The sequence below is a fragment of the Hippoglossus hippoglossus genome, chromosome 7 (assembly GCF_009819705.1).
Source record: "Hippoglossus hippoglossus isolate fHipHip1 chromosome 7, fHipHip1.pri, whole genome shotgun sequence".
In the NCBI taxonomy this organism is placed as follows: domain Eukaryota; kingdom Metazoa; phylum Chordata; class Actinopteri; order Pleuronectiformes; family Pleuronectidae; genus Hippoglossus; species Hippoglossus hippoglossus.
The window spans coordinates 25,745,847-25,886,595 of NC_047157.1; the positions used below are offsets into that span (position 1 = coordinate 25,745,847).

General features: G+C 44.4%; 12 protein-coding genes and 1 long non-coding RNA gene across 18 annotated transcripts in view; 3 read left to right on the forward strand and 10 right to left on the reverse strand.

The window, feature by feature from the left end:
- Positions 1-9,633: 9,633 nt before the first annotated feature.
- On the reverse strand, positions 9,634-13,432 carry LOC117764365 (P2Y purinoceptor 1-like). The gene is made up of 2 exons (XM_034590072.1): positions 12,230-13,432; positions 9,634-9,790 (listed from the first exon to the last, which is right to left on the reverse strand). Exons 1-2 carry the CDS (start codon positions 13,141-13,143, stop codon positions 9,757-9,759), a joined length of 948 nt encoding a protein of 315 aa, XP_034445963.1. The 5' UTR covers positions 13,144-13,432; the 3' UTR covers positions 9,634-9,756.
- Positions 13,433-15,602: 2,170 nt separating this feature from the next.
- LOC117764362 (P2Y purinoceptor 1-like) lies at positions 15,603-19,545 on the reverse strand. The gene is made up of 2 exons (XM_034590070.1): positions 17,656-19,545; positions 15,603-15,700 (listed from the first exon to the last, which is right to left on the reverse strand). Exon 1 carries the CDS (start codon positions 19,439-19,441, stop codon positions 18,494-18,496), a length of 948 nt encoding a protein of 315 aa, XP_034445961.1. The 5' UTR covers positions 19,442-19,545; the 3' UTR covers positions 15,603-15,700; positions 17,656-18,493.
- Positions 19,546-21,933: 2,388 nt separating this feature from the next.
- LOC117764361 (P2Y purinoceptor 1-like) lies at positions 21,934-23,341 on the reverse strand. The gene has a single exon (XM_034590069.1). It carries the CDS (start codon positions 23,339-23,341, stop codon positions 22,394-22,396), a length of 948 nt encoding a protein of 315 aa, XP_034445960.1. The 3' UTR covers positions 21,934-22,393.
- Positions 23,342-25,904: 2,563 nt separating this feature from the next.
- On the reverse strand, positions 25,905-32,066 carry ccn5 (cellular communication network factor 5). The gene is made up of 5 exons (XM_034590067.1): positions 31,903-32,066; positions 30,872-31,088; positions 30,195-30,443; positions 27,614-27,858; positions 25,905-26,461 (listed from the first exon to the last, which is right to left on the reverse strand). The coding sequence occupies exons 1-5, from the start codon at positions 31,963-31,965 to the stop codon at positions 26,174-26,176; spliced, it is 1,062 nt and encodes a 353-aa protein (XP_034445958.1). The 5' UTR covers positions 31,966-32,066; the 3' UTR covers positions 25,905-26,173.
- Positions 32,067-42,197: 10,131 nt separating this feature from the next.
- Positions 42,198-54,344, forward strand: ada (adenosine deaminase). The gene is made up of 11 exons (XM_034590066.1): positions 42,198-42,405; positions 46,136-46,197; positions 46,758-46,880; positions 48,213-48,356; positions 48,439-48,554; positions 49,644-49,768; positions 51,932-52,003; positions 52,360-52,461; positions 52,626-52,693; positions 52,782-52,911; positions 53,568-54,344. The coding sequence occupies exons 1-11, from the start codon at positions 42,259-42,261 to the stop codon at positions 53,670-53,672; spliced, it is 1,194 nt and encodes a 397-aa protein (XP_034445957.1). The 5' UTR covers positions 42,198-42,258; the 3' UTR covers positions 53,673-54,344.
- A 1,147-nt stretch (positions 54,345-55,491) lies between these two features.
- pkig (protein kinase (cAMP-dependent, catalytic) inhibitor gamma) lies at positions 55,492-73,969 on the reverse strand. 2 transcript variants are annotated; one of them, XM_034590082.1, is made up of 3 exons: positions 73,609-73,969; positions 57,686-57,867; positions 55,492-56,135 (listed from the first exon to the last, which is right to left on the reverse strand). In XM_034590082.1, exons 2-3 carry the CDS (start codon positions 57,837-57,839, stop codon positions 56,053-56,055), a joined length of 237 nt encoding a protein of 78 aa, XP_034445973.1. In that variant the 5' UTR covers positions 57,840-57,867; positions 73,609-73,969; the 3' UTR covers positions 55,492-56,052. The 2 variants fall into 2 exon arrangements, with proteins under 2 accessions (XP_034445973.1, XP_034445974.1); XM_034590083.1 differs by lacking the exon at positions 73,609-73,969 and adding an exon at positions 63,093-63,498.
- A 1,652-nt stretch (positions 73,970-75,621) lies between these two features.
- On the reverse strand, positions 75,622-94,120 carry LOC117764375. Of its 2 annotated transcripts, none has more exons than XR_004614375.1 (3): positions 94,109-94,120; positions 92,733-92,736; positions 75,622-76,305 (listed from the first exon to the last, which is right to left on the reverse strand). It is a non-coding gene; the product is annotated as an uncharacterized LOC117764375 (long non-coding RNA). The 2 variants fall into 2 exon arrangements; XR_004614376.1 differs by lacking the exon at positions 92,733-92,736 and adding an exon at positions 90,970-90,973 and having other exon boundaries at positions 94,109-94,119.
- ttpal (tocopherol (alpha) transfer protein-like) lies at positions 75,629-81,600 on the reverse strand. The gene is made up of 6 exons (XM_034590068.1): positions 81,390-81,600; positions 80,164-80,390; positions 79,028-79,271; positions 78,746-78,939; positions 78,340-78,450; positions 75,629-77,469 (listed from the first exon to the last, which is right to left on the reverse strand). Exons 2-6 carry the CDS (start codon positions 80,371-80,373, stop codon positions 77,191-77,193), a joined length of 1,038 nt encoding a protein of 345 aa, XP_034445959.1. The 5' UTR covers positions 80,374-80,390; positions 81,390-81,600; the 3' UTR covers positions 75,629-77,190.
- hnf4a (hepatocyte nuclear factor 4, alpha) lies at positions 83,602-88,985 on the reverse strand. 2 transcript variants are annotated; one of them, XR_004614374.1, is made up of 11 exons: positions 88,779-88,985; positions 87,726-87,900; positions 87,330-87,424; positions 86,878-86,984; positions 86,629-86,784; positions 86,098-86,185; positions 85,821-85,973; positions 85,466-85,702; positions 84,938-85,060; positions 84,378-84,575; positions 83,602-84,280 (listed from the first exon to the last, which is right to left on the reverse strand). XR_004614374.1 is itself a non-coding variant. In XM_034590062.1 (10 exons), the coding sequence occupies exons 1-10, from the start codon at positions 88,864-88,866 to the stop codon at positions 84,433-84,435; spliced, it is 1,365 nt and encodes a 454-aa protein (XP_034445953.1). In that variant the 5' UTR covers positions 88,867-88,984; the 3' UTR covers positions 83,602-84,432. The 2 variants fall into 2 exon arrangements, 1 of the variants encoding a protein (XP_034445953.1); XM_034590062.1 differs by having other exon boundaries at positions 83,602-84,575; positions 88,779-88,984.
- An 8,793-nt stretch (positions 94,121-102,913) lies between the features above and the next one.
- On the reverse strand, positions 102,914-107,216 carry r3hdml (R3H domain containing-like). The gene is made up of 6 exons (XM_034590078.1): positions 107,070-107,216; positions 106,187-106,522; positions 105,906-106,024; positions 105,712-105,814; positions 105,155-105,270; positions 102,914-104,451 (listed from the first exon to the last, which is right to left on the reverse strand). Exons 1-6 carry the CDS (start codon positions 107,073-107,075, stop codon positions 104,319-104,321), a joined length of 813 nt encoding a protein of 270 aa, XP_034445969.1. The 5' UTR covers positions 107,076-107,216; the 3' UTR covers positions 102,914-104,318.
- A 6,648-nt stretch (positions 107,217-113,864) lies between these two features.
- Positions 113,865-116,463, forward strand: fitm2 (fat storage inducing transmembrane protein 2). Its single transcript, XM_034590075.1, has 2 exons — positions 113,865-114,063; positions 115,205-116,463. The coding sequence occupies exons 1-2, from the start codon at positions 113,891-113,893 to the stop codon at positions 115,812-115,814; spliced, it is 783 nt and encodes a 260-aa protein (XP_034445966.1). The 5' UTR covers positions 113,865-113,890; the 3' UTR covers positions 115,815-116,463.
- A 4,162-nt stretch (positions 116,464-120,625) lies between these two features.
- On the reverse strand, positions 120,626-131,217 carry gdap1l1 (ganglioside induced differentiation associated protein 1-like 1). 2 transcript variants are annotated; one of them, XM_034590077.1, is made up of 6 exons: positions 130,921-131,217; positions 125,583-125,775; positions 122,873-123,046; positions 122,019-122,113; positions 121,237-121,351; positions 120,626-121,131 (listed from the first exon to the last, which is right to left on the reverse strand). In XM_034590077.1, exons 1-6 carry the CDS (start codon positions 131,101-131,103, stop codon positions 120,788-120,790), a joined length of 1,104 nt encoding a protein of 367 aa, XP_034445968.1. In that variant the 5' UTR covers positions 131,104-131,217; the 3' UTR covers positions 120,626-120,787. The 2 variants fall into 2 exon arrangements, with proteins under 2 accessions (XP_034445968.1, XP_034445967.1); XM_034590076.1 differs by lacking the exons at positions 125,583-125,775; positions 130,921-131,217 and adding an exon at positions 123,334-123,498.
- Positions 131,218-134,358: 3,141 nt separating this feature from the next.
- Positions 134,359-140,749, forward strand: part of jph2 (junctophilin 2) — a 14,046-nt gene continuing 7,655 nt past the window's right edge. Inside the window, exons 1-2 of one of the 2 annotated variants that reach the window (XM_034590782.1) lie at positions 134,359-135,162; positions 137,972-138,782. In XM_034590782.1, the coding sequence (XP_034446673.1) occupies positions 134,784-135,162; positions 137,972-138,782 (1,190 nt within the window). In that variant the 5' untranslated portion in view covers positions 134,359-134,783. The remainder of the gene's footprint in view (positions 135,163-137,971; positions 138,783-140,749) is intronic. The other variant, XM_034590781.1, reaches the window with a different exon arrangement.

Consider the following 140,749-nt stretch of genomic DNA (forward strand, 5'->3'; position numbering starts at 1 on the left):
CAAAACTTGAGGTGACACAGATATGTCAAGTTTAATAACCTACTATATATTTTGATATTTTATATATATTCTGTATCACAATGGATTGTAGGTATTTAACATTGTGTCTCTGTTCTTAATCAGAAGACAGAGCCGTGACATGTCACTGAGAAATAAATCCTGTTACAGGAGCTGTAGTTGTGTGGATTTTCTCTCGCTCATTAAAACATAATGGCGATAATGTGCAGATTCTTTCTGTTGCATGTATGAGCTGCAGATGTTTCTTCATCTGGTTCTGTCCTTCTTCTGCAGTGATGGAGTCAGATCGAGCTCTGGCGTTCATCTTACTGTTTTCAGCGACTCTGGCCTCCTGCTGTGATGGCGGCAAAGTGCTGGTCTACCCCGTGGATGGGAGCCACTGGCTGAACATGAAAATCCTGGTGGAGGCGCTGCATTCTCAGGGCCATCAAATCACCGTGCTGCGCTCCACCACCAGCTGGTACGTCTCTGAAATCTCCCCCCATTACAGCTCCATCACCGTCCAGCAGGAGCAGGCCCAAAACCTCGAGAGCCAGTCCTTCATGACCTCTTTCCTGAAGAGGTCAGGTGAACACGGGGTGGTCGTCATGACTCTGGGGACCCTGCTGAGCGAACTCGGCCCCGAGATATCGGAGATCATCGCCTCAGCGTTCGCCAACCTCCCGCAGAAAGTGGTGTGGAGACACACCGGGAAGAGACCGGTCACACTGGGGAACAACACCATGCTGGTGAAGTGGCTGCCCGCACAGCGGCACCAATGGTATTTACGAGGCCATCTACCAAAGCGTCCCCATCCTGGGCATCCCCCTCATCTTTGACCAGTACGACAACATGGTGCGTCTGAGGGCACGGGGAGTAGCTGAGATTGTTGAAGTGACAACTATGGATGTGGAGTCTCTGACAAGTACTCTGAGGAACATTGTCGACCCGGAGAAGCCGTACAAACAGAACATGGTCAAACTGTCCATTTGACCATGAACCATTGAATTTGGTTGTAGAATGTTGTTTCTGTAGAAGTTGCTTTTTCACCCGTTTGCTTGCTATATTATTCAATTTGAATATAATTATATTGATCAATTGCAAATGTTTTGAGTTTTGTGACATGTAATACACACACACACACCCACACACACAAACAAATACATACACACAAATGTTTTACTCCAATATGGGGACACCATTTTGTCCTGAATAAACCATCTTCAGCTTCCACATCACGTTTTAATTATTTTAAAGTCTCTACTTTTCAATTAATCCTTGAATTTAGGACAAAAAATGATTTGGATTTCATATTCACATATAAAATTCACTTTTCTACTTATACTCTGTGCTTCTTTGCTGTTTCTCTCTGATAATGTGAAGCTGCAGCATTCTTCAACTACTTCACATACTTCAACCAATCAAACATCAAATCCTTCTGCTTGTTCACGACATTTAAGTTTCCATTCAACTTTGAAAAAAAGGTTTTGGTATTTTTTGAAATCTTGTACAGTTTTTATAAAAATCTGTTTTGTTTTAGTCTTTTTAGATTTTATAATGTGAGTCTAAGTGTGACTGAGCAGTGACATCCCATCCATCTCCTTTCTATTTAGGATAAAGAGGAAAAGAAACCTTGCACTGAAACAAAGCACTTTTTGCCGGACCTTTTGAAACAGTGGCAAACAAGTGTCAATACAGGAATGTACATAATATACTAAGATATAAATTAAATAAATATGTTTTTTATTGATTGAAAAAATATAGAATCATTTGTAAGAGCACACAGAGAAAATCCACAGAAGCACAGTCAGAGCGTCTGGTCACAATTAAGATTTGCAGTCATTACATTTCATTATATTACATGTCATTATATTACATGTCATTATATTACATGTCATATAACTGACACTTTTATCCAATGCGACTTACAATAAGTGCATCAACCATTAGGGTACAAACCCAGAGCAGCAAGCATCATGTAAGACCAGGTCAAGGTCCTCCAAGAGGCGGTGAAAGCGGCGGCTTGGCTGGAGATGCTTGAAGATGTAACTCGTCTCATCCCCCCCAAAGGCTTCTTCGGACTATTGATCAAATTCGGTTTCTTTTCTCCCACTTCCATGGTTTGAGGAAATGTGTAAATCTTTTCCACCCTTTTCTGTTCTTTTTTGTCTCTGGTTTTTCCTCAACTTTGACCTCTGATTCAACATCTGAGACCTCTGATTCACCATCTGAGACCTCTGGTTCATCATCTGAGACCTCTGATTCACTGTCTGAGACCTCTGATTCAACATCTGAGACCTCTGATTCAACATCTGAGACCTCTGATTCAACATCTGAGACCTCTGATTCACCATCTGAGACCTCTGGTTCAACATCTGAGACCTCTGATTCACCATCTGAGACCTCTGGTTCATCATCTGAGACCTCCAGTTCAACATCTGAGTCCTCTGGTTCATCATCTGAGACCTTAAGCCTGTGGGCTGAGACCTTTGAATTATTGGGTGGGATGGGTGGTTTATGAACTAAGACCTTTGGCTCGACATTTGAGACCTTTGGCATTTGGTCTGAAACCTCTGATGCATCATCTGAGACCTCCGGTTCATCAACTTTGACCTCTGGTTCATCATCTGAGACATCAGTTTCAAGGTCTGATAAATTAAATTCTTCGTCCAATCGATCATGGGTCTCTGGCACCTCATTGTCTGAGACCTCAGATTCAAGGTCCCATGATTTAGAGTCCCATGCATCAGTGCTCTCTGATTCATTGTCTGAGCCGTTTATCTCATGATTTGAGACCTTTGGCTTATGGTCTGAGAATTTGAATTCATGGTCTTTGTCCTGCAAGATCTTCTGTTCATACTCCGACATCTTCTGTTCATCCTTGGAGATCTTCTGTTTATACCCAAAGATCTTCTGTTTATACCCAGAGATCTTCTGTTCCTCCTTGGAGATATTCTGTTCCTCCTTGTAGATCTTTTGTTTGTACTCAGATATCTTCTGAGTATCCTTGGAGATCTTCTGTTCATACTCTGAGAACCTTTGTTTATCCTTAGAGATCTTTTGTTCGTAGTCAGAAATCTTTTGTTCATACTCAGATATCTTCTGAGTATCCTTGGAGATCTTCTGTCCATACTCTGAGAACTTTTGTTTATCCTTAGAGATCTTTTTTTCGTAGTCAGAAATCTTCTGTTCATACTCAGATATCTTCTGAGTATCCTTGGAGATCTTCTGTTCATACTCTGAGAACCTTTGTTTATCCTTAGAGATCTTTTTTTCGTAGTCAGAAATCTTCTGTTCATACTCAGATATCTTCTGAGTATCCTTGGAGATCTTCTGTTTGTACTCAGAGATATTCTGTTCATACTTAGAGAGCTTGAGTTTATCGTTGGAGATCTTCTTTTCAAACACTGAGAACCTTTGTTTATCCTTAGAGATCTTTTGTTCATAATCAGAGATCTTTTGTTCATTATCAGATATCTTTTGTGATATGTTTTCATTGAATGCAATATCTTTCTTTAATCCTTCAAAGCTCATTTGAAGCTGATTTGAGACATTACTAAAGGCCTGACACATAGTATTAATTCCAACCAGATGTGCTGATGTTTGGGGCTGCTGGATGTTTTCCTTTTGCATCTTCACAATAACTCTCTCCATGATCTCCGCCGTTTCTTTTTCAGACAAATCTATGAGCTTCAACTTTTTAACTCTGCAAGTATTTATAAATTGTTCTATATTAGAAATCAAGTTCTGGTGCTGCATCTCCATGACTTTGATTATATCCGCAGAAGCCGCAGACTTGTTCAGCTCCATTTGAAGCTGCTCTTTGAGGTCCTGGATTTGTTTGTGGAGGAGCTTTTCCTGGTCAAAGTCAACTGGGTGGCTCTCGGCAGGTGGAAAAGGACAGGAGGCTGATTGCTTCAGCTGGTTGTTGCCATGCTCTAACTCTGTGATCTTAGTGTTGAGACACAGAATAGTTTGGTTCTTTTCTTCAATAATGGACTTCTTTTGAGATACTAGCTCCATTAAAAGCTCTGCCTTCCTTTGAACGAATGGTCCCTCTGCGATCTCTTGAATGGAGGGCTCATTTTGGGAAATGGTGATAAGCTTCTGAAGTAATGTTTTCAGGATCTCCTTCTCTGCATTTTCTGCTTTGTATTTTTCCTCCATACAGTCAAGGGCCTGCTGAAGCTGCTTAATATTAGCGCTTGTCGCTGCAAAAAGGGAACTCTCCCCCTTAAAGGTCGACACCTCATGTCTGCCTGGATAATGTTGTTCATATCGGAGCCGGTGGTCCTGGGTGTTTCTTGGTAACCTGTTCATTGTTGCCATCTTGCTTAAGAATATAAGCTCCTCTTCGTCTTTGTTCGGCGGTTGGCAAGTAAATAAAGTGTAGTACCGCCACATCAGGTATACATGATGATGTCATTATGGTCAAAGGAGTGTTGACTCCTATGAAATCATTCCAAAGATCAAAGGAGTAAACACTACTTCGAACTTTTGAATCATTTCCTGTCCTTTGTATTTGTATTACACAAAGGTAATTCATAAGAATCTATGATTTCTACTTTTCTAAATATTCCGCAATTTTAGCATTTTGCAGAATAAACTTAGTTATTTAAATTTCAGTTAAAAGATTCAGAGTAATCTGAGACTTTTATTCTGGGTTCCTTTGTGAGCCTGCCAGAGAGGTGGCATCATGCACTGGATTTTCATATGGTCTCTTTTTCAATATTGATGGATGATTTACTGATCAGTATATAATGATAAATACGCAGTTTATCAAGGTGCTAAAAGTAACAAGAAATGACGTATGTGGTAATAAAAGTGTCTATCGAAGCTAATTCTCGTTTGTCTCTCTCTCTCTCTCTCTCTCTCTCTCAAACAGAGGGATTGTGGCACAAGTCATTTGTCAAACTGAGATAGAAGGAAAAAAAAAAAACTACAAAGTGAAACGTTTTTCATCCAATAACTAAACAGTCTGTTGCTCACACATAAAAAACCTTCACATTTCAAATGCTTTGTATTAAACTGAAGAATGTGATCATCCCACCATCATCAGTATTAATATAAAGAACGATTAGTATCGTCCAATCTACGAATTACCTGGATTACAATTGTGGTGACTTAATCTCACCACACCAACAAAGTCACCCCATCGCTGCAGTATAGGTCATAAACCCTGTTTCCTCCTCCATGTTAACAAATGGTACATGGACCAAACTAAATAGATTGAATCAATCGAGCCAATAAGGAGAGGCCAGTACTGGTGTCATGTGATTACACTTTTTTCTTGAAATCAGTCACTAACACAGGACAAAGAAATGAATCCAATTTGTTCTAAATTTCTCGATTTGACAAATAACATATCGGAGCACAAAGGAAACCGCAAAGTTATGAAGCAGCTTACCGTCGTTGTTGGCGTTGCCCAGCGTCCAGGGCTCATCAGAGTCAAAGTGTGTGTCTCCTGTGTGTGCAGTGTGTGCAGTAACCCCCCTCTCCGTCAAACGGAGAGGGGGGTTACTGCATGGCTTTCTCCTGCCGCAAGTCTGAGGTGCGGACGTCGTGAGGCAGCAGGTAACCGTAGTTCTTCAGCCAGGTCTGAGAGAGAAGAGGAGAAGGAGAGATTAGTTCATCGATTTTAAAACAGTCACTTAACCTGCAGGATGAACCACTGAACTGAGTTCTGACTGAATCGTGCTGATGTCAGTGAACCCGGAAGATGAACGACAGAAACCTTCCCCACGAAGAAACACCTCATGAAATATTAAAGAGCGTGTTACTGAGATGTCATTTTCCAGTCAGGACTAATGGCTCTCTCTCCACAAAAAGCCTCTTCAGTGGAGTGATTGTCACATCTCGACAAGCCGTGATTCGACTTCATCTGAGAGCGTCACTCATTTGAGTTTTTCTCAGTTTTGTCTTCAAACATGTCAACGGACTCAGCGTCTCCAAAGACAAAGACAGAGAAACCAGGAGCTCGGTGACTGGCAGCTGTTAAACTCATTAACATCTGACATTAATTATAAATATAAAATCCTTCACAACAAACCAGAGCTGGAGCCAGTTTGAGTTAATGCTTCATTTCTAATGGTTGTTTGGTTTGTGATTTTATTTCATATTTGTGGTTTTATGAGAATACTTCATTAATCTTTGTCTTTACTCACGAGTTCAATGCAAATGTTACCGGCGCCAGACCTAGGGGAAATCAGGACCGGCAGCAAGGTTTACACAGGCTAGGGAGCGCTGTGTAACCAATAGATACATAGATATAGTCTCTGTGGATTTAAGAAGGGAGGAGACTAAGTTTAGCGTCTTGCTCAGACTGAACTTGTTTATTATCAAATATCACAACTTATAGATCTTCACACATCATTCATCTCAATTCTCCATTCAGTCTCACTCTCTTGTTAAAGTGCTTTCTGTTATCATTATACCCAAAATAATACAAAAATGAAATGACAAATACATAAATACTAATTAACAAGACTGAAACACATTCACTTAACATAAATTCCTACACTAGCTCATACACACACTACTCTGATTACACACATAGACACACACACAATGAATCTCTCTCATACACACACATAACATAAACCCATTCCCGTTTTTAGCCCTTCCTCCAATCATACCTATCACCATTTTACACTCTGCACACACACACTTCCCTCATCAGCGGCATCTAACAAAATGGCGTGACCCGGCCGTGACCGGTAAAGTGAAGCTAGTTAGCATATAACATTTCACTTGTGAACATGCGCCAAGAGCTGGCTACAAATACTTTTAGCACATTTTAGAACAAATGCTACATTACAGAAGAGGAATATCTGTTACACGGACTTATTACACCAGTGGTTGAAACTTAAGTTCAAAGAAAAAGTACGTGCACCCGCCATGACGAAGCACGTCAGGACGACGAGTCACCAAACTATATATTTTTGTACTTTAACCACACTTCTCACTTTCATCATCACTCATCTAACAACCAACATAATATCCACACTTGACTCTGAAACTAAATTGAGTTATAAAACTGAGTTTTGGTAGTACCTGTGGATTTAAGAAGGGAGGAGACTAAGTTTAGCGTCGTGCTCAGACTGAACTCATTTGTTACGAGCTGCGCATGCGCTGAGCCTGTGCTTACGGTCTCCCTTCAGGATCCACCGCTGTACCAACAGCACCACCTACTGACGTGGAGTAGAATTGTCATGTGAAACTGTTGGAATAGTTCAGTTGCCTTTCAAAAAATAGGGGGGGGGGGGGGGTATCTGTTAAAATAAAAACTGAGTCCTTCTCTTCCCCTGGAGAGAAAATAGTGCTCATCCGTTCCTCTTCATCAAAAAAATTTTGTGAAGTAAAAATAATGTCACGCTTCATTTAGTTTTTTTTGATGAATATCTACATGTATGTGATGACCATGGCTCAAAACGCCACCTAGTGTTTCAAACAGGATCCATGTTTACGTAGATTCAAGTGTTTATGACGTCTCTACATCAGTATATTTACAGTTATATGAAAGAGTCTCTGATCAACCCCCCGACACCAGCAACCGCTCGTCAGTGTGAACCCATTGGACGCTACTAGCTGTCAATCACACTGTGGTACCCCCCCCCCAACACATCCAGTGCTTTATGGTCTATTTGACTCTAAATGATCATAATTCACTAAATGAACATCAGCTGTTTGAAGAAGACTTGAAACTAGAGACTGAGACATAAACTCCTTAATGTTTACTGACGTTATAAAGTGAGAAGTAAAGTCACTTTCTCGAGACTTCTATAGAAACTACCAGAGGAGTCGCCCCCTGCTGGTCACTACATAGAAGACAGGTTGCAGATATTTTTGTATTGGCGAAGGTAGAACCAGGAGCTTCGTTATTTTATCCTCGATTTGATCCGTTTACTGACACGGTCGGAGTCCGGAGGGGATTTAAGTCCCGACACTGAACTGCTCAACTCATCACACTATGTGTTCACTGTCATTTCTGTCGACACACACACGATGACTCAGACTTTCATGAAAATCATTATCTCCTACTTTCAAAAATGACGACAATAAATCTACATAATACTTTACATCCTACAAAGCATTCTGGGAGCTGTAGTTTCCAAACCTGGAGCATGACCATCACTCAAAGAGAAGATTAAGGCTGATATACCACACACACAGACACACACAGTTTCTTGTGGTGGTGTCATGTGAAACCCTTTTGAAGAACACCCAGGTGGAACTGACTGGCTCAAAAGCTATGATCTCATGTCTGTGGTGCCCTATAACACACACACACACACACACACAATTTCAAAATGTAATTTTCTTCGTTGGATCAAATAAGTTGATGGAGAGAATCAAAGAAAAACAGGAGGAGAGAAAAACAAAGACAAAAGGAGTCAGATTGACTGTCTCAACAAAAAAAATATCTGACTACTTTACTTTACTTTACCAGGAAGGTCCCACTGAGATACAATATAACCAGGGATCCCTCTGGTGAAGATGGAAATGACTTAACTGCCCTAAAACTAAATGTGGTTCCCACTGTGGAGTAAAATGTTCTGAATCTGTTACACAACACTGAACAAGTGGAGGAAACGAGGGCAGGTATGAAGACAACGTGTGAAGAGCAGCCGGACGTCCTCTCAGAGCTCAGCTGCAGGCACGTGACCTAATTCAATTTACATCTGGGTGTGAAATCATTTCCTCCTTCTGTGCCACCACAGATAAAATCCTCACAAATGTAAGAACGACATCTTGCAAAATAAGCATGATTGTTTTTTAAACCCAGCGGAATATCTATTATAATCCAGCAGCAAATGAAAATGTGACTGAATCGCTGTGACAAGTGTTTCAGGGAAATCACTATTCACGCCAGTGTCCGAGTGAGAGTAACGAGTAACGTTCATTACTCTTATATGAAGTATGAAAAAACTGATGACGTAGCGAGCGTTGGGGAGGACACTTCATATCCAGGGGTGGGGCCAAGGGAGAGGAATCAACAGAGCCAGGTCAAGTGAAAGCAACGGTCATCATGATGTCATGTGATGTCATAATACTCCTACATGACTCTGGCATGTACGACGTAGTATAACGAGGTTTAAGTAATAAAACTAATTCAAATAATGAACATGAGCAGAAGATGTTCATGTCCTCAAATGGTACAATCCTCTCGTCAAATGCACAATGACAAGTTTTTATTTACAGCTGAGTGTGTGACGCAAAAACAAATCATTCAATTTGGAAATGCAAATGTCTGATTGACGTGGGTTATAAAATAAATTTGAGTGTAAATACTGACACTTGAATCTGCAGTTGTCCTTTTATAGTCTAAACAAATCAAATGAATTTACTTCACTGGCGTAGTTTGTTGGTCGTTCGTTGACCTTTGTGCAGTTTGTCCCTGACAGTCTCAGCCTGGTACAGACTCGAGCGGCTGCAGCGACCTGACCTGAAGTACAGTGCACGGCTCTGATGTTCAAGCAGAAATGGGTTTTTTTTATGTGAAACTTATCTACAATCTGCATCCTGTAAAGACGCCCATTCAGTCAACTTCCTGTTTTTTAAAACTAGAACAGATCTGCAACCACAACACGTGCTGTTAACTCTCCGTAAACCTCCACGAGAATAAAACAGAAACAGTCGGAACTGAGATTTTATTTTTAGCGTGTTAACAGCAATTTGAAACACAGATTAAAAAGGGCATATGTTACAGTGGGTAGCTCGATCCAGTGAAATACAGATGATGCAATTGTTGATTTTCATTCACACCGTAGAAACCGTGGTGATGAACGGGCGCGTGACGGCTTGACGAGCAGCTGTCACAGCTGAGCAGGAGTCTTTACGTGCATTGAGGTAAACCAGAGGGTTGAGGGCGCTGTTCAGACACACCAGCCCACGACCTATCTGATGAGCGATGTAAACTCCGTTGAACCAATTGTGACATTTCCTGTGTTTGCTCAGAGCTCTTGACCAGAGATTCAGGTTCTTGAACAGGTGATAGGGGATGTAACAAACAGAGAAGAGAAGGATCAAAATGAACAACAGCCTCAGGCTCCTTTGCTTCAGAGCCTTGTCGATGCTGTTTTTGGAGCAAAGTGTGATAATCATATGTCCGTAGCAGCCCAGCATGATGAGGAGTGGGATACAAAACCCAGTCAGGGTCCTCCCCAGGCTGTAGTTCAGGTAATCCTCCACAAATGTGTCGTGTGTGGTCTCGTAGCATTTCCCAGTTTGGTTTCCAAACGTCTTCATGTAGAACATGTCTGGAAGACTCTGGACAGCCACCAGCAGCCACACGAGGACTGAGATGGTCACAGAATGAGTGGGAGTGATTCTTCCCAACACTTTCATCGGGTGAACAATAGCCAGGTACCTGTACACGCTGATGCACGTAAGGAATCCGATGCTGCCGTATAGGTTCAGGTTGAAGCAGAATCTCGTTATCTTGCAGAATGTAGCTCCAAAGATCCACTTTGTCCCCATGAAGTAGTAAACCACCAAAAATGGCAGCGTGAGCAGATACAAAACATCTGCAAGTCCCAGGTTGAGAACAAACACGTTGACACTACCCAGTTTCTTCCAGTTCTGCCGCAAAGACTTCAACCCCCATCCGTTAGCAACCAGGCCGACGATGAAGACCAAGATTAAAACAGGAGGCAGGAATCTGCGGGAGAAATCAAGCTTGACACGAGGACAAAAGGTTTCGTTCATGATCTTCTGAGCTGCAGTTCTTCCTCCTCGTGAATGTGATCGTCTCTTTTGGTTTCACATCTCAGGTCTCGGCACACTTCATTCAAGTTCCTGCACGTACTGTAATCCAGGAAACTACGTCAAGGAGGTGGTGGTGTCAGAAGCAGGGTCTGACCCACACACAGGAAGTGGTGCGGTGATGGTTAGAACTGTTTTCCAGGCTGGTAGCAACCACAGGCGGTAAAAGAAATTATTTGAACTTTGTGCCTGTGTTGTTTTTAATGTCCCTGTGCAGCACATTAACTCTGTGGAAGGGGCTTCAGGAATAAAGCTGCCTTGCCCAATGTTGAGGTCAGATGTTAAAGCCAATGTGGGAACAACACAGGAGAAGCTGAGGGGGGGGGGGGGGGTTATCTAATTTAAACTATTACTGGGCATCAGTTAGACTTCATGTCCAGCAGATGTCAGATCTAACAAGGTCTTTTATAAAAATATTAATACTAGTTATTAATTTGGTTTCATTCTCATATGGACAAAGCTCATTACAGGAGGAAGAAGGAAGCGACATGTTTGGAAAAAGGCATTTCAAACTTTAATGTGTGACGTCAGTAAGGAAATGAAAAACATCGATTTAGAATAGTGACAATCATCAGTAAAATATTGACATTATTAACTATACATAAAAAGTACAGAATTATTTACAGCAAAACAGTAAAATAAAGAAAGTACAATATCATCTGACAGCACACACACACACACACACACACACACACACACACACACACACACACACACACACACACAAGTTCAAAGTTGCATTGGTCGAGTCAGAAACAAGATCTGTCAACACAGAGGTTGGAGTCATTCTGCAGGATTTCTATCTAACAAATACTCATTTTTAATTCATTTTAAATTGTTATTTGAAACGACGTCGCCTTATAGCAAAGTAAATACGTCTTTAAAAACATCTTCATGACCAAAGTAGCATCGAGATCAACTGTTCTCGAGTCATAGTTTAGGTTTTTCTAGGTTGAAAAAAACACGATACAATTATTGAGTAAATAACTTACTGCTTCAGTCCTGATGTTTCCAGTTGTGAAACATCAGAAGAATCAGAGTCAATTTTCTACTTTAAGAAAAAGTCAAATGTACTTTTATCTCATTTTACTTTTACAAAATTTACTTTGAACTTTGAGTTCATGATCAGGCACCTTTAATTAAAAGGTTGCAGTTCCCTCTGAGGAGCTTTATATCAGTGCACGTCTTTCAAAACTATCTTAAAAACCTTTAACTTTTACTTTGTGGGTTATAGACTTTTTGCAGCTGTTTTATAAAATGACGCAGCGTTGGATCTGGGGAGTGATGGAGTCGAGCTCAGCCACAGTCCAGTACATCAGCTGCTAAAGCTCATATTTAAGCTGCTTTAGCTCTCGACTCTTCCGGCGTCGACTGCAAAGCCACGTCACAACCGCCTCCGACCCAGCTCCAGATGATGCAATTGTTGATTTTCCTTCACACCGTCGAAACCTTGGTGATGAACGGGCAAATGATGGCTTGACGAGCAGCTGTCAAAGCTGAGCAGGAGTCTTTACGTGCATTGAGGTAAACCAGAGGGTTGAGGGCGCTGTTCAGACACACCAGCCCACGACCTATCTGATGAGCAATGTAAATAACGTTGAACCAATTGTGACATTTCCTGTGTTTGCGCAGAACTCTTGACCAGAGATTCAGGTTCTTGAGCAGGTGATAGGGGATGTAACAAACAGAGAAGAGAAGGATCAAAATGAACAACAGCCTCAGGCTCCTTTGCTTCAGAGCCTTGTCGATGCTGTTTTTGGAGCAAAGTGTGATAATCATATGTCCGTAGCAGCCCAGCATGATGAGGAGTGGGATACAAAACCCAGTCAGGGTCCTCCCCAGGCTGTAGTTCAGGTAATCCTCCACAAATGCGTCGTGTGTGGTCTCGTAGCATTTCCCAGTTTGGTTTCCAAACGTCTTCATGTAGAACATGTCTGGAAGACTCTGGACAGCCACCAGCAGCCACACGAGGACGGAGATGGTCACAGAATGAGTGGGAGTGATTCTTCCCAACACTTTCATCGGGTGAACAATAGCCAGGTACCTGTACACGCTGATGCACGTAAGGAATCCGATGCTTCCGTATAAGTTCAGGTTGAAGCAGAATCTCGTTATCTTGCAGAATGAAGCTCCAAAGATCCACACTCTCCCCATGAAGTAGTAAACCACCAAAAATGGCAGCGTGAGCAGATACAAAACATCTGCAAGTCCCAGGTTGAGAACAAACACGTTGACGCTACCCAGTTTCTTCCAGTTCTCCCGCAAAGACTTCAACCCCCATCCGTTAGCAACCAGGCCGACGATGAAGACCAAGATTAAAACAGGAGGCAGGAATCTGCCGGTGAAATCAAAGCTGACACTAGTACAAGAGGTTTCGTTCATGATCTTCTGAGCTGCAGTTCTTCCTCCTCGTGAATGTGATCGTCTCTTGTGGTTTCACATCTCAGGTCTCTGCCAACTTCATTCAAGTTCCTGCACGTACTGTAATCCAGGAAACTACGTCAAGGAGGTGGCGGAGGTGCCAGAAGCAGGGACTGACCCACACAAAGGAAGCTGGTGCAGTGATGGTTAGACCTGTTTTACAGGCTGGTAACAGACAGCAGGCGGTAAAAAAAATTCTTTTAACTTTGTGCCTGTGTTGTTTTTAATGTCCCTGTGCAGCACATTAACTCTGTAGAAGTGGTTTCATAAATAAAGCTGCCTTGCCCAATGTGAGGTCAGTGTCAGGGTTTTGTATTTTTCAGTGTTTTTTCCGCCTCTTTATTAAGATTATTAAGTTTTATTATTACCTCGTGTTTCTTGACTTCCTTGTGTTTATGTTTGTCTGAATGCCTGTCGTTATGTCCTGTTGTGATCTCCTGTGCTTTTTGTGTCCCGTGTCTCCTGAGCTCCCGTCCTCTGCATCTCCTGTGTAAGCCTCCAGTGTTTTCCCCCGTGTGCTTTTGTTTTTTCTGTTAAAGACTTGTTTCCATTAAAAGACACTTTTTGTTAAACTCTGCATCCTGGGTCCGTCTGCCTCACTCTTCCTGACAGTACGAACCGACCACAAACATGGACCCAGCAGAGATTCGTTTTTTTTCTTCATCAAGTTTTTTCATTGGAGTCCTTAGTGGACAGATTGTACTTCTCGGGTACCCAGTACCAAGCAGAGACCCTGGAGAAAATCTCTGTTCTTGAGGCATGGTTGAAGGACCGACCTTGGGTCAGCCATTTTGTCCCGCACCTTGTGGTGGTACAGGACAGGCTAAAGGACTTCCTCAACCCTCCAGCCCCATCCACTGACCCGTACCTGGGAAGCTGTCGGGCTTATGGAGGACCCCGCAGCCTCCAAAAGGTTTCTGCTGTGGGTGGTGGACGTCGGAGCCACAGCGGGAGCCCCTCTCCTCTGCAGCCGGCTCACAGGCACCAGCCCCCAGTCCTGGCTGGGCCGCAGTCTTCTCCTGTCCAGCGCCGGAGGGTCCCAGCAGACGCCACTCCTGTTCTGGCGTCAGGGGTCCTGGCACGGACCACTCCAATTCCTGTGCCGCGCCAGAGGGTCCCGGCGGACGCCGCTCCAGTTCCGGCGTCGGGGGTCCCGGCAGCGTACACTCCAGTTCCGGAGTCGGGGGTCCCGGCAGACGCCACTCCTGTTACGAGTCGGGGGTCCCGGCAGACGCCACTCCTGTTCCGGTGTCGGGGGTCCCGGCAGCAACTACTCCAGTTCCAGTTACGGAATCGGGGGTCCCGGCAGACGACACTCCAGTTCCGGCGTCGGGGGTCCCAGCAGACGTCACACCTGTTCCGGCGTCGGGGGTCCCGGCAGACGTCACATCTGTTCCAGCGTCGGGGGTCCCGGCCGCGGTTACTCTGGTTCCTGCCCCACGTCCAGGGGTGAGGTCAACGCCTGATCATGTTTCTGGACAGCTGATATCTTCTCCTGAGCCCCCGTGCTTCGCCCCTGACCGGCCTCCGGGCCGTCCACTTGAGCCCTCGTACTCTGTCCCTGACCGGCCACGGTGCCGTCCTCCCGAGCCCTCGTACTCTGTCCCTGACCGGCCACGGTGCCGTCCTCCCGAGCCCTCGTACTCTGTCCCTGACCGGCCTCCGGGCCGTCCACTTGAGCCCTCGTACTCTGTCCCTGACCGGCCACGGTGCCGTCCTCACGAGCCTCTGTAATCTGTCCCTGACCGCCCTCCGCGCCCCCGCCCGAGCCCTGTGCTCCATCTCGGATTCCCTCCTCCGGATCCCCCGCCTCCGGATCCCCCGCCTCCCTACCGTCTCTGTTTTCGCTTTTGGGCCGTCTAGAATCCGGCCCTTGAGGGGGGGTTTCTGTCAGGGTTTTGTTTTTTTCAGTGTTTTTTCCGCCTCTTTATTAAGTGTTTTCTGTTTTATTATTACCTCGTGTTTCTTGACTTCCTTGTGTTTAAGTTTGTCTGAATGCCTGTCGTTATGTCCTGTCGTGATCTCCTGTGCTTTTTGTGTCCCGTGTCTCCTGAGCTCCCGTCCTCTGCATCTCCTGTGTAAGCCTCCAGTGTTTTCCCCCGTGTGCTTTTGTTTTTTCTGTTAAAGACTTGTTTCCATTAAAAGACACTTTTTGTTAAACTCTGCATCCTGGGTCCGTCTGCCGCACACTTCCTGACAGTCAGATGTTAGAGCCAATATGGGAAGAACACAAGAGAAGCTGAGGGGGGGGGGGGGATTTATCTAATATAAACTATTACTGGGCATCAGTTAGACTTCATGTCCAGCAGATGTCAGGTCTAACAAGGTCTTTTATAAAAATAGTAATACTAGTTATAAATTTGGTTTCATTCTCATATGGAAAAAGCTCATTACAGGAGGAAGGAGGAAGCGACATGTTTGGAAAAAGGCATTTCAAACTTTAATGTGTGACTTCAGTAAGGAAATGAAAAACATCAATTTAGAATAGTGACAATCATCAGGAAGACAAATGTAGGACCTTTGTAAAATATTAACATTATTAACTATACATAAAAAGTACAGAAATATTTACAGCAAAACAGTAAAATAAAGAAATTGCAACTTGTTTCCATTAAAAGACACTTTTTGTTAAACTCTGCATCCTGGGTCCGTCTGCCTCACTCTTCCTGACAGTACGAACCGACCACAAACATGGACCCAGCAGAGATTCGTTTTTTTTTTTCATCAAGTTTTTTCATTGGAGTCCTGAGTGGACAGATTGTGCTTCTCGGGTACCCAGTACCAAGCAGAGACCCTGGAGAAAATCTCTGTTCTTGAGGCATGGTTGAAGGACCGACCTTGGGTCAGCCATTTTGTCCCGCACCTTGTGGTGGTGCAGGACAGGCTAAAGGACTTCCTCAACCCTCCAGCCCCATCCACTGACCCGTACCTGGGAAGCTGTCGGGCTTATGGAGGACCCCGCAGCCTCCAAAAGGTTTCTGCTGTGGGTGGCGGACGTCGGAGCCACAGCGGGAGCCCCTCTCCTCTGCAGCCGGCTCACAGGCACCAGCCCCCAGTCCTGGCTGGGCCGCAGTCTTCTCCTGTTCAGCGCCGGAGGGTCCCAGCAGACGCCACTCCTGTTCTGGCGTCGGGGGTCCTGGCACGGACCACTCCAATTCCTGTGCCGCACCGGAGGGTCCCAGCTGACGTCACTCCAGTTCCGGAGTCGGGGGTCCCGGCAGACGCCACTCCTGTTACGGAGTCGGGGGTCCCGGCAGACGCCACTCCTGTTTTGGCGTCGGGGGTCCCGGCAGCAACTACTCCAGTTCCGGTGTCGGGGGTCCCCGGCAGACGCCACTCCTGTTACAGAATCGGGGGTCCTGGCAGACGACACTCCAGTTCCGGCATCGGGGGTTCCGGCAGACGTCACACCTGTTCCGGCGTTGGGGTTCCCGGCAGACGTCACATCTGTTCCGGCGTCGGGGGTCCCGGCCACGGTTACTCTGGTTCCTGCCCCACGTCCAGGGGTGAGGTCAACGCCTGATCATGTTTCTGGACAGCTGATATCTTCTCCTGAGCCCCCGTGCTTCGCCCCTGACCGGCCTCCGGGCCGTCCACTTGAGCCCTCGTACTCTGTCCCTGACCGGCCTCCGGGCCGTCCACTTGAGCCCTCGTACTCTGTCCCTGACCGGCCACGGTGCCGTCCTCCCGAGCCCTCGTACTCTGTCCCTGACCGGCCACGGTGCCGTCCTCACGAGCCTCTGTAATCTGTCCCTGACCGCCCTCCGCGCCCCCGCCCGAGCCCTGTGCTCCGTCTCGGATTCCCTCCTCCAGATCCCCCGCCTCTGGATCCCCCGCCTCCCTACCGTCTCTGTTTTCGCTTTTGGGCCGTCTAGAATCCGGCCCTTGAGGGGGGGGTTCTGTCAGTGTTTTGTATTTTTCAGTGTTTTTTCCGCCTCTTTATTAAGTGTTTTCTGTTTTATTATTACCTCGTGTTTCTTGACTTCCTTGTGTTTAAGTTTGTCTGAATGCCTGTCGTTATGCCCTGTCGTGATCTCCTGTGCTTTTTGTGTCCCGTGTCTCCTGAGCTCCCGTCCTCTGCATCTCCTGTGTAAGCCTCCAGTGTTTTCCCCCGTGTGCTTTTGTTTTTTCTGTTAAAGACTTGTTTCCATTAAAAGACACTTTTTGTTAAACTCTGCATCCTTGGTCCGTCTGCCTCACTCTTCCTGACAGTCAGATGTTAAAGCCAATGTGGGAAGAACACAAGAGAAGCTGAGGGGGGGGGGATTTATCTAATATAAACTATTACTGGGCATCAGTTAGACTTCATGTCCAGCAGATGTCAGGTCTAACAAGGTCTTTTATAAAAATAGTAATACTAGTTATAAATTTGGTTTCATTCTCATATGGAAAAAGCTCATTACAGGAGGAAGGAGGAAGCGACATGTTTGGAAAAAGGCATTTCAAACTTTAATGTGTGACAAAATGTAGGACCTTTGTAAAATATTGACATTATTAACTATACATAAAAAGTACAGAAATATTTACAGCAAAACAGTAAAATAAAGAAAGTGCAATATCATCTGACAGCACGCACGCACACAGACACACACACACACACACAAGTTCAAAGTTGCATTGGTCGAGTCAGAAACAAGATCTGTCAACACAGAGGTTGGAGTCATTCTGCAGGATTTCTATCTTACAAATACTCATTTTTAATTCATTTTAAATTGTTATTTGAGACGACGTCGCCTTATAGCAAAGTAAATACGTCTTTAAAAACATCTTCATGACCAAAGTAGCATCGAGATCAACTGTCCTCGAGTCATAGTTTAGGTTTTTCTAGGTTGAAAAAAACACGATACAATTATTGAGTAAATAACTTACTGCTTCAGTCCTGATGTTTCCAGTTGTGAAACATCAGAAGAATCAGAGTCAATTTTCTACTTTAAGAAAAAGTCAAATGTACTTTTATCTCATTTTTCTTTGACAAAATTTACTTTAAACTTTGAGTTCATGATCAGGCACCTTTAATTAAAAGGTTGCAGTTCCCTCTGAGGAGCTTTATATCAGAGCACGTCTTTCAAAACTATCTTAAAAACCTTTAATTTTTACTTTGTGGGTTATAGACTTTTTGCAGCTGTTTTATAAAATGACGCAGCGTTAGATCTGGGGAGTGATGGAGTCGAGCTCAGCCACAGTCCAGTACATCAGCTGCTAAAGCTCATATTTAAGCTGCTTTAGCTCTCGACTCTTCCGGCCTCGACTGCAAAGCCACGTCACAACCGTCTCCGACCCAGCTCCAGATGATGTAATTGTTGATTTTCATTCACACCGTAGAAACCTTGGTGATGAACGGGCGCATGACGGCTTGACGAGCAGCTGTCAAAGCTGAGCAGGAGTCTTTACGTGCATTGAGGTAAACCAGAGGGTTGAGGGCGCTGTTCAGACACACCAGCCCACGACTTATCTGATGAGCGATGTAAACTCCCTTGGACCAATTGTGACAGTTCCTGTGTTTGCGCAGAGCTCTTGACCAGAGATTCAGGTTCTTGAGCAGGTGATAGGGGATGTAACAAACAGAGAAGAGAAGGATCAAAATGAACAACAGCCTCAGGCTCCTTTGCTTCAGAGCCTTGTCGATGCTGTTTTTGGAGCAAAGTGTGATAATCATATGTCCGTAGCAGCCCAGCATGATGAGGAGTGGGATACAAAACCCAGTCAGGGTCCTCCCCAGGCTGTAGTTCAGGTAATCCTCCACAAATGCGTCGTGTGTGGTCTCGTAGCATCTCCAAGTGTGGTTTCCAAACGTCTTCATGTAGAACATGTCTGGAAGACTCTGGACAGCCACCAGCAGCCACACGAGGACTGAGATGGTCACAGAATGAGTGGGAGTGATTCTTCCCAACACTTTCATCGGGTGAACAATAGCCAGGTACCTGTACACGCTGATGCACGTAAGGAATCCGATGCTGCCGTACAGGTTCAGGTTGAAGCAGAATCTCTCTATCTTGCAGAATGTATCTCCAAAGATCCACACTCTCCCCTTGAAGTAGTAAACCACCAAAAATGGCAGCGTGAGCAGATACAAAACATCTGCAAGTCCCAGGTTGAGAACAAACACGTTGACGTTACCCAGTTTCTTCCAGTTCTGCCGCAAAGACTTCAACCCCCATGCGTTAGCAACCAGGCCGACGATGAAGACCAAGATTAAAACAGGAGGCAGGAATCTGCTGAAAAAATCAAAGCTGACACGAGGACAAGAGGTTTTGTTCATGGTCTTCTGAGCTGCAGTTCTTCCTCCTCGTGAATGTGATCGTCTCTTGTGGTTTCACATCTCAGGTCTCGGCCAACTTCATTCAAGTTCCTGCACGTACTGTAATCCAGGAAACTACGTCAAGGAGGTGGCGGAGGTGCCAGAAGCAGGGACTGACCCACACACAGGAAGCTGGTGCAGTGATGGTTAGACCTGTTTTACAGGCTGGTGACAGACAGCAGGCAGTAAAAATAAATTCTTTTAACTTTGTGCCTGTGTTGTTTTTAATGTCCCTGTGCAGCACATTAAGTCTGTGGAAGTGGTTTCATAAATAAAGCTGCCTTGCCCAATGTGAGGTCAGTGTCAGGGTTTTGTATTTTTCAGTCTTTTTTCCGCCTCTTTATTAAGATTATTAAGTTTTATTATTACCTTGTGTTTCTTGACTTCCTTGTGTTTATGTTTGTCTGAATGCCTGTCGTTATGTCCTGTTGTGATCTCCTGTGCTTTTTGTGTCTCCTGAGCTCCCGTCCTGTGCATCTCCTGTGTAAGCCTCCAGTGTTTTCCCCCGTGTGCTTTTCTTTTTTCTGTTAAAGACTTGTTTCCATTAAAAGAGACTTTTTGTTAAACTCTGCATCCTGGGTCCGTCTGCCTCACTCTTCCTGACAGTACGAACCGACCACAAACATGGACCCAGCAGAGATTCAGGTTTTTTTTCATCAAGTTTTTTCATTGGAGTCCTTAGTGGACAGATTGTGCTTCTCGGGTACCCAGTACCAAGCAGAGACCCTGGAGAAAATCTCTGTTCTTGAGGCATGGTTGAAGGACCGACCTTGGGTGAGCCATTTTGTCCCGCACCTTGTGGTGGTACAGGACAGGCTAAAGGACTTCCTCAACCCTCCAGCCCCATCCACTGACCCGTACCTGGGAAGCTGTCGGGCTTATGGAGGACCCCGCAGCCTCCAAAAGGTTTCTGCTGTGGGTGGCGGCCGCTCCAGTTCCGGCGTCGGGGGTCCCGGCAGACGTCACACCTGTTCCGGCGTCGGGGGTCCCGGCAGACGTCACATCTGTTCCGGCGTCGGGGGTCCCGGCCGCGGTTACTCTGGTTCCTGCCCCACGTTCAGGGGTGAGGTCAACGCCCTATCATGTTTCTGGACAGCTGATATCTTCTCCTGAGCCCCCGTGCTTCGTCCCTGACCGGCCTCCGGGCCGTCCACTTGAGCCCTCGTACTATGTCCCTGACCGGCCACGGTGCCGTCCTCCCGAACCCTCGTACTCTGTCCCTGACCGGCCTCCGGGCCGTCCACTTGATCCCTCGTACTCTGTCCCTGACCGGCCACGGTGCCGTCCTCCCGAGCCCTCGTACTCTGTCCCTGACCGGCCACGGTGCCGTCCTCACGAGCCTCTGTAATCTGTCCCTGACCGCCCTCCGCGCCCCCGCCCGAGCCCTGTGCTCCGTCTCGGATTCCCTCCTCCAGATCCCCCGCCTCCGGATCCCCCGCCTCCCTACCGTCTCTGTTTTCGCTTTTGGGCCGTCTAGAATCCGGCCCTTGAGGGGGGGGTTCTGTCAGGGTTTTGTATTTTTCAGTGTTTTTTCCGCCTCTTTATTAAGTGTTTTCTGTTTTATTATTACCTCGTGTTTCTTGACTTCCTTGTGTTTAAGTTTGTCTGAATGCCTGTCGTTATGTCCTGTCGTGATCTCCTGTGCTTTTTGTGTCCCGTGTCTCCTGAGCTCCCGTCCTCTGCATCTCCTGTGTAAGCCTCCAGTGTTTTCCCCCGTGTGCTTTTGTTTTTTCTGTTAAAGACTTGTTTCCATTAAAAGACACTTTTTGTTAAACTCTGCATCCTTGGTCCGTCTGCCTCACTCTTCCTGACAGTCAGATGTTAAAGCCAATGTGGGAAGAACACAAGAGAAGCTGAGGGGGGGGGGATTTATCTAATATAAACTATTACTGGGCATCAGTTAGACTTCATGTCCAGCAGATGTCAGGTCTAACAAGGTCTTTTATAAAAATAGTAATACTAGTTATAAATTTGGTTTCATTCTCATATGGAAAAAGCTCATTACAGGAGGAAGGAGGAAGCGACATGTTTGGAAAAAGGCATTTCAAACTTTAATGTGTGACAAAATGTAGGACCTTTGTAAAATATTGACATTATTAACTATACATAAAAAGTACAGAAATATTTACAGCAAAACAGTAAAATAAAGAAAGTGCAATATCATCTGACAGCACGCACGCACACAGACACACACACGCACACACAAGTTCAAAGTTGCATTGGTCGAGTCAGAAACAAGATCTGTCAACACAGAGGTTGGAGTCATTCTGCAGGATTTCTATCTTACAAATACTCATTTTTAATTCATTTTAAATTGTTATTTGAGACGACGTCGCCTTATAGCAAAGTAAATACGTCTTTAAAAACATCTTCATGACCAAAGTAGCATCGAGATCAACTGTCCTCGAGTCATAGTTTAGGTTTTTCTAGGTTGAAAAAAACACGATACAATTATTGAGTAAATAACTTACTGCTTCAGTCCTGATGTTTCCAGTTGTGAAACATCAGAAGAATCAGAGTCAATTTTCTACTTTAAGAAAAAGTAAAATGTACTTTTATCTCATTTTTCTTTGACAAAATTGACTTTAAACTTTGAGTTCATGATCAGGCACCTTTAATTAAAAGGTTGCAGTTCCCTCTGAGGAGCTTTATATCAGTGCACGTCTTTCAAAACCATCTTAAAAACCTTTAACTTTTACTTTGTGGGTTATAGACTTTTTGCAGCTGTTTTATAAAATGACGCAGCGTTGGATCTGGGGAGTGATGGAGTCGAGCTCAGCCACAGTCCAGTACATCAGCTGCTAAAGCTCATATTTAAGCTGCTTTAGCTCTCGACTCTTCTGGCCTCGACTGCAAAGCCACGTCACAACCGCCTCCGACCCAGCTCCAGATGATGCAATTGTTGATTTTCATTCACACCGTAGAAACCGATGTGATGAACGGGCGCATGATGGCTTGACGAGCAGCTGTCAAAGCTGAGCAGGAGTCTTTACGTGCATTGAGGTAAACCAGAGGGTTGATGGCGCTGTTCAGACACACCAGCCCACGACCTATCTGATGAGCGATGTAAATAACGTTGAACCAATTGTGACATTTCCCGTGTTTGCGCAGAACTCTTGACCAGAGATTCAGGTTCTTGAACAGGTGATAGGGGATGTAACAAACAGAGAAGAGAAGGATCAAAATGAACAACAGCCTCAGGCTCCTTTGCTTCAGAGCCTTGTCGACGTTGTTTTTGGAGCAAAGTGTGATAATCATATGTCCGTAGCAGCCCAGCATGATGAGGAGTGGGATACAAAACCCAGTCAGGGTCCTCCCCAGGCTGTAGTTCAGGTAATCCTCCACAAATGTGTCGTGTGTGGTCTCGTAGCATTGCCCAGTTTGGTTTCCAAACGTCTTGATGTAGAACATGTCTGGAAGACTCTGGACAGCCACCAGCAGCCACACGAGGACTGAGATGGTCACAGAATGAGTGGGAGTGATTCTTCCCAACACTTTCATCGGGTGAACAATAGCCAAGTACCTGTACACGCTGATGCACGTAAGGAATCCGATGCTGCCGTATAGGTTCAGGTTGAAGCAGAATCTCGTTATCTTGCAGAATGAAGCTCCAAAGATCCACACACTCCCCATGAAGTAGTAAACCATCAAAAATGGCAGCGTGAGCAGATACAAAACATCTGCAAGTCCCAGGTTGAGAACAAACACGTTGACGCTACCCAGTTTCTTCCAGTTCTGCCGCAAAGACTTCAACCCCCATCCGTTAGCAACCAGGCCGACGATGAAGACCAAGATTAAAACAGGAGGCAGGAATCTGACGGCAAAATCAAGGTCGACACTAGTACAAGAGGTTTCGTTCATGATCTTCTGAGCTGCAGTTCTTCCTCCTCATGAATGTGATCGTCTCTTGTGGTTTCACATCTCAGGTCTCTGCCAACTTCATTCAAGTTCCTGCACGTACTGTAATCCAGGAAACCACGTCAAGGAGGTGGAGGTGCCAGAAGCAGGGTCTGACCCACACACAGGAAGCTGGTGCAGTGATGTTTAGAACTGTTTTACAGGCTGGTGACAGACAGCAGGCGGTAAAAAGCTGGACTCAAAAAAAATTCTCCTTCAACTTGTTTTAACATTTTAAAACAGATTTATCCTATTTATTTATTTTACCTGTTAATATTGTATAATTTAACTTTGCTTTAAACAGTGCTTTCCGATTGAAATCCATTTCAATCAGGAGAGACTTGATTCTCAATTTAACGATGTTTATTTTGACAAACGCACAGAAGTAATGTGAATGTTTTCAGTCTTTGGCATTTTAGACCCCGGTGAGATGTCATCAGGATTAGAAGGGGGTGGAGTAGAGCATCGAACAGGAATACCCCCCGGGGTCTAGACCCTGGTGGTGGTTCATCAGTCAATCGATTGTTTTGGATGGCCCATATTCCTGAGAATTGTCCTATTGGACTTCGCCAATTGTGACATCCTCTGCCCTCAACCCTCAACAAGAGTAAGGAAAAACTACAAAAAACGTTTTGACAGGAAAAACGTAGAAACCTCAGGAAGAGCCGCATGCGAGGGATCCCTCCTCCAGGACGGACAGAAGTGCAATGGATGCCATGAGTAATATGTATATTGTCAGGCAGTCTTGTTGATTTTTTAGTCCGCGATCAGCTGCCACCATGATCGGGTGCCGCCGTAATCCACGATCCCTTGTCATGATCCACTGATACTATTGGGATCCATCATCAAGGTCCATGATCGCTGCCAACACGATGTGGGATTATGCATACGATCAGTTGAGGTCGGGATCCGAAAGAGGTGATGAATATTCTGCTGGAGACTGGAGGAGGGGTTATGCGCGTCACTGAAAGACGGCTGACTGCGGAAGAGAGGAGAAGGGATTTTCAAAGTTTGACAGGTGCTGAATGATTGGCTGAAAGAGACCGCGGCAGACCTGATTGGACATTTAGGAACGCCCACATCAGCTGATTAATATGCAGGTTAGGTCTTCCTGACTGAACTTACGCTAGCTTCATTTTAACTTTGTGCCCGTGTTGTTTTTAATGTCCCTGTGCAGCACATTAACTCTGTGGAAGTGGGTTCATGAATAAAGCTGGGCATCAGTTAGACTTCATGTCCAGCAGATGTCAGGTCTAACAAGGTCTTTTATAAAATATTAATACTAGTTATAAATTTGGTTTCATTCTCATATGGACAAAGCTCATTACAGGAGGAAGGAGGAAGCGACATGTTTGGAAAAAGGCATTGCAAACTTTAATGTGTGACGTCAGTAAGGAAATGAAAAACATCAATTTAGAATAGTGACAATCATCAGTAAAATATTGAAATTATTAACTATACATAAAAAGTACAGAATTATTTACAGCAAAACAGTAAAATAAAGAAAGTGCAATATCATCTGACAGCACACACACACACGCGCACACGCGCACACACACACACACACACACACACACACACACACACACGCGCACACACACACACACGCACACGCAAGTTCAAAGTTGCATTGGTCGAGTCAGAAACAAGATCTGTCAACACAGAGGTTGGAGTCATTCTGCAGGATTTCTATCTAACAAATACTCATTTTTAATTCATTTTAAATTGTTATTTGAGACGACGTCGCCTTATAGCAAAGTAAATACGTCTTTAAAAACATCTTCATGACCAAAGTAGCATCGAGATCAACTGTCCTCGAGTCATAGTTTAGGTTTTTCTAGGTTGAAAAAAACAAGATACAATTATTGAGACTCAATCGGCCCAAATATATGAAACTTACTGCTTCAGTCCTGATGTTTCCAGTTGTGAAACATCAGAAGAATCAGAGTCAATTTTCTACTTTAAGAAAAAGTCAAATGTACTTTTATCTCATTTTACTTTTACAAAATTTACTTTAAACTTTGAGTTCATGATCAGGCACCTTTAATTAAAAGGTTGCAGTTCCCTCTGAGGAGCTTTATATCAGTGCACGTCTTTCAAAACTATCTTAAAAACCTTTAACTTTACTTTGTGGGTTATAGACTTTTTGCAGCTGTTTTATAAAATGATGTAGCGTTAGATCTGGGGAGTGATGGAGTCGAGCTCAGCCACAGTCCAGTACATCAGCTGCTAAAGCTCATATTTAAGCTGCTTTAGCTCTCGACTCTTCCGGGCCTCGACTGCAAAGCCACGTCATAACCACCCCCGACCCAGCTCCTCCTTTTCATACGGAATCTGACGTGTCTGATCTGTGCCGAGGTCTTTTAGCTGCTGCTCAGGGAGGAGCAGAGCCAAACCGCCAAATATAACCAACTGCAATTATTGAAATGGAATTAGTTCTGATGAAAGTGGACCCGTCTGCGCTGGTTTGGACGTGGTGGCGGATTAATTGGTGACATGAAGTCACGGAAAATGAGCGAAACGAGAAAATAAATCACATTAATAATAAATCAGAATGAACTCTTTCAACCTGTTTCAACCTCTGACGCGTCCGTTTGGTTTGTCCACTTTTTGACTTTGTTTTAAAAAGTGCTTTGTTCTGCAAAGGTCACTTTGGTCACTTGCTTGATTCACCACAAGGTCTTTGTCATTGTCTTTCAGTGTCCACTGACGAGAGGACGCCTCCTGTGGATCCTGGGGAGGATGAAAACAGCTTCTCCTCACATCAGTCGGTGGAGTCTCTCTGTGCCGGGCCGATCAGGGCCTGTACCCCCACAGCGCAGGGTTCCTGAACGGGCCGTAGGGGCAGCTGCTGTGACAGACACACGAGTGGATCATCATCACCGCTCGCCGCAGCAGTCTGCCAGTGGGGCAGCTGAAGGTCACCTCGGCGGTGGTGGTGTGGTACGGCGTGCAGCAGCGAGAGTCCGTGCACTGTCCGCAGTACCGGAGGAAGTGGGCGCGGGTGCTGTAGCAGCCCTGGTGAACGAGCCGGATGGGGCCCGCTGACGTGTAGCTGGCCTCGCACCGCCCCTGACGTCCCCACTGGGAAAACAACACACACACACCAGATGAGATAAACACACTCAGCATATAAATCAGGCTAGATTTTTAAGAAGATATCAAAATATAGATATAAAACAACGTCACATTGGTTATATTCACTGAAGCTGCAGAGTCGGCTTTGACGGCATCACCTACACATCTTCAAATGAAATTTGCTAAAGTTTTGGAAGCTGGTAAATATTAGATAAAGTCATGATTGGGATTGATCTGAAGAAAGAGTCCGAGTCTCCTGTTGTTACAGAAGAATCATGAGGTGCAGAATCCTCAAGAACATCTACAGATACCAACTGAAAAACACCAGCCCAGTGTCCCAGAGCAAATCAAATAAAAAGTCTTTTTGTATTGGTGTTCAGTTTAGATTTTACTCGTACAGTAGTTCTACCTCTAATAAACTTTTGTATGACGCAAGTGTGAATTTCGTTGGAACAGTCAGTTCACCCCAGTCACAAAAACATGTTTTAACACCTCCCTGTGCCGAGTCGAGCCCGTCTGTCTTTACACTTTCATCACAAAACTATTTTTCACAAACCAACATAATTAAGTGTGTGTGTGAGTGTGTGTGTGTGTGTGTGTGTGTGTGTGTGTGTGTGTGTGTGTGTGTGTGTGTGTGTGTGTGTGTGTGTGTGTGTGTGTGTGTGTGTAAGATAACATAGTCCTTATTTAGTCCCACTAAGGGTTTAATCTACTGTGTTACTTGAAAAATTGAATTTGAACAGATAGAATATGATTATTGCGTAGTTTAATTCGTTGAAAACCTCCCCACAGGGTGCGGTGCAGGAAGGTGTGTGTGTGTGTGTGTGTGTGTGTGTGTGTGTGTGTGTGTGTGTGGGTGCGGGTGTGTGTGTGTGGGTGCGTGTGTGTGTGTGTGTGTGTGTGTGTGTGTGGGTGCGGGTGTGTGTGTGTGGGTGCGTGTGTGTGTGTGTGTGTGTGTGTGTGTGTGTGTGCACTGCTCACCACACTCACACACACCTTCTTGCACTGCACCCTGTGGGGTGAAAACCTCCCCACAGGGTGCAGTGCAAGAAGGTGTGTGCGTGTGCATGTGTGTGTGTGTGTGTGTGTGTGTGTGTGTGTGTGTGTGTGTGTGTGTGTGTGTGTGTGTGTGTGTGTGTGTGTGTGTGCACTGCTCACCACACGCTTGCTTGACGCCGGCTGAGCTGCACGGCTGCAGGGCCTCACTTTACAGAGCCGAGTCTCCATCTGCAGCTTGCAGGCAGGGTTCTGGTTGGAGACCCGCGTGGAGACTCCAGCCCCGCAGCTCCGGGAGCAGGCGCTCCACTGGGTGCTCTGCTCCACGCAGCTGGAGGCAGACGGCACCAGTCTGTTCAGGGGGTGATTCCGGGGCAGAGCGGGCCACAACCTGTCGGGTCTCATGGCTGCACGGAAACCAGATACAGAGTATTCAGAGGTGGCTCAAGTCCGCACAGACACTTGTGTTAAAAACTACTCAAGTAAAAGTATTAATACAGATTCAGCTGTGTTTGTGCAAAGCAAACAGAGACCTGAGTCACACTAATTGTAGGAAAACTATTTAACTTAAACCATTGTTACTTCAAATCAATTAAAAAACAAGTAGGACTTGTGAGCATGAAACATTCTGCAGGAGGAAAAGTTGATTTCAATAAGACCAGGGAAGGAGAATGTTTTGTTGCTCTGCTTCTTCTTCACACGTCTTTAACATCATCTGCACTGATACATGTACAAGTAGGACTAATCTTTCCTGTGTTATTGTGCGTTCAGGTTGAAATCTGTCTGGATGTTGGGAAGGTGGCGCTCGATGATGCAAAGTAATAGTTAAAAATAAAAAAACTGATGATGCTCCTTAACTGCACTGAATAGAAAGTGTCAAGCCTGGTTTGAAAATGTGAGTTGAAAGTACAGATAGTTGTGTTAAAACGTAGAGTAAGTGAGTAGAAGTACAAAGTCACCAGAAAAATAAATACTATCAAAGTACAGACAGACAGTACAGTAACTAAGTATTTGTACTTTGTTACTTCCCCATCTTTTAAAGAATAGTTTGAGATTTGGAGAATTACACTTATTAGCTTTGTTGCCAATCAGCCGGCGGCCTGGCTCTGTTTAAACTCTCAATAAATATGAGAGTTTTTATTTTCTATTCTATTCTATAAATTTCTTTGAAGAGCACAATTTGCTTGGACAAGGAACAAACTGCACGACTCAGTGCTGAGCGGCTTTGCTCAAAGCTTTGGCATCGAAACTACCAAACTAAAGTCGACGCTCCAGTAAATCGCTTCCAATAACTCTGACGTCTCATGGGAAAACTTCCAGTCCAACAATGCTTTGGATATTTGTGAATATAAAAATTCCACAACACATTTTTTCCTTCTTCCCAAAACTAACATGTAAAAGTCACAACAATTAGCTGAGTCACGGCAGGATTCTTATTCAGGAACAAAATGTTCCGCTGCTGTTCTCATAATATAGTTTGACTCAGAGTTTGGAATTCCAGATGTTTTATAAGAGCGGCTTCATTTCCCTAACACACCCCCCCCCCTGACACACGCCCCCTCTAATGAAGTCATGTAGCCTCCACTTAGCTTCATGGGCTTAATTGTCACACAGCTGCGGTCGCTTGTTGTTATAGGAAACTGGAGAAAAAATATGTTTTGACTTTTCCAAAGTAAATCTGTGTTATATTTGGACGTTGGGAGTTTTCCTCTGCCCGGACACGCCCTGGTTTAATGCACAAATGCTCCAGTAAAAACTTCCAGACATGACCGGCGGTGACAAAGCTCATAGGGATGAAGGAGGAATCGCTTTGCCATGTGGACCGATCACCATCACTGAGCAGCAGCTGAAGCCGAGGGAGTCGCACGGTGTGGACACGTATCTGGCAAAGACACTGGAAAATATGTGGAAATATCCAGCTCGTGCATCGGAATACAATTATTCAATAGAATAGTTCAACTCTTAAGGAAGTTATCAGGTTTCTCACTGAGATAAGATCAATAAAAGGCCAAATACAGGAGAGCCCGTTCACTTCCTGTCGATGCCGATGCGATTCGTCTCCAGTGGCGAGGAAGTAAACGTCTAAAGTAATTATTTTCACCTGCTTCAAGACAAAATAACACATTTTATAAAAATGTGGGAAAATATAGAATTGATTATATTTCAGAATGAATGCTAAATGGTCAGTTAAGGACATAGGACTGAGTAACGACAGAATGATCGTCTAATGTTTCCGCTGCTGACCGGTCATGGTGATGTTAATAACTTTATTCCACGTTCACACATGAACAGGCTCTGGTGAATCCAAAATGTCAGCTGCTGTAAAAGTGTCTTGTGGTGCGAATGAAGAAAAGAAATGTCTGTTATGTTTCATGCACCTGCTGTTTTGGAGGAAGAGGAGGAAGAAGAAGAAGAAGAAGAAGAAGAGGGGAAAAGGGAGGGAAGAAGAAAAGGAGGACGAATATGATGAAGAAGAGAAAGGAGAAGAGGAAGAAGAATAGAAGGAGGAAGAGGAGGAGGACATTTTCTGGGAGCTGGTTTTTGTCTCTTCTTGGACATGCTACTTTCGTACACTTTTAGAAAATGTTGAGTTTTCAGGCTACAGCTATTGGCCCTCGTTCATTCGGGACCACCTCGTGAGCGCCCCCTACACAACCCAGAAGTTGTGAGAGCAGAAGTTCTCCCTAAATTAGAAACTCTGTGGCTGTTGCTGCTACAGATGTACATTGAAACATGTGTTTACCTGTGATAGCATCCTGAATGACCGTGTTCTCCAGGTTCTCACACACCCATTCTTTGCAGCATTTCCCCGGCAGGCGGATGTGTTGTGGCTCGGGACAGTCCGGAGTGGGCAGGCGGCCGGTCAAGGGACAGGCCGGCACACAGGTCACACCTCCTCCTCTGCAGTGGCAGTACGAGTCGCAGGAGGGCTGGAACGACTGGCCCTCCTGGTACGTGACGCCGTCCACCTCACAGCTCAGATCCTCCTGACCTGAGGGAAACACGGCACCGAGGTTTGACGTGGGAACAGGAAGCGAGAGGATGAAGTAAGGTGAGGAGAGAGTGGAGGGAGGTGGATGGAAAGGAAGAGGAAAGTGGGGACACAGAAACTGCTGTCCCTGCCAATGGTTATGTAGTTATATGGGAAACCAGGCCTCTCTACTGAGAAGCTCTGAATCTGAGTGTTGTCTCTATCAGCTCACAGACTGGTCATTAGAGGAAACGTGTCAACAGCAGCCCTGGAATTAGAGGCTGAGACGTTTCTGAGCTCTGGCAGAGCACCGCCGCCCATCAGGCCGTCCTGCTCGGCCGAGCAGACTAAACATTTACTGTGTTTGTCCCACTCGCGCAGACCAGCTGACCATCTTCCACCCCCTTCCTGTCCGTCCTCCCCTCCTCTCACCCACAGCAGACACTCACCGACACACTCCCCGGGGTCTCCTGGGAAGCTGGCGCTGTAGTCGCACCGCAGGCCTCTCGGGCCGTCGCAGGGAAACACCTCGGTGCAGAACTCGCCTCGCTGCCTGGCACACACCTGGCAGCACCGGCAGCCGTCCAGCACCAGTGCCACTCCTGCCGGGCACTGGGGGGCAGGACTGGGGCAAAGGCAGGGTCGGTCACACAGCTGGGACAACACCTGCAGGGACAGAAAACAAAGACCTAAATCCTCAAGTATCAGTCACATGGAAACGATTGATTCCGTATCCACCGCTGTTTCCAACTCCATGTTTCTGAAGGAGCCAAATCAGGCACAAAGTCAACAGTTCACTTTCATGAATCTATCACTCACACATTACAGGAACATAACACGTCTTACTGAGGATCAACTTTAAACCTCAAGGCTCAACAGATTCACACATGTGAAAGATAAACAGTCAAACAATCTGGTGTCACAACAGTTGTGTCTTGGCACCAGGTGAATAAATGATTCACCTGCAAGAACAACTCACATTTCCTCTGAAAAACCCACACACCCGCACCCCCACACACACACACACACACAATGAAAGTTATGTAACTTACATCAACAGAATAAAAACATTCGGGTCCCCACAACATGAGTAACACCTGGACCACACACACACACACACACACACACACACACACACACACACACACACACACACACACATATACACACACACACACACACACACCCCCCCCCCCCCCCCCAGTGACTTCAGAGGACATTACATTGACTTACATTCATTTCCTGACAATTGACCTTAACCTAAACTAACCTTAACATAAACCAAACCTCTAATCTTGAAACATGTCTTCACCTCGAAATTGAACAATTTCCATAATAGCTCTTTGTCCCCGCAAGGAAGACAAGTCCCGATTATGTGAACAGAATAAAAAGACCTCGGTCCCCACAGCGTGAGAAGCACCTGGACCACACACACACAGAGAGTCACTGAGAGGGCGCTAGGAGCCGCAGCAGGCCTCACCTGTGTCGCCACACACAGCAGCAGGGCCACAGCAGTCGCCCAGTCGCACAGCGGTCGGTCCATGGGGGCTGGAGTGCGATGGTCTCTGTCTCACTACCCGGTGATGACCACTGCAGCTGTTTGCTAACTGCTCACTCTCGCGCCTGCTGACATTTATAAAGTCTGGACTCTGATGTCACGGGCTGACGACCGTGTAAACAGCCACTGGAGCGGCATCAGAAATGTTTCACATTCCTCCTCCCTGTTGCCCATTTCCACTCTCAGACACACACACACACACACACACACACACACACACACACACACACACTCTCAGACACACACACACACACTCTCTCAGACACACACACCTCCACCCTCCACTCTTTCCCCTCGTTTTCCTCTCCTCCCTCTCTTTCCAGTCTTGTGGCGCTCAGAGTTTACACAGCTTAACACGAGCTGAGAGGAGAAAAATACATTAGCCGAGTTGTCTTCAAGTCAAACAACCTCCGGGGCTTCTGTGGTGGAGATTCTGACTTGAGCCGATGGGATTTGATCCCACGGAGGGTTTTTTAAAAGCCGTCAGATTTAGTATCTGATCTTTTGAAAGGACGGTTATAGATCAGATGTTTCCACTTGTTCGTGTTTCGTCCCCGAAAAACCTCGAAAACCCCTGAAACCCTGAGGCTCCACTTCATCCAGACTTAAGAGTGAATCCCTCTCTTCACTCTGGTTTCCGTGATGTCAGGGCAACATGTCTGAGGTCGACATGAACTTGACTCTGTGTGATTCCTACAGTGGAAGAGAAGAACTCTCACAGTGCACAGCTGTCATTACCCCAAACACTGTGTGTGTTGTGTCTGTGACTCTCCCACCAGAGTCTCAACCGGAGGACACAAACATTTACAGCTGACGGGAACACGGAGGACGGATTTAAACCTTTACACGATGGTGGTGCGACACCACAGGGATAACAATGAATCGAGAAGGGCACATTAATGTCTGTACTGAATGTCATTATATCGGTGAGATATCTAGTCAATCCACAAATGTCTGTCTGTGTATGGAACACATATTTGAGTCAAATTTGTTGCGTTTTGGACACGTGATACCTTTAATTAGGGCTGGGCGATAAAACGATAAATATAAATATCATGATATAACTCTTCCTCGATATAAATATATAAGACATCGTCGATACAACGTCGAAAGAACACATTTGATCCATGTTTTGACGAACAACACGAACAGCCAATGATAATGAGAAGCTCTTTTACTGTTATTTGACTGTAACACAAAGTTTTCTAACTTCACTCTGCAACATAGACTGTTTGTGTAGATTGTAGAAGTGTCTGAGGACGACTCACTAATGACGAGGAATAAATCTGAAGTAGGACAAGAGAAAACAAAAACAGGCACTGCACTAGTGTTCATAATCTTCTGGTTTGTTGACCTCATGGTGGCGCTAGAGGAATTACTTTCTTTGCTCATTCATCACGTTGATGTTGAGCAGTTAAGTGTTTTAAACTGGAAAATGTCTTTTTGGAATGACTGGAAAATACAAAGATACATTTTTTTTAACATTACACTTTGAATCCAAAGACTGGAGCCACTGAGACACAAAGGAATCCCATTCACGGTCAAAGGAATTCGATCGAGAGTAACACGAGACTCTCTCGGTGCCGGGCGGGCACTGAAGACGTCCAGCGACCAAGTTATAAATAGAAGGAGACAGACAGGAAGACAGAAGAGGAGGAAGGAATGTGTGTCGCAGGCAGGTGGGCTCCAGGTGCACGGCCAGTACATACTATACATTACAGACACAGCTCACTCATAACTCTGCCTACAGAGCAGACGGAGTTAGCCTCCCGTCATTAAGCTCCGTCTGTGAGAACACTACAGTGAGGAAAGGATGTAGTCAAGTCATAACATCAACAACTGCAGCCAGTATCAGTCAGAGTGAAGTCATCTGCCAGCTCGATCCCAAAGAAGCAGAGAATGAGGCTCAACACAGGGTTTTTTTATTTCCAGAGGACGCAGATGTTGGAAAGTTCCCAGACAGTAAAGATTCACTCTCACTTTTGAAGAAACCTCCAAACCCTGGACAATGACCCTCATTCAGTCGGGGCGCGCATATTGTTTTGGTGTGTGCTGGTATGCAGGGAAAACCCTCTTGATTCACAATTGCCCAAAAGACTAGCAGGTCAAAGTAATGAAAATATTATTTGTCCCATAAAGAATGAACCGATCTAAGTGGTGAAAGAGGAGAAACCCTGCTCGTCCAAGTCCGTCGCTGTGGAGTAAAAAATGTCTAACACATGTTCGGAGAAGTTGTCCGACAGCCCAGAAATACCTCGCAGTGAAAACTCGGCGTAGACGCAGATTGTTGGAGCGATACTCGGCGGTGACACTCTGCTGAAGCTATGCGGCGATTAAATCACATTCAGAGAAGTGGAAAACCCGCAGTTCTGTTCTGTCTGTGTTCGTTAAAAGGTCGTTTCACAGTGAAATCAGGCAGGTGAATCATTTACTCTCACATTCACACAGTCAGTTAGGAATTTCCAATTAGCCCCGGTCTGCATGTCTCCGGGCTGTGGGAGGAAGCCGCACTATCGTGTTATTTCATAGGACTCAGAGGTGGTGAACTCTGCCTGGCGAAGCCACAGGAAGCTCTGGTGGAGGCCTGTCGTGATGGTGACGTGCAAACCAGTCATCTGAGAACAGAGGTGGAAGACTTTCCAGCAGGGGGTTTCCCCCCCCCCCAAGATTACTCAGCGTCTTAATTAAATCTGTTGATGTGTGAAATAAATATTTGTTTGTCGGCCCAGCCCTCCGGTCCCACAGGAATCTGTCAGTATTGATCTTATTTGTTGATCCTCTGACTTTTATATACTTTTTTTTAATACTTTTCCATCAGCTGCAGTCACCACTAGACGTGTGAGCAGGCAGACATTAACATTTAGCTTAGGCAGAGCCAGTACTTAGCCAGTGTAAACAGTGAAAAGAGTGAAAGCAAATCATCTTGATTGCCCCCTGGTGGCTGGCTGTAGTATTAGTCATGTCAGTGGATGTACAAACTGTATTTATGTGGCACCTTTACACACGTTAGTGCAGTTCAGATTGCTTCATATATGTGATTTACAATATAATGAGACATAAGAAAAGGAACAGGAGCAAAGAAAAGAAACAAAACGAGTAAAAACAATGAGACTACTGCATGAGGTACAAATGAATAAATAAAATAAACAGAAAAATGAATAATTTACATATATTAAAATGACAGGGCGGTAAAAGAGCGTGGAATAAAAGAAAAAACGAAATTAAAATTGTTCATAAAAATGGCCAAACAAGTGTAATCACAGAAATCAGTGCTGATACCAGGAAAACAAAGCTTTGACCTCAGCCAACCCAGATATTATATTCAATATAATATTCAAGTCTGCCAGTTTGTGGGTTTCGCTGATGCCAACTAGCTCCGACTGATTTGAGTGTGATTCAGAATAAAACGGATGTGGCCTGTAACAAACACACATATTACTCTAATCTCCTCACAAGGCAAAAATCTAACACAACAGGCAGAGCAGCTCCAAGTGCACCTGGTAATCTGTGTCTGTGGCTTGGGCATCCTGTGGTGCAGAAAGTTTTCCGGTACATGTTTTCGCTGCAGGCGCACGGCGAAGCCAGACGTGCAGGTATCCTCTCAGCGAGGACGGCACATTGGCCTCGACTGTTGGAACAGACAGACACAGACAGAAAAAAACATGCAAGTGGTTTGCAGCCTTAAGTCAGGAAGCACGTGTTGAGTTGTAGTCTGCTCATGATGTTGATGCACTGAGTGGGACTGACTCATTGTTCCAGTAAAGGCTTCTGCAGAGGTAATGTAATGACGGGCACCACTGGATGACCACCACACCCTGGAGAGGTCGCAGACAGAGCGCTCTCTATCCATCACAATGACTGTTCTAAATCCACTTGGTCTGTTCCGTCTGCTTCTCTTCCGTCTCTATTTATTACTCCTTCTACAAACCTCAGCTCAATGGACTTTCCTGGTACAGAGACATTGGATTTGTACTTATTCCTGAAAGCACTGTGGATAATGTCATCTGGGCTTTGACATCAAACGGCCGAGCTAAACGACTTCTGCAGATTTCTCGTTTACTCACCGACCACTAGAACAAACGGAGCATGAATAGTGGAAGTTTTAAACTTATAAAACTTTTCATAGGGAGGAAAAAAGACGAGATGGAGACGTAAACGTTCAGACGGAAAAGTTTCCCTCACATTTACATAACGAACAGCAGCAGAAGTACTTTCACCAGCGAGATGTCCAGGTGTTTCCTCGGAAAGCAGAAGGAAATCCTATAGGTGTAGAGGAAATATTCAGCTCAAATTGTTCTGAGGGGTCTAAATATATCGAGACATGATTTAATTCCACCTCGCCACTCAGCCAGAGACTAAATATGGTAATTACCTGAATTCCACACAGCAGGAGTCTAAAAATGTCCCAGAGCAAAAGTGAAAACCACAAAAGGGAAACATACCAGAGAGGAGGAATTTATCAAGAGCTGATTGTGTAAGTCCTTTGTGCATGTGCGTATTACTGCAGGTTATATGATGAGTGTGTCAAGATGTGGTCCAGATGTATGCAGCCACAGCAGGAGACACACACACACACACACACACACACACACACACACACACACAGCTCTTCCAACACGGATGACTCCGGCTGCAGACGAAATGTTTTCCCTAAGATGACACCTAGATTCCAGGCATTCCAGCTCAGTATGTGAAAATCCGAGGGCGTTGCCAAAGGAACACACAGAGCCGACGATAAGAACATCATCCCGACCAAAGGTCGCCTCCTGACGTACACGGGGCCCGAGGTCACTGCCGTGTCGACAGCCACAATAGAAAAGCTCGGATCATCCAGACCCTCGCTCATCGTGGCAGCTGCTCTGACAGATGTGTCAGGAAGAGGAGAAACAACCGAGTGCGCCAACAAAACCAGAAGAATGTGGCTCCGGTGACAAAAGGTTTCTAACTCACTGAACTGACGCAGCTTCACATCAGTCGTGATTTCAGACAGGCGATATTTACAGTGATGTTACTGTGATGAATCTGAAGTACCTCAGTTATCTAATACACAGACATTCATGGTGCACAGAGGACGAATCCTGCAGACTTTGAACAGTCCCTCATTCATTCCACAGAGGAGGTTGTGTATTCATGCGTTTGTTTGCCTGATAGTTTGAAGGATTAGAGAAGAACTACTGCGGATCACCACAAAGCCTGGTGGAAGGATGTGGTGTGCGTCAGGGAAGAACCCATTACATGTTGGTGTGAATCCAGATCAGTGGTCAGATCCAGGATTCTCTTCTTTCTTTAGGATTATGAAATAGGAACATTTCGACCATTTACGTTGATTTATCAGAGTTAAAATCAGGAATGTGAAGGGAACTGATATTTATGAGTTTGTACACTTTGGTGCCGACCCAAAGAAAAATCTGGATCTAGTGAATTTAAATGTTTCATGAGGGGACGGAGGTATGTGTTCTGGTTTTTAAATGTGGTGCCAGCAACAGGTGAAAGTTAAGTCTAAGCTACGAAATTGAGATATTCATGAAGGATCAGTTTGTCCGATTCTTCACCAGAAACCTGCAGAACTAATGACCTTCACATCCCGCTGGTGATACACACTCTGGTTGATGTAAAGCCCACTGACACCTCGGATGTAATGAGCTATACATAAACCTGACTTGAAATCCCATCGCCCGCTCACTGCGTCGCCCCAAGGTTCGGGTTCAGGAGGTTGTTTGCAAAGAGCTGATTCGCTGCTGCAGCAGCACGGAGCAGAAATAACCTCCTGCGTTCGCTGACACGCCTAAACCAACAACACATCCATTTCTAGCTCCGCTTACTAAAAATGAACCAGAACAAATAAATAAGCGACAAGGGGCTCGGTTCATGAACGAAGCCACTTCCTAGCACGGCACACAGCGGCTGTATTTTTAAGTGGAGGTCGACGCCAAGTTCAGGTGAAGGAAAGATGGTCTGCAGGGCGATGGAGATGTTTGTCTGCAGCACAGGACCGAGGATCGAGCTGACGTCCCTGCTGCTGAACGCATTCGCACGTGTGTCGACAGTTTCCTGCAAAGCTCTGGACACACGCGATGTTTTCTGTTTGTCTTTTATAGAAACGTCTTTTGGTTCCGTATGTGGAACGTGTATCTCGAAAAAACCCTTCGTCTGTTTGGCTTCACACTTGTATTGCAAACTGACCCGGGGGAAGTGAAGAGTCTATTTTGAACACGTGATACATTCAATATTAATAGAGGTCGTCCTCTTTATCCTCGGATCGACTGCAGCAGTGGGCGACAACTGCGTCAAACTGAAAGTCAAAATCGACACCAGATCACTTAAGATCATTTGATTATTTTCATTTCACCACTTCGGACGGACGCAGACATTCACAGACGCTGATCTCCATCATGGCAGCAACATTCATTGAATCACTTTCTATCAAACTGTCCTTCAAAGTAAAAGAACAACGCTTTATATTGAGCTGGATTACAGAGATGTTATTTTTGAAAGGTTGTGAGCGTGGGTCTGAGGATTGAGTCGGTTGCTTCACAGACTCGTGGTGTATGAATAAAAAAGTTCAGTGAATCATTCACACTTGTATATAAACCACACACGTGAACAGTAATAAAGAAACGCATCCAGTATAAACCATATATTATATATGTTCACTGCAGATAAACCAGGTGGGCTGAACACAAAGTTTTCTAACTTCACTCTGCATCAAAGACTGTTTATAAAAAGTCTCTGCACACAAACAATAAAAAGTGACAGTAGATCGTAGAAGAGTTCGAGGACGACTCACTAATGACGAGGAATAAATCTGAAGAATCGTCAACACGGGACGAGAGAGAAACACAACGTTACAAACAAGCAGGTTTAGAAAGATTCAGCTCATGTTTGCATGATTGATTCATTTTGTACCACAGACTCATTTCCTCATAGTAAATCATTCCAGTCCATGTCCAGAGAGGACACCGGTAACACTCGACAGACAGTCTGGGCCTCATCCCAGTAACTCAATGACATGTGAAATGGCTCAGTGACGGCACGAAGCAGCAGCTGCCAGCGTGTGTGTGTGTGGGGGAGACGTCAGGATGTAATCTGGAACCGGTCCCTGATCGAGAACCGTGACTTTTCACAATGATTGTAGAATTGTTTCTGTTCCGCTTCTGGTAAAAGGTCAAGATTTCAGAGTTATGTGTGAGACAAATGTTGTTTTTTACAGTTGACTGTGACACTTTCTTACCCCTCGATTCCAAATGACGTTCCAATAATAATCATATATCTTCAATTCAGGTTTAGCTGTAACCTTTATATTTGTTTCCCTATAAGTTTTGAATCAAACACATTTAAAAAAAAGGTAAAAAGAAAAGTAAGAAGCATGTTTTCCTTTCTGAAGGGAAACGCCCCCTCGTGTAAGTTAGTGTGTAAGTTTGTAAACACCAACACATCACCCCCCCCCTCCCTCCTCCTGAACCACACACTAGTTATTTCTAAGAAACAGAGACCTCTAGTGGACAAATAAAGAAGCTTCATCACAGCTGCCTGAAGTCATCACTGTTCACATTGATCCTTATCGTTACCTTTAGGGACAGAGGACATTACATTCAGGTCTGAATCCATGATTTACTTCTCATCATTTCTCAGAGAATAATAATATTTAGGGGAATTGATATTTAATGAGTGTGTGTGTGAAATTTGGTGCAGATCCAAATAGAAATCCAGATTTAAACGTGGTTTCAGACGGGGCCTGTTCTGCTGAGAGACTTTCTAGTTATAGTACGTTTTGTTGTTTATCATCATCACAACATCACTTTTCACAGAAACACAACCACAACAGAAGTGAGAGTCAGCGGATGTTGACCAGGACACGAGCAGAGCGAGGTCAGGGTTGTACGGGTCAAGTGAAGAGAGAGAGTCTCAAGTGTGTGAGTCTGTGTAGAGACATCAACAACTCATTGTGTGTCATAAAGGATCTCCCCTCAAGTAGGTTCCTATTATAAACGATTTGATGACCTCAATGCTAATAAAAGTTCAGTGAGCAGTCTTACTTTTAAACAGAGGAACAGTATTATAACATCTAGTAGAACACACACCTGCTCCAAGGCCCCTTGGATCAGAACGAGCCTCAGAGTTAAGGCCATGTTACATTTCACAGTTACACACAAGTTACAGGTTCTGTGAAACTACTTTTAAATCCACTAGATCCAGATCCTTACCTTGATCTGCTCAACATTGCACAAACTCATCAACCTCCTTATTATGTCTGATTATCATCAAGATGTAAACACAATTCTCTGATCAATCAGGGAAAATGTGGAAAAATGCAACGTTGCAATGTTAAATCCGTCCCCTGATCCGGATCCACGTGAAAATATAAAGTCTTCTTCCCCTTCCGCCAAGTTTCATATGAATCCATCCAGTGTTTTTAGCTTAATCCTGCTAACAAACAAACAAAACATCTGCAGGTAAACATCAATAACTTACAGAGATAATACATCCAGAGCACAGTGAACATCAGGAAACATCAGGAAACATCAGGAAACACAACTTCAGGTGACACCACATGCAGCAAACACACAGCAGGAGACCAGGCCTCATCCAGACCTGCTGTTGGTGCAGGTGCAGCCTGATAGGTTGAGAGGTGAAGTCCCGCCTTCCTGGGGCGGGGCAGGAAGTCACGTGTTCGACTCGCAGGAAATAAAATCTACAGAAAATGTAAGTGAAACGTTTTCTAGTGTTGAAATTTGAATTTTTCAAAAATCACTATACACACAAAAACTTGACCTCTTGACCTTGTCATTTCTCTCAAATTATATGTTTTTATAAATTTCTCATCACCTTTTATTTTATTGTTTTATTGTTTTATTGTTTTATTGTTTTATTGATTTATATTCCCTCTACTGCTTTTATGGGATCAGGTTTGCATGTGACATCGATTTTCCTCCTCGTCTCTTTGCTTCCTGACGATTGTTACTTCTCTTGCATTTACCTTTTGTTTTGCTTTGTTTCTAAAGGTCCTATATAAATAAAGTTTATCATTATTATTATTCAACAAGCATGTTTCAGTTATTTGTTTATTTTTATTAGTTTCCCGTGTTTTGGTGCATTTTTCTGAAACACGAAGCCAAAGTCTGGTCTTGTTATCTCACAGTAAAAAGTCCGAACACAAGTGAAACTGATAAGGAAACAGATGTGAAGGTTCAACACTCCCACGACCTCCTCGTCTCAGGTCTCATCACTCGTGTCTGCATCTGTTTCCCATTAGGTGAAACACTGCAGGGCTGCTGCAGCTACGACCACAAGGTGGCGCTGACACACACAGACACACACGATTCACCAGTGATTGGTGACATGTGTAGGTTCAGCGTGAATGAGGTTCACATGTCACATGACAAAGACACACGTACATACAGGCAAAATACACACATACATATACATATATACATACATATGTACATACACACATACATACACTTAAATACATACATACAGTACACAAAAACACATACATGCAAATATACATACACACACACATAAATACATACATACACACATAAATACATACATACACACACATAAATACATACATACACACATACAGGCACAATATACACATACACACATACAAACATATACGTACACACTCACACTCATACACACAAACATACACTCACACACACAAATTCAATACGTGTCGATATATTAGTTGTATATGTTCTATATTTAAGGAGACGTGTTCTGTCCTACATGTGAATTTGAAGAAGCGGAGTTTCAAAAACGCAGAACTGGTTTTCTTCTTGTTTCCCATCAACTTTCGAGGTGTCCACATCCCTGTGGGTATTACTCAGTGACCTTGTGGTTGCACAAATCTCAGTGAGAGAAACATCTTGCTGTGGTCCATTGCAACACCCCCCCCCCCACACACACACACACACCCACACACCATGTCCCTCGTGTCCCTCAGGTCCCTCACCATCTGCGGAGTCCACATCACACAGACGCCACAGTTTGTGTCCTAACGGGGTTTTGACATGATTAATTAGCCCGGAGGTAAAGCTCCCATCACATGGTGCAAAGCTGCTTCCGCCACCCAGGCCCGTTAATCCTCCAACCCGCCGTCCACAGACGTTTTGACACCGCACCGGGTGAACCGCACGACCCGCAGCCCCGTGCATCCTCTGTCCTGGGTGCACAGTAACAGCCCTGCAGTGTGGGTTTGTGTGTGTGTGTGTGTGTGTGTGTGTGTGTGGGTGTTATTAGTTTTGCAGTTGCGCGGACAAAGGCGTGTCCATGTCTGAGTCATGCATATATCGAGGAGCCGCGATAAGCGCCGTCCCTCCGGTCCTCAGCGCACAGTGCACCGGCTCCCTCACCGGCAGCAGCCTCCCCGCGATGGCCGAGCACGCTCCTGAACAAGTGGTATTCAACAAGCCCAAGGTACGTTCCCCACCGGAGGAGTGTGAGTACTCGGGATTTGAAACAGAAAGGAGAGGGGGATCTGGGGACTTTACTTCGAAGGGGTTTTTACGCACGTTGTGGCTGCGTAAAAGTGTCCCGGGACAAGAAGGAGCCGGGACACAGGGGCTGAATAAAGACGGAGATGAAACGTAAAGCTCATTAGAACAAAGATCTACTGCTTCCTGTCACTGTGTGGTTTGAAACCCCGCATTGAAACAAAGGGAGAGCAGCTCCAGTGCTTTGACAACAAGCAGCACTGGGATGTGTCACGTTTACTGAAGGAGCCAGTTCATCCTCCACTCCTTTGTCTTGAAGTTGAAAAGAGAAAAGAGGCAGGCTGGGCTCATGGTGGATCAAAGCACACTTGACGGGAACCACTTTAAAAACATGATGTTGAATGAGAAACAAAGACAAACTCCTTTATTTCTGCATCACAGATGTTTTTGCATAAAGTGAACACCAGCCTTGTTTGACATGTGTCAGACACTGAGGCATGAAAAGGTTTTACAGCCACTCACCGCTGCCCTTTGGAGTCCTGGGTGACAACCTGCACCTGCACATGCATATCTACTCTGATAAGAGGAGAGGAAATGACTGGTTCAGTGACAGAGGAACAACACACACTCAGAGACGTGGGCGCTCCGTTGAATTGTAAAAGCACAGACCTCAGGCTGCCTGCAGAGATAATCTCATTAAATATTAATTTGCTGTAGCAGAATTGAAACCACCATCGTCGGCTGCAGCAACATTCACCGGTTCACTATCCACACGTCATAGGATCAAAGTCGTGCAGCTGTATGACTGATTCAGTCAGTCATCGAGATGTTAGGGATGTTTCACTTTCTATGGATTAGTTTATCAATTGACAAAATTAATTGTTTGGTCTATAAAATGTCAGAAAATAGTAAAATCGTGACATTTTTCTATGGATTAATTCAATAATGAGGAATATTCAGTTTGAAATGACACAAAACAGAGAGAAGCAGCAAATCCTCACATGTTTTTCATCACAAAAGTTGCTGAATGAAATTTGAATAAGTGATTATTGATGTGGATCAGATGAACATTATTAATTACAAATATATAAATGAGCTGAATCCGACCAAAATGGGGCTTCGGTGATTGATTGTGTTGTTTTATTGATTAAATTCAACAATCAATGAATTGTTTGGATTCTAAAATCTCTATTAAACCGTATATAAAACCCAATATGACATATTTAAATGCCTTTTATCATTAGTTTAATTATTTTATCCAACAGTTCAAACCCCAACGCTGTAAAGCACATTCACCTAATTACAAACAATCATAGATATCATTCTATTCAATGTGCCAGATTTTTTTTTGGCCTATCTCGTAATGTTAAAGAAAGTAAAACTAAATCCTGGATCTGACCTCTGATGTGGATCCACACCAAATATTCATAATCCTGCTAAAACTCTACTGCAACCTTGGCAGAGGTGAAGATATTGAGTTCACTGTCACTAAGACACTAAGACACTCAGACACTTCTTCCATCGGCAGTTTATCAGCAAACGTTTCCCTTGATTAATCTGAAGTGTGTCGCTTTTTAAAAAGAGTGAATATGATCCATCACAGCTAAGTGGAAGTGATATTTTCAGATGTCTTGTTTCATTGTTCAGATCATAAAACACAGAGCAAAGCAGAGAATCTTTAATGAATCCACGTTCAACAAAGCAGAGTCAGAGTCAGACAATGGTTCGAAAGATGATGATAATGAAAAACACTGCAGCTGCTGAGACTCATCAACTTTAATTTCAGCTTTTAGAGAGATTCAAGTCTGTAGAAATATGTAACTACAGAAGCTTGTGCAGCGACAGAAGCTAAAACGATGCGTTCACTGACTGATGTGAAGTTCAGATCTTTGCTTCCCACACACCACAGATAAAAAAAACCTGTATTTTGTTTCCTCGCACAGTCATGCACCCGTATCGATCACTTATCATCCTCTCGCCTAAAGAGCAAGAACTCTCGTTAATCAACCAATTAGAGAGACTCTGCTGCAGAACAACACGCCGCTGGATTTCTGAAACGAGCATAACTGACCTATCACACGCGGCGTGACAGGAAGTGCTGCGGCAGGATTTCCTGTGGTTGCAGATGAGTTGAGCAGCTGGGGGTTCTTCTCAAGAAAAACACACGTAAACAAGTGAGATGCAAACTACTTCAGTACAATACACATCAAGCCGTGGTGTAAACATTTGTGTAGAAACATCCAATCTCTGGATTTGTTCGTACACAAATCGCACACAGATGGACACGACGCGGTTTATTGTCGTTTGGATAATTGATCAATAATCATTCAAGTAACAGGTGTTAATGCTACGTGTGAACGTCAGCACCTGATCCACAAACGTTCTGCTGTCTTTACGTATGAAAAGAGATACGTACGTTTCAAGCTAATTCACCATCGTCGCCCATATTCCTACATGCATCGTTTACGTTGACGTGTTGTTGAGCAATACAAACATTTTAAGCGTGGTTTTGCTCTCAGATGAGCATTCGCAGCCTTAGTTCAGGGCTCGTTTCCACAAAGGAGCAAATTTTTTTATTCTTCCTGCGACCAGAATTAAATGTCCCGTGCAGTGAAATTCTAATTTGAATCTGATCCTTGACTAAAGAGCGTAGTTCAGATCTCAGCTGTTGAAGGAGCAGCGGAGATTCATGGGTGTCATGTGCCCGGAGACGCTTCTCCCTGGCACCGCTGGTCTTTCCACCACTCGTTGCCCAGTCATGCGTGATGCATTCATGACGGGCTGCAGCCAAAACACTGAACTGCAGCCCCCCCCCCCCCCCCCCCCCCCGCTCTCCCCTGCAGCTCGGCTCTTTGACACAAGACATGAAAACATATTAAACATACGACTTTTTTGGAATTTGGGAGGTCAAAGGTCACAGTTTTGCCTTGTGAACACGTTATCTTGATGACGCCTCAAGAGAATCCGCACAGATTCAGCACAAATGTTCACTTAAACTGAATGAATTATCTGATTTGATTTGGGTGGGCAAAGGTCAAAGGTCACGGCGACCTTACAGAACATGGTTTTAGCCTCTTGATCATGAAATATCAAGGTTGCATTTAGGGAATTCCTTCAGAGTTCGATCAGCTGTCACTCTGGACTCAAAGACTGAGTCATGAGTGTGAAATGTAAACTGAAACTGTGCAGGTCATTGGTTTCAGCCACGGTTTCAGTTTTGGTTTTGTCAATCATTAAATTCTTGTTATTTTGAAGGAGGTAAACTCGGCTGAAGTTGTTGCCGTGTCTCGATTCAGAGGACACGGTCCATGAAACCCAAATGAGACGGTCTGGTCTACAAAGCATTTCCATGATTGGCGTCACCAGCTCGTCCCGCCCTTATTGCTGTCGCCTAGCAACAGAGCTGAATTCGGACAGAAAGTTTTAATGCCCTTGGTTGTTTTCTACTTGTTGTTGATTGTTTTCTACTTGCGTCCCGTTCGCTGTTCGGTTGAAGTTGAAGTTGAGATTGAACAGTAAACACAGGTGTTTGTCATCATGTGTTTTTAGGTCTGTTCTGTAGGTGGAACCTTCATATACGTGATTAATAACACCTGTATTAATAATTCATGTCCAAATGGCGGCAGTGAAAAAGGTCTGTTATTTCAGTTGCTTTCTGTTTTTCCTCTAAACTACACTGATTATTTATTTACTCTTGTCCCTGTCGTGCACAGGTCGAGCTGCACGTGCACCTGGATGGAGCCATCCGGGTCCAGACTATTCTCGACGTCGCCAAGTAAGTTCGTTTATCCGAACTCTTCATTGTTGACATTAGATTGTCTGTGTTTGTTCCCGATAAACACGTTTAGATAGATAAGAAGATAAGAAGACACCTTTTGCGTTGTTTGGAAAAACAACTTCATCCTGAATAGACAAAGAAGCGTTTCAGTAAAGAAATGCAAAATGTATTTTCCAGATAATAAGAAACACATTCTTTAAAAAGCAAAGATAAGGGATTCTTACTTTTCTTTAATCTCTGCTAGGGAGGTTAATGCTAAAGCTAAGGAGAACTGCAGATTATAAATGAAACCATTAACTGGTGGAGCTCCAGGGTAAAAATCTGTGTATTTTCTGTTTTGAATATAATTACACAATAGACAAAGTAAATCCTGGCCCAGTTTCAGCAGCTCGATTTGTTTATTTTCTTCGTTAACAACTCATCTGTTCAACACGTCGCACAAACAACAGCCTCTTTGTTCAACTTCTCCTTTTACAACAACAAATCGTCTAAACTAGGAAACAAATCGCTCCGTGATTGAATCATTCTTATTTTTATTCTCCTTCTCTTCCTTATAGGAGACGCGGCATCCGTCTGCCTGCAAATACCGTCGAGGAGATGACGTCGCAGATCATTCTGGAAGAACCCGCCACCCTCACCAAGTTCCTGGGCAAGTTTGCCGAGTACATGCACGTGATTGCGTAAGTGCTGACCTGACGTTTCTTAACGACTCTGTTTCATAATTACCAAAGGTGCAAAAGAGCAAGATGTGAGTGATGGTCTTGTCAAGGGAGGTTTACGACGAGGGGTCAAAATCCAGTCGTGCACTTTATCGCACACGTGCACAATCCAGTGTGTTGTAAAGTTTTGCGATTGATGGCGTCGGGGATGTAAGACACTGTGGGATTACCCAGTGTGATTCATTACTGCGATGGAGTGTCACCTTGGAGACCAGAGTGAAAGGAGGGTGAAGTGGCCGCGGGAGGAGTTCCGGTGTCTTATATTTAGTCCTGAACTGTTTAGAAAAGACCTAAACACACTCTTTCAGATACTCAGTGGCCGTAAAACCTTTCAACAATGGCGGCCTGTCGTGGCCGGAGTGCAGCGTGCAGTTGTGCTGAATGGCCCCTTCTGTGTGGAGGCTCTTGAAAGCAGCACGGCTTCAACAACACGGGGAACTCACCAGCGGAGTTTAGCTCATGCAGGATTGTTGTATGTTGTCCGTGTGTGTTGGGGGGGGGTGGTGGGGGGTGTGGAGGCTGGAGAACAACAGGCATTCAGACCTGTGCAGAGCATTTACCTTCAGTGTAAATGCTGGAAGCCGTGTTGTTCTCCGTCACGTGACGTGGACACAGAAACGTGCTCTAAAGGGAAGAGGCAAAAAAAGCATCCGGTAAACAAACTGTAAACAATAAATTCCACTTGACATAAACATGCGGAGAAGTTAAAGCGAAGAAAGGGAGAGAAAAGTAAATAATTTACATTATTGCAAAGCACGTCCTAATAAACAGCAGTAAACTATGAGAATCAATAACAAACCAACATGCAGGGAAAGAAGAGAGTAAAGTGAATAGTTTGTAATTTAGTTTTTCATTTAGAAAGATTTCAACCAAAGATTTTAAGTTAGAAAATGTATTTTTGTGAATGTGAATGTGAATTTTGTTTTAAAGGGAGTTCTGATTCTAATCTGACTTTTAATATTCACCAGAGAAGGCCAAATGAAAATATAAATCAGATTTTTACGAATTGTTTGGGGCCTTCCTCTACTTCCATTCATCCTGAAGTGTGTGTCGAAAAAGAATTTAGATAAATAACAGGAAGCACATCGAGGAAAATACATCTAATGAAGTGTTCGTGATCATAATCATAATGTATTGGAGCTGAACTGAAATTAGCTGCGTAATTGTTATATTGCTCACGTCCAATAACGCGTTAACTGTGACTAATGATGTTTGATTTATTATCACTCAGATAAGTTTATCAAAGTCAAAAGGTCGTATCACTCGCTTTGTGTTTGTCCATGTTCTTTCCAGTGGGGACAGAGAGGCCATAAAGAGGATCGCCTACGAGTTCGTTGAGGACAAAGCGAAAGAGGGAGTGATTTACGTGGAGGTCAGATACAGCCCCCATTTTCTGGCCAACACGAAAGTGGATCCTCTGCCGTGGAACCAGAAAGAGTGAGTCGGGTTTCAGAGGGAAAACACCAAGTTGGATTCACCGCATGTTGACATCTCACGCTGTGTCTGTCTGTCCACTCAGAGGTGACCTGAGTCCGGACGAGGTGGTGCACCAGGTCAACGAAGGGCTCAGCGAGGGGGAGAGGGCGTTCCATATCAAAGCCAGGTCCATTCTATGCTGCATGCGCCACATGCCAAGTAATGAACATTTCACGCTCCTGTCTGCAAAATCCACCTCACTGTTTTGTCCTTTTGTCCTCGCTGTCCTGTCTTCTGTCTCAAACGTCTGCCTCGTTCATCCTCAGTCAAATCACGAGCAGGAGCATCACAGAAAAACACGCTCGTACACACGTAACACTGGAACATAAACCTACATGTTGTCCGTGTCCAGGGGAGCCAAGCATCTCCAAACTATTTAACTAGATTAAGATAAGATAAGAGTCTATAAAACAAGATAAGATAAGATAAAATAATCCTTTATGAGTCCAACAATTGGGAAACTTGCAATATTACAGCAGCAAGAGAAACGCTCTGCGTGTTCTAATATTAATATTTGAACTATTTGAAATATTACAGTTTCTCCGATTTTAGCATTCACAGTTATGTTTTAAAATAAAAAAACATTTTTCTACTATTACTGACGGCAAATTTCAAGTTCCACTGACACTGGAGTAAAATGTAGAGATTCAGATTTAAGACAAATCTGCAGTGGCCTCTTAACTGTATCATATTTACATGTTCTTTTAAAAAAAAATATATATATATTAAAGTGTTAAATCCAAATATTTCAGCCATACCTGAATGTTAAATGCAAATCTAAATATTAAAGCTTTTTCTAAGTGTTAAATCACAAACACATGCTGTATATCTGCTTTAAAAATTGCCTTTGAAAATACACACCACTTTCTCTTAATACGTTTCTGAGCTAAATGTTGAAATGTCGCTGTTATTGTCGACGTGGCGCTTTTCATTCGGCGCCCAAAGCAAATCAAAGGAATAGTTCAACATGTGGGGGAATGAGCTCATTTGTTTCGTTGCCAGGATTCAACCCTGATACCAACTGTTGGTGTGTGTGTTTGGTAAATATGAGGCTGCCACCAGGAGCCAGGGAGTTAAACACAGAGAATTCAATCAACTATCCCGGTTCCTTCCAAAGATAATAATAATAATTGAAATAAGCTGAATTAAAAAAAAACGCTCGGTCACATCGTCACATCTGCATGAGAGTGTGCGTTTGATCCGACCGACACAGACTGTGCAGTAACGCGTCTGTTCTGAATCCTGCAGGCTGGTCCATGGACGTGGTCGAGCTGTGTAAGAAGTATTGCAAGGAGGGAGTGGTCGCCATCGATCTGGCCGGTGACGAGTCCCTCAACTGCGAAGCCAATCCCGGCCACAGGAAGGCCTATGAGGTGAGGTGTTGACACGTCGAGGTAACGCCAGCAGGAACGAGGAGGGAGGTTCGGTTTGTGTTTTTCTTATTCGGCCTCACGAGCAGCAACAACAGCAGTGAGTTGGATAAACAGCAGATCGTTTGGCTGCTTCGGGGGGGGGGAGGAGCCGAGGGAGAGCCGAGGGAGAGCCGAGGGAGAGCCAGTGATTTCACAACACGTATGCAAAAGCCACATTTCTTCAGTTTTTATTCCAACTAGCACTGCACACACAGCAAGAAGATTCCCGGTTTGAATCCCAGCTTGGAGCTGTGCTGTGGCTCCTCTGGCCTTCTGGTGGCTCGGACGAAATAAGCCTGAAGTGGCCAACTTGTAAAATAGCACATGTGGGCCAACATGCGGAGCTCTAGACAAGGTGTAATCTGGTTAACATGCGGTATTGCTTTGGCTTATTTGTGGCCCGGATCTGGCCAAAAAGGAGCGGACCGCCAAAGTGCCATCCTTCCACCCGGTGTGTGGGCCGGATGACAGTTTGGGCCAAATCTGGGCCCAAACTGTTTTCCTTCGTCGGTGTGTCCATGTAGGTTTTCTCTAAAGATCGGGTTTAGGTCGACTGGAGACATTAAATTGCCAGCAGGTGTAAATGTGTGGCTTGTTTGACCCTCGTCTGGAAACCAGTCCTGTCTCTCGCCCTCTCTCTGCTGGGACCAGCTCTTCCCAAACCTCAAATGAGAAGCGGAGGAGACGGATGTAATATCTGGACATCCAGATGGAATTGGCACAATGTCTTTTACGTTCTTGGACCCAATCCCAGCTGCCATTGGGCGAGAGGCGGCACATGTTGATCAGAGGGTCGACGTATAGAAACAAACCATTCACACTCATACGGACACTTTAGTCACAAACTATCCTGCGCTGCACTGGAGGGAGGAAGGCCTCGCTCAAACCAGGGTTAGATCCCACATCCTTCTTTCTGTGTGACAGTACCACCGTGCACCACCGTGCCGCCCAGCCGCTGCCATACTTTGTCTAGTGCTAGTTAGAAAAAGCTGCTAAACATTGAGACAACCCTGAATTCAGCTCAATGTGCCCAGCGACACACACACCTACAGACTCTACAGCTGAAATAAGTCAGGTTATATGTGACGTGATCTTCTTCACAGCTTCTCTCAGACGTGTGATCCTGAAGGACACAGTCAGCTTGTTAACGTGCTGATGTCAAACCGGTGATATCGTCACGTCTTTATCCGTAACCAGCACCGTGTGGCAGTAAAACCTGTTTCTCCGTCCTCTGATGATTCAGGTTTTGTGCCAGCTCTGGTCTGTGCACGAGGGTGTGAACGAATTCTTCACACACTTCCTCTGCCCCAACTTGTGAAGTTAAAGCACAACCAGTTCAAAGTCGTTAATGGCAATGGTTCTATTAATGATCAGAATCAGAAGTATGTATTGCCAAGTAGGTTTACACCTACCTGTGCATACAAAGAACATAAAGCATAAAAACGTTCATGATTCATAGGATACTCATTAAATCACAATAACTCTATTGCACAATGGTTTATAAGTGTAGTAATTGCAGATTGATTGAATAATGACATACCTCTCCAATAAAATGACGCTAAACTGTGTGACAACCCACATTTGATTATTATTATAAGCCTTTTTATGATCTTGTTTAGTTCAGGGAATTGTGCTGCATGTGTTGTTTGCATACATGTCCGACTTCAGGACTCAATCAAGAAATAGTTCTCAGAGTTTTATGCAGCGTACATAATACGATGTTCTGTTTTGATTCCCATCGTGAAGCAGTGAAACATCTGTTCTACGTCTAGTTTTAAATTTATGAAATGTGCTTCAACTGTGAACGAGAAGCACAAGTGACAGTCTCTATGTAATCTCCACTCAGTGTGTCCTGGGTTCAGAAAGCTCAAACAAGAAAAACACATGTTGGAACTAGAGCGCTGTCGTGTCAGTATTTAGTTTAAACTTTGTGACGTAGTAAACGAAAACATTCCCTCTTTATCTTTTCATCCGGGGGAAACAGTTGATTTCTCCACGGAGCCACAGCAACTTCACCTTTTCCTCTGAGACAAAAGAAAGTACAAGCGGCGCAGATGTGGAAACCAGATGTTTTGCCCGTGCTGCTCGGTTGCTTATGTGCTCCGTGATTGATTTTGTTGCCAGGAAGCCGAGCGGTGTGGGATCCACAGGACGGTGCACGCAGGAGAGGTGGGCCCGGCCTCGGTGGTGAAGGAGGTAAGCCGCTCCCGCACTGGAGCGAGACATTTCTCACCTGGGTGGAGTCACGTTCGAACACGTGAGACAAAACCGGTTCCGTGTGTTGTTTCTCTAGCGAAGGGTATTGAGGGAACAAAGAAGTGATGCACATCAGAAACACATTGTAAAAATGACTAAAAACATTTGTGTGGACGTGATAATTGTGTTCCCGTTTGTGTCCATCTCAGCTGCTTTTATTACAAAACACACACACACACAAAACAAAGTGTTTCAACACTTCCTGCAGATTCTGCTGACATGCGTGACATGGAGGTTTTTTTTGTTTTTTTGTTTCGTCCTCCTCGTGGCCCCTGTGTGTGTGTGTGTGTGTGTAGGCGGTGGAGGTTCTGAAGGCTGAACGCGTGGGACACGGCTACAGAACCCTGGAGGATCCGGTCCTGTATAAGAAACTACTCGCTCAAAACATGCACTTCGAGGTGAGGAACTGTTTGAGATTATTTTCATTTTGCAGTTTCCACTTCGAATGCGAATATGACAGAATGTGCATGCAGCTGACTGACAGCCGCTCAGTCCTCAGTGGGGATGCAGCGCCCCCTAGTGGAGACTCACGTTCTCAGGTTATGTGCTGCTGTGACTGCAGGTGTGTCCTATTTCCAGTAAACTGACCGGCGCCTGCGACCCGGACTTCAGCAAACATCCCGCGGTCACGTGAGCTGCTTTCATGTTCACACTCAGGTCGTGTTTAATGCAGGTTGATCACGTGGCGTCTTTGGGTTTCACCCGTTTGTCTGCGCAGGTTCAGGAAGGATAAGGCCAACTACTCCCTGAACACGGACGACCCCCTGATCTTCAACTCCACCCTGCACCTCGACTACAGCACCGCGCTCAAGTACATGGGATTCACGGAGGAGGAATTCAAACGAGTGGTGAGATCAAATGCGTGAATAATTGAGAAGTAGTTCACAGGCAGACTGCATTTAGAATAGGGTTTGAAATGACGGCATGGGCCGCAGATACGCTGTGCATGTCAATGACTTCCTCTGCTTCTAATTACACCAGGAACAAAAGCTTACATTAAAGAGAGAGAAGCCTCAGTCTCCTTCTAAAACCCGCAGAGGATGTGAGGACGTGGGCTTCACAACCAGGTTCAGCAGGTTTACAAGAAGATCTTTTGATAAATAGTTTGACATTTTGGTAAATTGCTTTCTGCAGAGTTTGACATTGTTGGTTGTGTTTTTAAATATGATGCTTCAGCCGGCAGCAGCAGGTTTGTCTGGAAACAGGGAAAACAAGAAATCACTGTCATTGTGATTCTATACGCTGGACTGAACAGTTTGTTTAACCCCCCCCCCCGGCAACACTTTAAAAGTAGCCCAATTAAGGCGGGAACACAGCAGACCTGGCAACCCCGTCGCTCTGCTTGTAATTTAATCTGTGCTCAGCCAATCCGATAATTTACTGATAATTACTAGGTGCTTACATTTCTGCCAGCGTGTGGCTGTGAAACTAAGATTTTAAAATATGAGACCTGTTATCATGAATAACTTGTAAGAGCCGTAAAGTTGTTGTTTTCATTTTCTAGAACATCAAGTCTGCAGAGTCGAGCTTCCTGCCTGAGAAGGAGAAGAAGGAGCTCCTCCACAAACTTTACGAGGCCTATGGGATGATCCAGAGAACCGCCTTTTAAAGCTCTGAGGGAATCTGAGGAGAAAACGCGACCTAACCCGGGGATGAACGGCTCCAAACCCGTAAATCTCCTTCACTCGACACGGGGAGAAAGTGCTTTTACAGATTTCTAACCAGATATATCGCCTATAGAATAATAAATCAAACGTGGCAGCCGCTTCTTACACCACACGTATCTGTACATCATCAGCATGAGTGCATGTTCCTGCCTGTGTTCCATCCAAACACTGGAGGATGTCATGGTCCTGGACATGTTGTTCATCTTGTGTTTACATCCTGTTGTCTTACAGAGAATCAGGGAACCTTCAAGAATTATTCACAAATAACATCATAGTAGGATAAACATTTGCATTGCAGGTTACAGACCTATGACAAATCTATGTTTTACAGTGAATTTCCACCAGAGGGTTCAGGGCTTTTTTCCCCAACTATATGCAAAACTGTAGGACACATCAGGTAATTACAGCTTAATACCAAAAGTCCAGTCGGACACTAGGTGGCGCACTTCTGTCACATAGATGCACGAACCACTTAGTTTGGTTATGCATTTAAATAATTGCTCTCAGTTCAATTGATGTATATATTTATTTAAATTTTAAAAAATCCATTTGTAACTGCCACATTTCACACTTAGGAAAAAAAACACCTTAATAAAATCTATCATGAAACGTTATCTGCGTGTGTCAGACTATTTCTTTAACTAATAAAACCAGCTCCTGTTCATTAGGAACATCTGTGAAGTTTCAGTTCATCTTCATTACTTTGGTTTCACTGGCTGTGACCATAAAGGGAGCGTTGGTACCAGTCGGTGCCGGTTTGAGTATTTTCTGAAACTGCAGCTCTCTGGGGATTTCCACTCACAGCAGAAAAATCCAGTGATGTGCAGTTCTGCGCCGACGAGAGGTCAGAGGAGACTGGACGCAGCGATTCGAGCTGACAGCGAAACAGAGTGAACAACGTGTCCGACCTGGAGACAGACGTGCTGGAGCAGAGTCCACGTCAGGTTCCACTCCCGTCAGGTTCCACTCCCGTCAGGTTCCACTCCCGTCAGTCACAGATCTGAGGCTGCAGGGAAACAGACGCAGCAACAGACCTTGAAAAACGTGGCCTGGTCTCATGCATCTGCATTGTAGCTGATTTTATTAGGTGTAGATCCAAGTACAAATCTGGATCTGGTGAATTTCAATGTGTTTTCATGGGGAGACCGAGCCTTGGTGGAGGCTGTGGGCTCAGAATGATAATCCAGTGTTCCTAATAAAGAATGTGCATATTCTATATCATAATATAAGTGGATTTAAAGATGATATTTCCTCAACCCTTTAAAAAGATTGGTACAACTCACCGCGTCATTTGAGCGGAGATGGAGCAGGTCGTCCTCTAAGCAGAAGGCCGGCGGTTCGATTCCAGTCTTCCCCATCTAGAATACCGAAGTGCCCTCGGGCAAGATACCGAACAAGTGCTGCCCATAGATGCACCGTATGAATGTGTGTGTGATGGCAAAGAAACTGATCTTTAAAAAGGTCTTTGAGAGGTCACCCAGACGAATGAAGCTCAGTATCAGAACAGACCGTTTACCGTAAAGACTGCGAGGTGCAACGTAGGTGGAAATGTAAACTCTGGTTTCCTGTGTCTGAGCTAATGTAAACAACCACTGAGTTCAGTAAATATTTGTGGATCTGGAACAACTCAGAGCCGAAGTCGTTGATCCTGCTTCCACCGGGACTCCCCACCTTCACAGCGCCGACGCCTCCGGTGTCCGATCAAAAAAATGTCAACGAGAGATTAACAGCGCTTGAAAAAACGTAGAATAGAAAATATTGCAGTAGTTCATAGTTATTTTATTACACAAAGAAAATTGCTATCACAAAGTTATCACTGAACATTTAGCAATAAATATGAAGTCCGCACACAACAGTTTTAACTGCGACTATGTTTGTTACAAAAAGAAAAAGAGAAAAGACTCGATGATGAAACCGAACAACAGGGTCACAAACTCACACACGGACATAAAAAGAAAAGGACACGTAGATGATTATGAATATTCACTCGATGACACGGCTCCATATTAGTTTGGAACAGTGTTTGAGTCCATCTCCACAGACGTGAATCCAAAGTTTCTGTGCTTTCTTGTCTGGGCGGGGAAAATAAACGACAAACAGAGTCTGAAGAAGACTGTCACTTCTGTTCTGGTCCTCATGTTTCAACAGGGTCCAATGAAAAGGCGAACACTCAGAGCAGCGGACGCTCCGACCAGGCCGGCAGTGAGCCGAGGTGTCTCGTGTCTGGTTGGGAAAAACACTCTCTCTCTCCGTCCTCCACTTTCTCCCGCTTCCACCCTTCTCTCCTCGGCTCGGCCCCCATCAGGCTCCGCCCGGCTGAGTTTAGGACGGACCTCCACTTCCCTGGGCTTCTTGGCTGGTGGCGCCCTCGGCCTCAGGGGCTGGGGCGGCCCCTGGGTCTCCTTCTGCGGGGGGGAACACGTGGAAAACAAATGCATCAGTCAGTGATAGAGCTTGTGATCTAGTTCAGGTGCTCAACTGGAGCTGGGCTGCTCTAATCATGTGACCTGCCTCACTCGCCACAATCCTCTATCAGACATGACCTCAGGAGGAAGTCCGGAGAATTGTGTCCTGACTTTCTCTGGAATTTGCCTTTTACACATTTTTACACCTACAGCAGGAGATTCTCTACTCAGACACGTTTACAAAATCATTTTCAGGCGAGGGGTGGAGCAGCAGGCAGCATCGACATCTCCGTTGGTGTCTTCTACGTGAACGGCTCCGCTTTTTCATCCTGTCATATTTGTTTTCTTTTTTGTTTTTTTGCGAGTGTTAGAAGCGGCATAAACACGCCCACTCACTCGCTCGCGGTGGCGAGAATCTCCTGCTGTGTTATAAAAGCCTTTAGACTTTCTGCAGACTTTTCACCAGGGGACTGACCGGAGAAAGTCAGCAGAGAATCCGGAGGCTCTCACTTCCATATTTGCGTTCACTCTCCGGAGAAGATCAGAGGATCTTCTCCGGAGAGCAGCTATACACACACTGGCACAATGAGGCCGTTTATTCAAGATGCAAAGATTTCCCATCTCTCCCAGTGCCTCTGCTGTCCTGTGGATTCAGACCCTCCGGATCCGACCGGGGGATTATAAATCATATCTGGGGAAGTGATGAAGTCGCAGCCTCGACACCAAACTCTCACCGTGTTCTGCTGCTGCGATAAACATTTCAAACGTTGTCTGACTGAAAAGCTTTCAGCATTAAACAGCAGGGAATCAATCTGCTTTCAGGCGCCTGAAAGAAAGGAATAATGAGAATCCAGAGGAAGGAACTACAACTTCCTGTAGCAGCGCAGTGTCAGCATGATATGAGATTATTTCGAAATATGAGGCTTCCCACCAGAGCCTTGTTAAGTTTGAGTTATAGCGGTCAAAGCGGTTATCGTGACATGGGAAACGTATCTTTGACCTGAGGAGGAAGTCAGGAAGAACAATGATGTGACACACGACCTACTGGTGGGACATTTGCGTCACATTCAGATATGTTCCTCCTAACGACTCGTCACCCGACCGAGAGAGGAGGAAGCAACGACTCTCTGTCACCGTGCTGACAACAACTAAATCAAAACTCGCTGAGACCAAAGTCTGCGTCTGGAGATTTGGTGCCTTCAAGTTTCTCAGAGACTGAAGATTAGATCGGACTAATAATCAGACAAACTCATCCTTCGTCATAGTTCCTCGTTTGCCGTGAACTCTGGGTAAATTAGGAGGAAACCACATCAAACCACTCGGCTGTATTCACGCTTTCCCTCCGGAACGATTGGACAATTACAAGGACAATTTACTGGGAGAATTCAGCGAACAACGTGCCAAACTAGAGTAACCAGACTCATACGAGGCCACAGTGACCTTTGACCTTTGCTTCAGGTTGTGTCCATAGTTCTATAGGATGCAGAGAAACAGTCTGAACTTTCTACTAGTCTACATTCTACTGCACATGTGTCCAGCTGTTTACTGACCTGCAGCCTTCAGGTCCATCCCCGCCAGGTCTTTGGTGAGTTCACTGGTGCTGGCCGCTGATTTCTCCTGCCCTGCGATGTCGGGTACTGCGTTCCTGCGGCCTGTGCGATCACAGTTGATGAAGTCCGAGTACGACGTCTCCACGTCCATCATCTGTCCATGACCAGCGCTCTCATTACACCTGCAGGGGGGGGGAGCAGAGGGGACAGTGAGAGGAGCTGCGGAGGTGTTGCAAGGAGCACATAAATCACCCCGTTGTCTGTGGAGCCCGTGGGAGGACGCATTACTGTGTCCTGTGCTTTTCTACCTCAGCACAAGAACACTGGCTACACACAAATAATGATCACAGGTGTTTCAGAGGCAGAAAGGGGGACACTTCTGAAGCGTTTAATCATGAAGGCCACTTCTATTTCTGCACACAGATTAACAACACAACCCAATATCTGTGCTAAGAACGAAAGCTGCAGCAAACCCTCAAACCTCCTTCACTTCTCCACTGGTCTGTTTTACGTCCTGAAGGTCCTGACACAGCACAGATCCAAACACAGAAGAAGGAGGCAGAGTTAAAGAGGTTTAAACCATTTAAAGAACAAAGACGGGCGGGGCCACAAAAAAGCCCCAACACAAAAAAAAAAGAAAAATAAGGCGAGTCAAGCTCCCATTTGCCTTTCACTCCTCTGCCGTTTCCTGTTCTCAGTCCATATTTAACTAGGTCATGGATCCTGCCAACCACTGACTCCACAGCTGGGAACTCCCCGGAGAGGAGAGGACAGAAAGCGAGACTGCTCCAGAAAGGACGAGGAGAAAGAAAAAGATAGAAACTGCAAAGAAAGACTGCAAATGTCAAAACGGCTGCTCCTTTCCTACATCTTCAGTCCCTGGAGAACCCCCCCGCCCCCAACGCTCCGACCGGCTGGCACAGACAGCAGAGGCCTCACTGCTGCGTGTGTGTGTGTGTGTGTGTGTGTGTGTGTGTGTGTGTGTGTGTGTGTGTGTGTGTGTGTGTGTGTGTGTGTGTGTGTGTGTGTGTATGGGGCGTTGAGCTGGTGGCAGCCTGTTTTCAGTTGGAGGCTTCGCCAACTTAGCCGCAAAAAAGACTTCTATAGACTTTTGTGCTCGATACAATCGCACTTGCAGAGAGAGGAGATTCTTCTTTTTGAGCTGCAATGAACTTCTTTACCTTCACATTTGCACATCTTACTTTTAATGGCCCAACGACAGCTCTATTTTATTTATTTATTCACCTGACCGTGTGAGAATAGGACCTGGCACAAATTCTGAGTCCTTTTTATTTTATTTATTAATTTATCTGGCAGTAAGAGTTTAGTCTGCACGCACATCCAGGACAAACCTACCCCAGGTTGTGGGTCGTGTTTGAATTGCTGCTTGAAACACTGTAATTTCCCTTCTGGGATGAATTAAGCATCTATCTATCTATCCATCCATGGGCAGCGTGACCGACTGAGTTACAGCTACAAACCTCCAGCATGTAACACCACGACCATGACAGAAGCTGAGCAGCGACGCTATGAATCTTTAAGAAACACGGGAGGTGGTTGGACCCCCGAAGGGAAACGAGCAAAAGAATGGGAGAGGAATAAAAAAGGAGCTGGCAGCGACGGACACGCTGACCCGGGGCCAGTCTGTTCCCAAACGCTTTCACTCTCATTGTGTTATTCAAAGGGCCGGTTCTCTCTCTCTCTCTCTCTCTCTCTCTCTCTCTCTCTCTCTCTCTCTCTCTCTCTCTCTCTCTCTCTCTCTCTCTCTCTCTCTCATGCACCAAAAAGGAAGCACCCCGGGGTCATCCCCCCCCCCCGAGAGGTCACGAGCCACGCAAACGTACGCGGCGCAGTTGGGAGAATGTGAAAATTCCCAGTCAAGGGCAGTGTTCGAGCCCGCGGGTAAGAGAGCGGTACCTCAGGACATGTCAGTGTGTTTCTGTGTGGCTGGCATTTCCCCGCCGAGCGCTCGCACCCAAACACAAGAGCCGCTCGGCGTGTCCGACGGCAGCCGGCGGTGCGCCCGTCTGACAGGCCGTCGTCCACGCAGCCGGGCCGGCATTAGTGAGGCAGATCACCGTGGGAGGCCGGCGTCTCTCTCACAGGTTCATAATTACACTTTCTACCTTTTTCCACATGCTCGAGTTCAAACAACTGAGACGTTCACTAAACACCAATTAGTGAGGAGAACATGTGACTTGTTCCGACTAGACTGTGATTGTTTCCTTTACATTTAGATTCAAGTCTGTATTTGTGCTCCAGATAAACTAAGATGTTGTAAAATCACAAACTTATTCTTATCGTATCGTTAAGGTTTCTCGTCTTTGTGCCAAGTCGACGTGCTGCTGCTGGTGTTAGCTTCATATTTACTGTAACCGTGGAAACCACAGACTGTAAATAAAGATGGACGTCATGACAGCTCCCAAAAGTGGAGTCAAAGCGCCTCGATCGCCCCCTGGTGGCGGGCTGCAGTATAGCTCATAAACCCTGCCTGCTCCGTGTTAGTGGGTGGGACCAAACGTCAAATAAATGTTCATCAAAGATGGTTTCTGTCATTTCAGGTCGTTTTTTTTAATCAAACTGAGGTTTCTTCAAATGTTAAATCTTCCAAAGAGTTTGGGTTTAATGAGTTAATTGATCCTACGAGGTGAAACATCATGATTGACATCTGACTCGTGATTGGCCGACTGTGTCTATGTCAGTGGTAGAAACACTCGCAGGGTAAATCTCTGAAAATGTCGATTTGTCAAACTCCTTTAAATTGCAGCTCCTGTTAAAATGAAAACAGACAAATCATGATGTAAGAATTATCAAACCTGCGACTGTGATTTCACTAAAGGATTCAAAACAACCAGCAGCGCCCGTATCTACAGCAACAGTGAGTGTGTGTGTGTGTGTGTGTGTGTGTGTGTGTGTGTGTGTGTGTGTGTGTGTGCCGTGTTATGTTTGCCTTTTTCTACTCCACTGGCCCAGTTGTTATGCCGCTTACGGGAGCTCCATCAAATTGCCATTTGTTTGTTTAATTAGTCGGCTTGCCTGCGCATGTGGATCCAATCCTACCATGAGATCATTAACAGGTTTCCATGGAGGGGCGACGATGATGATGATGATGATGATGTTCTGCCTGCTGCTCTTCAGCACGTGTTTACACTCCTCTCTGCCCGACGGCCCGGCCTCAGCTGTGGTAGAAGCAGTTTAACGACGCCGCATTTAAAAAAAAAAAAAATCACATTATCCCCGATATCCGCGGCGCTCGCCGAGATGATGGAGTTGTTTTCGTGGCGCCGGCCGACTGAGGCAGTGGCGGAGTCTGTCCTTCACCTGCTGTGATTGCTATGATGCAAATAAACATGTGAGGTAACATGAAACGAGCAGATGAGACACAGACGACTCGGTGCATGACCGAACTCGTTTCAGCTCATTAAGAAGAAGAATAGAAACAGTCACTCGCCATCAAGAGCAACACTCCATAATTAGATATTATTTATTTATAAACAATAATTTGTTTAGTCTTTACAGGGAAACAAATAAAACTGAATACTTTAAATTATCTTAATCATTAATAATACATGTTTACGAGTATTTAATATAAAAAATTGTCAAGTTTAAAGCATATTTATACAACTGACAGAATCTTGTTTTTTCTATTATCCTTTTCTTTTGCCATTACTTTTAAATGATTATTTTATCTGGTTCCTTTGAAAATTCTAATGAGATTATATCAACTTGCTTCTTGTCTTTAATTATTGTTTTCTCATTTTCTATTATTTGTTCTAAGGTGCGATATGAATCAAGTTATTATTATTATTGTCACACAAGTTTCTTGGTAAATGGCAGATATGTCTAAATTAAGAGAAACTAAGAGATGACACGAGATGTATAGTCTGTGTTTCTGTTCGCAGATTAAAAAAAACGTTTCTTTTACATAATAAAAGATTAGCATCTATATTATAGTTCTATGTACTATGGTAGTATTTGTGTTTTCTTTTTATTTCCAGTTGTTTATATCTGATATCAGAAATGTTTAACTCCTAATATCGGTATCAGCATCGTTGGGGTTCTTCTCACCACACTCCAGAATTGATGACAGTCTCAACGAGCGTGTCCTACTTAAATAAAAGGACGTCTTTATGTGTGTGCAGAGGGAAACTCGACACAGCAGCGACTGGAAACACGAGCATCGGACAAACGTCACAGGTGTTGTGTTTTCACTCTGGACAACAACAGCTCAATCGTCTGAGGGAAATCGCTGCAGCTGAACTCGGCCTCACCCTCCCTCCTGCTCCGCACCCTGGATCCTGTCCAGCCTCTCTCTCTCTCGCTCTGCGTCACCTCAGGAAAACGTCCCAATTGGGAAGGAAAGGAGCTGCATTATCTCATCTACACAAAAAGCCCCGTAACGTTATTGTGAGCGAAAGGAAAAGCCGAACAAAGGGGTCCGACGTCGCTGCGGGTTCGAACACGAGACACATGAGAAGCAGGAGAGGGGTTTCTGGTCTTCAGTGTTGAAGGAAGGAAGAAAAAAAAGAAGCTCGCAGAGCGAATATGAGTCAGCAGAGTCACTCACACTGGAACCATTAGAGAGACACACTCACTATCATCCCACTGGAGCCTTTTAAGCCTGATTTGTGCATAATAAACTCACATCATCTGCAATAAGCCACACAAAGAGCGGCTTCTCCCCCGATTCCGACTCCATTAGCGCCATCTTCACGACCAATTTCAAGCCTGTCAACTAATTTTGCCGCTGCATTTATGGACAAGGCGATGAGGCTCCACGTGAATGAGCTTCACCTGCTGCGCGTAGCAACGCCACTTTTCCATTTGGCCTTTTCAACCTTGAACGATCGATGAACTGTCTTTACGACTTTGAGCTGAACGAGAGCGAACACAAGAAGGACGCGGGAAACGGTCATTTTCAATATCGATTCATCTGTCGTTTCTGTATTTTTAAGAAACTCTGAACTTCAAAAAGCAGTGATTTGCTCATAAACTGAATATTATTTGCCAACTTTATGCTAATCAAAGTGTTTTTCGTTGTTTTTGAAGCAAATATACAACACAATGGATAAAACAGATTATATGCTTCTGTTTAAAGTAAACTGAAAAACTTGGGTTTTGGACTTTGGCCAAGGAAATAATCACTTGATTCATGAAAATAATAATTAGCTGCAGTTTCCCAGTGGCCTGGCATCAAACCCTCACTTTAGAGAAGCTGAAACCAGAGTATGTTTATCATTTCTACTCAAATTATCAGATAAACGTACAGTAAAAACACTTTTTCATTAATTGTCTCGTCTGTAATCAAACCCCAAACAAACAGGAGACTCAACGACTCTCCTGTGGGCGAACGAATCACCCAAAAGAAAAAAGCTCACATCAGGATAAAAAGTTAACTGTCTCTTACCAAAGTAATCAGAGTTGCTGCCTTTGCTGTCCGGCGCCTACAAGCAGAACCAAACTACTTGAGACCGATTCATCCGAATCCGTTCACCCTCCAGAGCCCAGTGTTACACGGGGAGAGCAGCATCACACTGGTGCAGCTCCTGCTCGCTGCCGCTCAGCCCCCGTCCACTGTGGTCTGGGTCTGTTCACATGATGTCAGCAGCTGCCAGGTCCACGCCGACGAGCCCACTTCAAACACAAGGGAGCTGTATTTCCTCATCGGGAACAGCATTGTTGTTCCTCGCCGCGCTTCCTCTCATAAATAAATAAAAGCCCTGACCATTCAACTGGGCTGTGTTTATTTGCCCCATATCCTTCCTCTTCTTCTGGGAGCCACACTGGCTGTGAAGGCCTTATTTCCCCTGGTGGAGGGGATATTGCCACTTGCTCCTGCTCTTCAATAGTCGGCCGTTTACGTCGGCACAGTGGAAATGTTTCCCACATGGGAGGTGACCACACACAAATCCACTCTACTCACAGGAAACTTTTTACCACCTCTGTCTCACTGGGACTCAGGCTTAGTATTAAGCCACAGTGGAAGTTTCCATTTTCTCTGTCCAACATGCAGAATTACCACTGATAACACTGGATACTCAATGCAAGTGTCTATCTGCTTTCCACTGAGCGGAGATGCCGAGAACCATCACTGCCACTCTGGCATAATTGCCGTCCTCATTGAGCGTGCTGAGCTCCGATGGCTGACGGCATTATGAATCAGCCAGGAACAGGAGATAAGAAGCCTGACCGAGGCTATTAGCATCAGCTCCTGTGGAAAAGTCTTGAGTGAACTAATGAATAAAACAAAAGGGCTGGGCGAGGCTGCTTCTTCAGAAAGCTACGGCCAAATCAAAAATCAATCAGGCTCGGACAGATTATCGCAGCAGGCGTAGAGAGGGGCAGCTGGAGTCGGACTCGGAGCACTTCGGGGATCAATTCCCTTTCATGAGCAGAAGAAGAGGAAACGTGCATATGGATGAAAGCTCTCCAGAAAGAGATTCACACCATTAAAAACATGACACTGCTGGTATGTGAAGGTGAGAAAGGCTGCAGATATAACAAATATCGTCATCGTCCATAAGAGCAAAAGATGAGGATGGAAATCAGTATAAATACTAGAGCTCACAGTATCAGGAGACGTCTGCGTCCACACTACCACGGAGTTTTAGAGAAAACAGAGAAGTTTGGAAACGCTCTCCTGTTTTAGTCTCGTTTTAGATTGGAGGATCAGGAACTCAAACTAGGACGTAGACTCACAACCTCTTGCCGATTTGGGTCTTTAAGGTCACGACGTAGCCTTCACTGATTCGTCAGGCTCCTGTCACATGACCCTCGACTGGAAGAAACCAAAAACGCCATCGGCCTCGGGCCACCAGTGTAGAACAACATGGAGAATCAATTACACGCGTTACTGAGCCTGTTGTCTTTGCCAACAGCTGTTGTGCAGTTAAATCCTGAGTTTTACAATCATACAACTGTTAACATGTGTTGGAGACGAGCTCTTATAGACACACACACACACGTGCACAGAGTATGTGACTGGTCACGTGTTACTGGTTTTCAGGCGTGTTCGTGTGGACGAGGATTAAAACTGAGCCAAGACGCTCATGTGGACAGACTTTGTTTTAAAACGAAAAGGTTGTAGTGTGGGTGTAGCTTCAGATCTGTGTGTGTGTGTGTGTGTGTGTGTGTGTGTGTGTGTCTGTCTCCAAAAACTGCAAATGAGCCAAGATCGATCATCATTTTAGAGACGAGTGTCCAGACATATGAGACCAGGTCTACGGCAGCAGCAGCGTGGCCGGCCTCAGGCTACAGGGAAACCCCTGGTGTGTGTGTGTGTGTGTGTGTGTGTGTGTGTGTGTGTGTGTGTGTAAATAGGATGGGTGTGACTGACAGAATCATCAACCGTCCATGATTCACAGCTGAGTCAGGAGCAGGTGCTTCGACTGAACCCCGAAATGAGGCCAGGATTACACCCCCCCCCCCCAACCGTCCAGCCGCCACCCTCCCTCACCCCCCACCCCCCGCCCTGCACCCCCCCCCCCCAACCGCCACCCTCCCTCACCCCCCACCCCCCGCACCCCCCCTAAAAAAGAGCGTTCTCCCGTCTAGGTTTCCGACGGCAGCAGCAACTGTTCATTCAGAGTCGGATCATTCCTGAGAGGCTTCGCAGGCCGAGCTGCTCCACACAGATTTCACTGAACTCCTGAATGTGACGTTCCCTCCGTCTCTGACGCTGAAAACAAGTTTCATGTTCGCTGACACAAACGTGTCTGAACACACATTCTCTGGCTGCTTGACAGGACAAATGAACATACGGCTGTTTAGAGCAGCTCTGAGGGAAACCGAAGGTGAAGCACGCGGCTGTAACTCTACATCCAGCGTGAAAATATTTACATGTGGGTGAATCTGCTGTGTGTGTCTGGAAAACTACTGAGAGCTGAAAGGACTTCGCTCTACGTCTGTTCTCGTCTGGTTGTTCCACAAACTTGACTTTGACTTGTAACCATTTCAATGTGGAGCACAAAGGATTAGTTTATACATAGAAAATGAACTTTCACTATCAATTTAACTTTGAAGTCGTTTTTCTGAGCAAAAATTGCCAGAAACTGAGATTTTCTCAGTTTGTATATGTCTTTGTGCTTTCTACATGTTCACTGGACAAAAAAAAGCCACAAAGCAATTTGAATATGTCGTGTTTTGATCTGGAAATTATGGTAAACATGATATTTCTGTCCTTGACAAAGGAAACAAAGAAAATCTGCAAATATTCATGTTTGAAGCTTCAAACCAAACGACTCAATCACAATCAAATAAATCTAATGTCCCAGATCAACTGATTAATCCAGAGAAATTGAATGTGCAACACTTCTGATGATCAATAGTTTCAGTTTAATCAAGCAAAAAAATATTTGGTTTCCAGACTTTAAACTGTGAAGATTTGAGCTTTTTGCTCTTTAATGCCATTTAAACTGAAAATCTCTTCTCGGGGAATAGATGCATCATAAAGAAGATTCAAATCAAATGAAAGTCGTAGTTTAAAGCTTTTAAATTTATAGGTTATCACAACTCCTCTGGTCTAAAACATAAGAAAACTGTGACATCCGTATTTTGTCTGACGACCAAAACTGAAAAATGTATTTATATTATAAACACACACATGAAATCCTCACGACTAAGAGGCTGAATGGATTAATCGAATAGCTGCGGATTATTAATGGACATTGATTAATCGATTGCTTTAATTACTTCCTGTCTCCCTGTTCTCCCGTCTGACGTCATAGTAACGAGGTGACACCGGGATGTGTTGTGGGCTCGGTGATTTGTCTCCCACTGTCCGCTCTATCTGCTCTAATTCTACGGCTAGGTTGCCCGCTTCTATTTCCGTCCACACATTTAACAACACGAGACCTCGGCAGGAAGCAGGTGGTTTGTTTGCCTGTGTTGTTTATGTCCTATCTTTTTCCCAGGCTCTCTGCACAGACGCACACAGGAGACACTCGGGCTGACGGGGAGAAGGACAACGGGAGGGAGGAGATGAGGGGATGGAGGAGATGAGAGGGCGCAGGAGGTCTGGAGGAAGATGAAAGGATGGAAAGCAGATGAGGGACGAGTAGAGAGAAGAGCAGGGGGGGGTGACCGAAGGGAAAAGAGGGAGGATGAGCTGCAGAGAAGGAATGCATGTATATTTATTGTGTTTGCTATATAAGGAAATATCTCTCACAGCCTCCAGTGTTTTCATTTCTTTTTTGAGAACCGGAGAAACATGGTACATCCTCCTTGCTCCGGCCGCTCAAACAGAATCTCTTATCTGGTCGTGAGCTACGTCTCTGCACCACCTGTTAGAAGCAGTTCACCCACATCTCCCTCCATCCTCTCTGATAAAATAAAACACACTCAGCCACTGCTCACCTCCAAACCTACGTGGGTTCACTAACCACCGCGCTCGTTACGCTGCGTGTACGAATAACGTCGCTCTGAGCTTTGAGGGATTCCACGTTACCCTCCTTGTGAGTAAAAACAAAAAAGAGCAGAGGCAGTCGTTGCACTTTCCTCCAGAGACCTAGACGATGAAACTATCGCTCATGTTGGAGTAAAGCACAAACACCTTGAGCTTTTCTAATGTGCCGCTCACCAAAATTCAACAGGTTCTTCTTTGGGTGAGGCCTCAGAACCTCCACCAAATTGCACGGAGCTCGGTTGAGTACTTTTTGCATAATTCTGGTAACAAACAGACGAAAACATATTCTCCTTGGAGACAGTAACCACAGTGTTCAGGTAAAACTACCATTACAATAATACAATAATTTGTTGTATACAGTTAATGCTTGTTATATACAGTCTATGTTTTGTGGGTCTTTAGCCTGCGGAGTGAGGACCAGGCTCACCAACGTCCGCCTTCGTTTCCTCACAACTCTGGAATTTATCACTGTCAAGTGAATTTATGACATTAAATAATTTGCTGTCAGGTTCCTGTGAGCTGCTTCATGTCAACACTGCTTATTGTTTCCCCTCCTCTGGGATTCAGATGAAAACCTTTTCCGAAGAACTGTGAAACATTTGAAGCCTGATGTTTCCCTCGATGGATCAAATCAAAGCATCAAGCGGATCACCAGCCTCCGAGTCGCTGTCAAACTGTGAAGGTCACGTTGTTACGTTTACCCTTCAGCGCTTTTCTGTCTCATCACTTCCAAAGTTAATTGATTTAAGCACTTAATCGCGTCACACGGAAATTAAAATGGGCCACTCCATCTAAAACAATGAAAGCTCATTTTAATTTGTTTTCATGACGGGGGATTCTCATCAAATCATCTTTCACTGACCTGCTGAGCCTAAAAAAAAAGGGTCATTTTCTATTTTCATTCCAAACCAATCCACTCCCCAGATCCTCCCATTTGCATAGTAAGGTTTGATTAAACGTCCTCTCAGAACCGTGTTTGTTCCAACACGTCAACCGCATCTGTGGCAGTAATGCTGATGCTCTGGGCCAATCACGCTGAAGCAGCAGCTGCATTAAAAGGGAGGGATGAACCTGTCTGTCATTAACAGACCTGCCTGTCTGTCTGTGTGCACTCAGCTGCAGAGACAAAGCAGAGACCGGAGCACAGACAAAAGCCAGAAGTTAGCGAGCGAGTCACAGGAAAGTCGGCTTCTAGCAGTTGTGAGGTCGTCCATGTGCATAACTTTGACAAGGGAGCCGATGGGAGGGGGAGGGGGGGGGGGGGAATGTACCAGTTGTAACCTGCTCTTTCAAATTTTTGCAGGATTACCAACCCTCGCGTTAATAAACTGGCTAAACGTTAGAACACACATGTCACCATGTTGAAAAGGCAGAGGGGAGACGTGGGGAGAGTAGAGTTTGGACTGTTAAATAAAAGAAGTAGTGGATATTTACCATGCCTCCATTTTCTGTAGCCGATTACTGTGCGCAGAGTTGTGGCCAGCTGCAGCCAATCACAGCCTTTTAACTCGAATGGCGCTCAGCGGAGCGTTCACCTCCGCAGAGGCCCCACAGACCCGTAATTCAATCAAGCTGCACCACTTCTCTGCACATTTCAGATTTTTTACAAGATGCATGAATTATTCACTGTGAAATCAGGGATTCTTGAAAATGTTCCCGAAAGAAATCACCATAATTAAATGTGCTCTTCCCTGACAGAGCGTCCTTCCTCCAGGTTTCATGGAATACTGACGTAGTTTTCATGTTATCTTGTTAACAACAAACCAGCCAGACAAACAGGGAAGAGAACACAACCTCCGGCCGAGGTAACAAGGCTTTGGACCGAGTCAGTGCACGATTCCTACGGCATTTTTTCACTTGGAATGAAATCTATCACACATTGAAGTGATACTCCACCCAAAAAGTATATTTAGAGTGCGGCCCGTTGACTCTCTGTGGGCGTAACACAAGTTCTGGTTTGATCTACTGGTGTAAACGGAGCCTGTAGTTTGTATCCATAGTGGTGACAGTGTATTTTAATGGTGACCCACTTTCACAGCCGTTAAAAGTTTCTTCTCCGGAGAAACTTGGTCGGACTCCTCCTGCAGATTAACGGTCTGATCTGCGCTCAGTGTCGCCATCACATGTTTCTTTTGCCCACATATGGTTAAACAGCAGAGCTCCGTCCTCACACAGAGCCGTGCACATGTTTATGCTCCGTATATGCAGCGTCTGTCTCAGAGTGTTTCTACATCCACACGTCTGCTGGATATATAAATTAACAAATCGTTTTAACATGACCATAGTTGATGCATTTATATAATAATTTATTTAACTTTGAGAAGAATGTGCAAAGTGAACGGGGTGGTAGCTCCTGCAGCTCGACATCTGCTTCACAGAACTTCACGAAAAATAACTTCACATCATAATTTCCAGCAGCTGAATTTTGAGAAAAATCCCCGAACGGCACACGGACCCAGTTTGAGACTCTGTGGTGAACAGAGAGGAGCATTTAGACGCCTCGACACTAAACAACAACGAGAGAGTGAACGTTGTTGTTAAAATAAAGACCCACAATGACAAAGCGTGGATGAGCAGTCGCCTGTTGGTCAACTGCTGCTGCACAAAGAGCTGTTCACCCGTTTACTCAAAGTTCAGTGAAACTCGGCTCAGTTCACAGAACCTGACCTGGAGAATCACTTGGGTTTTTTTCCCCATTGTCGTAAACTTGCTGTTGTTGTGATTGACAGCGTCAGCAGCTGACGGGGCCACAGGGCGCCTGACAACTCAAAGTTCATTAATATTGAACAATATCACGTGTCCAAATTTGACTTCACTTCCTTGGGCCCTAAACAACACACAGGACAAGTGTGACGCTGATAAGATGAACGGTTCTTGAGATACGTGCGACACAAAGACAGACCGATTCTGGAACAACTAGCCGATAAAGATAAAGATGCTAATATTAGCATGATGCTAACACGCTCACAATGACTAAGACAGTGAGGAACTGTTGAAATGTTGCTTAATTCTGAAATCTGAGTTCACAAACCAAATCTGAAAAGTGAATTATTATAATTTTTACCTGGAGAAGTGACTTTTGATGAAGGGTAAATATATACATATAGTATCTATACTATGCCGGTGATATCTCAAATCATTATTATCATTTAATGTTAGAAAGATGATGAATTACTTAGTTTTAAGTATCATTATTAAAGTAGGACTTTATATAAAAGGCGCTTCTCAGTTTTCTTCTCTTATAAAAAACCTGTTTCTGTGTTGAAAAGTGAAAACACTGATAATGTGTCTAACCCCAGAAATGTTGTACATTCAATAACTAAACTCAGATTCTAGAGAAAAAGGCCAAATGCAGCTTTGACCACCTGGACACTATAAGAAGAAATGACTGATAAAATAATCATTTCATCATAAGCAGAGTCTCACGCAGCCTCAGTAAACCAGAAAGCCTTTTTGGTCTGTCACACGAGATGATGAAGGCCGGGGTGACGGCGCTCGTTTTCTCCTCATGGGGAAGTCAGGGAGCTAAAAACAGAGGAGCTTAAGTCCTCTGCGCACAGAGCAAAGAATGTGGCAGGAGGTCAGCGCAGTTGAACTGAGAACTCCCCGTCCACAGTATATGTACACATTAAACCCATGATTACACAGAGGGAAAGCAAAAAATAGACCTTGTACAATGTGTTCACATCGTATCAGAGCGCCGCTGCCCTCTTTTTAAAAAGGACCCGGCCTGTTGTTTTCTGCCGTTATCTCAAAACGTGGGAAGGTCTCGGAGCAGGCGCCTGATTGTGGACGTGATCTCAACGAAATCTAGAAAGCTCTTGAACCACTTCTGAGAATAGATTGCTATTTTTACCCAAAGCGTGTAATGACCTGTCCTTATTGCAGGAAAGAGTTGAATCCAGCTGCCTCAGATTCCCATTAAAACCACTGTATTCGCCAGCAGCAACATTACAAAAATGTAATTTAAGCTTCAGTGGGAGGGTCTGATGGGCACTTGTGGAAAGAGGAAGCACACAGTCACTCCACCGGCCCGGCAGTGTTCTAATGCAGGCTCTCAGCGCCGGGGTATAGGGGTCCGAATGTTCTCAGAGTCATCGTGTTGTTGTTGGCAGGCCTCAGCAGGAGCAGATAGCACTGCCATTTGCAGAAGGAGTTGGAGGAGGAGGAGGAGGAGGAGAACGCTGCTGGTGAGTGCGTTCCTCATGCAGCAGTGCAGATAATAAAAATGCACTTGCATGACTCGATTACTCATCTTCTAGCTGCTTTCTGAACGGCCGGCGTCACCAATCAGAAGATGCACACGAGGGCCTCTGAGGACGAGCGAGCAGGACATGTCCTCCTGATGGTGAGTGGTCCGCCTCGCGCCCCATGTTGTGTGTCAGGGAATGTGAGTGAAACGCAGCAGGGAAGGTTGTGTCAGAGGTCAGCAGGACATGTGTGTGTCTCTCTCTCTGATGAAGGTTTTCTAGCATCACTGCAGCCTCTTCTCTCGGTCCCCCCCCCAGCCCCTCTGAAGGACGACAGACCATGTTTGGCATGTTTGGTTTGTTCAGACAGGAGAGGAGACGGCGCACACACACACACACACATTCACATATCTGCCGTCACACTGCACAGATTTAATCTCAAATTCATCAGGTGGCTTAATCCACTAATGTTTTTTTCCCCCCACTAATGTCGAAAGATTTCTCAGCTCTTCAATGTCAAAGTTGTGTCTTGGAAAGAAGCTGCCGTGCGACGGGAGACGAGACACATTCACCTTCAGCTCCTGGGAAAATATATGCAAACACGGTGAGAATCTCTTTTTGCCTGTTTATCATTTTTCCCTCGAGCTGACATTATCATAAATAATCTCAAATTAGCTCTGTACCTTTGTCTGGAAGCAAAGATTACACGAACAACAACTGAAGGGGTTTCCACGACACCGCGTTGTTAATTCATGGAGCTTGATGAGAAGAAATCAGACATGTTTAGGGGGACGTCATCGAAGCCCACACACGCTGGTGGTGAATCCTGCGGGGGAATCCCCTGCTCTACTAAAGTCTGCAGAAAGTCCGGAGCCTCTCACTTGGACATTCACACCTTCACTTCCTCCGGAGACAATGCAGAGGATCTCCTCTGTCCAGTGCATGTCCTCACTTTGTCCTTTTCATCTCGTGTTCTTCCATCGACCTGGAATCACGTCGCTGCCTGTTTTTCCTTTTCAGACTAAAATGTCACTGGTGATGTGCAACACTTTCCCTCAGCCGTGAAATGCCAAACCATTACAAATCACGGTCCCACCCTGGTAACACAGTTTGTTAAGCCTCAACAATCTGGTTGTGTTACAGAGGAGCTGGAAAACTGCTCGTCCTGCGAAGCTGCTTCCTCTGAACCAGAAGAGTCGCTTGTGTCCAGGTGACCGAGCTCGGGGGGGGGGGGGCTGTGTTGTGGCGACAGCCGACAGTGAAGCAAACCACCGCAGGCGAGCAGCCAGTGTTTATTTGCACCAGGGCCTGTGCCCAGTAACTGGCACTTGCCCAGCAACACTCACACAAAGTGGGGGGTCTCCGGCTGTTTGCCCCCTCCACCACCACCACCACCACCAGCACCACCACCACCGCCAGCCGCTCAGTCCCTGTCAGACGTCTTTTCACAAGACGACTCTGGACCAAAGACAGACGAGCTGCGTCCTCAGAGTGACAGAGAAAACCACGGCCTGGTTATCAAGTGGAGTTAGGACATACAGCAGGAAGGGGGGGGGTCAAAGTTAAGGTTGGTTAGGTTGAGGTTAAGGTTCGGTTAGGTTTATGATAGGTTAGGATAAGATTAGGTTTGGTAAACTTTATGTTAAGGTCAAGGTTTAGAGATATGTTAAATTATAGGTTAAGTTTAGATTTTTGATAGGTTAGGTTAAAGTATGGGTTTGCTTAGTATTAGGTTAAGGGTTAGAGTTACGTTAAGGTTAAGGGTAGTAACTAACCCCTGGTTTAGGCTCAAGTGTCCAGGAAATCAATGCAAGTAAATGTCCACAGCTGTGTGTGTGTGTGTGTGTGTGCGTGTGTGTAGCTGTAGCTGTCATGAGCTACACTGAATGCTGCAGCCTCTGTGTGGGAAGGACGTGCATGCCAGCCCTTCACACACACTACACACACACACACACACACACAGTACATGTACACACACACTGTACATGTACACAAACACACTGTACACACACACACACACACACACACACACACACACACACACACACACACACACTACGAGCACAATGGCCCCACTTGCCCGCCTCGAACATACACGGAACATACATGTGAAATAACACACAACGTGCACATTAACACAGCGGGTCGGTCGTTCGTCAGACACGATCCGTGCAGAGGAGGAGGAGGAGAAATGTCCCGGTGGAAAAAAAAATAAATTAAAAAAAAAAAAAGCGCAGAATCGGTCGTGACTCCGCAGCTCAACGCGCACGGGCTCATCGCTCCGTGCACAACAAAGGCGCACACGTTCAGCAGTAAGGACCTCCACTAACCTTGGCCGGGTCTCCTCCGGTTATCCACTTGTTACAACGGGGATCTGACACCATGGATCCGCAGCTAAGTTTCCAGGCGGGCGGACTAAACCGAGGCAACCGGGCCGGAGCAGGAGCCGGACCAGGAGTCGGAGCAGGAGCTGGAGCTGGAGCAGGAGCTGGAGCTGGACCAGGAGCAGGAACTGAGCCGGTGGATGTGATGGATCAGGGGCCGTGTGGTGGAGACGCGTTAACAGCCTCCTCCTCCTCCTCTTCCTCCTCCTCCTCTTCCTCCTGCTGCTGCTGCGGGGTGTTTTCTCATGGCACCGACGGCAAACAACGAGGAAAAGCTTGTGTCTTCGAACAGCTGTTTTCCAAAATGGAGTTAGTCGTGTCTGAGCCAATCAGATCCCGCCTGTGGAGGCTCCCACTCCTCTGTGGGCTGGAGGACACACACTCACACACACTCTCACACACACACACACACTCACACACTCTCACACACACACTACTCTCTTTTATTGTGTAGGTTCCTCTCTGGTGTGTGTTGTATCTGTCATGTCAGGAGACACATCAAACCACCAGAGGAGATTAGATTTCCCTCAGAAGAGCCACAGATGTTTGGTTTTTTTATACCACATGTTGGATTCATTCTCATTGTTCAACTGTTCATTCCAGGGGCGGGTCTAGGATTTTGGGTTAAATCATAAAGGGGCCACAATTTTTAGGGGGGGGGTCCAAGATCCAGTAAAGTGAACATTTGAGTTGTCCCTTGGTTGCTGTTCGCTCTACAGCTTTGAGCAGAGCCACACATCGTTGTGTTCTTCAAAAGAGCTTCGACAATAACAATACCTGACCTATTGTCGTACTTATACTTATTGCACTGACCTCCAGGTCAATCTCATGACCTTGTTGCATACGGGGCTTCATGCCGGAGCTTCGTGGAAGACACTCACAAAGATGTTAAGAGCTTTTGGTGCCAATGTGCTGCAAACAAGAACACGTGATCTCCACAGCGATACGTTCGGCCTCCTGCAGGGGGCGCCACCCTGCACTAGAACGCTCCACGGAGAATCTCCTGCTGCCTCCGGAGAAAGTCCGGACCCGGTTGTGTGGACATTCTCCGGAGTTCCTGTTCCTGAAAGAGGCCTCAAACAATACCTCGCTGGGTAAACTGTTGGAATCCACGATGAAAGTAATGACGCGTTATGAATCCCAACCAGCGCCTCGTTCAGCGGGTTAATGTCATGGAAACAGAAAACCAACAGTGTCCAGCAGTGTGGGCCGCGAGGAGTGGAAACAGAGTCAGAACCTCCTGGAAGAGACACATTAATGAGTAGTGTGTGTGTGTGTGAGTCGTCCTGAATCACAGCAGCACGCTCACATGCCAAACCTATTTCCGTCTCCTCTGTAACCCACAGCTCGTCATTGTTGAAAACACACGTTTCTGTTTTCTAAACCGTCGTGCTGCGGCGTTTTGAATCACTTGAGCCCCGAGCAGCGAGTTCACCACCACGACTGAGCTCATGAACAATGTCCAGCGTCATCCCATCATGCAAAGTTTTCTAAATGGTAACATATGGTTGATCTATAACGATATAAATCTCCCTGAGGAGTGGTGACAGTTACTGTGATACTTAATTACTTAAAATCATACATGATCTTCTTATAAAATACTACACATTGCTACAAATTAAGCAGTAATGTTAATGTTTTATAAATAATAATACAAATTTCTTTCATTTTAACAAGCAACAACCGTTAACTTGTATAAACATGAAACCTTAACCATAAAGGGATCTTTGTGCTCTTTATATTTAGAGCACATTCTAATTTTAAGACTTCCGACTTTCACTGAAAATGAAAGACACAGGAATTTACTATTTCTACTAAAGTTAAAAAATAGAAATGAAATCTGAATACTTCTTTTCGGGACCCACGAGGCCAGTTGGTGAAAAATACCCACGATTCCCTGGGACGCTTCCCGCTCCGCTGCCAACAAAAGCAGCCACAGTCCAAACAAGACACAAACGGCCTTTTCTCCAGTTGTGTTTCACTTTATTATCTACGCTACAGACGATAAATATCCGGCAACACAATGCAGCTTATTGTGACACACACACACACATGCTCGAAAAAATAAAATTATAAAAAAGAATGAACAACATTATTCAAAGTTGGCTTCGGGCAAACGGCACGACAACAGATCATTGCACATGTCTGTACATGGCCTGATGTGAGATTTTGGCAAAGCAGATATCTATGGAGTGGGGACAGAATGTTCTGTTCCCCCATGTGACTCCTGTGATCACAATTGCCCCCCCCCCCCCCCCCACCGCGTTAAGACTGCGTGATGACATACAGGTCACAAAAAGGTTTAAACAAGACATAAGGCAGATTATCAGAATAAAAAATAAAAAAACATTAATCCTCTCAGGAGATTCAATCTGGAGAAAACTGAAGCGTCAGCGACACAAAGGCATGAAAACACCGTGTAGGAACAAGATATTGAACTAAAACATTCACGAGTTGATCTATGACGTTATTCTTCCTCTCGGCCACAGCAGCATCTGTACACACCCACTAACACCGAGGTACCTCCACCCTCAGGTGAAACAACAAGCCCCCGGGGGAAACATGAATATTGCTTTGGTGAAACAAAATGATGGAGAATCTACTCATTAACAGAAGTTTAAGGCGAAGTACTGTGACAGTTACCTTCACGGGAACCGGAGACATGGTGGACGTAACCATGCCGACAGATACCCAACAAACGTGAGAGATGTGAGTTGTGAGTTGTGAGCATCTGTTTTTAGAATCGCTCCGCAGTGGAAACTGTTAACAGATGGGTTCATATTTTTCCACGACTGTTCTCAAACAGTGCCCATGTGTACATTAAAACAGATTTACTTTGTTTTTTTGCTCACTGTATTAAGACCTTCTGTTCGTACCGGCCGCTAAGGAACCACTTCCAGTCCGTGGTCCCAGTGAAAGAGACGAGGGACAGAATCCACAGTCCACGTTCCACAGAAGAAGATATTTTAACGTGAGACATCTGTGGTCTCAGTGAAATTTGACTTTTTTATTACCCAATTCCCTCTTTGTTTCTCCTGATATTCTCTCTGTAAAGACAATAACTTATTCTGACTGCGATCACTGAGGCCTGAAGTGTGTTTTTTTATCCCCCCGTCTCTTCCATTGGAAACACATTAAAGACATTTTTAATGGACAGTATGGATTGGAGGAACGTTTACATAAAGTCTTTCAAAACACATCTGGGCCCCTGACTACTGCAGAAAATAATATGAATCCCTCCCTCACTGTAAATACTGTAAAATAATCCACAGAGGCCAATGAAACGTCTATAAAACGTCTCTGAATGCATCAGCTCATGTCAAAGCCTCTTGCCTGAGTCTGCAGCTGCCTTGGGAACATGATTGATCGTTGGGCTACATGTACATTAAGAGAATCTTCCTACAGCAGTGCTGCTTTGTTAGTAAAATAAATCATGTAGAACGTCGGCAAATTTGCCGCGTCAGTACGTTTCGAATGAAACATAAACTGTCCTCTCAGCGACGGGAGTCTACACGTCGACACGGTGCATCAGTAGCAGTAGTAAAGTTGCGAGCGCAGCCCCCTGAAGGTGTCGTCGTCCTGCCCTCTGCTCTGCTCGCCTTCGAACAACATGGAGTCTGGGAGCACCACACCCTCTAGTGGATCAGGCTGGCAGAACTCCACTATGAACTCCTCCTCACAGTCCAGCAGCAGCCGGGACCAGGCGGACATGTCCAGCTGGCCCGCGGTGCCGCCGTACTCCTCTGGCAGGACCGAGCGGGGGATGTTCCGGTGCAGAGAGCGCAGGTCCGAGCCGTGGAGGATGTACTGTCGGAGAGAAGACGGCAGAGACACACCAGCTTCATTAACTTAAGTGGCTCTAATCAGAAAAAAACGGAATGGAAATCAGCTGAGTAGTTTTCTGCTGACGAATAAAAAGACAAAAACAAAACCGAGAGATAATTAACAGCCTACAGTTCCTCAGCTCCTTAAGATCTTTGTTCGGGTTTTAAAGCCCCCACATTTACTTTTGGTGCACTCACTATATATCTGTCCAGCACCAGACAGTTGTTTCAGACACTGAATTATCCAGAGGGGCCGTATGTGAGAATACAAATGTCTGAGTCAGTTGCTGCAGACATTTCTTTAAGAGTTTCTCCTGCCAAGCCCCTTGAGCAAAAACTCTGGATGTTTTCCGAATGAGCCCGTGTGAGAACGCAGCAGGAGATTATCCAGAGGATTCGGCCACGGGCAAGTGGGAGCGTAGATTCAAGAGATTTTGGAGACAAGGGGCGTTGATGTGCTGTAAATTAAAGAATTTGATCTCCGCTGCAGAATGTCACGTCCTGCCTCTGCCTGCTGCGCCCCCCCTCCCTCGCTCCCTCCTGAATGCCTCTGAGCTGAGAGTCTCCTGCCGTGTTATTTATGTCAGAAAGATAAACTCTGGAGAAAGTCCAGACTCCATCGTGCAGACATTCTCCAGAGTTCATGTCTGAAAACGGTTTTAACTACTGCTAATGTTGTTCCCTATCTGCTGATTGTGTAAACATGCAACTGTCTGGTAATGATTTCCACTTCAACTTGAAAAGGTAATTACACAGATTTTCACAGATGAAAGTTATTTTTTGGAGCTGCAGATAAAAGCGAAACCAACAATTCAAAAAAGGCCTTTGTATAAAACAAGAGGACGATAGTTACCCTCTCCGCCATCTTCTCCTTCAGAAACGGTTTAATTATAGCAAAGATGCCTTTGAAAATCCTCGGCTCGTTAATGATGTTCACGGCCTTGATTCTGATTGGAAATCCATCCTGTGAATCAGAAGAGAGGCAGCGTCACATCTGCTCCCGTCAAACGTCTCACGTGTGATTCGTGTGCTTGTGTAAATATTACACTCTGCAGTCAATCAACAGGAAGAGCTCGAGAGCCTCGTCTGTCATATTTACTGATGTCGTAACAAAATAAAACAACATGTTGAGAAGCTGCTGCAACCATGTATCTAATGAAAATACTATTTCATAATCATTTTATTCAAACAGATCCTAAGATGTTATATTTCTGTCAGAAAATATAATAAACACGTAACCTATCATCATGAGTTCTTACCTGGAGGATGCTCACAACTTTTTTGGCGAGGAACGGGCCCGGGTTGGACGCCTGTGACATGCCCACGCCAGTGTAGTCGGCTAAGATGACGATACCGTTCACCTGCGTCTCCTCGGGCTGGATGAGCTTCTCCAGCGTCAGATAAATGGCCCTCACGTTGTCCACGAATGGATAATCGTTTGGTTTCCATTTTCCTGCAAAAAGACGACTGAGCTGAGTGATGGTAAATCACGAGTAAAGCACAAACTGGAAGTAGTTTAAGCTCTACTGTGTAATGCAGACCTGGCCGGACACAGAGGATGTACCGCCCGTTGGGCTCGGGCTGGGGCAGGACCGTCAGAAAGCCCAGGTCCAGGACGTGCTTCACCGTGGACGGCTTCAGATCCTGGAACACCTCTGGCCAGGCTTTACGACCTGCGTGGTAATTGAGCAGCAGCTGCAGCGCACGGTCGTAGTCGAACTTCCTGGCCCGCAGGAAGCGTAGGAGGAAGGAGTCGTCCAGCCTCGTCCTGAGGTTTGGCTGTTCCTGCAGAGTCAGGGGGAGAAACAAGCACTCATTGAATATCATTATTATTATAACTGTTATCATTATCGGTATCAGGAAAGGAAAAATATGTATTGGAGCATCTCTGGGGTTCAGAAGTTGTGCAAGTGAACATAGGCCACTGGACTTGTTTCACATCTCATCCGAAAACGTCTACAATTCAAATAACTCATGGGAGGTAACAGGTATTCAACCTCTGTGGGTCTGTACTCGTGTTGTTAAAGAGGCAGGTCGGTGAAACCCCCACCAGAGGGTCGTTGGCGTCCCCTGAGTCATGAGGCTGTTGATAACTGTGAGTTTTAGACCCACCCTGCTGCTGTGTGAGTCATGAGGGTCACAGAAGTTAGGCTGTGGTTGGGCATTGAGCTGCCTGAGGAGAAAACTTACACAACATTGTAGGAGGCTCAAAGTTGTTGCCTTAAACCACCTGATGGGTTTTCCAGATTGACAAAGATGGCTTTATTTTTTCACTCTTTCAAACTATTTGTCTTTTCTCTGTTGTGCCATTCGTCTGTGTATTGGTTGCTTTGTTTCCCCGGATGTACACATGTAGGTCTGAGCCTTTTAGATGAGAGGTGAAACGTCCAGTTCCACATGTACACATGTAGAACTGCTGAAGATACCGTGACATGGATGACTGAGGATTTTACAAACATCTCAAGTACTACAGTACTCGAGTAAATGTACTAAGTTACTGTACATCACTGGCAACCAGTGCCAACTTTCATTACTTGACAGATTTTGGGGACTAGGACGTTTTCTATCAGGCTGCCCTGTCCTCTGTGAAATGTTACCTATATCTAAAAGGTGCAGTTATTCTGGAAGCAGCAATGAGTCTGTTTATGTTCTTATGAATAAAAGTACAAAGCAGAACCTTCAGTATCATGTCTCTCAGTGCCTGCACATCCCGGAGACGCCACTCTGGTTTCTCCTGCAGCTCCTCCCGCGCCTTGGCCACCAGTTCAGGGGTCAGGGTGCAGGAGTAGATGGGCGGAGGGGGTCCAGGGAACCAGCTGTGTCCTGCAGCTGCGGGTGGGTCCACTGGAGGAGACATGAGGTCGATGGACTCATGCTGATCAGCCATGGACTGACTGGGAGAAGCTGTTTGGAAAGCAACACACAGAAGAGACACTGAAGTGTAAAAATATAAAACCTTTCAAGGACGCTTTACATATTTAAAGGAGAAGGACAGATTAAAGGTGACAGACAAGGTGGTGCACGGAAGTGAGAGAGATTTTTTTGTTTGTTTTTGGACAGATTGCATTTTAAATCAGATCATTTGTTTTCACAGCGATTTATAGAAACTCAGATTTGTCGTAGCTAGTTTTAAATATTGTGGAGTTCAATCTTGTGGAAGAACAACATACATGTATTGGTTTCATCTGCGTCATTGTCCAGGTCCAAATGGAGAATTAAGATTAAAATAAGACACGATTTGTATTAATCCAGAAGAAAATTCTTGTGCCAGCTTGCTCCAGGATAAAAGATAAAACAACATGATGTATTATATCTAAAAAAAATACAAGTATAAAGTGAATTATAAGTGAAGTAAAAACATGATAATGCAGAACCAGAGCCTAATAGAAATGAGATGAGAATTAGAAATGCTTAAACATTTATAATGAAAAAAGATCTTTTAGATTCTGTTTTTCTTTTCTAGCAAATATCCTCTCTCAGTATTCCTTCTGTCATAGTAATACATGTTCAATTTCCTCTCTTATAATTATATATATATATAACCTGTATTGAAGGTTTTGTATTGTATTGTATGTTTTATTCTATAGTTGTTGTTTTCATATAAGACATAACTGGTTTCTACGACACAAGGTTTTAACATGTCATGTATGTATTCTGTAAACATGTCTCAACTTAAACCAATACCACAGAGGTGGAAATACTCTGTCTACATATTAGTAAATGTACTAAAACATTAAAATCACACGGTTTATAGATATTAATATGTGGATGAATCAAGGTAACAGAGCAGATCCAGAGTCAGAGAAGTCAGACGTTGTGGTTTATCAGACAGTCAGTGTTGACAGTGAGTCACAGTCACAGTCACAGTCTGACCCCCCCCCCCCCCCAGACACTGATACGCACCTGGAGCAGCGGTGCACGTGAAGCTCTCAGGACGAACCCAGATGTGTTTTGTTAGTTTCCATCGATGAGCGACAGGAAAGTGATGGAAACGATGGAACAGCCGCAGGATCCAGACGCAGCGTTAAAAACAACAGCCTGCCAGGGGGAAGCCGACTTCCGGGTTCGGACACGGAGCTCTCTCATTGGTCCGATTTGGATCATGTGACGCTGTGACGCACACGTGTGCTTCCGCTGTTTTGGCGACCGTGCTGCCTTCAGGGCCCGCTGGGAAATTCCCCCATCACGACATGTCGCATTGTCAAAATCCAGAAACTTAAAGGGGTAGTTTACAAAATAAAATTAGGATTCACTCATTATCTTCTCACCACTAAGCTGATGGGGGGTGGGTGAAGTGTTTGAGTCCCCAAAACACTTCTGGGGTGAACAGCGTTGAACCCAAATCCAATTCAATTCAAGTAAATGGTGACCACTTTGTTAAACGTTAAAAAATACGTTATAGAAAATGTATAAAATGCCTCCATGCTGCTGGTGTGGTGTCATCCAAGTGTCTGTAATTCAACTGAGGACAATTAGGGTGAAAACCTGGTGTTAATGAGTCATCTCGAGTCAAATCCCTTCAACCATATTGTTAAACATCAATAAAATCCTGCACACTGTATAAAACTCTTCTCTTTGCTGGGGGCATTCTCATATAGAAGGGTTTTAGTGGTAGTTGGTATTTATTTATTATATAACCTCCTGTCCGTTCCAGTGAAGTCACAAGACACTGTCTGGCCTCTTGCTCTCCACTCACCACACTAAAAGCCATACACGCAGCCCTCCACGACATTTACATCCCCATCCTACATCTGCAAAACATCCCAGAATATTCAGAGCCAGTTTCTGCCTCACACAACAAGCAGACAGGTTTCTGGCTGTGGATTTAATATTGTTTGCCAGTTGTAGTTTGTCTGCTACGTGGTCAAGATGACGACTTCAGTCTTTTTCTGAATTTAGCTGCAGAAGGTTTTACAGGACAAGTACAAAATAGCAGAAAAGGAAAGTACTTGGGTAAAGTACTTCCACCACTGGGTTACTTCAACATGTGAATACCTGCATACAGTACATGTTGAACCACATTGAAACTGCCTGTATCCGATGTGTCATTTACACTTGAAACCAGCTGATGGCAGCGTTTGTCTGCTCAGCCACAGTCTGCAGCTCGACGCCCTTCAGGCCACATGTGGTGTTATTACACCTGTCAGGTTTGTTCACAAGCTTTTAAAACATGTCACGGTAATAACTTCATATTCATATTAAAGTGTGTGGTGTTGTTGAGGGAAGACACTGAAGATATTTGGGTTTATTCAGTGGTGACCTTCATGTATGAGGCATTTCACTGTGGTCATGGAAAACTAGTTATGTCTAAATGCAGCATGTTGGCATCAGCTCACAATTGTAAAGTTGCTCGAAAGTAACACTGACTGTAAAGTTTATCTCCCAGATTGTCTCCAGTGCTCTCAGAGTTGACTCAGAGCTACGTGCACGGATTTTATGGCAGTTTATCAATCTGAAGCAGCATGTTGCAATATCGTGTGTAATCAGTGAACAAGCAGAGCTGCCACGTTGGAGCCGTGATTTTCCTCCAGCAAGTCGTATACACATATCTCATATTCAGCAGTTACCTGCGCCAGGGAGGTTATGTTTCCACCCCGGTGTGTCTCTTTGTTTGCAATTTGTGGCTGGAACCATAAAATGTTTGGATTTTTCTTGTTGAAATTTTAACTTAATTTATGAATCGATTATCAAAAGAATCGTTTAATTACCTGCACCAAGGAGGTTATGTTTCCACCCCTGTTTGTTTGTCAGTGAGCAAGATTACACAAAAACTACTGGACGGATTTTCCATGAAACTTGGTTGGTACAGATCTTTTTTTGGAAATGATCCAGATCAGGCAGCAGATCCCAGAACTTGTTTTCACTTTCTTTATCATTGTGAGAATTGTCAAGATTTCTCAGAGAAAACTTCATGGATCTTGATAATAACATCAGGCATATCTATGGAACATATATTTATGAATATGTACTAATAACAAATCTGGATCTAATGCATTTTGATGTGTTTTCATGGGTCTAAAGAGACATTTTAGTTTTGAATACAACCACATTCATTCTTCTGTAAACTCTTCCCTTGTGATTATTCAGTGGTATAAAACATGGTCGGCAGAAAATGTAAAAATAGATCTTGAGATTTATTATTTCCTGTTCACATTGTAAGGCGAAAACATTGCCTGTTTTTAAAAGGCAGTACAGGTTACAAGGCACAATTAATTCCATCAGCTAAACCATGACAAAGTACTAAACAAAAAATATAATATATATTTTAAAAACCAATACAACACATCATTGGGAAACGTCCTCAGTGTGTCTGTGTGTGACTTTTACAAAGTGGCACCACAGAGAATTTCAACACGTTATATTTTGCTTTTGTAAATATGCATTTTCCGGCATTTATAAAACCAACCACATACATTTGAGTCTTGTCACAGAATCTTTAGGAGACCACCACATTACGCTTTCTGAGCTCATGCCTGAAAACAGTTTATCACCAATGAACATAAAATAAAAATACTGTGCAACACTAAATACATGACAGTGTAAGGCCTGTTGTAACATTCATAAAGTAGTGATCACCACGCCTGACAAAAGCCGCTCTGCACACTGAGGCCATGCTAATGATGTGATGTTACCCAATAATAAACTCTATGTACAACATCGTGTGTCTCAAAGTGTCGATCTCACAGACCGACAGTTTTCCTGGAACGTTTCAATGCTGATGGTTTCGCGTGGCTGTCGGTGCAGCTCCTCCGCACCTGCATGTGAGAGCAAGTAGATCCCTGAAGACTCATAATCTGCAAGGGACATCACTGCAATTACATTCTGAATGTGTAGCTACCTCATTGTTTCAGTCACTTTAACAGCTTCAATGCTGATCGTGTATAAACTTACATTTTAATGATCTAACACAGTATAAAAACCGGTGGAATAAGTAGTCAGAGGGTTGTTAGATGGCCTCTTGTTTTGTAATGGTGGGCTGAGGGATTGAGGTTGGCTGCTTCGGCGCAGTGGCTATGACCCCCTGAGCCATTTTATAATGTTCTGAGCTGGAGGCAGTAGGCGGAGACGGGATCGGGGATTCAGGAGTGGCTGGAAAGTGGAGCACAGAGAAACGGGAGCGAGTTAGAAGCAGAAAGTGCAACGTCAGCAGGTGTATATTTACCGTTCTGCACTATAACATGTCCTGGGGGGCAAAAATATTTTTTTTCGAGATAAGGAATAAGCACTTTTGTGAAATTTCTTAGAGCATTATAAATGCTAAGAAAGAATAACAGAAGTTCCCTTTGACTAAATAAGCCAGATTAGTTTGCATGAAGAATTTAGAGGATTATTCTGCCGAGCCTGTTCCCCCCCCCCCCCCCAGCTTCCTGACCGGACTGCACATGGAGCAACTGGGATCAGAAAAATAAAAACTGAACTTTAAGATGAAGATATTTGTTCTATGCACTTACAGATTTGACCATTATGGATGGGCGTTGGTATGTTGCTGGCCACTATGACGTTGCTGCTGAGGTGCTCCTGGACCAGGTGAGGGTGCAGACAGTGAGGAGCATGTGGAGCTTCACTGGCAGAGCCTGGGAGACGAAACACACAAATATACTGTCAGTCTCACATCTGACTGCACAAAGAATCCACCTGTCGACTGAACTTTTGAGGGTCACAATGGGAGCAGGAGCCAATCCCAGCTGACACTGGGCGAGAGGCGGAACACACCAGTGGTCCAACATACACAGATAAACAACCATTCACACTAAACGTTCAATTTAGAGTCTCCAATTAACCCAACCCCTTTGGACTCACAAACACACTCAAACACGGGGAGAACATGCAAACTACACACAGAAAGTCCCCAGCCCAACAGGGATCTGAACCAGCAACCTTCTCGCCTCTCTGTCGTCAATATCGTGAACACACTTGGATTCTCAAAGCTTTCAATCTCTGAAATCCTGTCAGTTTGGAATCATCTGCAAAGTGCCCACCTCCGAGAAGCATCTCCTGCAGCAGGTTGTCGATCTTGGCCATGCCGAAGAGTTTGACAAACTGGATCTGTTCGATCATCTGCCAGGTGATGCTCTGTAGTGTCGGCAGCAGCAGGAGCAGCTCCCCGAAGCGGCCTCGGGAGTCGTACTGCCGGTCGTTGATGTAGTCCTCCAGGCTAACCTGGACCTGGTATCGCATCCGCTTGATTTTTCCAGGGTCACTCAGACCTTTGGCATCTGTGGGCAAATAAGAGTCTGTTAATGAGTTGTAACTTTCCATCCGTGTACAGTGTGTGGATATTTCTTTGGGCCTGAGGAGAATCTTTCACAATCCAAAACGCATTGGGAGTCGTACCTGGGTCAAAGAAAACGATGGCCTTCAAGCAGGCGTATTCGTTGTCGTCGATCTGCAGCTCCTGGAAGGGAAGCACCAGCTCGTCCAGGATCCTCACTGACACCCGGCCCACCTCCAGCTCCGGACAGTTCCTGGGAACGATGTGGTCATTTCCTGCAGGAGAATTGAAAACACTAGGTTAGAGTTTCCCTCGTGGATGAGGCGACTGCAGAAATGGGAAATGCAATTTTTTTGCGATGTGAGTTTGGTAAAATATTCGCGCACGTGTCAGGTTTACCTAACAAGAGGATATCTTTGTAAAGCATGGACCTCTTTGCAGCACCGAGCAGGAGATGTTCTCCGGCATGAGCTCGCAGCAGCGCCACCTGAAACACAACGAGATCATTTACTGATTAGTTGTGTGATCGTGACTTTTTGTAAAATGACACATGAAGAAAAGTGAAGCTTCATGAAGAGAGCATGAGAAAGAGACACACCGATATAACCGATATAAATCAGTTACCAAGGCCTGGTGATCGACTGTTAATGATTCTGTTTTCCAGAAGGGATATAACTTTAAAACAAGCTCATCATGTTCCAACTCAGGATTAAAACCCATTAACCACTGTGGTTGAAGACTTCAGGGTTTTGAGTTCATGAAGATTTGTGTTTTCATTCCTTTCCTCTTTTCGGGGACACGTTTATTGATCCTCTATTGGTCTCTACCTGTGAGCTCCTGTCGGCCGCACCGTGGTTCTGAGTGAACTGGTTGATGAGTGACCAGAGTGTCTATACAACTGTGTACACTGTGTCTGCGAGTGCGTCTTACCTGGTCATCCAGGGGCAGGTCAGAGAAGGCCGGGATGTACTTGGCCCACTCCACCAAGACCAGCAGCTGCTGCTTCATGGACTCGCACACGTCCGTGATGGCGGCGATCTTCTTGGTCCTGATGTCGCCGTTCAGCAGGGGAGCGGGGGAGGTGATCTGCAGGAGGCCAGGCAGACGTGGAATCACTCTGGGGCTTATTACAGGTGGTTAATAGCAGTGGGGGGGTGAGTCCCACACGTGATGCAGTACCTGTCTGGACAGCATGTCGGCCTGGATGAGTGCATTGATGGAGGGTAAACTGCTGTCTTCATAGCTGGACCTCCTGGTGCTGATTCTGTCTCGTTCGTTCTGCACGGCTGAGAAAAACCAAACGGGAATAAAAAGTCTGCTGCAGTTAAGACGATTTTAAAACACAAGAGGGAGAAAGGAGAAATGCTTCCTGGTTTTCTTTCTGGACGCTGAGTCGTTTAAAAGAAAACCAAGTCTCCCAAGGTTGTCATGTTTATCAGTATATTGCTGTTATTGCTCCGAAGTGTTTGCTCAGCATAAGCCGCTCGGAGACTTCAGCGCTTCACTGAGTGAACATTAACGAAGTGCTGCCCTCCTGAGTGTCGCAACACATTCACACGAGTCGTGACAGTTCAGCAGGGACGGCTGTGATTTGTTCAGAGACAGTTTGAGTCTTTTTAAAGTTGTCTCACCTTCTTTCTTCATGCCAGCTCTGAAGCATTTCTTCAGCCGGCAGTATCTGCATTGATTCCTCTTGTCTTTGTCCACGATGCATTGTCTGTTGAACCTGGAAAGTGATTGGAAGAAGGTTTGTTGAAGTGAAGACGAGTGACCGATCGAGGAATTGATGCTTTTTTTGCCAATATAGTAGAAAACTGCATAACTTTGGGTTTTAGACAGTTACACAAAACAAAGATAAGAAAGGCTGCGGGACTAATTCCTGATAAGATATGGATAAAGATATTGATCGATTATTAAAGAAGATAATTGGCAGATGTATTGACAATCATAGAAGTCATGAGTTTAGGATCAAATGTGTCAAAGCTTTGCTGCACTGTCACATTTCTGACTCTGAGGGTTTCTCTCACCTGCACGAGTACATGTGATTCTTGCGGACGCTGCGTCTGAAGAAGCCCTTGCAGCCGTCGCAGCTCGAGGCCCCGTAGTGTTTGCCAGTGGCTCGGTCTCCACATATGGCGCACAGGCTGCCCGCTGCCAGGTGGCCGGTGGCGTTCATGTTGGTGCTTTCTGCCGGTGAAGAGTCTGTCACAACGGGAGACGACAGAAAGGCACATGTCGTCAGTTTTACACAATTAGAGAAACTTAATGTGGAGTAAGAGGAGGGAGATGTTTGATCATGAGTTTGGAGCCTGTTTGATTTAATAAGGTGCGAACAGCCGTGATGAAGACAGTGATCAGCTCCACTGATCAAAACCAGCCTTCATACGAGAACCCGCCTGAGTGGCTCAGTCAACAGAGAGCGATTGACGAGGGCTTGATTACCTCTGAAAAGTCAATCACAGCTTTCTTTTCAGTCGCTGGACGGAGTCAATCACTCACACAGAATCAGTCACGGCACATTCTATAGATTAAAAATGTGCTGGTGATGACTCAGGACACCGTCATGCGTCTTTGTAACAGACCAGAAATCAGCTTAGAGGTAAAGGTAAAGTTTTCCCTCAGGCTCAGTGGGAATTTAAGAATCGGGATCGCAGCCAGGCGTCATGGGAGACTGAATGAGTAAATATGTTAGTGTCACTGTGAAACAAAACTTCACTTCAGACTGTGGGAACGAACGTTTGTAACAGGAGAACCGCGATCATGATACTCAGAGAATAAATAACAAGCCCCTCTAATCAATCCGACACCACATCGCTGCACAAGCTGAAACAGGCCAAATCAGCTCTGACCATTTGACCCGAGCGTAAATCTGAATCTCTTCACGCTTCACACCCAGAGGTGATAATACAAGTGGAGCTCTGCACGTCAGGATCTCCCCTGGACGGACACATGACCCCTTCTCCCTCTTCTTCTGTATCACCTCACATCAGAACTCCCCTCTGTCCTCTGTCCTCTGTCCTCTCACGAGCAAAGTTTAAAACCAGAAGCAGAAGTTTCACAGCTGCATGTATGTGACTCACCTGAGCCCAGCGGGAGCACTTGCATGTTTTCGAACTCCAGGGTGGTGTAGGCCGGGTCCAGGGCCTCGCTGTAGTCTGCCATGTCCATGTCTGCTGCTTTGGACAAACAGATTCTCAACTACCTGACAGTGGGGCCGAAAGACTCGTCCAAGAAGCTAATGTGCCCCCGACCCTCACCCCCTCCCCCTCCTCCTCCTCCTCCTCCTCCTCCTCCTTCTTCTCTTCTCACACCTCCACTAGCCCCCCACACCCCCTCCCCCTGTTCTTTTCCAGCCTGGCTCCGCCCAGTAACCAGGTTGCTCCCTGGGGCCCCGGCTGGAGTGTGATGGGACCCGCTGGTGTCAGAGAGGAGACCGCTGAGTGACAGGAGAGCTCGCCTCCTTCTCCTCCTTCTCCTGCCCTCTCGTGCCGCTAACCAGCCAGAGGAGAGGTGGAGTGTCCGTGGTTGATGGTTAACCAGCCCCTTCAGTGGTGGATCACAGGGGAGTTTGTTTTTTTGTTTGTTTTTTGTGCAGAGGAGATAGAGCAACTTTGATATCTCCCACCTCCGTCAGTAATGGGAAAACTATTTCTCCACGACAGCACAGTGAAGTCGATCCTTTGCCAAATCGCTCCGACGCCATTAAAAACCAATTCATTTTACAGACGGTCCTGAGGGAGACACGCAGGAATCACATGCACACGAGGTAAAAGCAGCTAAGAACAAACAAAGGTGCAGTTTGGATTCATGTGTCTGCGCGGGGAGAGGTGACTCAATTCCTTTTCTGAGACTCACTTCGCTCCCCCCCCCTGGCCTCATCGATAAGGCTCGGGACCCCATCACTGCACAAATGTTAAAAAACCCACTTCTGATGAGGACATTTTAACTTTCTGTGGCTGTTAACGGTCAAACTGTACAAACACTCGATCAAACATATCTGTTAGTGTTTATTATATTTACATACTATTCAGTTTTTTCATTTCATAGTTTCATATTTATGCTCAGTACAAACAAACCACAGCAACTGGCAAAAAACCTGAATCCGATTCTTCACTCAAGTACGTACAGGTTTTAAAGTAAATATGACACTGAGGTACTTTTTACTCCACGATCTTTATCTGATAGAACATCGATGGATTATGAGACAATCGTCCCCTGGTTACTAAACATGTACGAGGCCCCTCACCACCAGTAGTGGGAAGTACATTTACTTCATGTACATAACTTTATTTTCAGGTACTTTCCCCTCTTGCTGTACTACATATATGAGAAAAAAGTACTTTCCACTCCACTACAGTTTTACAATGCACTGATGATCACATTGTTTTCAAGTCATCAATGATGAGAGGGGAATTAGCACGATGATCCAATCAGAGCAGGCAGGTATAACGTTAGCCTCCTGCAGCAGAAGAAGAAGAAACGCCTGGGCTGCGGTCGGAAAACAGAAATAATCTCCTTAGGCGTTAGGAAAGGAGTTAGGAAAGGAGTAAGGAAAGGAGAAACTCTTATTTCACCAGAATTAAACAGCTTAAACAGTCTGTTATTTTTTGTTTTTTTTGTGCAACCACAAGGTTGTGTTGCTTTAAATGTTGATGCCATTTCCTCCGCTGAAGGAGATAAGTTAGGAAGCACTGAAGCTCCTTTCCTTAGCTCTTATTAAATACTTCATGTCACTAGTTACCAAAATGAACTGAACGCCCCTGAAATGGATTCGGAAGAGGCTGAGACTTGCATTAGTGAATAGGTCACAGTACTTTTACTTTTAATACTTTGACTGTGCGATCACGTCTGAAGTTCAACATGTGTTACAAACATGGACGCTGTGACAACATGTGTTGTATTTACGTGTTTGGAACATTTAAACAATAGATTCCTCCTTTTTCCAATATTTATATAATTACAAAGAGCAAAGAAAAAGGTGCAGGTGTGACACGTAGATTAATGATTTAATACGTGCACGTCAGAAACATGGCCCCCCCCCCGCAAGAGACAGGCCAGAAGACAAAAGAGGGTTTCAACCATGACGTTAACTCGTGCAACACTGTGAGAGAGTATCAGAAAGTGATATCATCACTTTTATAACCCGCTGTCAGGATCACGCCTCTCTGAGCGCCGTCAGGAGCGACTGACAAACACTTGATTTCGGAGGAGCTCAGATAAGACGACAAACTGGTTCTGACGAAGCCCGACACTCTGTAAATCTCCACTGACGTTCCTCTGCACGGATTCTAAATATGACAATTCACCTGAAACCATTATTTTTCGATTTTGAATTTTATTTTCATCTAAGCCTCTGAACACAGGGCACAGAGTATATGAAGCAGTTTTCTAATCACGACCTCTCAGAGTTCTTCACTCTTCACACAGTTCATCTTCTCCATCATCAACCACTCACATACTGGACCAGAGGATCAAACCGCCAACCTTCTCTAAGTGGATGACCCGCTCTGCCTCCTGAGCCACAGCCGCCCACAAGTTAATTCTGATACCAGAGGAGTTTGTGTTTGAAATTCAAGTTCATTTCTGTTGTTCTTCATCATACATACTTTTTTAAGGGACTTGATCCAACAGCAATAAAATCAACTAAATTCAAAACCAGATAAAATAAACATTTTAAAAGCACGACTTAAAAATACTATTCACTGTGTGAATTTAAATGAAACGTCTTCATTCAAGAATAAAAATAATGATCTTAGAAATAACCGATTGCTACATATGTTGAAGAATAAAGTCGCAGGAAAAAGAAATACTCAATTAAAATACAAGTTCCAATTTAAGTACAATTTCTTTTGTACAGTACTTGAGTAAATATTTACTCCCCATCAGTGAATTTACTGTGAGATGTAGTTGAGTAAGAAGCTTGTGTGGTTACATTAGAATGATGTTGAGAATAAAAATGAATTAAAATTAAATGAAGCAAAATGAGAATAAGACGCTGAAGTACTATTTCACAAGTAAAAAAAACCCAACATGTGATCTGAGCTGTTATTGGATTGTTTGTACAAAACAAATTCTCCACTTGCGCAAAAAAGCGAAAACCCAGCAAACAGTAGTCGTGTATTTGAAGAGAAAGTGCCAGTACATAACAATAGGTCAACGATCCCGAGTTCAGCCCGGCCTCAGCAGCAGTAAAGCCCCGTGTAGGTGAACCTGTTAACTATGCACTCAAATTATACTGGGGACTCATAAAATTATTTTTCCCTCAGCGGACAAACACCGTAACATTCCGGGAGGCTCCTGTGCACGACGCTGAGATGATGTGTTCAGGCGACAGACACAGAAGGAAATGGACGTGATCAAGCTGGTGATTGAGAAACCCACAGAAACTATTCTTCAGCCACGATCACAGATTTAGATTCATTGATCTCTGGCTCCTGCAGTGAGTGGAGTCAGTCAAACAGCCTGATTAACTCAAGGGGAACGACTACGCCCACCGTCAGAGAGTGATCAGCGGCCTCCTGCACGCTCCCAATCTGCTCGGGGACGGTGATTCTGCATCGGACGCCGCTCGGTCGCAGCGTGTTGTTCCACTTGTGTGTACAGAGGTCGTCCATTACAACATTTCTGCATGTTCGATCTGCAGTTGCTCATATTTGCTCAAGAAGTGTGCTGATTATTTTCAAAGCGAGTGATCAGAGGGGGGAGGATGGGAGGAGAGCTGCGCGGCCATTGAGTCACTCGCAGCGAATCTTATCTCCTCCGTCATTAAACGTCTTTTATTGCCGCCCCAATGTTAAATTTCTGTGAACTCCTCAAGGAAGAGTCATATAGGGGACTGTAAAGTTTAATCTGTGAGGTCACAGCCATCTCAATCACAAACTGTTCCGATGTGCTAGATAGGGCTGGTTAGCTCCACGCTATCCTGTTAACTTATCTGCGGTTTGAGGTGGGGGGGTTTGTGCTAACATGATGTGCCGACATTCCCACACAGGCTGGATATGACACGTGCACGAGGCTGCAGAGCAAAGAAGAACGTTACTGCAGCTCATGGTCGTCCCAACTATCCCCCTTCAAATCTGGACCCTGCTCGGAAATGAACCAAATTATATATTTCTTTCTTTCTTTCTTGGCATCTATACGTAGGAGACACTTTCTGCAGAGGTGTACACCTCAGTGTAGATGTTACTGAGTCAGACGCGACACAAATTAAAGATTTCATGTTCAAATTTAAAAAGTTGAGCCCAAAACCTCGAGCACAACATCTGAGCATCATCTGTTTCAAATGATATTCTGATAAAGTGAAGCAGAGCAAAGTTAGAGAGGTTTTAGCAGAGATCGGTTCTGGAGGTAATGTTCACATGCAGTTTAAAGTTCTGCTCACAGGAAAACTTTCAACAAAGTGATTCGTAAATTTAAGGTTTCCTGTTTTTCTTTGTCAAGTCTGAATTTGAAATTGTTGCATGTTTAAAGTATAAATACGACCTCATGTTGAGTCGATCACGTTTACACACCAACTCCAAGTTTTCAGAACAAGGGACAAGGACCAAATTAAACAGTCAAATAAAACAATAAATCATTTTTTCTCAGAGATGGTTTCTGTCGATCTTATCATACCGATGTTTGTTCAAGTGTTCGTGTTTCTGATAAGTTCGGTTATTTGATGATATAAAAACTGAGACTTGATTGGTCGTGTATCGGCTCCAAAAGAAGGTGGCGCTGATATCTGGGAGGTTTTGGCCTCATTTCTGGATAAAGGGAGGAAGTGGAGATGTGTCGTCCATTTTGATAAACAATGACGTCAACCGTGAAGTTGTGCTGTTGAGTGAAACATCTTGTTGGATTTTGGAGGTTTTGCATGAAGATTGAAAATGTCCAATAGGTGCAAAATCAATAACATCAGTCCGAGTTGTACTGCAGCTTTGTGTACTGTGCTGGTACTAAAACACAAAACTGAGATGGTGAACATGGTGCAGCGGAGAGTGAGCAAGTTAACAACAGCCACACGAGCTGTGAGCATGAATTTAGCCTTTTTATCTTGTTAAATAGAAAAAATACATATATCGGATTATGGAATTATGTGGCGAACATGTTTATATAATATATTTATAAGAGTGGGTTCATCAGAAAACAGATTTGTTGGGAATGAAAGTACTAAAGACTAAAAATAACTTTGATCGTTAAAATGATCGTTTTCAATTTAATAATTTAATTTTAAGAGTTTTCATCTTGTGTTTCCTTTTATTGAATCTTATTTTATTATATCTACATTTTGTCTTTGGATTGAATCTCTTTCCTCTTCTTTGATTTTGTGATTTATTTTTCATGATGTTTATTATCTATAAATTCAAATAAGTTTGCCGCGTAACTGTCGTTTACGCAGAATACAAAATAAATCCCATTTCCACGTCACGTTTGAGCAGAAGCAGAATAAATCGAGCAGGTGACGCTGAGTCGGAGCTTTTCGCACGGCACTGGTAGTGATCACGACCGCAGCCGACAACAACTGTGTGTAAAACACATCTCCAGTGCAGTGGGAGGCTGCCATGCGGAAATGTGATGGGCCAGAGAGTGTTGTCTTATAATCAGTCACCCAAACTCCTGCCCTGGGGCTAAAAGTCAAAGGATCGCTGAGACCTGATGTAATACGTGTGTGATTCTCCCCTTTGAAACTTCAAACTCCAGTTTGTGAACAAAGTCCTGTCTATCTTCTGAATAGGAATCTCCGACCACTGACCAAACTCCAGTTGCAACCACTGCCTATTTGTACCTTCTCCTCCATGACTACATTTCATTTCCCCATAGTGTGAAAGGGAAGCGGCAGGGCAGCGGCGTAGTAAAGTCAAAAGACAGGAGCCAGCGTCTGGGAGGAAAAGACGGCGATAGAGGCCTGGAGGAGTTAATAAGATGTGGAATATACACTGACTGGGGACCTACTCTGTTTCTCTGAGAGCGAGACGCAACCACAGGGGAAATGTGAGTGTTTGTGAGGCTCGTCCAGCAGCAAGTTGATGTTGATAAGAGTAAAACAGAAGAGGGGACAATGTGCTGGCTGCAGCAGATTTGAGGCCAGCAGAAAAAAGCTGTTCTCCTGCAGTAGATGGAGGAGATAGGTGAGTAGAGTGTCATGGCAAAGACCTTGTCAACAGATAACTATCTGCAAATAACACGGCTTATGCAAGCCCCTGTGGCTGAGCGGGGGAATATCATATTTTCTGTGCCACAGGAATAATGTCTTTTATTTTACTTTCATTATCCCAGATTTACTTTTTTTTAAATTTATTTTTTATCAAACGTGTTTCCTGATTGTGTTGTTTCAGTGAGTTTGGTGTCTCCTGCCTTGATGCTGGAAACCACTGTCACACAGCTCGGCTAAAAAAAAATCACTTCTGCTTTTTCTGGATCTCTAGAAGCTAATTTGTTGTCTGAGGCCCACAAACACAGTTAACAGGTCATTCAGGCTTGATACTTATGTTTTTTAAAGTTTTGTGCTAATCTGATAATCCTCGTGAACTAGAACGATTAAAAACTACACTTTAGTCACATAACGTCAGTGTAAAGGTGATTAACTGTCGATTTGTATGGATGATTTCTAAATGGGCTGAAATCAGATCTTTTCCCTGAAGCAGCAGTCATATGGTCGTCTCCTCTGATGCCTGTTTGTCTCAGGCTAATGATGAACTAGTGTCTGTGTAGCTGTGATATAAAACTCAGGTAAATAAATTGAGGGTTGCATGAAGTTGGGAAAGATTGAACACTTTAAATGACTTTAGACGTGCGTTTAAAAGGTTTTACTATTTCCTTCATGTCAGATATTTATTTCTAAATAAGAATCGATTCCCCTGGTGATGTTTCAGGCTGAGGTCTCGGTGCGTTTGGTGAAAACCTGCTTCATCTCGTTCCACATCCAGTCAGACTGAGAGCGCAGCGTCCGTGCACCAAATAAGTAAACAATTGCATCAATAAACACGGAGAGCATTGCGAGACGTAAATCAATCACAGCGCGTGATAAGGGACAGTAATCATTAACTCTGTTTTGCTGAGAATTCATTTTGGCTGCCGGCCCGATCGCCTCAGTCAGCAGCTCGGCTCGGAGCACCTTTATCTCTCTGATTCTCCAAAGGTGCTTCAGTCATCAGCCAATCGATAGACGTTTGACCCCATCACAAATAACAAGGCACTAAATATTCAGAAATTAGAGTCATCTGTGCAATAATACACATGTGGAGAGAAATTCTTAAAAATCTGTATTTGTGATTGAGACACTTTCAGCTGCTGAGGTCACAAGCTGCTCTGTCCCTCATTTTTATATCGTAGAGAAACTCTTTTATTATACAGCCACGTCGCTGTTACGGTGCTGGCAAACATACATAACATGTATAAACCCCTTTACTTATGTAAAAGAAGCCATATCACAGTGTTTGACTAGTAAAAATCATGCAATCCAAGTTTTACTTTATGATACTAAAGGAGCTCATTTTAACAACTCAATATTCTGTAATGTAGCTTTAATCTACAATAATGCATTAAAGTTTCTACTTATTTTACTTTGTTTGTTTGTTAGTTGGCAGGATTATGCAAACAAGGCAGATGACCATGAAACTTGGTGAAAGGATGTTGTTTGTATAAGGAAAGAACAAATTACATTTTGGTGCAGATCCAGGATTAGTTTTTCACTTTGTTTAATATTGTGACTATTGCGTTTTTCAACTTTTTCATATATTTCTGAGAGAATAATTTGTGGATCTTGATGAAATAATTCCGTTATGTTTAGGGAACTGATTTCTATGAGTTTGTGCAATTTGCTGCAGATAAAAATCAGGATCTAACGACTGTTGGAGGATCCACTCTCTAGTTTGCTTATATATTTTGTATTAATCTGAATCTGCAGAGTTGCTATCTTTAAATGTTGTTATTTTTAAGTATTAAAAGTAAGTTAGTGAGCTTTATGTCAGACTCGTACGTCCATATCAGTATAAAACTAATAACACAGCACACAAATACACACAAAGTCCTCAGGGATTAAAAACACAGACCGACTTCTGCTCCAGTGTTTATAAAAACAAGATGTGTCTCAGTTAAGACCCATATGATCAGGTTAGTTCATCTGAACATGAAGTTATGGATGACATTTCTCAGCAGAGAGAAAGGTGGAGACATTGTTCTGCACAAACATGTGACTTGAACTTTTCCATCTTGGAAGTTTGAGCAAAATTCTGACAGCATCATTATATCATGTGCCACCTGAAGCTTTGTCAGTTTTACATGACTATAGCTGCATGTGTGCTAAAAAGTGATATTTTAACATTGTCTGTACATATTTATAATTTGTTGGCTTGTGCATAAAAGTACTAATTATGCAGTAGTGTTCAGCCAATTATTTATCATATTTAGTTTGCATCATATTTCATGAGGCTTGTGACAAGTTAGTAGAAATAAGGTTTTTGAGTAAAAAGTGAAGTATAAATTACAGTTACACATTAGTATATGTAGTAATAGTACATTAGCCTGGTATGTCAGTCTGCAGTAAGTACCTCGTTACCTCCTCAGGTATCTGAAATCACTGCTAACTAGCACCATCATGTGGACGCATCCTGCAACACAAGCTCCTGATCAGTTCCCCGATCAGCTGCTCGGGCTCATACGACAGATGATGTTTCATCCACAGACAAATCCCTGAATTATTTAGAGTCTAAACGAGTCGTCACATCAAACACAACCATTTGAGTCGTCAGGTTTTTTAAAGTCTGTTGTTGATTTGTGATTTCTGCTCCTAAAAGTTCCTCCTCGATGAAGCAAACATCCAAACACACGTTGTGTTGAAGTATAAAAAGCTGCAGTGAACCAGAAACCCTCTGAAACAAACTCTCTACTGAAACAACACCGTTTCCTTTCAGCCTCCGGCAGCTTTACTCTCCTCTGTGGTCTGAACAGCAGCTCGTTGTTCTCCCTCCACTCTGGAATAATCACACTCACACTCGCAAATCTCAAAGTCCTCGGTGGGTTTTCTTTACCTGCGTGCGTGAAGTGCAGCGTCCCATCCTGGCCGTACATCCCTGCGAAGGCCGAGCCCTGACAGTGAGCCGGCCAGCTGAGCGAGGAAGGCCCATGAGCCTCGGCGGCTCTCTCGGGCCCGGCCAGGCTGAGAGGAGAAGCAGGGCCACTGTTAGCGGACGGTGCGGTTTGCCGGGGCCACTGGGCCGGCGGTAAGGGCCCACATTATGCAGGGATAATCCACTAATGCCCGTCACAATGAGATTTGATTGGAGGCCTGAACACTGGGATTAATAGTGTCAAGTGAACCGTGTGTAATACCTATCCTCCACACGGCCGGGCAGCGAACTGGCCTCTGCGCCTGTGTGAAGCACCACGGAGCCACATTGACAGAATATCATGTTTTATTCCAGTGCAGATTAAATGTCACTTCATTAGCTGAGTGGTTACTTCCCTGTCTGAGTCTCTTCTACAGCACAAGACGTTTTACTCAGTTCTTTATGATCCTGATCAGATTCTGTCACAGATCAATATCAGCTCTTTGTTTCTGTCTGATCAGATTTTATCGTGAGAACCGGGTCACGAAACAGACTGAAGCAGAAAAAAACACAACATCTTCCCACAGACACAACCGACAAACTGCTTTTTTATTATTTACTATGTGTTATTTATTAGTTTTATATTTAGTTTAACAGTAAAATGAAGCTAATTAGTGTCGGTCTCAAAGTTCAGATTAAAAATCAATGAAGAAAAGCAAACGTCCACCCTGACACATTTACTCAGGTTCTGTTCTGAGTTACTCTGTTTTATGAGATGATTAATAACGTTTATTTAATAGCTGCAGTTACTTTGTGTTTACATACAAAACATGATCAACTTAGAAAATACCATATGTATAATACCTGTGTGTATATCCACATTACATATTACACTGCACGCTGGAAGTTACACTGAGTGTGTGTGAGTGAGTGAGTGAGTGAGTGAGTGTGTGTGTGTGTGTGTGTGTGTGTGTGTGTGTGTGTGTGTGTGTGTGTGTGTGTGTGTGTGTTTGTGTGTGTGTGTGTGTGTGTGTGTGTGTGCGCTCTTGTACAGCTATCTTTGTGAGCATCAGTTTGAGTCTACAACCTACGGAGTGAGGACCTTTTGTCCGGTCCTCACTTTGTGACCTCCCCCCCCCCCCCCCCCCCCCCCCCCTTTAAGGGACTGTTTGGGAGTTAAGACTTGGTTTTAGGTTTTAGGGTTAGTGTTAGAATTAGGTTTAGGTTAGGTTAAGAGTTAGGCATTTAGTTTGGATGGTTTAAGTTAGGGTAAGGGTCTAGGGAATGCATTAAACCAATGAGGGTCCTCACTAAGACAGCTGTACAAACATGTGTGTGTGTACGTGTGTGTGTATGAGGACATTTGGAAAAGTGAAGACAGACTTTCACCAATTATAGATTATTACTCTGGACTTTATTTCCCAGATGATTAACTTTTGGAACTGATCCGTCAAAGAGCAAGAAAAATACAAAATAACTCCACAAATAGAAGAAAGACAATCTGAAGTTTATAAAATCTTTCTGCATCTCATTTATCATTTGATGAGTCACGTCATGAAGAAGTCGTCATGCATAGTATCGCTGCGTCCTGACGAATATATATGATCACGTGATAGGAGTGAAATCATCATCATGACGTCTCCTTGAAGTCAGAATTCTCAGCGTATTTAGATTAAACAATCGTTAATGAGGATAAATGAAATCATGATGATCTCATTAAAATACAAATGATTACAAACTACAGCAGTCAGCAGGTAAATCATCATGTGATGCTTTTAATTAAGAAGCAGAAGAAGATGAGTCATTCTTGTATTTTTACCCTCATTCATGCGAATGGGGTTTGACGCCGTCTGTAAAACGTGATACAATTGACCTGAAATACCTGAAACCTGTTGCTGTTACGTGGCCCTTTCATAAGATGAAGCTGTTTGTGAGTCTCCCTCCCTGAGCTGTTCCCTGTGTGTGTTCAGGGACCAGGCCTCAAGTCATTCAGCTTGGAAGGCAAACACATATCTGCCGTGGAGCTGTTGAACGGCTGTTGTCATGTTTACATTCACCCAGCGGCTCAGTTTATCCAGGCACTGACCGTTGAGCAATTAATCCCATGTGTCTCACCCACAGTTGTGTGTTTTGTACATGAGCTCTAAGTGGCTGTGAGAGGAGCTCGTCTGCGGAGTTTAAGGGTTGAAAGGATCCAAATATGTTTAAAACATAGACCCTGATCTTTTTCACCGAGCTGTGATCTGCTCAGCAACATGGGAAATCTTCGGTGAACACGACACAGAAAGTTGTTCAACTCCCCACAGACATTCTGTCAGCTCCACTTTAAACCTCAGTGATTTGCACTTTGTTTGGACAAAGAAACATAGTATAACCCGATATAGGCCAAAGAGGAGCTTAGAGCCGGCCGCTGCCAAAGAATGTATTTGTAACATTAATGTCCTGGTTTGTGAAGCGTATACTGTAAACAAATCCTCTCAGAAAATGTTGCTATTGTACTGGAACGCCGTGCAGCCGACTAATCACGCCAGGGCTGAGACACCCTCCTGGAATCGTGGTGGTTTTTTTACATAACCAAACTTGTTTGTCTGTTTAGAAATGAATTGAATCAAATATTATAAACAGTCTGGAGCAGATATTCTGTGTTAAGCTGTTTTGAGAGTTGACTTCTGGGTAAAATCTGGAGAATTGGTTACAGAGTTTGTCTTTTACACCTGAACAACACAGCAGGAGGTTTTCTGCACAGCAACAAATCCTCTGTGTTACTCAGGCGAGAGGTGGAGCAGCCAGGTTAGGGTTAGGGTTAGGAGACAGGAAGTGACGTATTAACTCCGCTGCGGAGATCACGTGATCATGTTTACATCATTACGTTTTCAGCTCCGCACCACAAACTCTCGATGTTTATTTTATTTTTATTTTTTTTATTTTTTGCGTCTGTCGCTCATCTGCTGTCCTCACACGTCTCCTTGGCAGCGATGAAACATTTTCCTTCGCTGGCCGTCACTACTTGTTTGAGCCGAAGCAGACGAGGAGCAACGAGCCGCTGCAACTTACAATTTGAGCTTTTTATTGGCACTTTTATCAAACTGTCGCTGTTGCCCCATAACATTATATCGTAGCCAGTCGACTTTGAGGTAAATGCTTGTTGGGGATTTTCTTTTGTTGCATTACTACGAGTGGCCACTGGGACAAATTTGCTACAGTAGTTCAAGTACTCTTGGTAATCTCTGAATCTTAATTTGTAATTTATAGGCCTTGTCTATATTTCTGCAGGTATTTCTCCTCCATTTGTACGAAAGTCTCCGTCCACACAACCTTTGTCTAACTAAATATTTTTGTCCAGATGAAAACACAAAAACGAGTAAAGGCTCTAAAACAAGCATCACGGACCAGAAGGTGACGATAAAGTCGACATGAAGAATCTGTCAAATACCAGAGAAGAACATTATGAGCTTATTCTCTGGTCGTATAAAGACGCCATTGTTGTTGTTGTTTTACAAGGATCATAGTGAAATAGTGTCAAACTGGCTGTGCTGCTATTTGTACTGAACCAATTCAATAGAGTGAGAATAGGAAAATATACAAAGCTGAGTTATTAAACCACTAAACAGGGCAGATAATCAGAAAAGAGTCAAAGATGTGAGTCCAGAAAAGCTTCAGCAGCTGTTCAGACACATTCTCCCTCTTCTTTAATCTTTTCTTCTCTCATTTGGTTTGTGAAAATGAATTTGCATCTCCACATCCCATCGTGACATGCAAATCCTTCCGTGAGTAGAAACATGAACTCTCTGTGTGAGAGATGTTACAATGAGGCCTCCGCTTGTTGGAAACGTCTTTATCCTGCAGCAGATTTCTGTGATCTTAAAGAAATCCACTGTATTTGTGTTTCTATCGCAGACTGTAGCCGAGACAAAATACTGAGCTTCAACAAGTGTCATCGTCGCTTTTCACAGGTAATGTCGCTCCTCAGATCCAGAATAAAAACTGAATTCATCCGACTTCCTGAAACTCCTTCAACAATCATCTTTAAATACTTCAGACCTGCTGTGCTCTCGCTGCTCTGACATCTCACAGCCACCATCACCATCAGGCCCGGCTCCCATGGCCTCGCCGAACAACCCCACGTCCCTGACACACCTCCTGGATTACAGCCGTGAGAAAACGCCAGACACAAATGGCGATGATAGTTCCACTGGGAATCGGACGTCATCCAGCAGCGGAGCTCTGGAGACAAAACGGCTGCAGCACAAACCGGCCGACGAGGGGAAAAAAAGGAAAACACAAGCAGCTGCCACACTCGAGCTTCTTTTCTTCCACCGGCTGAAACCACCGAGCCAAGTTGATAAAAACAAAGTGTACTCACCGAATGGAAGTTCCATACTTGAACTGACGTGCGTGTTTACATTGACCATGTCGTCCTCTGCCGCCTCTCAACCATATGTTGTAAAATCCACTTTCTCCTCCCGCACCACAAGGTGTAAAATGTGGAAGTTTAGCGCAGGGTGCCGTGGTGTGAGAAGGGTGTTGGTGCAAGGTAAGGCCGGTGTTGCTGCTGTTATCTTATTGATTTTCCTAATCTGGGCAAATGTGGGTGGGGAGGTTAAACAGTAACCAGGCTCGTATGGACACCAATCTATATAGCGGCTGTAACCATGGCAACATGATGATAGAAACTCAAATAGACATAAAGTGATTATGTGCTTTTCCCTCTTTTCTCATCACCAAACGGTCGTTTCTCCAGATATGGATGAGGAGTGAATAAGACGCAGAGTTTATAGAAAAAAGGGAGAGAGAGAGAAAGGCAGGAGGGTGGGGAGCGACATAAAAGACAGAGGAGTGGAGAATGTACTGAGGGAGGCAGCGAACAAACGGCGTGCGATGATTGACGTCACGAGTTTTGACCGAGGAGAAAGAGTCAGAGACCCAGAGAAGTTTTGTTTTCAAATGTTTGTCCACAGTTTGTCAGCAGCAATTTAAACCATTTAGCTGATTTCACTCAACAAGACAAAGCTCATAATCACCTCCATGGTTCTGTCTGCGTTAGTCTGTTGTTCAGCAGAGTTACACAAAAAGAACTCAACCAGTTTCCTTGAAATTTAGTGGATGTCCTTCATTTCTCAGAGAATAATTCATGGATCTTCGTGTGAAAACATTGGACATATTTAAGGTTTTTTGATGCAGATTCAAATAAAAAATCATATTTAGTGAATTTAAATGTAATTTCATGAGGAGACTGTTCTGTGCTCTCTGACATTCTAGTTGTTGTTTTCAGTAATTTTACCTGTTTTATAATTATTCCACCAAACAAATTAAGGTGTTAAATGTAATATACGTGCACAATCCAGGCAGCAGCATTTATCACAAACGTCACAATACAAGTGTTTTCAAGTTGTTTCAGCCTGGGATTAGTTTAAGATTTCTTTTAAAAGTCTAGAAGAACAATGCACCAAATTCTTGTATCACAGTCATATATCGAATTTTCTTTTAAGTAACATTTAGAGTTAGAAATGTTGGGATACAAAACAAACAGCCAATCACATGAAGGGTCAATTTATAGTCTAGTCAACCTGACCCCAATCTGCAGGTGTTTGAACTGTGGGAGGAGAAAACCCACGTAGACACTGAAAGACCCTGAATTGCCGGATCATGTTTTGATCCGTATGAGGGTTGGGTTGTGTCAGTAGTCGGATAAGATGCAGAAATATCTCCATCAAAGCAGAAACCATATTCGCTGCCTCCTGCTGTGCAGAGTAATAAGCTGCCAAGATAAATGGGTAATAAAGTCACATAAATGCTGACCCACAGGCCGCTCTGCTGGTTTCTCACTAATTTTAAGTGTCGAACAAAACTGGCTCCATATCCAATAGTTTACATGTTTGCTGTCGTGACCGTACAGTGTGTGTGTGTGTGTGTGTGTGTGTGTGTGTGTGTGTGTGTGTGTGTGTGTGTCCTGATTCCCTCATATTCTAGACCATAAACTCTGCATTAGTCTCCAGCTTTATGGCAGAGGAAGCCTCCCGGGGGTGGATGGTGAGATGTAATGAGGTGAAATGCAGCAGCAGAGAGTGAACAAGCAGTGAACAGCAGATTATTTATGGGGACATAAAGCCTCAGTCAGTTTGTTAATAACTTAATTAATGTTCAGTCGTGCAAAAGGACAAATTAAACACTTTTTTTTTTTTTAAACCACTGAGCAGTAAAATGATTTTATTAATCATGTTGGAGACAGAACCAGTAACATCCCAGGTTACAGTCGGTTTCATCTGTACAGTAAAAGTGCTTCAATCTGGTCAATGCCTCTAAAAAGTTCCTCCAACGACTAATTCATTAAAAAACAGTGCAAAACAAGACATTTTCTCCAAATACCATAAAACTAATTCTCTTGTGTTTTATTAAAAATATTAACATTCATACTGCAGCTCTACAACTCAACTGTGTGTGTGAGACATTCATGGATAAAGACTTTCTGAACATAGTGGTACCTTGACAGCTGCATTGTTTTCTGCAAGCGTTTGTTATTTCAAGATGGACAAATCGTGATAAATCACCTTTTCCTCTTCCATTAAAACACATTTAAAACGCTGCGTTGTGTTAATATCTGGACCGTCTTCTGGTCTTGGCGTTTGGCGAGCACTGATTCCTCCAGCAGGAGCCGCCGTAGCTGGACGGACAGACGGAGCAAGGCCTGCCGGTCTTATAGGGAGCTTCTCCCACCCAGTTTCCTCTGAAACACACAGGAGCTCAGTGATGACTTCGAATACGTGTTTAAGAAAAGACAACAAATACCTGATTTATATCCTGTGGATGAAATGAATGGTGTTACATGACGCTGAACAAATGTGTTTTTGAGTTGTTTTTTCCTTTTAAATGATAAATAAAGGTTTAAAAAACACTTGTGTGTGTGTTTCCTGTTTTTGTGCTGATGTGGTTTATCTGGGAAACAATAAATACAAGAAGCAGCACCACAGTGTGAAATATTCTGTCATGAGTAAAAGTCGTGTTTTCACAGTTTTACTTCTGACTGAAGTGAATGAGACGTATCGAGCATCAAACTAATTTTCTCAAACTAACTGATCATGTATTTAAATAAATGTATATCAATGTAAAATGTCATTAAAGCATTAAAGGTAATATTATAAACAGTATATTTTATTGTTACTTATGCATCAACATGAATTTTTAAATTTATATGTAGTGTTTTTTATGTTTCATCTATAGAAATCTATCGTGGTTTAGCTGATGTACTTCATAATTGTACTTAAGTACTTTACTAGTTTAATCACTATTTGCAGTATATTGATATTTAGGGGACTATTCTGTGAAATAAAACTTCATAACTGAACTTAATCATCACACTCCTGCTGTATATATGTTTTTAGTGTGTATGAGACAGAACCATGATATACAGATAAATATGAAGAACGTACTTTATAGAGTAGTTGCAGACCAGCAGCGTCGCCTCCCTCCAGCTGCTTCCGAACACGTTCACGTTGGAGCATTTCCTGACGGCACATCCCAGCCTGCTGGTGCTCGCCCACACCATCTGACCGGGGCCACGAAACACAGTGTGATGCTCACGAACTCAAATCGCACCACAAACTCAAACTCCACCGATGTCACTTGTGTTTAGGATTTGCTTTGTCGTAAGAGACTTTGTTTGTTTATGAACAAGATGATGCAAAAACTACTGGACAGATTTCCATGAAACTCAGTGAAAGGATGTGGTATCAATCACAGGAGAACCCATTAAAGTTTGGTGTGAATCCATATCAGGGGTCGGATCCAGGAATGTCTTTTCATTTCTTTCACATTGCGAGATTGGGCAACATCAGAAAAGAGATAAACAAAAATATACAAAACAGGGTAAATGTGTATAAAAGTGTATTTAAAGTTAGTTCAACTGGCTAAAATATGAATAAATAAATAAAATTCATACTGTAAAGATACAGAAAAAGCATCTGGACCCAGTTTCCTCTGGATGTACCTGAGTATAGTGCGAGCACACGGATCCAGTGCATCTGCTGGGGTAAGAGAACTGATGCCTCTCGTTGTACCAGGACCTGACGAGGTCAGTGATCGACTGGAACCTGTCACATCCAACACATCCTGTCAATCATCCACCTCAGCCACAGAAAGTGTCACAATCCATCACATGTTCTACGGATCTGAGGACTGTACCTTCCTGAGGTGATGGACAGGTTCTGGCCCGTGTATTTCATGGTTTGTGTTGGACCGTGGTCCCAGATGCAGAGCGAGGCCCAGGAGTCGGCCGACTGGGCCAGGCCGTCATCCCACAGCTGTGCAGAGGAGACAGCGAGAGAAGAGACGTTTTTATTTTACTCTGTGAGGTGAGGAAAACAAGAAATGATTCAGCTCTTTGACTAGAATATACATCTAAAGCCAGGAAGTTTTGAAGATAATAAACCACTTCATCAGGCCTCTGGTCGGATCCTCCTCACCATGTACTCCATATTAGCAGCAGGGGGGGAGACCTGAGAGCGGACCCGGTTGTGGTAATCCAGCAGGGCCTTGATCTCTCTGGAGGAGATGGCTCTCTTGCGCCTGCTGCGAGAGGCAGCGCCAGGAGCTGCAGCGAGCATCCTGGAGTCAGACTGGGCCTCAGCTGCAGCTCTGGTGGCGTCGAGCAGCTCTGTGGAGCTCGACCACGCAGCAGCAGCAGCTCCCACATGGGGCAGCGACCACAGGGGGGCAGCGAGCAGCAGCTGAAGGCAAACAGCAGCCATCTGGGGCCTGTGGAGGAGGAGGAGGAGGAGGGAGGGTGTCCCTGCAAGACTCTGTCAAAAAACAGGTGAATTAACTCAACACCTCTGCAGCCACAGCATCTAGATGAATAGTTTTGGAATCTATATAAAAGATTTCTGCAGAGGTACAAGCATCAGTATAAATGTTACTGGGTCACAGTTAATGAAGAAGACGACTTTATTAAAGATTTAATGTCCGATAAAAAATGTTTTTATTCATGAATATCTCCCATGAGATCATGCTGTTGTCGCACAAAACCTCCATCAATCCACATCACAACATCTGAACATTGTATGTGCCACATGTTCTAATAAAGTGAAGCAGAGTAAAGGTTTATAAAAATAACAAAACAAACAATAAAAAGTGACAGAATATTGTAGAAGAGTTTGAGGATAATTCACATAATTCTGAAGTAGCATCAACACGGAACAAGAGAAACACAACATTACAAACAGACGAGTTTAGAACAGACACTGACCCAGAAAACAAAGTTCAAACTAGGATCTTAACATCTGCAGTGAAGGAATCAGCCTCTGCTCTCGTCCTTTGTCCGATTGCAGAAGACAAAGAGTGTTTTACCTTCATCAGCGGCTCCTCTCACAGGTCAGAGCCGGACGAGCCACAGAGAAGCAGCACAGTCGCTCTGCAGCTTCAACTCGAGCTTCTGCAAACAAGCTGCTGTCTCGTGAGCGGCAGAGAGTTTTAACTGGGCCGAGGAACTTTCTGACGCAAAAAAGACCCGCCTGTGTTCTTCTTTCATCCCAAACTGAGCATCTGCCTCCTTCTCTCTGTCTTTGCCTCCACTGCAGAGAAAAATCACAAGCACAGGAAATTGCCTTTCATAACAGACGAGGCAATCACGAAATATTTTACTGGCCACCTTCTTTTTTTTAAGAGGCATTATGAGGTGGTTGCACACAGATACATTTAAATTTGTATAGGAATTTTAACAAGTATAACTCCTATAAAAAATAAATGTTATACATCTACAGCTGAGTCATTTCATACCAGTGGTGGATTTAGGATGTTTCTGCGTCAGGGGCCATAATTTACTTTTGGCTCTAAAGCTTTAAGCAAAACTTTGAATATTTTTTCCGAAAATAGTTTAGTGTATTGTCATTATTGTTAGTGAGGGACTAGTTGTTGTTTTTTAAAGACGTCTGAAAAGCAACTGAAGCTGTCAGACAAATGTGGTTGAGTGAAAACTACAATATTTTCCGTCAGAGACGGAGTAGAGGAGGACGCAAAGTATTACAAGTACCTCAAATGTGTACCTGAGTACAGCACTAGAGTAAATGTACTTAGCTGAACCCACCAGTTGAACTCTTCAGCTCCAGTAGGAATAGAGCGCATGCTTTGGCTGATCTCCCCGAGTCGTTTCAATAAAACACAATGAAATGTTTCAATCAGCACGCCTCAGGGACGGCCCGAGTGAAGAATGCATATTAAACAAAGGCAGAGAAGTGGCCGCGGAGTCAGCGTCCATCTGCAGCTGCTGTTTTCAGGAAAAAGCCCCAGACTCCTTCACTGAGTAATATACGATGAGAAGACGCTGCCAAGATACACTGCACCACCTGGCCGTGCCGCTACAGGGGGTCGCAGGGATCAGTGGGACCAGGACTCAAACACCGGGGGAACAACCGCTACACGGAATTAAAACCACAGAATACAACTTCTATTGAAATGCAATGAAACTATTGGCAGCTTTTGAAAAGCCACTGAATTATAGGTTCTTGCCCAACAAACCCGGCGCACTCCCAAACGTCTTGTGCACGATAACTGGAAACTGTGAGAAATCAAAATTCATGAAGGGCTCTGTGTGCACAGAATGAAATGAACTCTTTAACTTTGGCGCTCACGGGGAGCTTCAGTTCACGGTCTAGGGCCGAGGAACCTGGTTCGTGTTTGTTTAGCCCAGATACGACCTCCAGGAGTTCCACAGCAGCTATGATGACTTTATGATTAAAACTCAGACATGAGCACGAATGCATCAGGCAGCAAATTACGTGGAAATGACTCAACTTTCCTCTGTCACGTCGCCACAGAGCTGTTGGATCATCAAGCTGCTTCAGAAAGGAAAACTTCAGAATAAAGTAAATAGAGAAACTGGCCATAGGCCCCGTGTGAATAGTCAATAAGTTAAGTATGATAAATCTATTACAGCCACATGAAGAGAGAATAAAGTCATAATATTATAAGAATAAAGATGTAAGTGACAAGAAAGTATTAATAATATGAGAATAAAGTCGTAAATTAGACAATTTAGCATTTAGCTAAATCCTGCCTCCTCCGTGTTAGTGGATGGGACATGAATCAAACTAAAAAGTTTAAAAAAAATGTTTTCACAGAGATTTTTCCGAGAATTCATGGATCTCGATGAAAAAATAAATATTTATTTATATCTATTTAGAGGTCTGATATCTAATTTGTTGCAGCTTGATTGAATTTAAGGGACTGTTGGGCCTTGGATGGATTCTTCATTAAAAACAATAGTAAATGCAGTTTGAGGTCATTAAATAATAACACAGGTAGTTCACTACTAAATTAGTCAGTTAAAAGAAAACGTAGATATCATAAAATATCTGGACTAAATCCCTGCTTCTATTCAATATGCTGCAGAAAGCAGAGTCAGCCTGAGAGCACACGTGCCACCTGGTCGCTCAGGTAAGTCGTCTGAAGCGCAGCCTTCAAAGCTTCGCAGCTTACTTCCACACAGGCTCAGCACAGCGCTGTCAGACTTTGCGACTTTGTGTGTAAAATGCCCAGAAGGATCCATCAAAGAGGCGGCCGGGCCCTTTGGCACCGGGAAGGTCAACGTCTCTCAAGGTTCAGCTCAAACCCAGAGTCGCATCTTGTTGATGATCCTGAAGCTCGGCCGGTTTGCTTTTCCACTCGCCTGAAGGAACACATCACACACACAGAAAGTAAAGAGCTTTAAATGGTCATCAAGACGAGAAAAGTGCAATATAAATACAGATCATTTACCTTTTACTTCTAGATTCTGTCGGCATTTTAACATTTTTCATCACTATACATCCATCATCTGGGTTTGTCTGTGTTTTTCTCTAAATGAGCAAGAATTAGAAGAAAAGAAGGAAGAAATCAGTCATGTTTAGTGGACTGATATTTATAAGTGTGTGTTTTATTAGTTTAGGAATGGCTTCAATATTAGTTGTTAAAATTTGAGATGTTTCTCCCCCTCTAAAAGCATCTTAAGTGTGAAAAATAATTTATATAAATACATATTTGACTCCATTCATTTCTCTACTTTTGTCAATTAAATATACAAAATCACAAATGCACAAATTTTCTCTTTAACATTGTGATAAAGGCAGTTTTCTAACATTTGTATGATTTCTCAGAATAATTCGTGGATAATCAACCGTATTCAGGGGACCGGTATTTGTGTGTGTTTGCAATCTGGTGCAAATCCAAATAAAAGACTATACTTAGTGAATTTAAAAGCAGTTTCATGTTCAGAGTTATATACTTAAGTATTCTTCCCTCTGCATTTATCTCATCTGAGTGTAATCAAGCTGTATCTATACTGCCGTGCTGAGGCTGGACGAGCTGTTTGAACATCGCTGAAAGCAAAGACTTGTACTTGCAGCATCCAGCGTTTAAATTTAGCAAAGCCCACTTGTGTGTCACTTCTGTCACATAGTTAATATTTCCATCATTGCACATCTAAGAGGGGGGAAACGTTGAGCAGCAATATAAAGCCGATCCCTCAGATTGGCGAAGGTGTGCAGACAGATTGACGGATGGTGGAGCGAGTGCAACATGTCGGACTTCTGGTTTCAAGGATTAAACATTGTGGAGAATTTCCCGTTCCGAGTTGTGCAGCCAGAAAATAAACGTATTCGGTCATTTATCAGCTTTCATCCGACAGACAGAAGGTGGAAATGTGGCTGTTGCATGAATTTACAGATTCAAGAATAAACCTTCAACTTGGAGATGTGAATAAAAATCATTGTTTTGATGCTTTTGTCGGGGAAAGAGCTAAAAAGTCAGTTTGAGGTTTTTTTCTTAAACATGCACAGTCAGAGGATAATTTATTGTGGTTTTCCATCCCACACAAAAGGTCCAGGTGGTACTGCTGGATATGTCTGCAGGATTTGGCCTGAAACATTCAGGAAGTCTGAGCAGAGACAAGTTCTGGAGGACGATTCTCCGTCCAGACGGTCTCACCCAGAGACCGTCCCTCAGCACCTGCAGTATGACATCATCTGTCTGGTCTGAGGCGCTGCAGGGCGCTCGCATACAAAAGCTCCCTGTGACCTTGTGGTGTCTGAAAGGTGAGGAGGAGAACCCAGTAGCCTCTTGAAGGAACATAAAACATCGAACCGACTGGATTTGAGATCCCTGAGCTGCGGCCGGGTCGAGTAACAGCTGCTGCTGCGTCTCACTGGGAAACACTTTGTTTAACAGTGGATCTATTGTGATAATCTATAAAAACTATGAATGATGCAGGGGGAGAACAAAATGCTTTTTACAGACATATTAATGCAGGTATAAATAAAGTGTTTTATGCAAGGGAAGTATATTTGTAAAGCACATTTCATAAACAAGGCAGTTAAAAGTGCTTTAACATCTATTACATTTTCCACCAAGAATAAATGGATCTCAGCCATTTGTCTTTGCAGAGACTGATCGTTCGTATTGTTGACATTTTCACACGAAAATTTGGGAATAACTTTTTTTAAGATAATGTACGAATTGCTTCATGAGACTATGTTGAACAAAAATAGTGATTTAACAAACCAGCAGGCAGAAATCTTACATTGAGATGATGCAGGAAAAGTCCGAAAACCAGTGAGCATCGTCCAAACCAAACAGGGGAAGGTGGAAAAATCAGAGCGCAGATAAAAAACTATAATACACAAAACACAGAAACACATGAGGGCGCCACTAGGTGCATGGAGGTAGGAGGACAGGATTCAAACAGGAAGTGGAACCACAGGGGGTTTAAATACAACAACGTCTGATTGGCTAACTGAAAACAGGTGAACTGAAGAAGTGGCTGGAAGTGACAGCAGGAAGTAAACAAACTGAAATACATCCAGAGAAGACAGGAGCCATTTGACCATGACTCAGGAGGATGGAGGATGGAGGATGGATGATGGATGATGGATGAATGATGATGGATGATGGATGATGGATGGATCGTCTCAAACAATACGAGTGGCTGGATACACTCAGACATTAAATAACGTCCCTCTTCAGAACTCTTGGTGAATCCTTCCTCCAACCTTGACCTCACAGCATCTGCCTTCATTGTGGCTTGAGATTCTTCTTCATATGATATAATGTGACCGTGTTGTGTCTAAAGGTTGTGACTCTGCCCTCAGGTGGCCACATATAGAACATCTTCTGATATCCCGCTGCGTCTTCAGAGAACAGACGGAACAAATCAAACGTTCTGACCTTTGTCTCTGGAAGAAAACTGAAGACGTGACATCAGCCTCGTGTCTCTGCAGCGTCATCGTGCAGTCGGACAGTAAAGCAGCGAAGTCAATGAGCAGCTTCTCCTCCTGGACGCAGGAAGAAATTCAGTTTGTTTTAATAATTCACGGTGACATTTTTCATTCTGCACAGGAAAGCCTCAGCCTTTTGAAAAACCAGCCAAGATGTCTACTGTAGTTTTTTCTTTTATGTTTCATTCCATTTCTCATACTGAAGGAGATTCTCTCAGTGTTTGCATTGAGCAGGTTCACATATCTGCAGTCTAACAGCAAAAGAGGGCAAATCATGAGCCATTTTCATTATTTGAATTTGCATCAAATCTTTTCTTCATTGTTTAACGACCGTTTTAAAACCTAAAGTCCCTTAAATCAACTCTTGTGTTGACATATCTGAACAGTGAGACATTCAAGAACAATCAGCCAAAGCCCAGCCATGCCTGCAGACTGCATTTCTAGGAGACGCTTGTTTGCCAAGTCAGAGTGCATCAATCCTCCGGTACAACTGTGGTGACTCAGCACGAGCTGGGCTCAGCCTTTCCTTCATAAGCACAGACCAGCACGTACACACACTTCATGAGTCATTCCACAGTAAAGAAAACAACCACTTATAAAAAAATTCCTTTCTGATGGATGGAAGGAGGAATATATTTACTCTCAGGTTCAGTTTTCACATGTAGTATAGACCAGGTGAGAATATCCTGTGACCTGACATTATGATGACTGTACAAAGAAGAAATAGTTTGACAGTTCTTCTTGTAGAGATTTGTTTAGATTTAGATTTAGATTTAGATTTAGATTTAGATTTAGATCAGGCCTGGTGCTGGCAGAACATACATTTTCACTGCAATTATCATCCATTTGATATAAATACATCTGTATTAATTCATATCCACTGCCAGTTTGCACAGTTATATATATTTATATATATATAAACTTTTATTCAGTATCTGCTTTCACACAATCTCCCATTGCAGTACACCACTCTGTACAGCAGGTGTCAGCCAAGATACCTCATTGGTTGATCTACGGTGACGTCAGAGCAACTTCCGCCCTTAGCATTTTTTTAAAATACATTTGGTGTAATAATAATAATAATAATAATAATAATAATAATAATAATAATAATAATCATGATAATCATGATAATCATGAAGAAAATGTGTGGAACTAATCTTATTTCTTTATTATTATTATATATTCAAAATAAAAACCCAATCTCATTTAGTCTTGAACACACTTATTACTCACACTTTTATTATATGTTAAGTATTATAATGTTAAGTATCATCATTGTTAGTATTATGATTGTAAGTATTATAATTGTATTATAATTGTAAGTATTATAATGATACGTTTTATAATTGTGTTATAATGATAAGTATTATAATGATAGGTATTATAATATAAGTATTATAATGATAGGTATTATAATTGTATTATTATGTTTTTGATATAATACTATAAAGTGTTTACTACAGCTTGTGACCTGCCTGTGATCGTTGTTGGAATGTTAAGTATTATAATGATAAGTATTATAATGATAAGTATTATAATATAAGTATTATAATGATAGGTATTATAATTGTATTATAAAGTATTTAATATAATACCATAACGTGTGTCCTGCAGCTTGTGACCTGCCTGTGACCGTTGTTGGAATATTAAGTATTATAATGATAGGTATTTTAATTGTAAGTATTATAATGTTAAGTATCATCATTGTTAGTATTATGATTGTAAGTATTATAATGATACGTTTTATAATTGTATTATAATGATAAGTATTATAATGATAGGTATTATAATTGTATTATAAAGTATTTAATATAATACCATAACGTGTGTCCTGCAGCTTGTGACCTGCCTGTGACCGTTGTTGGAATGTTAAGCTGTTGTGTTTGTGTTGTGTTAATAAAGTTATTTGAACAGTTCAACATGGCGGCGGTGGACGTGACGGTGGAGAGGCTGCTGTCTCTGTGGAGGACGCCGGCTCTCAGGCTCTACTTCCCCGGGATCTTCGTGCTGCTGACGGTGGTGGGCTCCGGGCTGAAGGAGCTGGAGCTCGTCCCGGAGACATATTTCAGCAGCAGCAGGAACCTGCTGAACGTGTGAGTGGCTGTTAGCTGTGTTGTTAGCAGTTAGCCGTTAGCCGTTAGCTTCACGGTGCTAGTGAGAGACACCTGTAGCTCAGGGACAGGTGTCCTGCTGACGTCACACAGGTGAGAGGAGGTGCTCCCTGGTTTTCAAGACGTCAAAATAATCTTCTACACAAAAGTGTGAGGAGAGTTAGGAAAGGAGACTCTGTGAGGAGTTAGGAAAGGAGACTGTGAGGAGTTAGGAAAGAGGAATCTGTGAGGAGTTAGGAAAGGAGACTCTGGGAGGAGTTAGGAAAGGAGAACCTGTGAGGGGTTAGGAAAGGAGATTCTGGGAGGAGTTAGGAAAGAGGAATCTCTGAGGAGTTAGGAAAGGAGAATCTGTGAGGAGCTAGGAAAGGAGAATCTGTGAGGGGTTAGGAAAGGAGATTCTGGGAGGAGTTAGGAAAGGAGAATCTGTGAGGAGCTAGGAAAGGAGAATCTGTGAGGGGTTAGGAAAGGAGATTCTGTGAGGGGTTAGGAAAGGAGATTCTGGGAGGAGTTAGGAAAGGAGAACCTGTGAGGGGTTAGGAAAGGAGATTCTGGGAGGAGTTAGGAAAGGAGAACCTGTGAGGGGTTAGGAAAGGAGATTCTGGGAGGAGTTAGGAAAGAGGAATCTCTGAGGAGTTAGGAAAGGAGAACCTGTGAGGGGTTAGGAAAGGAGATTCTGGGAGGAGTTAGGAAAGGAGAATCTGTGAGGAGCTAGGAAAAGGAGAACCTGTGAGGAGTTAGGAAAGGAGAATCAGATTGTTAACAAACCTAAAGTTTATGAAATAAAATAAAATACAAAATAAAACTAACATATAAAAACACATTCTTCTTTCCTTCCATAAATGAAGATGTTCCACAGCTGGAACAAACATTTAGGGTTTTGATTGTTCTCTTATTGTTGGAGCGTTAGTTTAACGTAGTCTGATTATATTTTAAATAATAACGGGGGGGCTTATGGTTACTTTATCTAGATTTGTGTAGATGTGATTTGGCAAATAACACAATCTAAGTAATTACAGAGTATTAGAGAGTATTAGAGTATTAGAGTATTGAATCAGTGAGAAGTCAGAGTTGATATGTTGGGAGGTAGAACCCAGAGTCAACGTCCGTTTTGTTCGTCCTGCAGGTATTTTGTCAAAGTGTCGTGGGGCTGGACGCTGCTGCTGCTGACGCCCTTCGTCCTCCTCTCCAACTCCTCCTTCAGCAGGAGCGCCTCCTTCCTCGGCCGGCGGCTCCTGTCTCTGGCGGTGGCGACGGCCGTCTGGTACGTGTGCACGGAGACCTTCTTCTACATCGAGGACGTGACCGGCTCCTGTTTTGAAACCTCTTCCAGGGAGGTGGTGAACTCGGAGCTCACGACCAAAGTGGCCTGCAGGCGCGCCGGCTTCCACTGGTGGGGCTACGACATCTCCGGACACTCCTTCATCCTGTGTTACTCCGCCCTCTTCATCGTGGAGGAAATCGCTCCCATGGCCTCAGTGAAGACAGCTGGACTGTCTCCACTGCCCAGGTTGGTCCTCAACCTGCTGTACGTGGCCTTGAATGTGATGGTGACCCTCTGGGTGTGGATGTTTGCCTGCACCTCTGTTTACTTCCATGACGTGTTTCAGAAGTGGCTGGGGACCACGTGCGCTCTGCTGGCGTGGTTTCTCACATATCGGGTCTGGTATCTGAACCCGCTGTCACCAGGACTCCCCCCTCAGCGCCACCCGAAGGAAAAGAAGCAACACGCCTGAGCTGCACGCAAACTCTCCTGTACCACATTGTTTCTAACGCTTCCGACACACTACAGTTGATGTTCTGTCTCCAGGTCCAGGCTGTCGCACTACTTTAACTTATAGAAAGGTCATGTTGTACAGGAGTGCCGGCTGGTAGCTCCCCCCCCCCAGTGTTTGGCAGCTGCTGTTCCCAAAATGACTCCTGGTAATCTGAGATAAAAACAAAACGCTGCTTCCTTTGCCCAGCTTCTCACATTCAGCCTCTGTAGCTGCTCTCAGACCTGCACTGAACTCCAGATATTCTCCTGAAATTATCCAGAGCGACTGAATGTGAGAACGCACATGTCCGAGTCAGCTGCTGCGGACGTTCTCCGGAGTTTGTCAGCCCCCCCAAATGTAAAATCTCCAGATAATGAGTGAGGCCCATGTGAGGACACAGCAGGAGATTCTCCGGAGGATTCATCACGAGTCTCCTGCGCCTCCTCCCACCTGACCTCTCCGGAGGTTTGTGTCGTGTCTCGAGTGGAGAATCTCCTGCTGAATTCCTCACATGTGAAACAAACTCCAAAGAAAGTCCGGTTGTGCGGACGTTCTCCGGAGAGGTTCTCACTCTGGGTGATAGTTTGTTTGTTGCCTTATAATGTTCTTTCCTCATAGATGAGTTATCACAGTTTTTACACATGTGAAAAGTTGGATCAGCCACGTTTCATCCTCCAGGTTTTAATGAGCTGGTTTCACACTCACATGGTTTGAAGTTGTTGTGACTGAGTGTTTACATTATGTTTAAATTGCATATAACAAGATAATTGAACTGTAGTTGTAGACCAGCCCTGCAAGTACAACACATTATTAAAATACTTCAGAGGACAAGGCTGGAAATATTCAGTTAGTATTATAGTATTAAATTATTTAGGGCTGCATCGAACAAGTATTTAAACAATTGTTTAAAAATATGAATAATCAAAATGTCACTATTCCAAAATCCAAAGAAATTTAGTTTACCATCTGTTTATAAGAGAAATATAAGGTGATTTAAATGATAAATCAATTGTTAAAACATTTGCAATGTTATTTTCGTGTCAAGCAGCTTCTTGTTTCAGCTGAAATGTTTCTCATCTTTAAGTATAAAGTAGTAGAAGTATTAAAAAACAAGCTAAGCTAAGCTAATTCCTCTCTGCCACAGACCTCCATTGTTTCCCACGTTGATGATGAAAAACCACGGTGCTCGGTTGTTTTAGAAAAATTGTTTTAAAGACTTGAACTTTATTTGCCAAACGTGTTCAATAGGAACCATCGAGCTTCAGAGACAGAAAGTTACGTGATGAGACACATTTAGTAAATTCTGCCGAGGAGCTTTTCATCTGCATTTGTTTATTCGTTAGCGGAATAACGCAAAAAAACTACAGAACTGATTCCAATGCAACATTTTGGAGACATGGAGCTTGACCCAATAAAGAATCCAGAAAATGTCTTTGCACCATCCAGGATTTTTTTTTCCAACTTTCTTTAATATTGTTTGAGTTAAGGCGTATTTAGAAAGCTGATGAATATGAGTGACTGTTGGACCTCGTGGAGGTTTGAGCTCCACTGAAGGACGTTGTGTTAAGTTTGTAGAAGCTACTGGACGGATTAACACTGAAGCAGGTGGAAGGATCCTTTAAATCATCTACAGACTGATAATCTGATCAACTACAAAGAACAGAAACTAGTTGACTGTTTACGGATCATTTAGAGAAATGTCAGCTTTATTCTGAAAAGGTGAATTACAGGTAAATTACAGCAGAATGTCTTAAGAATATTAAGGTAAATGTTTTGTAGCCGTGTTTCAAGAAGCTCTGCGCGTTTGCAGCAAAGTAAAAACCAGATTCTTCATATTCCATTTTTAATTATTTATTTGTCATTGATGGCAACTGAATAAATTAAGGCTTATGAACAAACATCATAAAAAGCACCATAAATAAATGCATATATATATATAGAAATATAAAAAATAAAAAAATACTATAGTGAAATATAACGGCCACAAATCACAACCAGGACTCTCGACTTGAACTCTGTGTGCGATCCAGGAAGTTCAGGTCCGACCCCTCGGGCAGCACGACTTGGTCAGGAGAAGCAGTGGAGTCGCAACAGGAGCGCTCGCTCTCGTCAGAATGTACCGAGCGCGTCTGCCCTCAGTTAAACAATAAGTGAATGTTTTTGCATCATAAAATCAACGTAAATGAGAATCAATCTAATTGTTTGATTTGATCACACCAGCAGATGAAACCTTACACCCGAGTGTCCTCGTCCTTACTTCTAATCTTCTCTTATGTGCCGTTTACATGCAAGAAGCCAAACACCCTCCCTGTTTCCTCTAATGCATATCCTTAATGTATATAATGTGTATCCTAAGCTCCAGACTGTCCTGCACCCTCACATGAAACTGGAAACAAAGAGCAACAGCTTCTACTCTTCTAGAGGAATCCTCGTAGTGAAAATCAGGTTTAATTGACCCAGCACGGTGATGCTGCGGTTAAAGGAGCACTGATCACCATCGTCTTTGGTTCAACGTTGTCCTGCGCGGCCGCAGCATGATGCTAATCGCCACCAGGCGGAAACGGGGGAAGTATCCTGAAAAACTCCCATCGATCACCTCCATCGTCCGAGGCCTGAGCTGTGCAGCCACACCCCTCTTCAGATGACAGAAAGAAAAGCTGCCTCACTGCAAGAATGTCTGTGTAACCGGCCGTGAAAACCAAAGGAGCTTACAAACTCCAGCCAGTGCCTCACGCCACGAGTTAAACCATAAGAGCGCACGGTTCAGGAGCAGATGGTGAAGCATGTTAAACCCCAGAGGTCTGACCAGGAGCAGGAAGGTTCCCGTTAAGGGTGAACAGAAGAAACAATGAGGCGACTGGCCACGAGGAGGGAAAGGCCTTCCTCCATCTTTCCTCCTTTAGCCTTGGGATGAGTCAGCTGTTTCCCTCCCCTTAGTCACCCTGTGAGCTCATTAAAAATGCAGCACGGTAAAATAAACGAGACGATGCATAATTAAAAATATCTATCTGTAAAAACAATCTTGCATCTGTCAGGAGGAGTTGGCGACGGACGGGGAGCAGCAGTTGGGACAGCGCTGGTGCTTCCGAGGTCACATGAGGCAGCGGAACATTTAGAGATCTGTGGTTTTAATGTTGGGTCGTAAACTCTGCAGACACCGAATCCTCAGTGTTCACTCGCCTGGACACGCTTACACAACAAGAAAAGAACCCATGCAATGAAATACACAATCCTAAACCTAACGCAACACTATCGCACCATCGATGCAGAATTTACAATGTGACCACCGGTTCAGTGCAACTTGTCAAACACCAAAGATTCCTCCCGTCTGAACTCCTGCTCAGCGACAGTGTGACAGTGGACCACGTGTGCTGTGTGACCTGTGGTGCTCCAAATAAACTGAGCGCACGTGTGTGTCTGTGTGTGTGTGTCTGTGTGTTATTGTGTTATTGTGTGCACGGTGTACAGGGTTTACAGTTATTGAAAGGAATCGTTTGACATTTGGGAGGAAATTTGCTCATTTGCTTCATTGCTGAGTGTCGAGATGAGAAGACGTCGCGTCTCAGACTCGTCTCCTGTCTGTTCGTCTCATTTTCACCCCCGAACAGATTTACATGAAGCTGGTGGATCCGGGAAGGAGAGGATTTCATTTTGGTGCATATCTGTGTCTGTATGTTCTCCTCGTGTCTCTGTGGGTTTCCTCCTCCCACAGAGACATGCAGATTAGGTTAAATGGATCTAATTTCACAGCAGACGTGATTGGCTGTTTGTCTCTGTATGTGTTGACCCTGTGATACGCTGGGGACCATGTGTGACCCCTCCTCTCGCCCAATGTCAGCTGGGATTGGCTCCAGCTCCCCCCCCACCACCACCCTCAAAAGGCAAAGCAGTATGGATAATGGATGGATCTGGATCAGGGGGCGGATTCCCTCGGAGATAGGACGTCCCTCGAGGAATCAGTAAGTGAGGGACAAGAGTTTCTAGTTTGAACAAGCTCTGGCTGCTGTTTGAAGAGTCGGAACAAATTGACTTTTACAAATTTAACTAATATGCAGAAAGCTGTTGATAGAAATGAGCCAAAATGTCATCTACAAAAAAGTATGACTGTTTGTGTTTTGTGCGGAGAAACTTTTGACTCCAGTGATAAAGTAGTTGGCGTGTAAACCGTGTGTCAATTCAAGTGCTGCCTCCTTTGGGGGACGTGGTCTACACGGCCCACGAAGGAGGCAGTCTGCGATGAGACGGTTTGGTCTACGGAGGTTTTCCGAGATCTGCATCTACTGCTCACCCCGCCCTTATTGCTGTTGCCTAGCAACACAGCTGAAGTTGGACACTATGACAAAGTTTTGATTCCCCGTGGCTTTTTAAACGCGTACCATTGTCTCGTCGCTTGACGGCACCAATTAATCACCCAAGAGCGAATTAGCAAATTTCCCCACATGTCAAACTATTCGGGAACAGTTTGCCTCCATCCTCTCCTCGTGTCGCCATGACACCAGCTCACAGCTCTTCTCGTCACGTACGTTTTCCTGTGGTTTTACTGGTCAGGCCTCAGGCAGCTGGAGGCGTGGGCAGCAGGTATGAGTGAGGACTATAGTCGTGGCATGCGAAGGTCAGTTGACCCCGGTCGGTGTGACTGTGTTTTACATTTCGTCTGGGTTCCTACGGTGAGTTCTCAGTGAGCGTGGACCTGCCTCCAACCAAAGTCAAACCAGGACTCGCAGGCGCAGGAGAAGAGCTGCGAGTTTCCACAAATTAAACTTGATTACCAGAAAATGTGCTGTCGAGAATTTCTTATCATGGAATGTTTTAATATTTCTTTGTTCGCCCAGGTAAGTAATAGTGTTCTCTATATAGATTTCATTATGTTTTCCTGCAGTCATAAAACGTTACAGAAAAGTTGAAACATCACACAAATACACAGACATTTAACACAACAGAGAGGGCATTCACTACATGTATTTCTTTTTTAAAAACCAGTAGGCGAAGTAGCCCATCCCTCCCAGCGAGCCCATGAGAAAAGAGGCGCCGAAGAAGGAAGGCGGCTTCTTTTTTACCATCCGAAAGGCGTTGGGTAGGACCGCGGACAGGAGGGTCGTGTGGATGTCGCCCAGGACCTTCCGGAAAGCGTAGCGTTTCTGCACACGCATAAAAAAGGACTGCAGGTTGGGTCGGCTGCCGTCCTCCCAGAATTTCTTAGAAAGTCCCAAGAACTTGAGCCTGTGCAACAAGGCTCCGAGGCAGATGTCAGCTAGCGTAAATTCAGGTCCACATAGCCACAACTCACATTTCTGACCTGCGGAGGAGGACGGACAGAGAGAGGGAGAGAGAGAGAGAGGACAGTTGAGAATGTGACCAATGTGTTTTGGTGCCATAAAAGATAATAATCGTGTGGATGTACCTTGATACTCTAGTTTCCTTTTCTCCAGTTCCGCCTCCACTTGATCCAGAACCATGGCTAACTCCCCCAGGATTTTCTTCAGGTAGTTCACGTTGTCGTGGTCCAAGATTTTCGCCTGTTAATCATCAAAGAAATGACGTTTAACAGTGAAATCAGAAGTTAGAGTTAGTTGTTGGTTTGTTATTCATACACAGAACCTGCTGGAGGAATCACCATGACACTCAGTGGGAGGACGTGGTCTCGTTCAGGGATGAGACCCGTTCAACTGTGGTGCAGATCCCTAAAGGGCTTACTATGGTTTCTACCTTACTTGTTGAATTTGAATGTATTTGTGCCCCTTTTAAAAACACTTGAAATAGGAAACAAAATCCATTTCTCATGCATGTTATCACTAAATCCTTTTGTTCGCTATTTTTTGTCCATTCAAAATAAAAGTCCAGTTCTCGTTGTGGAGCCGTTCACCTGTTTATTAAAGGTTCTGTGAAGCTCGACTCGGTTCACAGAACTGGAGAATGAGTTGAACAAACCCATTGTCGTGAATGTGTTGTTGTCGTCACTTGTGTTGATGTGTCCCAGCTGCTTCCTGTTTATTCAGAGTTTATGAATATGAAAACGTATCACGTGTCCAAATCGCACAAAGTTCAACACAGCACTTCCTGAACAATAAACACGACAAGTGTGAAGCCGATAAGATGAACGGTTCTCGAGACGTGAGAGTCCCAGACTGAGATCTGTGGAATTATTAGATGGTTAAAATCCTGTAAGTTCACACAGTAACTCACCATCAGCTTTTTCTGCTTGGACAGGTACGGTTCTGTCAGCTGAGGCTCCTCATGGTCCAGCTTCATCAGCTCCGTCGCAGCGTTGGCCAAGTGTCCTGAAGTCACACAGTCACACAGTCACACACACACACACACACACACACACACACACACACACGTTCATAGATCACAGATAGAACCCAGGCTGATCAGGGTTTTACTGGGTCGGTTTTACTGCTGCAGGAGTCTGTGTCGTCTGAACGCTGCAGCTGAGACGGCCTGATATCTGCTGTGGGGGGTGTACAGTACAAACCTGGCGTCACTACACTGCGCTGCCTTAAGGGGTTTTCAGTATTGAGCAGCAGCGTCAAATTACACAGCAACCTAATGTCGTCTTGCACATGAAAACAGGGATTTGTTAGTCCGGCTCTGCAGAGCTGGTCCCTGAACTTGAGGCTGATTCACCTCAAGTGCCTGTAACTGTTCAGAATAATCGATTCAAAGCAACAACATCTATTTTGAGCATGAATTTAAACAATTTCGAAATTTGCACAAGCAAAATGAGCAACTACTTTTCATGTTGTCCATATATTGATCCGTGTGTGTTAAGCACATGCACTCACAATCGTCACATTAAATCATGCTGCATCAATGCACGATAGAAGTGGTGTGTGTGTGTGTGTGTGACACACTTGAGTGGATTCAGCTGCTTCAGTCCAGCGATAGAGAAACAATAACTATATTTATTCAAGTATTGCACTTTACAACATCTGTGGTTTCAGTTGCAGGTGTCCCTAATAAACTGGATAGCCTCCCCTCTGCTCATCCTGTGATGCGGCCTCGTGAACACTCGTCGGTGAGCTGGCTTCACTTACTACGTATTTCCTCGGTGGCGTACTTTGGGATCATAGAGTCGATGGTGAGCTCCGGGTGGAGGATGCAGCCGTGTGTGTAAGCGTCCATGGGCAGTCCGTCCAGCAGCTGGCGGTACTGCTGCACGCGCTCGTGCAGAGGCGATTCAGCGTCAGGGATCAGCGGCGCCACCGCTTCTGTGGGCGACACGAGGAGAGACGACATGTTAACGTGGCTCAGGGCCCTGACGTGTTTCTGTGAGGACGAAGAAAAGGGAAGAAAACTCTGGGATCGTAGTTTCATCAACACCTCCGACCACCTGAGGGTTTCCAAGCAACCATCATCCACTTACACACAAACCCAAAATAACACAACTCTGCACGCTTTGACTCACAGCGTGGTAACCAGGTAACAGACGACACCACTCGCTGTCTGTAACATTTAGAAAAGCCTGACATTTAAAACTCACTGAAGAGAAAAAAACCTTCAGGACACCAACAAGCTTCTCTGAATTTATTCTGAGGGCGAACGTAAAGTCCACGAGAACAAAAACGCTGCTTCACCACGTCACAGAACTTCATACACACGGGTTCAGTAGTTTTTGTGTAATCCTGCGAACTAACTGACAAACACAAATGGAAATATAATCTCCTCAACGAAGGGATGAGAGCTCAACAGAAAAAATCCATAATAATTTTACCATCCAAGGTAGACTCACCACAAGCAACGAGATTCTGAAGCCACAACTTTGACAACATGACATCAACTGGGTGTTAAGAAAAAACTGTTTCATTCTCAACGTCGAGGAGAAAAACTACACTACCCACAATTCTCAGGTGTCGTGGCTTCGCCTCCGATTGGTGGAGCTCGTTGTTTCCATGGAAATGTTCATGTTGACTACGATCAGATGGTTCAGCGTCACTAGGTTACAATACCACTATACTATGTGAAATACTATAAAGAAAGACTCAAACTCAAATGTATTACAACACAATATTAACAACATATTCTAGGTCCTGATTCATCTCGTCGCTGGTCGGCCTGGTTCCAGGACTAAATTCAGATTTTCTGAAACATCAATTGAGAAAATAAATGATAAATTTACCTCCAATAGCAGAGCTGCTCTATTTTCCACTACAACACAACACACAGACCTGTAATCAAAATCTACTTTGACGATATTCTGCTCATGCACGAGGTGAAAAACTGTCTCATGTCATGAGGAGAATCTTAAAAAGATTCATCTTAGATAAGCATTCGATGGCTCCAGAAAGCTGAGTCATCGGTCCAGCAGCCGTCCTGCTGACCTGTGCATGCCAAGCAGGCCGCGGTCCTGTAGGTGGGCCGCTGCAGCACCGTGCTGGAAATGTCACGTCAGCAGATAAAGGCCGAACCCATCGGCAGAAGGACCTGGGACAGTGTCGGGCTGCAGGTTCAGTTCAAAGTGAAAGAGACACCCTGACTGTCTGATCTCAGGCTGCATCTCAGTGTCTGAATCGGCTCCACGCTGCTCGGTGCTGCTGGGAGAGTCTTTTCTGAGGCACCTGCAGTTTCCAGGCTGCAGATTCAGCAGGGACGTACATGCAGGGAGGAAGAAGCTCGTCTGTGAGACTTGTCCCTCTGATTAACTCCAGGCTGAAAGCACCAGGTTCTGAAACATGAGTTGTTTTTTAACCTTCAAACGTACAAACAAACAAAACTCTATGACTGTGCACTCTGGGAAATACTGAGTGGTTGTATTTTCCAGAACAAATCCGTACGGCTCAGTATCACTGAGCTGAAATGTAGAGGACGTCTTACAACAGGGACGATCTCGGCCTTCTACACTTTTATTACCGAGCGAGCAGTGAACCACATCTTCTCCGACACTTTCAGGCTTCGCTGCTCCGAACGACTGAACACTAACCAACCTGAGAGGAGGGAAATCTCCGATATCGTGCAGCTTCCCTCGGGCGTTACTGATGTGAGGCTCCCAGGACGTTATGTAACACTACAGAGCCTCATGTGATGTTACTGAAGCACACGACACCCACACTGAAACACACAGGACTCCATGAGAGCTTCTCAATGAGCAGGTTCCACATGGTGACACGTCGTGTGCTTATTGAAATTGAAAACCTGCTGCTGTTGTTATTCCCTCACTGCCTCTATGTTCTAAGTCTTAGTAGCAAACACTTGTTCGCTCGGTGAATTCTCTCTCTCTCTCTCGTGTTTGTGTCTCGTTTTGCCACAAATTTCACCCGAGGGATCATTTCCAATATTGTCTAATCTGATCAGTGGAGGTTGTGGTGGTGAGGACACACGCTGCACAAGAGCAACACATTGAGTTGACTGGCTTCCAGTTGTCTTAGCTGCTCCATCTTCACACGCTGACTGCAAAACAACCGCGACCGCACCAGGACCTGAAAACCCTCAAGGACCCGAGTCCAGAAAGTCCTGGTGGGACTCTCTCAGTTTATCTACAGTCAAATAAATTCACTGTTCGCTTTCTTTTCCATTCTGGCAATAATCCTTTTTACCCCTTAAGGAGACATGAACCCTTGACCTACCTTTCTACACAACTATAAAAGAACAATAAGATTTCCACGAGGAAGCCCTGGTGCAGCCGAGGGCGCAGCTTGCACCGTGTGGCTTTAATCTCTCTGTGCTTTGAGTCGCGGCGTTAAAATCATCAAGTTCTCAGGTGAAGAGATAAACAGACGCAGCATCTCAAACCACATCATGTAACCGTACCTCCCACAAAGGTTTTCTCCAGGTAATCTATAATCTGGTTGTAGTCGCTGATGATGGTGTCACCGTGGAGGAAGACGGGCACCTCCTCGCCCAGGTTCAGCCTCATGAACCACGGCTCCTTGTGCTCCTGCAGGGGCATGCTCACGTCCCGCTCCTCGCAGACCAGGCCCTTCTCCCCGATGACGAGACGGACCTGCAACCGGAAGCACACGTTTAGCTTCTCTGTTCCTCGGGAGCTGGATGACAGACGCTCTCGTTAGCTTGTTACAGCCGTGACGGGATCTGATGAGCGGGAGAGATGAGACGATTACAAGCAGGAATTTACTGCTCGCTGCCGCTTGGCTGCAGGAAATAAAACTGGGAAAACCACAGAAACGTTTGTGTACACTCCAAAAATGTATGTTTGAAATCATTTGCAAAGGTTAAAGAGGGTAAGAAGGGTCACAGCAGGAGGATTAACTTTGCATTCCTGTGCAAGATGTTTTGTGGGGCTGATTTTTTGACACTGTACTTATGTAACAAGCAATAAACATGTGTCAGGGACAAGGTTTAGTTTTCTCTCGGGCTCAGAAGGATTCGGACAGAAATATGCAACCCAAACCATAATCTACTACATATAGAGAAGGAATTGAAGAAGAAAAGTATCCGTAAGAGTGAGATTTTGTTGTTTTAAAAACATGGTACAGGAAGTGAAATATAAAAAGATGATGCTCATGATACCTGAAAAGGAAACGTGTTTGTGATGCACAGAATAAAACTAAAAGGAACCGGCTGAGCCGACTTGTTTGTGTGATCTGACAAACTAATGATTGTTTTGTACAGTGTGTTAAAGTTTGAGCTAAAACGAGGATATGCAGGATGCGTTAGTTGCTGGATAAACGATAAGCCGAGGCCCGTGGAGAGCTATTACTGGGAATAAGATTAATGAGAGGAGATGACACTTGGGGTGAGCAGCTCCACATTTGGCTGCTTAGGCAGAGCAGCGAAATGGGAGTTTAGCAGAATATGCCCAGACGTGGTGTAATGAATGATTTAGTACCACAGTGATTCCAGAAGGACACTGGCGACGGGCGGCAGGAACAGAAACCTACGGACGCAGCAGCGACGTCAAAGAAGAAAAGGAATCAGCATTAAAGTTGTTCCACTGTAAATAACTTCTGTGTGAAAGTATCTCAGGTTGTTTCTCTGTGTGTCCACAACAACACGGTCCCTGTTGGTTATATAACGATATTAGTCACTGCTCAGTGATGATGCAGAGTAATGTTCAGTGACTTAACCCAGATCTGCACGTTACTATGAGACTGAAATATCAAACCACGTTTTATCTGTACAGCCCATAATCATAATGTGTCTCATAGATCTGAACAAGGTGCAGCATCCTCTGTTCTTTACCCTCAAGAGTAAAACTACCTTAAAAAAACTATTAACAGGGGAAAGAAGCTAGAATATACAAAGTACTGTGAGTAGTGTTCCCCTCAACAACAAACTGGACTGGTCCACCAACACAGACACAGTCCTGAGGAGCCAGAGTCGTCTCCATCTGCTGAGGAGACAGACGTCCTCAGAGCGTGCAGGACGCCATGAAGGACTCTCTACGACACCGTGGACACTGAGAGGGACGGGTCCTTCATTCCCACTGATGTCAGACACCATCCCGAATGAAATATTTAAATACTGACCTGGTTTTTCTCGTGTCACTCTACTTATATGACTTACTATCATTTTGCACATCACAATATCTCCTTACACTAATGTACAAACTGTTTTTTACTCGCTCGTGCAATTATCCTCTTTACTTTATAACAAGGATATATGAGGCATTTTATATTTATTTCTACTCTCTTGCCTTTTTCTATTTTGATTCTCTGGTCTGCCTCATTGTGACCTGCCTGCTGCTGTAGTGTCCGTGTGGATCAATAAAGTCTTAAGTATCTTATCTTATCTTGGACACGGACACGTGAAAAACAGACGACGAGGCAACAGCGACTGATTCTCTAGTTCGGTGTTCGTTTGAGATCTGGACGTTGATATCGCTTTTACTTTTATCTTAGTCGTGCACTAATAAAGTAGATTCACTGCAGACTGATAAATCACAGTTTGACACAGTAATCAAGGTTGACTTACTAGTTTTTTTTCCCCAATGTGCTAAAACAAAATCTGCCACAACAGAAAAGTCCATTAAGAACAATCACAGGACAGATCCCTAGTTTGTGCACCACTGGTTTATATGACTCTACTGTCACTGTATATAAAATACACACAACTAGCTCCACTGCTGCTTATATGCAGTGTTGTTTTGACACATTTCCTAAAGTGCCTCTTCCTCCTCTCCTCGTTGGCGCAGCCTGAACGTCGAAAACAACGTGAAGATAATTCCTCACACGTGCCGGCATCACGACAGAGCTTCTCTCTCACAGGCGGCTCATTGAAGGTGTAAATCTCTGCTCCACAGGCCTCCACGCTGCCAGTGCTGCATTGGTCTGGAGCTGTGGCCTCTCCATGTGCCATCTGTCCCTGTCCTGTGAGCTAGATGAATATATAGTGTAGTATGTCCCACTTCAGGCCATGAGAGCTACAGCAGCAGCAGTATGTCAACACGGAGGAGAGGGAGGAGGAGGTGCTGTGCAGGAGAAGTTCAATATCATCGCTTCCCTGTCTCCTCCTGAACTTGCTGAGGCAAACAAAGACGTGTAAATAATCCCCCGACCATCTGATGACCATCGTGTCTTCACAGAGACGCAGCGGGGACGTGTTGACGCTCGTCTTTCTGCATCGCTCAGTGTCTCGTTGCCAAAAGCACTGACATTAGAAACGTCTCTTTCTAGAGGAGGAACAAGTGTTTTGCAAGTCACGAACAACTGACTAAATATATCACGGATCTTTCAAGGTGCTGCAGACAGATTTTGACCAATCACAACCCGAGCGTTTGTGAAATATATCAAGTCCCAAAATATGCAGCAGAGTTCTGGTGCAGTGGACGAACTAGTGCCTGGCCTCTTAATCTCCTGAAAGCCACACCCCCGCCCAAAACGCCGTTTAAAGCCCGCTTCAGCTTGCATGACAACAAATGTCACACACACACACACACCATTGTACAAATACACACAAACAGGATCGCTGTGCACATCGTGCTGAGATCTGTGTGTATTGTTGCCCAGTGGTCTGTTCACAGGATCGTGGCGGTGGTGACGTCTGTATCGTCTGCTGAGTGACAGCAGCTCTGACTGTGAGCCGCCAATCAAGCCTCATCACCGACAGAGCAGCCTGAGACGTCGCTTTAACTGAAGGTTGTTGATCGACAGACGAGGATAATGAGCTTTAAAAACACGCCTCAGCGTACACGTTCAGGTTCGGCCTGTACGTCGATCACAAGGACAAAACACTTGCCGCTAACACCTGCTAACGTCTACTGGTAGTTGATAACTTAAATTGTGCAGAAGACCTTCAAACATATAAGGGATATTCTCCATCTAGTCCTATATTCTAAAATATGTGAAACACATGCTGGGCGATGTGCACAAACCTGTGTCCCATGATGCACTGGGCCACTGGCTCTTTGAGTTTGAACAGCAAACAGAGTGAAACTCCTTCGAGCTTCAGTTAAATGTTATTACCTGAAGTTTGGGACGTTGTGTTTTCATCTGCGTTTATCTGAATGTTAAACAGGATTATGCAAAAACTACAGGAGGGAGGAGCATGAAACTTGGTGGAAGAATGTGGGTCAGAAGAACTTATTAAAGTTTAATGCAGAACCAGTCATTTTTTTTATCACTTTCTTTCACTTGTTCTTTGATCTCTCAGAGAATATTTCCTGGATCTTGATGAAAAGAATCTGATATTTATGAATGTGTGTAATTTGGTGCAGATCGAAATTAAAATGTGACTCTGATGAGTTTAAATGTTGCTTCTTCCTCCTCCTTTCGGACAGAAAATGAAATTCTAATTCATTTTACTGAATATTTATGTTATCTTTTTTGTCGTGGACTCACTTATTTGACTCACATAAATAAAAACACAAGAGTTTAACTAGTGTTCGCACATAAGTCACACGTGGAGATAAGAGAGGAAAACAGGAAGTGACACTTTTCATGTCATAACAGTGAAAGTGACTTTTTCTAAAAGACATTTAACCAGTGAACTTGAGGAGATACTGAAGAAAACAAACAGTCAAACTCAAAGTAACAGAGGCTGAGATGTCCTGACTTTTAAAGCCCACGGGTCCAGTTTACTGCTTAGTGCTGATCTGAGTCGTACAAGTGTTCACAGCTTCAGGAAGGTAAAAGTACATAATATTTTTACTTTCTACGGCCGTGAACCTCGGATCTATAAAGATCCCACGTCTGTGAAGTGAAGCGCTGATGAAACAGATATAATGTGAATTTACACTGAAACAAAACAGGAAACTTATATTTTAAAATCTAAGTTAAACGATTTTACAAAAGACTGAAGATGAAGCTCGACTTGTTTCACCTGAAAAACATTTCTCTGTTTTGGGCTTTTCGTAGTTTACCCTTTAATTCTGTGTCAGAGTTAAATTAACAGTAAAAGTATTAGGGTTAGAGTCTGTGGAAGGAAAGGACCTCACGCCAAGGGACTCTACTCTTTCTATTGGACTTGGGAGGGGGGGGGGGGGGTCTCCTGGTGTGAGGGGCCCCCAGTTGAGCCCTTTTCTCAAAACACATCATACAGAGTCTTTGAAACTCGCACAGCCTCAGTTTAACTAACAAGAACAGACTCGCCAGAGCCACAGGAAATACAGCTCTCACTGCCACTAACTAGCAAAGCAGTGACCTGATGTTTGTCATATTCAGACTCAAGGTCTTCGTGATGAAGCTGCTTCAGTACAAAGAGTTTTAAACGGTCAGTGTTGTGCTCCATGTTATTTAACAGGAGAAGCATATATAGGTTAGTGTCTGCCAGGTGGCTCTGCTGCAGATGGGGGGAAGGTGGCCTTTGGTTTGTTTTGCACATCATTTTGAATGAATTATTTAGGATGTCATGTGTCAGAGCACAGAGGCTGAAAGCAGCTCGGGCAGCAGGGACAGGACACAGCTTCCCCGCGTCCCGGAGACACAGGCTGATTATTAATGCGCTGCTGAATTGGACAGAAATCCTGGTTTGTGTCGAGGAAACGAGGCTCGATGCTGCTGCAGCTCGCAGCTCTGCAGCTCGCCGATCTGCGGCTGCAGGATCACATTCATATTCCGGTGCAGGAGGAAACATGCACACATGCACGAAAACAACAGGGTTTGGACATGATGGTGAAAACAAACACGGAGCTGCACATGCAAAGAGACGCCTCCTCCATTTTCATCCTCTGCCGTCTGTGGTTTATTACCTTCTGGGAGGCGAACGACTGCGTCCAGTGGTAAAGAACCAGCCTGTCTTTACTGAAGGGTTTGGGCTCTGCCGTCGGTTCCTCGCTCTCCTCCCCGTCTGTGATTTTACCGTCCTCGTCGTCCATGGCTGAGATGGGCCACCAGCTACAGTTGGTGGGGGTAACATGGTTGGAAGACGCCATGACAGAGCGTTTTGTGCGTGTGGAGGAGGAGAGGAGCGAGGCAGGGAGAGAGAGAGAGAGAGAGAGGGAGGTGGGAGGGGAGAGAGAGAGAGAAAGAGAGAGAGAGTAGAGGAGAGGGTGAGCGAGAGAGAGAGAGAGGAGAGGAGAGGAGAGAGAGAGAAAGAGAAAGAGAGTAGAGGAGAGGGTGAGCGAGAGAGAGAGAGAGAGGGAGGTGGGAGGGGAGAGAGAGAGAGAGAAAGAGAGAGAGAGAGGAGAGGAGAGGAGAGGGAGAGAGAAGAGGAGGGAGGGGAGAGAGAGAGAGAAAGAGAGAGAGTAGAGGAGAGGAGAGAGAAGAGGAGGGAGAGAGAGAGAAAGAGAAAGAGAGTAGAGGAGAGGGTGAGCGAGAGAGAGAGAGAGAGGAGAGGAGAGGAGAGGAGAGGAGAGGGAGAGAGAGAGAGAGTAGAGGAGAGGAGAGGGAGAGAGAAGAGGAGGGAGAGAGAGAGAAAGAGAGAGAGAGGAGAGGGAGAGGGTGAGCGAGAGAGAGAGAGTGAGAGAAGAGGAGGGAGAGAGAGAGAGAAGAGGAGGGAGGGGAGAGAGAGAGAGAGAGAGAGAGAGAGAGAGAGAGAGAGAGAGAGAGAGAGAGAGAGAGTGAGTGAGTGAGTGAGTGAGAGAGTGAGAGAAGAGGAGGGAGAGAGAGTAGAGAGAGAGGGGGGGGGGGGGGGGGCTTTCAGCAGCTCGCGCTCAGCATCCTCTCCTCACGCGGACAGCTCCGGTGCTGAAATCAGATTGTTTTTTTAAAAAGGAGAAAATAAAATAAAAACGCGAATTAAATTCGTTATTAACTCGAGCAGCTTCTGAACCAATCACGTGTCGACACGTCACCGACCTGAGCTTTGACAGAAGGTCAGCGAGCTCCTTCAGGACCTGAGGCCGCAGCACAGTTTACTGCCAACTACAATAAAGTGTAAGAAGTTAGAACAATCAAATAAAGCTAAGTACAGAAAGAGGAAGAGACGTCTACTGTACAATCAAACAAAACAAAATAGGTGAAAGTTTAGTCAAAGAAGATAAAACAAACAAATAAAACAGGATATACATAAAATAACTATATTATTTGTTTGTGTAATTTCAGTGTGGACGGTAGACAGGAGCTGCTCCAAAGGGTGGGGCCAAGGGGGGCACTGGCCCAAGCTTAAATGTGATTGGCCCCTGTCCAGTTCAAAAAGCTTCTTCAGCCGAGCAGCAGCAAAACCGACTTCACTAATTTAATCATCTTTATTATAAGTTCAACCTCTAAACCTCTGAAATGGTTTCATTTAAATAATTGAGGCTCAATTTAAAAAAAAGGTCAAACTATAAAAAAGCAAAGAAGATTAACCTGACGTTCCGTGAGCTTATTCATCATCAACTCCCTGCGGAGGTTTTAAACGACTGTTGCTATGTCAACGGTTCCTCGAGCTTCATACACACCTGCAGACATCTCACGACCTTTGACCCTTCAGAGGCCTTGACCCTTAGGTTGGGAACCACTAAACTACCAGATCAAAATAACTGAAGGAACTGCAGCAGGTAAATGTAGGTGGAAAACAATATTGTGGAAAACATGGGGAAGAAAAAACATAAGTACGCATAAAAAGATAAAGTAAAAACGATAAGACACAAGACATAAAAGAAAATAAGATCATTAGAGAGACAGAATCAGGCTGAAATAAGAGTGAGATTGAAAAGGAAGGTTTCTAAATTAGATTTAAAATAGTCAATTGTAGCACAAGATGTAAAACAGGTCATTAATATAATATTAAACAATATATATTTATCCACTTATGAACAAAAACAGCCTGAATACCAACTTAAATATTGTCAACGACGACAACGACAATAATAGTAATAGGATTTTTATTCATATAGCGCTTCTCAAAACAAAGCTACAAAGTGCTTTACAAACAAAATACAGTAAGTAAAGTAAAAATACATGAAACATAACCAGCAAATGCAAAAAAAAGGATATAATAAAAACTCTAAAAGTTACATTACAATAGTAAAAACTAGAATTAGGTTAAATCACGAAATGCATTATGGTAAAAGTAGATTTTAAGGAAGAATTAAGAATTAAAAGAACCTTAAAAATCAATTCTAAAACCTATTGGAAGCTGTAAAAAACAAACCTGTTAAAGTACCTGCTAAAGTAAAAAGACTGAACATAAATAACACATCAACACAATTATCAAAAACACAAATCTGTTCACTGTGGGACCATCAAACGAGAAACACTCACACACACACACACACACACACACACACACACACACACACACACACACACACACTCACACACACACACACTGTTGGGATGAGGCCTCCAGCACGAGGTCGGCCATGTTTGTTCAGGAAGGAAGAACCAGGTGAGCTTCCTGTATAACTTCTGCAGGCGGAGCCACAGCAGGAAGTAGACGCCCAGGTAAGGAAAGAGGAGGAAGTAGGAGGAGATTTTCCACAGCAACATAACAAAGGTTTAATATATTTATTGATATAGAGTTTATGCATCGTGTGAGCACAGGAAAAGTGCAGGGAAGTGAAATAGCGTTGGTGCAGTTCCCAGTATTGTCCAGCAGAGGGACTAACGAGCTGCCACATTAAAATCTTTTATCTCAACATTTTGTAAACTTCAAGAAATTGGTTGGAATTTTTTTTAATCGACAGCAAGTGGATCTTCTAGCAGAAAATAAGGGAAACTGCAGGTAGATATAATTTGATTGATTGATTGATTGATTGATTGATTGATTGATTGTAGGAAGCCCTTTAATCAGAAGCTATTGAGAACCTCTGCCATCCAGTATGAGATGTTCCTATAAAGAGCTGAATATACTGTTCAATAAAACTGTAAAAACATCCACCACAGACACAGAAGCTGTAGTTTTATTTATTTATTTTGGGCGGATTGTAACAAATATCATCCTGTTCCATAAGATCTGTGGAGAACCGTGCAGCCGGGCCACAGAGGAACACGAGAGGGACATTATTTATCTACTCTTTGGTTTCTCTTTCCACTCAAACACTGTTAAGAATGAGTGCAGGTCTGTATGTGCAGGGCGAAGAGAGCAGAGTCCCGAGTCTCCAGTCCCCAAGTGGCAAGACTCCTCTGGCAGGGTTCCTTACAGCAGCAGAGTTAAGGATTGGGTTGTATTTTTGGAAGTGTGTGTGTGTGTGTGTTTGGTGAGGGGGGGTGTGGGGGGGGGAGGGTTAGCCTTGTTAGGTCTGCTGAAATATTTCCAACAGCAGCGACTGTCAGGAGATAGCTGGTGGCAGCAGGGACAGGACAGGGGGAGAGAGAGGGGCTGTTTCTCTGTGGCCATGTAAGATCTCCGGCTCCTCATCCAGACTCATACAGACACAATTCCATTTGATCGTAACAACAAGTAATTGGCTCCAGATGTTTAATTTATTCTAGAAACTAAGAGTGTGTAGAGTCGATCGTTCATGAAGAATCCGACGCTGGAAGAATCTGGATCAAAGTAAAGTGCGTCCTTCATGGACACAAACCAAGTCCAGAGGAAGACACCGGGACAGACCGAGCCCTGAGGACACCTCCGGTCCGTGTTCATGTCAGGTGGAGGTGAAGTCTCACTGACGGAGCTCCAGCCTTCATCCAGGTTACACAGCTTCACTTTCTGACCCGTGCGTAATTGCGCAGCGGCGGAGGCATGAGCGGGGGTCGCTTCGAGTTCGACGACGGTGGAGCTTACTGCGGAGGCTGGGAGGGGGGCAAGGCCCACGGCCACGGCATCTGCACCGGACCCAAGGGCCAGGGGGAGTTCTCCGGCTCCTGGAACTACGGCTTCGAGGTGGTGGGGATCTACACCTGGCCCAGCGGGAACACCTACGAGGGCTACTGGTCGCAGGGGAAGCGTCACGGTCTGGGAGTGGAATCCAAAGGACACTGGATTTACAAAGGGGAATGGACTCATGGCTTCAAGGGGAGATATGGCGTCAGGCTCAGTGTGGGCAGCGGGGCCAAGTACGAGGGGACGTGGAATAACGGACTTCAGGATGGATACGGAACAGAAACATATGCTGATGGAGGTAAGAGCCACGGGGGGAGACTTTGAAAGTTGAGAAGAAGTAGCCTGTTGATCTTTGACCTAAAAATATATATATACTTATACAAGTAGCACAAGTATGCAGAGTGAGCATTGATGTATTCATCTGGAAGTTTGACCTATAAATAGCCAACTTTATTTATATGTTTAACTTGTAACGCACCTTGTTAGTGTGTTTTTAAAGGAGCCACATAAATAAAGACGTGTACAATTATTATTATTTATGATCTATGTTTCATTCTAACTACTTTGGTGGAACCATGATTTTTCAGGGGCCATACAAGGGCCACGATTTACACAGAGGGGCCAACACTTCCCTGCATGAAACCTGATTCAGGAAGATGGCACATTCCTCGTTAGCTCGTTAGCTTTGAGCAGAACCACACATCTTTAAATATACTTTGAAAATTTTTCCACGTTCAAGCACATTGTGTTCTTTGAAAAAAAGCGTAGAGTTTAAAGCTTATTAATGGTTCGTATAAGTGAATCGTTTATTTTCTTCTGAGAGGACAGGGGGACTTCAGGGACCAATCAGATTTCAGCTGGGTCAGTGCCCCCCCCTGGTGCCGCCCCTGCTTTAAACACTGCTGGTTATATTTTGAATTATAAATCTGAAGTTATATAATTAACTTGGTGGAGAAACAACTACTTTTCTCCTGCTGTAATGTAGTAAAGTAAAAGTACCTTGAAATTGCACTTGAGTACAGAACTGAAATACTTTACTTTCCACTTCTAAATTACTTGTTGTGGTCGTTTGATCAAGTAAAACACATCAAGCTAATCTGCGTCGTCCATTATGGTGCAGAGAACTAAGTTCATTGCAGATGACATGAAAACAAACGAGCGAAGAAGATCCTCAAGGTTCATAACGTCTGTGCAACCAGAAGAAAATATCACTCTGCTGCTGTCAGTCAAGAGCTGCTCCGAGCTCGTCGGAAATCCAAACCCCACAGGAACGTTTCCGTTTGGTTAAAGTACTCCATCAGTAACAGAGGTGGAACAAGTACTCAGATGGTTTTTCTTGCAAAAATTCTTAAAGTTTGAAAAGGAAATTGTTCTCATTATAAAGCAGAATGCCACCTCTTTGTGTTATGACATCATATATAATCTTATTGGATTATATGATAATATAATATATTCCAATAAATGACACGACATGACAGGCTTGTGTTCAAATCTGTAACTATACTTAAATATTTTAACACAACCCTGTCATGTTAGTGTAAGTAAAGCCGCCGTTAACTACTTGATTTCTCATTTTAATCTGTAAAGATCTATAAACTGTATTTTATTTGTAACCCAAATCTGCAACGTTACTTTAGTTTTTAAATAAATGCAATAAAATAGAAATAATATCATATTGATGAACTATATTACTCAATATTAACATTGTCCTGGAATAATTATCTCAAGTTCTAATCTCAAGTTCCATGTTTCCGTCCTTAAATCTCTCTGGAAGCTTCTGGTGTTTCCTGAACGCCTCCACGTTCCTGAATGTTAACGTGCAGGTGAAATGAACAACGTCGGACCTGTATCAAATCGATGGTCAGGGTTAGCAGTCGTTTCCCTCGTTACCAGCTGACTCATCAGCCTGAAGCCCACCGGGCTGGACGCTGCAGTGGGGGGGGGGGATGTGATAGCACCAGATGTCAGGATGTAATAATAGCCCACAAGCCCTCATGCCCTCCTGGCCTCACGGGCTGAGGCCTCGCGTTCACTTTAATCCACACGCATGTCAATTTTAGCATGAGCCCAAACCCAGACATGACTTGTCAGCGAGTGCTTGACTGACGGAGCCTTTTCACACCAAAGATTCCCGCACGACACTTCGGCACGAATAAACACTGGAGCAGTTTTATATAGAGGGAAGTATTTTCTCTCCATAGTGTCAACAAGTTAACACAGAGACACGAAACAGGCTCAGGCAACGACAATGCTAATTAACGCTGAGCGCAAAAGTTGAGATTGTCTTTACTTTTGTGGGTTACAAAGTATTGGACTCATTTTTGACTAGATGATGACGCTGGAGGCAGAATGTGAAAGTATCAGTTCTCGTATGTGGAGCGTAGAAACTGAACGCTGCTTCTCCATGTTTAGTTTTGACTCTGGGGACAGAAGGCCGACCTGTTCCAGGCGACCTGAGGGGTCTGGAACATAACGTAGCAGCAGAGCAGAAATAGATTTGGGCCCTAAACCATTCTGTGCTTTACAAACCAAGAGTAGGAGTGTAAAGATCTCAGAGCTGGAGATCGTTTCTTTAGAGAGACCTGTGAACACACCATGCACGGACAAGATTCACCAAATCCTGCTGAGAAATAAGTCCTTTAAACCTCGATATGTTCTTAAGGTGGTAATAAGATGACTGAAGAAGGTTTGAGTCTATGGCTACAACAAGATGTCTGGCTCGTGGTTTTTAACTTAACAGATTCAAGCCGACTTTTAATCGAACTTCTCTGCCTCCAAAAACAATTACTTTGTTTAACCAAAGAAAATCCTGACTCATATAATCTTTGATTTGTTCAATGCTTGTATTAAATCCCCCTGGTCATGTTCATTTTTGTGTCATCTGCAAAACTGTGGTAACATATTTAGTTGTTTTCCATTATCTGTGGAAGTGGGAGCATGTTGAATGGAAGAGGCCCCAGTATAGAGCCTTGAGGAATCCCATATGATTGTATTTGTCTGCTCAGGTGAATAATCCCTGTCCTTGAAGTAGGATTCAAACCAGTTCAGTGCCAAAGTTCTATTTTAATTCTAAATAATAAAAACTCCCTGTTCTTTGATGTTTGCAGGTACTTTCCAGGGTCAGTTCACCGGTGGGATGCGGCACGGCTACGGTGTTCGTCAGAGCGTCCCCTATGGAATGGCGGCAGTTGTCCGCTCCCCGCTTCGTACCTCCTTGACCTCCCTTCGCAGCGAACACAGCAACGGCACCGTCCTGCAACAAGACATCCCCCTCATCACCACCACCAATGCCTCAGGTGAGGAGGTCGCCACCCCGACCTACCTGGGACCATCCCGCGGAGGCTTCGCCCTCACTCTCCAGGTGGACCCAGAGGCGATGAAACCCAAGAAGAAGGGCCTGTTTCGCAGGGGTTCCCTGCTCGGCAAGCTGAGGAAGTCCGACTCCAGCACCTCGCTATCCAGCCAGAAGAGCAAGCTCAGCTTCCTGAGGACAGAATCCGCTCTGAGCTCCAACGCCAGCGACACCAACTCCACCATCAGCATCGGGGACGAGAGCCTGGCCGGGGCCGAGGATTTCCCCCCCGTGGAGGCCGACATCGACGCCACCACCACAGAGGTCTACATGGGCGAGTGGAAGAACGACAAGCGCTCAGGATACGGAATAAGCGAAAGGTCCAGCGGGCTGAAGTATGAGGGCGAGTGGATGAACAACCAGAGACACGGCTACGGAAGCACCACCTTCGCAGAGGGAGGGAAGGAGGAGGGCAAGTACATGAACAACCTGCTGGTGAAAGCCATGAAGAAGAGGGTGATCCAGCTGAAGGGAACCAAGATCAAGCAGAAGGTGGAGCGAGCGGTGGAGGGAGCTCAGAGGGCGGCGGCCATCGGCAAGCAGAAGGCCGAGATCGCCGCTTCCAGGTAAGAAGAGTCCGAGGAAACAAATGATAAATATAATGTTAACCAGCTTCTCAAATTGTGATTCTTTTTCAAAACACAATCAAAGGTGGTAACTTTAGGGTCCAAATCCAAAATTTAAAACGTTAAAAATAAAATAAACCTGACAAGGCAGTTGATTAAAGGGACGTTAATAAAAGATAAAACTCTTAAAATGACAAATCAAACTTTTCTAAGCTTTTCAAACAGACGAAGGTTTGGAGATGAGATTTCAAAGAGTGTCTGAGTTCCGTGAACAGAGAAAGTAAACGAGACAAAAAATAAAACCAGACACTTAATTTATTCTGAGCCGCCCACTGACCTATACGTATATTATTATATATTATTATTATAGATAAGAAATAATGAGCACACAGGCTAAAGTGACCACAGGAATTTCCTATCACACGCTGGACACCCAGAGCCCGTCATGAGTCTCTATATTGGATATAACATATATATATATATATAATAATTAATCCTCTATTCCTGAACTGGGAATGTACAGCACTGGAGACACTGTAAGACAAAACCTCACTAGCGAGCAGAACAACCCTGAGGTCAACGAGACAAATCAATCCAGACACAAAAATACAAATGACACAAAAGAAAAATGGGGCCGTACACACGTGAACTTGAGTTTGTCTGTGACCGTACAAGGACGTAGTGTTTTTGTCCACAGTCGTCTTCAGCACCTGAAATAAGCTCAGTGTTTACAGACTTGTTCTGACGGAGCGCAGACCCCTGTCCCAGCAGATCCAAATCTAAATATTGTGCTGTGAGGATAAGCAGTAATGGGCCAGTGTGCATCGTGTCAGTGCTTCACGCTCACAGCACATCTTCAGGCGCCTGGACCAGCAGAATGGAAGCAAACACTTGGTGTGTTTATGAAATTATGATCCAGAATATCACAAAACACCCAGAGGTTCCATCAGAGAAACGTCTGAAATCCCTTTTTCATGTATCTTTAGACCCTTTAGCGCGTCCTGACCTCTGGACTAAACTACCAAACTATAAATAAAGTAGTTAACACAACAGCCTGGAGTCACTTTCTGCAGAGAGAGAACTTTAACTTGTGATTCTTCAAGTGGGAGTTTGGACAAAGGTCTTCTACTTGTAGTATTTTTACATTCTCATGAGTCGTTTTCAGACATGAACTCCGGAGAATGTTCACAGAATTGGGTCCGGACCTTCTCCGCAGTTTGTCTTTTACACGTGTGCAACAGAGCAAAGGGGTTTTCTGCTCAGCTCGTTCACAACAGCAACCAGTAATCTGCAGGACTCAGGTGAGGGGGGGGTGCAGCAGACAGAACCAGGACGTAACGTCTTCATTCTGCTGCTGAGATCACGTGTTTCTGTTTACAGCACATTATCGACACATGTGTGGCTCCACCTTTTTCATCCTTGCGTCTGTCGTGTGTTAGAAACGAAGTTATGAATCCTGCGGAGGACCTGCTGCGTTCTCACTTCAGCTGAATGGAACTGGCCGGAGAAACTCTGGAGGACGTCAGGAGATTATCCGGAGTTCAATGCATGTCTGGAAGCTGCTATATCTGTACTTTCCCTGAAGTACTGGGTCTGAATACTTCTCACGTTTCCATGATGAAAACTACTCCGCAGTGTAACATGAATATTAAACTAAAGTCCCGTGTCGTATAAGCAGTGGAGACATGACACATCTGTTCCTGGCAGCGACTGCTTCGCTCTATGATCCTTTGGCGAAGGCGCGGACGGTTAAAAATACAACCTGTGCACTGCATGGGAAGCCAGACCCGGCCTCTTCGAGTGCAGTGAGTTAAACGTCTGCGTTCGGACGCTCTGTGGACATTGTTCTGTTGCGTGAGCCTGGCAGCCGCGCGTCTGGAGCAGGACCTGTGTGGCAAGACGGGGTGTAAATGACGCACACACAGGGGCCCTGCGGTCACAGAGGAGCCCTGACTAAATATGGACAC

Bases quoted from the DNA above. Each gene is read 5' to 3' on its own strand.
- LOC117764361 (XM_034590069.1), bottom strand. From the start codon at position 23,341: ATGAACGAAACCTCTTGTACTAGTGTCGACCTTGATTTTGCCGTCAGA.
- pkig (XM_034590082.1), bottom strand. From the start codon at position 57,839: ATGATGGACGTGGAGACGTCGTACTCGGACTTCATCAACTGTGATCGC. The intron at 56,136-57,685 runs GTCAGTAAACAG...TCCCCCCCGCAG, and splicing joins GATGGACCTGAAGGCTGCAG to AAGGAGACCCAGGGGCCGCC.
- ada (XM_034590066.1), top strand. From the start codon at position 42,259: ATGTCTGAGTCATGCATATATCGAGGAGCCGCGATAAGCGCCGTCCCT. The intron at 46,881-48,212 runs GTAAGTGCTGAC...TGTTCTTTCCAG, and splicing joins GAGTACATGCACGTGATTGC to TGGGGACAGAGAGGCCATAA. The intron at 52,694-52,781 runs GTGAGCTGCTTT...TTGTCTGCGCAG, and splicing joins AGCAAACATCCCGCGGTCAC to GTTCAGGAAGGATAAGGCCA.
- LOC117764362 (XM_034590070.1), bottom strand. From the start codon at position 19,441: ATGAACAAAACCTCTTGTCCTCGTGTCAGCTTTGATTTTTTCAGCAGA.
- r3hdml (XM_034590078.1), bottom strand. The intron at 105,815-105,905 runs GTACAGTCCTCA...TGGATGTGACAG, and splicing joins CTGTCCATCACCTCAGGAAG to GTTCCAGTCGATCACTGACC. The intron at 105,271-105,711 runs GTACATCCAGAG...GGCCCCGGTCAG, and splicing joins TGTGCTCGCACTATACTCAG to ATGGTGTGGGCGAGCACCAG.
- hnf4a (XM_034590062.1), bottom strand. From the start codon at position 88,866: ATGGACATGGCAGACTACAGCGAGGCCCTGGACCCGGCCTACACCACC. The intron at 87,425-87,725 runs GTGAGAGAAACC...ATCACTTTCCAG, and splicing joins AATCACATGTACTCGTGCAG to GTTCAACAGACAATGCATCG. The intron at 86,785-86,877 runs GTACTGCATCAC...GGCCTCCTGCAG, and splicing joins CCGACATGCTGTCCAGACAG to ATCACCTCCCCCGCTCCCCT.
- LOC117764365 (XM_034590072.1), bottom strand. From the start codon at position 13,143: ATGAACGAAACCTCTTGTACTAGTGTCAGCTTTGATTTCACCGGCAGA. The intron at 9,791-12,229 runs TTGCCCGTTCAT...TCAAGCCGTCAC, and splicing joins GCTGCTCGTCAAGCCATCAT to GCGCCCGTTCATCACCACGG.
- ttpal (XM_034590068.1), bottom strand. From the start codon at position 80,373: ATGGCTGATCAGCATGAGTCCATCGACCTCATGTCTCCTCCAGTGGAC. The intron at 78,451-78,745 runs GTAAGAACTCAT...TCTGATTCACAG, and splicing joins AAGTTGTGAGCATCCTCCAG to GATGGATTTCCAATCAGAAT. The intron at 77,470-78,339 runs GTAACTATCGTC...TCTCTCCGACAG, and splicing joins AGGAGAAGATGGCGGAGAGG to TACATCCTCCACGGCTCGGA.
- gdap1l1 (XM_034590077.1), bottom strand. From the start codon at position 131,103: ATGGCGTCTTCCAACCATGTTACCCCCACCAACTGTAGCTGGTGGCCC. The intron at 125,776-130,920 runs GTAATAAACCAC...TTCCGGTTGCAG, and splicing joins AGTCGTTCGCCTCCCAGAAG to GTCCGTCTCGTCATCGGGGA. The intron at 122,114-122,872 runs GTAAGTGAAGCC...GTGTGACTTCAG, and splicing joins CGCCACCGAGGAAATACGTA to GACACTTGGCCAACGCTGCG.
- ccn5 (XM_034590067.1), bottom strand. From the start codon at position 31,965: ATGGACCGACCGCTGTGCGACTGGGCGACTGCTGTGGCCCTGCTGCTG. The intron at 31,089-31,902 runs GTGAGGCCTGCT...CTGTCCCTGCAG, and splicing joins TGCTGTGTGTGGCGACACAG to GTGTTGTCCCAGCTGTGTGA. The intron at 26,462-27,613 runs GTGAGCAGTGCA...TTGTTTTCCCAG, and splicing joins CGGCGTCAAGCAAGCGTGTG to TGGGGACGTCAGGGGCGGTG.
- fitm2 (XM_034590075.1), top strand. From the start codon at position 113,891: ATGGCGGCGGTGGACGTGACGGTGGAGAGGCTGCTGTCTCTGTGGAGG. The intron at 114,064-115,204 runs GTGAGTGGCTGT...TTCGTCCTGCAG, and splicing joins AGCAGGAACCTGCTGAACGT to GTATTTTGTCAAAGTGTCGT.